General features: G+C 43.9%; 2 protein-coding genes across 2 annotated transcripts in view; one reads left to right on the forward strand and one right to left on the reverse strand.

Annotated features, from left to right (window-relative positions):
• LOC309549777 (vomeronasal type-2 receptor 26-like) overlaps window positions 1-184 on the forward strand; it is a gene marked incomplete at both ends in the record, with an annotated part of 8,607 nt that extends 8,423 nt beyond the window's left edge. The window contains one exon of the mRNA XM_082250287.1: window positions 1-184. This exon is cut by the window's left edge and continues 712 nt beyond it. Coding sequence (XP_082106413.1) covers window positions 1-184 — 184 coding nt within the window.
• A 33,176-nt stretch (window positions 185-33,360) lies between these two features.
• Window positions 33,361-93,279, reverse strand: LOC309549788 (vomeronasal type-2 receptor 26-like; the record flags this gene model as incomplete). The annotated part of the gene is made up of 4 exons (XM_082250294.1): window positions 33,361-34,271; window positions 78,207-78,738; window positions 83,351-83,642; window positions 93,209-93,279. The coding sequence occupies 4 exons, from the start codon at window positions 93,277-93,279 to the stop codon at window positions 33,361-33,363; spliced, it is 1,806 nt and encodes a 601-aa protein (XP_082106420.1).
• Window positions 93,280-144,179: the final 50,900 nt, after the last annotated feature.

The raw sequence follows: 144,179 nt of genomic DNA on the forward strand, positions 1-144,179 counted from the left end.
CTGGATCGCTTTTATCCCAGCTTATATGAGTGTTACAGGGAAAAACACTGTGCTAGTAGAGATATTTGCTATCATTTCTTCAAGTATTGGAATTCTAGGCTGTATATTCTTTCCCAAATGTTATATTATTCTGATGAGACCAGATTTAAATGTAAAAAATACTCTATTAAAGTGTGCTCATTGATAAATCTGTTTCATTCTGAACACCAAATGATTACCTTAAGACTGATCCTATAAAGAGTGGCCTTATCAAAGCCACCCTCCATTTCCCAAATATCAGTTCAATATCTGGCAAATTCTTCACACATATCACTTGAAAGAATATCAAAAAAAATGTTTTGAATATATTAGGGAATTATTTTTTGCCCTGTTGGACATAATTCAAGTCCAGTACCAAAGTCACAACAGGAACTAAGGGAGAACCCCCCCCCCTGGACTTCAGAACAGGTTTCCTCATTGCAAAAAACATGTCACTCTTTCTTTTGAACGTATTACCCTTAAATTTCTTTCCTGGAGGCAATTGTCAATAGGTCAGAAAGAGAGGGCTAATCTCCACACCTGAGATATAGACAGGAATAAAAACCTCTAATGACACCAATCAAATGTTGAAGTCCATGTATAACATTCAAACTAGTGATTGGCATAGGCATCAGACTCTTCACCAAACATTTTGTTCAAGATATACAGTACCTCTCCCATCATTTGCAAGCCTTGATGATGAGGGCTCAGTAGGACCCCTGAATAAAAACCTGATGTGACATTTCCATGCTGTACAAAAAAATGTATAATCATTTTTGATATATACACATGGAAAGATAGACAGCCTTGTTGCAGTTATCATATCTGGAGGCTTTGGAGAGTTGATTGTGAACATGAGAGTAAATCATTGCATCCACTGGAATCCTCTGGTCAAAGGTGGAGTATTTTGGCACCTGTCAAATTAGGCCCACCTCACACTAGTCACTATTAATTGCACTAATATGAGCTTCTGCCTCTGTGCACAAAGGACTTTATCATGAACCCCAATCATTAAAGAAGGATTACACCTGAGCACCACACCACAAACCAAAAAACACTATTCAATTAATTTTTAATATTCAAAGCAAAGTCTCCCATTCATTCATGACTCTATGCCTTATTTTGCTAAGAAATCACTTGGAAAAACATCCCCCCCCCCAGCATTTCTGACTGTGGCCATCTTGAGTATGGCTGGATGATTTAAGTAGCTTTGAAAAAACTGAAGAAAAAGGGGACTAAAATAGGTGTGTGGAAAAGAGCCGACCCCTAGCTTGATATACTCACCCACCATTCTGCTAACAAACCAAATAAACCTGCCTAACAATGTAGGTTAAAAACAGGGGTTTGGTTAACACACATTTGCAAACGCATATGTAATCTGCAAGGCCTCTTCACGGCACCCTGTATTACTTGCAGTCCTAACACTTCCTAACACTACTCAACCTGATTGTCTCCACAATTGAAGCACATGACTGCTAATGGATGGATTGGAAACAGGTGGGCTTGGAGGTGGCCCAATCCTCCCCCAACCTGCTCCCATCCATGACTGGTATTGAAAAACGAATGGCTATGTAATAGCCATGGAGTGCAAAATAAAAAATGACCAGCTGGGAAGCAAACACCTCTATCTTTTTAGTATAGGTAGTAAGGACACATTGGGGCTTTAAATGAGGCACCAGCCTGTAAAGCACAGTCTTGGGACTTTAGTCTTTTAGTTTTACTTTTCTTCAGTTTTTTCATATACAGGGATGGAGACGCAGAGAATTTCCTGCCTGTGTCTCATTTAAAGTCCCAAAACTGCCTATATTTTAGATTATTTAAGTAGCTTTTACTTACCAGACTAGATCAGGCCTGAGCTCAGGCATGCAGGCAGGAGGCTGTGCTTAGCTGAGAAAAACCCTCCTCCTGCCAGACTTCTGAGATGTATGGCATCATTTGCCTGGGTCTGGAAACTAGAAAGTAACTGAAGAAAAAAAAAAAGTTTAAATATTGCATACTTCCCTATCTACAGTATTTACTCAAGCTAAAAGCATAAGAATTAAAAATAGTAAATTTTTTATTCTGTATAACCCAAGTGCGCTTGAGCTCACAAACTGACGGCCAGACATTCTCCTTCATGATTTTCTGGTAAAGCGCAGAATTCATGGTTCCATCAATTATGGCAAGTTATCCAGGTCCTGAAGCTGCAAGGCAGCCCCAGACCATCACACTACAATCACCATGTTTGACTGTTGGTATGATGTTCTTTTTATAAAATGCTGTGTTAGCTTTTTGCCAGATATAACGGGACGCACACCTTCCAACAAGTTTAACTTTTGCCTCATCAGTTCACAGAGTATATTCCCAAAAGTCTTGGGGATAATCAAGATGTTTTTTGGCAAATTTGAGAAGAGCCTTTGTGTTTTTGGTCAGCAGTGGCTTTCGCCTTGGAACTCTCCCAAAGATACCATGTTTGCCCAGTGTCTTTGTTATTGTTGAATAATTTACTCTGACCTCAACTGAGGCAAGTGAGGCCTGCAGTTCTATAGATGTTGTTCTGGGTTGTTTTATGATCTCCTGGGTGAGTCATGGTTGCGTCTTGGAGAAATTTTGGAAGACAGACCACTTCTTACTGTTCCAAGTTTTCTCCATTTGTAGATAATGGCTCTTACTGTGGTTCACTGGAGTCCTGATGCCTTAAAAATGGGCTTGTAACCCTTTCCAGATGGATATATGTCAGTTTGTTTCTCATGTGTTCTTAAATTTCTAAAGATTGTGGCATTGTGTGTTGATTTTGTAGATCTTTTAGCATGCTTCACTTTGTCAGACAGCTTTTATTTAAGTGATTTCTTGATTAAATGGGTCTGGTATGGGTGTGGCAAGTGAAATTGAACTCAGCTTTCCCAAAAATGTGGTTAATCACAGTTCATTCAAGATTTAGTGGGGGGGGGGGGGGTTTACTTTTCTGCTTTTTCACATAGGGCCTGGCAGGTTTGGACACCTTTTTTTCCCTTAAAGCAGAGTTCCAGCCATGTCTTTGTTTATTAAAAGCAGCAGCTACAAAAAGCATAGCTGCCGACTTTTAATAAAAACACATTCACCTGTCCCAGGATCCAGCAATGTGGCCACCCGAAACCTCACTCCTCTCCCTCTACTCTTGGTGAAGCCGGCATCACTAGTGTGGGCACCCGGCTGTGACAGCTTGTGGCTTCACAGCCGGGTGAGCACTGCACATGCGCGAGTCATGCTGCGCGTCCTGAATGTCTGGGCAATCTTGTGGGACTTCTAACGTGTCCCAGAAGATTGCAGGGAGGAGGGGGAGAGGAGAACTTCTGCCAGAGCCGCCTAGGCAGCCCGAGCAGAAATGGAAGCGGGGTACCTGTCAAAACTAGGTACCCGCTCCCCGCAAAAAAAATTATATGTCATATGTGGCATGTCGGGGGGTCAGGAGTACTTAAAGCCGAAGTTCCACTTTTAGGTGGAACTCTGCTTTAATGAATGAAATCAACATTTAAAAACTGCATTATGTATTTACTTGGGATATCTTTGTGTAAATATTAAAACTAGATCAACAAAAATGTTTGTTGATATGAATCATTTAAGTGTGATAAATATGCAAAAAAAAATTAAAATCAGGAAGGCACAAATACTTTTAAACAGCACTGTATATATGATATTATGGTGTGAGTATTTTAATTGCTTCATAATTTTGCATATATGTATTTAATATTTATTCACAATCAGTGCAAACTAACTATATATATGAACTCACGTTTTCTCTAATTACTGCTTCTCACGCCTCCTTTGGAAATTGTAGCAACCCTAGACTAATTGGTGTAATCAATAATTTTGCAATGTTTTCTTATATATACAACTTCTACTGCTGCATTGCATCCTTATACACTGTGATGTTATCTTCACAACCCCAACACTGGTTAAATTGTTATGTTCTGTCGGATGTAATATTTGTACTGCATCACTTCTTGTTCACTGTTTTTTGAAAATTTCAATAAAAATATACTTGAAAAAAAAAAAAAATATTCAATAAAAGTTTTTTTTTGACAAAAAAACAAAAAACACTTTCTAAGGTTAGTCTTGAACTTTCCTCCTCATTATTTGAAGTGATGTCTCCATGTTCTCAATCTCATGTTCATAGTGGAAATTCTGTCCTCCTGACCCTTGTTTGCACACCTAATGTAATAAAAAGGTTTCAATCATGTTCCACCTTACCTTCCTTCCTTGAGGCTGTGGATTTTGAATTTCTATCCTAATATGTTTGATTCTTTAGACTTGTAACCAGTTTTGTTTCCCAGCTCTTTACTCATTCTATACAATCAACATCTTCTGGCAGGTAGGGTCTTGAGAACTGGACACAGTATACTATGTTCAGTCTAAGTAAAACTCTGTAGAGGAATCAAGACCTCCTTCCTCATGCTGTTGTTCCCTCTGGTGATGCACCCAACAATTCTGTTACATTTCCTGCTGCCTGGCCACATATGGGTCAATATATATAAGAAAAGGTGTAAACACCCTACTTAATTAGATAACTGGATTGTGCATTCATGGACTAAAGAAGCGAAGAAGGTAATACCATAACAGAGAAATCTTGATTTTTTTTTTCACCTGTCTTATTGGATCTTTCCCCCTCTGGACACTGAATGCACTCAAAGCAACAGCAGTGAATTCCCTTCTTCATCACCCTTCTGTGACCCAGATGTCCAAAGACACAGGAATCTAGAAGACAATCATATCAAGACAAAAAATAGGGATTGTAACAATCCCTTTGTGACTGCAGAGAAAAGCAGCACTGGCTGAATAGAGTTACAGTATATAGGCTCATTTATAAAAATCAAAGGGGATATTGATAAAGCAGTGAATGTGATTAGGGATGGGCTGTGTGTTCGAGTTGACGTAAGTTCGACTCGAAGTTCATGAACAAACATGAACAAACAGGGCACTCGGCAGGAAGTTTGCTCGGCGATTAGCGTCCCATAATGCACTGCGTTCTTGCAGTGCTTTGATTGCTGATGATTGGCTAAAGCATGCACCTGACCTGTATGCTTTGGCCAATTACAGCACAATGTACTATGAGAGCCATGATTAGCCAAAAGCAGAGTGCCTTTGGCCAATCATAGTTTAGGGGCTAAGTCCACACCCAACAATATATAAAGCTGCTGCTTACACGAAAGCTGTCTATAGTGTTTGCAATAGAGATTAGGCAGGTAGTTAGTGGATTGTGTGTTCAATCAGTTTGGTACAGTTAATGTAATGTACAGTTATACCCCACTTTTAGTACACAATGGAACCGGAGCATGTATGTAAAAATAAAATGTACTTAAAGTGAAGCAATACCTTTTTTTTCACTTCTCAATGCATGTACTGCATTGCAATAGTAATTTAAAGGCATAACTGCACTTCCGGTTCCGGCGCCGCATGGAGTAGGTGAGCGTTCTCCAGCTCCCGCGGCGTGTCCCCCGAAATCAGCTTAAAAAGCCTGCCCACAGCTCAGGATCGGCTCCTACTCCCCCACCGGAGGCCCATCGATACCCAGGGTCCCGGCGGCAGTGCCTCAAATCCGGCCAGATGGAGCGGTTTCTCGAGAAGGCCCCGCCCCGACCTCCGCCAGCCCCTCCACAAATCGAGGCCCCGGTCTCGGCCTGCTCCAGCGCGGCTGCGGAGCTTACAGCCATGGACACCTCTCAGCAACAGCCGGGGACAACACAGCAGCCCCCTACACTGGCTCTCTCCCCCACCTTGCAAGGTACCTCCACCGAGCAGATCGCTCAAGCAGTAGCGGCGCTGTTAACCCCTACCATCTCGGCCTCAGTGGAGAAAGCGGTGGCTGCTGGCATGGCCAGCATAAAGAAGGAGCTGGAGTCACACTCTAAGAGGCTCAATGAGGCTGAATCCTGCTTATCCAATGTCGAGGATGAGCTATATCAGATGCAGGGATCAGAACAGTCTCAGGACAAGCTTAATCGCATCATAATGGATAAACTGGAGGATCTGGAAAACAGATCGCGTCTCAGCAATCTGCGATTTATTGGGATTCCAGAGAACATTGCCCCCTCTGCTATACCAGAACTTTGCGAAAAAAAAAATCCCCGCTGCTTTGGGGCTACATGGCACATGTGTGGTTGAACGGGCCCACAGGATGGGGCTGTACTCCGAAGATCGTAAGACTCCACGCCCGATAATCGCAAAATATTTTAAATTACTTGGACAAGTTTGCTATCTTACAAAACTTCCAATTTTCAAATTGAGGGCATGAAGATCCTGATTTTTGCGGACTATTCTGTTGAGACACAAAGCCTTTCAGACCGTATGTACGAAACTGCATCAGGAACACCTGAAATTCACCTTGGCCTATCCGGCGACTTTGCGCCTTCATGCTCCTAACGGCGACCAAATGGCGTTTCAGGATCCAGAGGAAGCAGAAGCTTTTGTTCGCTCACTCCGCCTGGGGGATCAGGGCCCCTCTTCATCTTCATCTGCTAAAGCCCTTCCCTTTTCCAGACCGTTAGACCAAAGGAGCCCCAGAAAGGAATCTCCCAAACGGCAAAGATATGCCGATGTGGTCAGCTCTGGTCGCCCGAACATCCCTCGCTGACAAGACCCCTTGCGGTTATCTGTGATTTGCACTACTAGGTCGACGCCTGGGACTGTTCCCACTAGGCCCTGGGCCTAGAGGACTCGTGGCGCCCCTGCCATTCTCTCAGGTTTAAAAGATGTAAATAGACAGCGCTAACAGGTAAGAAATTAATATTATATGTGTATATAAAATTAATAGACATATTGCAGCAAAAATACATTCATAATCAATAAATGAAAATTACTAAAGTGCAATAATGTGCAAATAAATAAGTGTCCATACAATAACCATATAAAGTGCAAGTGAATTAATTAAGTGCAGTCCAAAAGATGGTTTCTTCCAACGAAACTAAAGTGCCAAAAAGCTGCTCAAATCCTTTAAAGTGCCCAGGTGCTCTTCAAGAAAAAAAGGGGGGGGGGCCCAATGGGGATGCTCTCACCAGATTGAGGATATAAATGAGCCTTGAGCAAATATGGTGTTCCTTATTCGGATTGCAGGATAAATGCAGCTACCCAGGCATATAAGATATCCCTTATGCGGATGGATGGATAACATGCACGGCTTTAGAATGGCTCCTTAATTGATCTCCTCTCTCTCTCTCCAAAATGGCTTTTAAAAGAAAGGGAAGAAGCCATACATAGTGAAGCCTGTAGGGTTTATTAAGATCAAATGTACAAAATAATACTCACAAAGGTATGGCATTGAACAGCATTGAGTATTCCTATGCAGCTCGTCCCTTTACTTCCGTGGCGCTGCCGGCGTTCGTTCCACGGTGGTTTGACAGGAAATGACGCTGCTAAGCTCCACTGCCCGGAAGTTACGTCGACGCGTTTCACCCGCCTTAATGGGCGTTCTCAAAGACAATCCTTTCCACGGACGCGGATAGCGAGGGGCGATATGTATCTGCACATATACGGCTTTGTAACACTGAGCTAGTCATTTCCAACATATACGCCCCTAATGTCCTGGATCGCTCCTTCCATGCCGCAATTGCGGCTCGGCTTCTCTCCCTTCCCGATGTCCCCCGTATTGCGGGCGGTGATTTCAACGCGGTAATGGACCCTGTTCTGGATAAATCCTCACCCCGGCAGGAATCGCACGACACCTTACGAGCTGGCCCCACTCCACTGGCGTCGGTAATTGAATCACTCTCCCTGACTGACGTTTGGCGACATTCGCACCCCACGGATCGGGAATACTCCTTCTACTCCCACCCCCATAAACTATTTACTAGAATCGATTACCTGTTTTGTACTGACTCCCTCCTCCCTCTCCTGCGCGACGCCACCATACATGACATAGCGATCTCAGATCACTTCCCAGTTTCAGTATCCCTAACACTAGCGGAATCCCCCCAACCCCTCTAATCTGGAGATTCCCCTCCTACCTTAAAAATAACTCAGATTTTACCTCATACCTACATCGTGCGTGGGAAGAATACTCAGCGACGAATATGCAACACAGCAGCTCCCCTCTCCTCTTTTGGGAGGCGGGGAAGGCCTTCTTGAGAGGCCGTATCATTTCTTATGTGGCGGCTTTTAAGCGGCACACAAATAGCGGATACAAAACGGCCAGCGAACGGTTGACGATTGCCCAGCGGGCACTAGTACAGGCCGATACTCCCACGGTGCGCACTACATGGCTTGAGGCTAAACAGGACTTTGACACTTGGGCCGACAGGGTAGAAATGATCCACAAAGCGCACCTCGCGGCAACACTGCACCGCTTCGGTAACAAGGCCGGGAAACTGCTAGCCAGGTTGTGCAAGGGCCCAATGTCCACCACACACATTGGCTTGTTACGGAACAAATCGGGAGCGGTGGACTCTACCCCACAAGGGGTGCAAGTGATCATGCGTGATTTTTACGCCTCGCTGTATGCCCCCAAGGACATGGACAGCTCCGTGGCTGACTATTTCCTATCTGGGACTGAACTCCCCAAAATCTCTAAAGATCACTTAGATTCACTGAATGCCCCGATCACGGCGGACGAGATTGCGTCGACGATAAAACATCTTGCGGCCAACAAGTCACCGGGCCCCGATGGTCTATCTGGGGAATTTTATAAGACAGCCTCCCCCAGTATGGTTTCGACTCTAGTGGATGTATACTCCTCTATCTGGAACGGCGGACCCTATCTTCAGACGGGTAACCAAGCCATCATCAAGCTTCTCTCAAAAAAAGGGAAAGATCCACTGGAGCCGGGCTCATACCGGCCCATATCCTTGTTAAACCTCGATGTCAAGATCCTATCGAAAATTGTTGCCTCCCATCTAGCCAACATTATGCCCCATCTGATACATCCTGCGCAATCAGGGTTCACCGAGGGTCGCTCGGCTACTGTTAACATGAGGAAGGTCCTGGTTGCTCTAGACCAAGCTCGTGTACATCCGGACCCAGACATGGCTATTGTAACTCTTGACGCCGAAAAGGCATTCGACAACGTCAACTTCCAGTGGCTGAGTCGTGTCTTGGACAGCATGGGCTTTAGTGGACCCTTCGTCAACCTTATTACCTCGATGTATCTCACACCTTCAGCCAGATTGTGTGTAGGGGGTGCCCTCACGGATGATTTTAGACTATACAAAGGCACCAGACAAGGCTGCCCCCTATTGCCGCTGTTATTCAATCTTGCGCTCGAACCCCTCTCCCGGTATCTACTAACCAAAGCCCCTCTACATGGGATACAAATAGGCTCCCAGGAGCTGCGCCTCTCCCTCTTCGCGGACGATGTTTTACTATTTACCTCTAACCCCTCGGCCGATGTCCCTGAGATAGTCTCCTCATTTGACAGATTTAAACAGTGCTCGGGTCTCAAGATAAATTATTCCAAAAGTGAAATACTCCCATTGGGAACAGGTCCCCCCCGCTCATGGGAAAGGGAATCCCCGTTCATGATTGCATCTCAACACATCACCTATCTAGGGATTAAAATAGGACGCACCCCGGCATCAATTTACACCCTAAACTACCCCCCCCCCCTATTCTCCAAGATAATGAAGGAACTGGACAATTGGATGGAACTGCCGCTGTCGCTTTTGGGGAGATGCCACCTCATTAAGATGGTTAGCTTTGCCCGCCTCCTCTATCTCCTGCAAACCCTTCCTTTACTAATCAGACATATGGATGCGCAAATCCTGCAGAAAGCTTTCTCCCGTTTTCTGTGGCGGTGAAAGAGACCAAGAATTTCGTATAAAAAACTGCAACTCTCCAGAAGCGACGCGGGTATCAACCTGCCTAATCTGAGAATGTATAACCTGTCTTGCTTGCTCAGGGCTGCCTTGGACTGGGTATCTCAGACCTCACAATACTCCAACTTTGAGCTGGAGTCTCAGATGGCCAGTCCTCTCTCCCTAACTGCTCTTTTGCATACTAAATGGGCGACACTATGCCCGGAACTCCGCCACAACCTACTATTAAGAGACACTGCCATAGCGTGGAGGGAGATACGTAAACTCTTGAAATTGCCAATACATTTTTCCAAATTCCTTCCGATCCGGGGTAATCCTACCTTTACTCCAGGCTTAACCCAATCCGTGTTTCACCAATGGGAGGAGAAAGGTTTATTGACCTTTGGACAACTATGTGATATTAGTTCTGGTACCCCCCTTCCCTTCCATGCCATTAAGGACAAATTCGATCTACAGGACAAGGACACTTTCTACTGGGCGCAATGCCTCCATTACCTCTCTTCAACAACTGGGAAACCAGAGACCCGCTTTTAAACGTCCTTAATTGACTCCCTGCTGGACTCTAACACCTTTACGATTTCCTCGATCTACAAGCCCCTTTTGAAGCAATGCCCGCCGACACTGTCCACCTCAACTGCCTCCAACTGGCTTAAGGACTTTCCAGGCGACGATACCTTACCCAACATGATCAAAGGTCTCAAAGCCACCCTTGCTCTCACACCCAACTCAACATGGAAAGAGACCCAACTGAAGATCTTCGCATGTGCCTTTTCTCTCGGATAAAACTATCCCGGATGCTCACAAATGCCCTCTTTGTGCAGCAGAAAGGCCCTCACTACACCACAAGTTTTGGTCTTGTCCCGGTATAACCATCTTCTGGGATCAAATCCTTTCCTTCATAAGGGACGTGACCGAGATCAACCTACCCAAGGACCCTATGTTACTCCTGTTCGGTTATTGGGACAAACGCCTTCAAAAATGGTTTAGCACACCTACGAAGCCACACCGGATGTGGATCCTTTCTTGCCTACTTATCGCCAGGAGGACTATCCTTAGCAATTGGATTTCCACATCTCCCCCATCACTCACTCGGGTTAGATCAGAGCTCTCCACACTTCTCACCATAGACAGCACCAATACGGACTTCTCAACCCCCTCTTCACGTGATTCATTCTCTGAGAAATGGGACAGTTACGTCACATATACTTTTCCTCAGACTGACCCCACTATGGCACATTTTAGGTTCCACTTTCGAGTCTCGCCTAAGTCACCACCCCGGATCTCACGTTCACCTTCCAGCCTCATGAACCACTGAGGCGCTTCCCCCCCTTTCCCCTTTTCCCACCCCCTATCCTCTTCGCCCGCAGCCTTTATCTGCAGAAGGTACCCTATTGCTTAGAATATAAGTATATTTTTGCTACGAATGTTGTTATATTTCATGTGTTGTATGGAAAAATTTTAAATAAAAAAAAAAAAGGCATAACTGGATTATCTAGACAAGCTGCCCGACCCACAAATCTGATCTGTTGTAGTCCTGGGTCCCCTCTCGGTGCTCCCCAAGTTTGCTATCCCTTTCACTTATTGTTCGAGAGCAGTGCCATGTCAAGCTGACCATGATTTTTTTATAGACTCCAATGTTAAATACAGAGAGCAGTGCCATGTCAAGCTGACCAAGATTTCTCATAGACGCCAATGTTAAAGACTGGGAGCAGTACCATTCCAAGCTGTCCAAGAGTCCCATAGATGCCAATGAGCATTGAAAGCTGAAAACGTGTCTGTGCAGGAAGGGGGCAAAAGCGCCCTGTATTTAAATGGTTATGGCAAAACCTATGACAGAATAAAAAAAAAAAAAAACTGTGTGGGCTTATCAGAATCTGACCCCCCCCCCCCCCCCATGTGAATAGGTGTCGGGTACATAGTACCCCTACCAATTCATCAAAAAAGTGTCAAAAAGTAAGAACCACAGGAAACAGATGTAAATCCACGTAATCAATGTAAATCCATCATCAATCGTGATGTCTGCTGGACCCAAAAAATAGAAAAAGAATAAAAAATGCTTCTGCCTCTTGGGAGACCTCCCACCATCTGCCTTCTCTCCGCTTTGACAGCTCTTATATAGAAAGAGGGCATGGCCACACTGCTACATCACCCGAGTGCACCCCCCCTTCTGATGACATGTGACGTCATGTGGCTTCAGAAGGGGGCGGTGCCACAGGGTGACATAGCCGGAGGGCCTCGCCCCTTGCCCACATAAGAGCTGATTGGGCAGATGGCGGGAGGCCTCCCAAGAGGCAGAATCATGTTTTATTTTTTCTATTTTTCGGGTCTGGCGGGCATCGTGATTGACAATGGATTTACATCGAGGGACACTATTTTTTTAATTTTTATTTTTTAATAAAGGACTTGTCAAAAACTGTTTCCTGTGTTTTTTACTTTTTGACACTTTTTTTGGTGAATGGGTAGGGGTTCTATGTACCCGATACCCATTCACATTGGGGGGGGGTTGTATCTGGAGGCCTCTTTTTAAAGGGGGCTTCCAGATTCTGATAGGCCCCCTGCCCGCAGACCCTGACAACCACAGCCCATGGTTGTCAGAAAGAGGCCCTTATGCCCATCAACAGGGACAAGGTATTTTGGGGCAGGGGGGCATGTGGGCTGGCATGGTTCAGGGGGGGCACCTGCTCGTCCCCCCCTTTCCTGACCTGCCAGGCTGCATGTTTGGAGAAGGGTATGCTATGGATTTTGGGGGGGGGCCACACCGTTTTCTTTAATTTTTTTTTATCTGTATTCCAGGGAGCCGGCAATACATTACAGACATGAACAAGTTTAAATGCCATTTTTTTCTTCAGAAATATTAGTATTGCTGCAGCAGGCTCTATACATCATACAGATGTGCTACTTTACAAGCAAACGAAGGGGACCCCTCAGCAGTGGCAGCCGGTGCATTGGGGGCGCAGGGGCACCGCCCCCCCTATCCGTGCGTCCGGACCAATAATCTGCATGCAGGTCAGACGCATGGAGTTCAATAAGGCTTTTTTTTTTTTTGCATCACCTGATTAGAGCCAGAGGCTCTAATAGGCTATATTATATAAAAAGCCGCGCTAAATTGAAAGGACCATAAATGAATTATAAGTGAAAGTCCTCATAAAGTCCCATAAACAATGAATTAAGTTAATATATAAAACAAGAGTCCAAATGCTTCCAAATGAAAACTCTTCAATGGATGGTATTATATATATATACTGCTTACCAGATACAGCAGTATTAATCGCCTGATAAGAAGATGGTAACTCTCCGGATCAAATGTGAATCCTAAGGGAAGACCTTTGAGCAGGATTCCAGACCACAGACGATACGATAGGCTCAATGGACATCAATCAAGTGCATATAAAATGAAAATATACATAGCGTGATACTGTATTTGAACAAGAAGTACACACACTAGAAACCCCCTAGGTGAATGAATTAGGAGTGAGTACTAAATATAGTGAAGAACCACCACCAACATCACAGGCTGCTTACCAGATGCAAAAAAGTTGGTGACAGAAAGAACAAATTCAAATCCGCCACAGATCTATCCCATGCGACAAGTTCGATCTATATCTGTGACCACCACCAACATATACCACTGCTTACCAGAAATATAAATGTTGCAGGCAAATATGAGGTGGAGTGGTCCCCAAGGATATGGAATTCAGTAAAGTGCCCCTGATGCTCACAGAATGGACCAGTCCCAGTCAGAAGAGAAATTGGATCCACGGGTATTCCCACATAAATCGATATGTAGTCACATGTAGACAATAGAGAACCCCATAACATAAAACCATTTAATTTTAATGCACATAAAATGAAGGGTTACACTTACAAAAAAAACTCTAATAGGCTGCAGCAAAGGGTGGACCTGGGGCGCAGAGCAGTGCGCCCCAAGCACACCCATTGTGTGACAATAGCGAATGAAAATTCGCTATTGTCACATGGATCCTCCTCCTGGCCAATCAGGGAGCGGGTCCGATACGCGTTTCCTGATTGGCCGCAAGGCAAACCCCATGCCATTGGCCGAGGAGGAGGGCGGAGTGGGAGGACTCGAGGAGACACCGCGGGATTGAAGAGAAGGCGCCGCCGGGACACTGAGGAGAAGTCGCCGCTGGGACTGAGGAGAAGGCGCCGCCGCGGCTGCTCCAGGGCTCCAGGTAAGTGCACTGGTCTCGGGGGGGGGGCACACTGCATTGAAGGGGGCATGTACGCTGGCCACTGCATTGAAAGGGGGCATGCATGCTGGTCACTGCATTGAAAAAGGGGGCATGTATGCTGGTCACTGCATTGAAAGGGGGCATGTACGCTGGTCACTGCATTGAAAGGGGGCATGTATGCTGGTCACTGCATTGAAAAGGGGCATGTATGCTGGTCACTGCATTGAAAGGGGGCATGTACGCTGGTCACTGCATTGAAAGGGGGCATGTACGCTGGTCACTGCATTGAAAGGGGGCATGTACGCTGGTCTCTCTGCATTGAAAGGGGGCACGCTGGTCTCTCTGCATTCAAAGGAGGCACACTGGTCACTCTGCATTGATAGGGGGCCCACTATACCTTATTTACTGAAGGCCCCTTTCACACTTTTGCGACCTCAAAGTCAGAATGGAGTCAGGCCTATACTAAACAGACTTTTGGCCGAAGGTATATTTAAAGAAATAGTATCACCTCACAATAGCCCATTCCTTGCTGCAAATATCGTTCTTATGGCGGACACTAGATACCAGTATCTCACAGTATCTGTAAACCTTGAACCCTGATACATTCCTAGGGAGGGAATCACTCTTTGCACAGAGCTAGTGTGTGCACTATGGGTCCCAGCATTCCCACACATGTAAAAAAATTTTTATAGAATTTTTTGCAGTTTTGCCATTTATACATTTGTGCTTATCTCGTAAGATAGGGAGAATAATAGCAACGAACAAACACACTGTTTTATTAGGGCAAACATAGATTGCCGTAATCGGCAGGATATTTTGAGGTTATTTTTTATAGAATAATAGATAATGAAAAATTTAGTTTTATATCTGATTGTAGCATGCAAGTGGTATCTGATGTGCCATCTCTACTGACAGCCATACCATCCGATGCTACCCACTTTACAGCGATTAGTTCAAGTAATGCGTTTTTTTAGCGTCCTAGTGGACGAGGAGACACAGCCATCTTTGTTTCTTGTTTTCAGTCCAGGTATCTGACTTTGTGTAGAAATGCCTTAGGGCTATGTGTACAGTTCAGTTGTCTACTCTATAGTTCTCCAGACCATGCAAGAGGGGATGGACACCTGCTCATGGGTCAGTCCCGCTACAATATGTGGATGACATATGTAGTCACTCTGTGGAGGCCAGTCAGAGCAAGTGAGTTTATTGAGAAATGTACATGTATGTGGACACAAAGTGTCACAGGAATAATGACAATGGTGTCAGGAAAGTGTTGTTTACCTTGGTTTTGTTCTCACAGAGGGGGAAAGGAGAGTCAGTCACAAAAGAGCTGCGGCTCTAGTGGGTCTTGCCAGCCCACAGTGGGTCTTGCCCACCCACAAACCAGGATCACTGATTGCAATGGATCCGACTGCTCCTATTTCTGATAACATTTTGAGACAAGTCACAGGTCCAGAAATGTCACAAGAAATGTTGAATGTGTTTATGCATCTGAAAACTGCTATGGTTGTAGCGCCTGCACTGGGCCTCCCACATTATGGAAAAATGTTTTGTGTTTATGCAAGGGACAATTGTAAAACCATGACAGGTGTACTTGCCCAGAAGTATGGTGGTAAACCTTGCCCTATAGTTTTTCTTGAAAGATGGTCGCAGTCCAGGTCTAAGGCATGCCTGAAGTGATTCCAAGCATAGCATCTTGTGAGATGGTACTGGGGAATTAGGGATGATCGAACTTTTGAAAAGTTTGGTTCGACCAGAACAGCCGAACCTCCCAAAAGTTCGGCCCGGATTTCAGAACCCCACTGAAATCAATGGGACCCGAACTTCGCTAATCAAAAAACACAATTTTGAAGCCCTAAAACCCAATAAATGCCCCTAAAAAGTGCCTAGGGTTCTGGGTCATACCCCAGGGACTATTAATCACACAAAAAAAGTTCTTAAAAATTGTCATTTTTGATAGAGAGCCAATTATTGAAAAAAAAATAAAAATAAAAAAATAAAATGTCTTTGGATTTAGTATCTGGGGGGTCTAAAAGTGTACCTGTGAAGTTTCAGCTCTGTAGCATGTCCAGAACCATAAAACAAGATCATTTGTATTTTGTCACTTATAGAACAGGTTAGTGGCTTCTCTCTTTTCACACCTTGCCGGTTTAGTAGCAAGCGTTTTTTTGGGCATTTTTTGGTGTCTTTTCAGGCAGGCAAAACATCTGAACTTGTGTATACGGGTATATATACACACATACTTATATGTATATATACACCTAGAAATATATAGCTGTGACAGTAGCAGAAATATATGCTTGCGCTAATGAAATCATTTACACGAATATGGCTCCGCTCCTATAACACCTATATATGTCTAAGTGTAAAATACATATAAGTATGTGTGTATATATACCACTATACACAAGTTCAGATGTTTTGCCTGCCTCCAAAGAACCCAAAAAAATGCCCAAAAAACCGCTAGCGCCAAAAAAAAAATGCCCAGGTGTGTTGTTGCAGGCATTTTTTGGGGGTTTTTGGAGGCAGGCAAAACATCTGAACTTGTGTATAGTGGTATATATACACACATACTTATATGTATTTTATACTTAGACATATATAGGTGTGATAGGAGCGTAACTATATTGGTGTTAATTATTTCATTAGCACAAGCATATATTTCTGCTACTATCACACCTATATATGTCTAGGTGTATATATACATATAAGTATGTGTGTATATATACCCACATACACAAGTTCAGATGTTTTGCCTGCCTCCAAAACCCCCAAAAAATGCCTGCAACAACACACCTGGGCGTTATTTTTTTGGCGCTATTGTTTTTTTGGGCATTTTTTTGGGTTCTTTGGAGACAGGCAAAACATCTGAACTTGTGTATAGTGGTATATATACACACATACTTATATGTATTTTACACTTATACATATATAGGTGTGATAGGAGCATAACTATATTGGTGTTAATTATTTCATTAGCGCAAGTAGTGTTTTCTGCTCCTTTCACACTTATATATGTGCAGGTGTATATATACATACATGGGTGTGTATATATACCCCCTATACACATGTTCAGATGTCATGCCTGACTCCAAACATGTGCTCAAAAAATCCCTATAGACGCCTGCAGCCAAAAAGCAAGCTGACAGGGGCGAAGCCATACTACTGCAGCGAAAGTGACTTCAGAGAAACTAGCTTTTCTCTATAGCGGTCACCCTGATATGGAAGGGTTTGGTCACCCGGCCATAGCAGTCACTGTCAGTTCACCCTACACTACACTACGGTCACCCTGGCACTTAACACTTTCCCTACAGAAACTAAATTATTAAAGCTAACTAAAGTGTAAAAGAGCACCCTAACTACACTAGATATCCCTTTCCTCACACTAATAAATGCTAAATGACACTTTGTAGCAGAAGTCCACGAACTGCTTCCACTCTCTTCCATGTCCCTGTATAACAATGCTAGGAATTTGGTGGGGGCTATCTTATATACTGGGGGGCGTATTCACTAATTATTGGTCTATGGACCCCCTAGTCACCCCAATCACATTCCTAGCATTCTCCTGCCCCCTCAATTGGCTTTTGCTAATGGTTCTGGTCCAATCATGGGCTTTTAAAGCCCATTTCCTGTCCCATTGCATTTTGGTCGATTCTGGTTGCCGAATTCCAAACTTTTTGGGCAAAAAGTTCTGAATTCGGCCGAACCTCAAACAGCCAATGTTCGGGTCGAACCGATGGTCGACCCGAACCGTTCGATCATCCCTACTGGGGATGGCCACATCATTTACCCTAGGTAGGCCCCAGTTTTTAAATGGGTTACTGGGATTAAAGGGTGTGTTACACCACAATATGATTGTATAGACATAATATATCAGGACACTTCTCCAGCAAATGTGTCCTCCATAGCCATAGAAGGAGCTGAGGATGTTTCTGTATATGATTCCTGCTCCAGGCCAAAAGGAGCCATAAACACATGCTACAGAACAGGTTTTAAGGAATTGGGTGATGATTTAGAAAACGTTGAGAATGGCCTTTTTTTTCTAAAAGAGGGGAGCTCTTGTATGTATCCCCGCAGCTAGTGCCCCACTATTTATTGCCTAGTATTATGGAATAGGACACAGGGGGTGGGAAAGAACATATGAAGTATTACTGACAGTTTTTTTATATTTACAGGCCCACCTAAATTTGTGAAAGCATACTGTATGTTGCTAGATGCATCACTTGTATTAAGTACAAACAATCCAAACATATAAGGCCAAACATGAGCATCTCCAATACCCATCAACCCCATTCACACATCTACAAATAGGTTTTCACATATAGGCCCAAAGCAGGGAAGAAATAAGAGTTCCTTTTAGTCAATAGTAGATGGGTTCAGCAGATGATATGGGCCCAGAACCACATGATTGCCTAGAAACTTTTGAAAGTGTCACTTCACCCCGTGCAACCATGATGAAATCCCCCATCCCTGGAGCAGATGTTGTCTTTGTAGACGGCTCATGCACTCGGCCCAATGACAACACGTATCATGCTGGATACGCTGTAGTTAAACTACCTGATGTCATCTTAGAAGCAAAACCAATACCTTTTCAATCAGTCCAGGCTGCTGAATTGATAGCGCTCACAAGGGCATGCACGCTGTACAAAGATAAACCTGTAACCATTTACACTGATTCTAGGTATGCACATGGTGTGGTCTGGGGCCATGGTGTCCTCTGGAAACTTAGAGGGTACATAGGAGCAGATGGGAAGCGGATTTCTCACTCAGAGCTTATCACCAACCTTCTTCAAGCTATGTTGTTACCCTCAGAATTAGCTATCATTCACTGTAGGGCACATACCAGAGGTACTGATGACATCTCCAAGGGCAACGTACTGGCAGACAAAACAGCAAAAGTAGCCGCACAACAGTTACCTTTCGGAGCCCTAATACAAATGCCTGTCCTAACCCACATCCTCCATGCCCAGTTGATCGCAGATCTACAGGCCTCAGCCACTGCTGAGGAATTGGAGGACTGGTGTTATCCTGTTTTGCAAAAGAATCCTAAAACAGGATTAATTTGCAAAGAGGGGAAACCATGTATATCCCATAACAGTGCTTCTATTTACATTGCCCACTACCATGGAATAGGACACATAGGATGGAAGGCCACTTTAAAACAGATTCAGAAAGATTTTTACATCACGGCGCAGCTCGATTAGTTGAAAATTATGTAAAAAGATACCTTACCTGCATCAGGAGTAATCCAAATAACCCACACAAAGCCGCACATGAACACTTGCCCTATCACACCACACCATTCACGCATCTGCAGATTGATTTTACACACATCCCTCTCCCAAGAGGGGGAACACAACCAGCATATGTAATCACTGACACGTTTTCTCTTTCTCGATGGCCGGAAATGTTCCCGACCAAAAGAGAAGATGCTAAGACAGTAGTAGGAATCCTCACCAGGGAGATCATTCCCAGGTGGGGGATACCGCTGCAGATAAACTCTGACAAAGGCCCGGCATTTACTTCTTAAATCTGCAAGAATCTAGCCAAGGCTATGGGGATTGAGTGGAAATTCCACATACCTTACCACCCCTAGAGCTCAGGAATAGTGGAAAGGATGAATAGGACAAGTAAAGACAAGTTGAGAAAAGAGTAATTGAAATGTTGAATCAAGTGGAACGAAAAGTTGCTCGCACCTTTCTTTTCTTTTCACAGATACCAACGCATTCCTTGAAGGAGGGAGATGAAGTAGTGATCAAGCTGTCACTAGGACCGTCGTTCTGACTGAGCACAGCCCTATCTGGATCCACGCCATCTGAGTGAAGCTGGTACGGAAGGGACCAGAACCAGAGGAGCCAGAGGAACCAGAGCCAAGAGAGGGGGTGCTAAAGGGAGCAGAAAGCCCTGACCCTGTATAAAATGACTTTCCTAATCTCACCGGACTCAGGCAAACTTTGGCTCCTGATAATGCTGACCTCGTCTTCAGTATTTTTCCTTGTATGGACTATAACTAACTGTATATATATCACCCAGCGGATCTGGGGCCCATTGGAAGAATTTGTGGGGCCCCTACCACCACCAGCCAAGATATAGTATCAGAGACACCTCAGAAAAGGAATAAAAGAGCCCTGTCCCATAGTTCACCCTACCAGATAGCCATCACACAAACAAATGACATGATACAGTTTTAGTATAATTCCTCTAACACACAAGTAGCTACTTTTATAGTGCCTTATGAAGCGATACTCCCTGGTAGTGATGATACCATACGGTATAATGATAGGAGATTAGACCCAGGGACTGTATTTATATGTGTCACGGATAAATGTTGGGGAGACAATTGTGACTATTGGGGATCAGTGGGTTGGAACACGGGAAACAATTGGGAGTACAAATCTACTACTAGCAAGGATAAAAATGGAAAGACACTTATAAGCTGAATGACAATTGTTAAACATGTTCCCGAGCAATTTAGCTTAACCATAGAAAATCCTAGTCCAGAAGATAGTGGAACTTACGTTTTGGGTAACTGGTGGAGATCAGAGTACATTAGCTTCAGAAAGCCTTTTTAGCTAAAATATATGTATGGCTCTTCTGAGTGGCCATCACAGGTACAAAAGACGAATCCTTTAAGGCCCCGTGTGCAGACTTTGGGAGAAATGGTAGCTATAGCAGATCCCATCTGTGATGATACTATGCCCATCGAGACAGGGTTCTCTGATGTAAAATTATGGTTAGAATGGATGAGGTATAGTGCTAGCTAACAGCAAAGAGCAGAGCCGCTCAGGTGTCAGTTCAATGGTGGTGCTGGTCAGATCCGCCGTCCAAGCAATGAAGAATCCAAAAAAGTAGACCCCACTCAGGAAAAGTAAGATGAAAACAATCAAAACTCCTTTATTCTTCTTCAGTGCAACAGACAGACAGTACAATGCACATAACAGACGTGCCGGGTTGACGCGTTTCACGAATTAGATCGCTTACTCATAACCATACACTGTGGAGCTGTGGAAGCCGACGTACATTTGTAGGTAAACCAAAAAAGAAGGAGGTGACCGAGGAATGTAATTACTTGCACCTTGAATTGATTAATTGATGGAAAACAGATGTAGGTTCAGCAAGTCCACAGTCCCACAGTGAAAGACAATTAGATACAAAACTCCTTCACCCTGTGGGGGAATGGAGGTATACATACGAACAATATAAAACCATATGTATGACTAATACAAAAAGAATATAAAACAATGACTGAAAAATCAGGAACCAATAAATAAACGAATCATGTATAAATAAATGAAGAACGTTTTTTCTTCATCATCAAATGCTTTTAAATGCCTCAAACCCTGGTGGCGTGGACATAATAAATGAAAAACAAAATATATATAAAAAATGGTCGTTCAGTGTGTGGAAAAAGTCTTTCAAATGTGGATAGTGGCTATGTGAAAAATCGTATGTAAAAAAGATAGATTATTGGAATAACATACCAGATATTTTTACTGATATTAATCCTGAAAAAAGGAAAAAATAAAAATACGAAAAAATGTGAAAAAAGTAAACGAGACCCGTGAGAAAAAAGGGGAACCACAGTATTGACAATAGTTGAAAACACATAAATCAATATAAATAAAAATGAATGGTGAAAGTGAAAGATGTGGAGATAAATAAACTCATGAATTCATGAATATAGAATATAATGACAATGGTAAAAAAATAAGAAAGTAATTGTTTTTCTTCCAAAAGTGTGTGAAGAAAGGTGATGAAGTGAAAAGGGATATAATGATGAATGTGATATGGTAAGAAGTTACAATCCGTCAAGTGTGTAGCATAATCAATGAACATTAATCAATGTGTAAAGAGAACACAAAACACGGGATGAAACTAAAATTAAAATGCAACTGGTGTGCGTAAGTAATGAAATGTAATAAAAATATGAATTAACATATCAATGGGGACGACTCATATAAAGAATATAGAACATAAATTGTCACGCCACCAGGGGATAAGCACCGAAAAAAGTTTATAGGTTCCCAATTTTTACAGATGTATCTAGACTGACACCAAAAACGCCATGTATAAATTCACTAATTAAATATGCAATTAATTGATCGACCAAATACATAATTCAAAGGATACACTCGAAAACAGAAATACATGCATACAAGATATAGAAAAACCATTTCATAAAAGTCATTTCATGAAAGCATATTCCATTTGTTTGAGTGTATCCGTGAATGTAGTGGGACATATAAATATGGTGAAGAGCCAGTAAACATGAATTTAGCATAGAAAATCACCATATATGGAGAATATAATAGGGTATGAACTGGAATGGAGAAATGTATGCGATATGGCGGCATGGTGTCAGAGAAAAGGAAGACCCCCTCTTCCAATGGTGACTTTATTAGTCAAAAAGTCATTGGATAAATATAGACATTGTAACTAGTAACCATAATTGACAATTAGACAGCTTGTTGGCCTTAAATGGATGCAAATTAATGGCAACAAAATATGACAATAGAAATAAAGTGACTGGTGCATAGAATATATCAAAAAGGGAGGGAAGGGCTCGGAGAAGCTCGGAACGAGCCTCAAAACAGGGAAGTGATCATGACTTGACATGGGACTTAAGAGCCTAAAAACAGACCATATTATTGAGAGGAAAAAGGGAGTAGGATAAAAAGAAAAAAGAAAAAAAGAAGAAAAAGGGGGGGAACTCTCTAAGCCATATGGAGCTACGTGGCAGAATCCTACAAACCATACCGGATGGCGATCAAAAAACAGAAGCAAATGACTCCTGACATGTAGCCATGAATAACTGCAGGGTTCATGGCTGACATGTTAGCTCACATAACATGTCAGATTGCTATGTCTGTGGAGGAGCTAGGCCGCACTTGGGTACGGTGCCCCTTAACATCCCTAATAATGTAGAAACTTGTTTTCTTAGCCTCTATACAAATACCTCTAGTAACCATTCTAGCTGTGAAACATGGAAAAAGGAATATTCGGACCAAACTCGAGCAGGTCCCCTTTCTTTGCTTGCCCCAGAATCGGATTTCATGGATGTTCACACCCATGGAATTCGATTCCTGGCCGAAATCACAGTTCGCATTGCAATCTGCAAACCAATCTGGGGGTGTCATTAACTTTGTATTGACACCCGCAGCAGTTCACAGAGGGCAGTGTGAACTGCCAGCGATTCAGGTGCGATGCAGGAACCCGCACGGGATTCGCACTGTGGCACTGCTGAGGTGTTATGAGAGCCCAGGTGCTTTGATAGCGGCCTACAGATCGTCTGCATTGTTTGATCTGGTGTCTCTCATCTTTCACTTGACAATACCCCACAGATTATCTATGGGGTTTAGGTCAGGTGAGTTTGCTGGCAAATCAAGCACAGTGATCCCATGATCATGTGACCAGGTATTGGTAGTTTTGGCAGTGTGGGCAGGTGCCAAGTCCTGCTGGAAAATGAAATCAGCATCTCCATAAAGCTGGTCAGCAGAGGGAAGCATGAAGTACTCTAGAATTTCCTGCTAGAGGGATGCGCTGACTTTTGACTTGATTAAACACAGTGGACCGACACCAGCAGATGACACGGATCACCAAATTATCCCTGACTGTGGAAATTTTTGCATTTAATTTCGCAATCAGGGTGCCAGAGTCTGGAGGAGGAGTGGAGAGGGACACAATCCAAGTTGCATGAGGTCCAGTTTGAAATTTCCACAGTCAGTGATGATTTGGGGAGCCATGTCAACTGCTGGTTTTGATCCACTGTGTTTTATCAAGTCCAAAGTCAGAGCAGCCCTCTACCAGGAAATTCTAGAGCACTTATTTCTTTCATCTGCTGACCAGCTTTATGGAGATGCTGATATTATTTTCCATCAGGTCTTGGCACCTGCCCACACTGCCAAAAATACCTGGTCACATGATCATGGTATCACTGTGCTTGATTGGCCAGAAAACTCACCTGACCTAAACCCCATAGAAAATCTGTGTGGTATTGTCAAGAGGAAGATGAGAGATACCAGACCCAACAATGCAGATGAGCTGAAGACCACTATCAAAGCAACCTGGGCTTCCATAACACCTCAGCAGTGCCACAGGCTGATCGTCTTCATGCCACGCCGCATTGATGCAGAAATTCATGCAAAAAGAGCCTTTACCAAGTATTGAGTGCATACTATACTGTACATGGACATACCTTTAGTAAGCTAACATTTCTGTATTAAAAATCCTTTTTTTTTTTTGGTCTTCTATAATATTCTACTTTTCTGAGATAAAAAAAAAGAAGAAAAAAAAAAAAGAAATGCTTGAAATATATCACTCTGTGTGTAATGCATATATGTATACATATCAACCTAGCAGCACTAAGGTCATTCTTTCAATTCCCAACCATGGCACTACTTGCCTGGAGTTTGCATGTTCTCCCTGTTCCTGCGTGGGTTTCCTCCGGGTACTCTGATTTCCTCCCACACTCCAAAGACATGCTGGTAGATTAATTGGCTTGTGTTTAAATTAACCCTAGTATGTATGAATGTGCAAGTTCCATAAAGACATGGTTGAGTGAGTTTGGGGTGGAGGAATTTGACTGGCCTGACCTCAACCCGATAGAACACCTTTGGGATGAATTAGAGTGGAGACTGCGAGCCAGACCTTCTCATCCAACATCAGTGCCTGACCTTAAGAATGTGCTTTAGGGAGAATGGTCAAACTTTCCAATAGACACACTCCTAAACCTTGTGGACAGCCTTCCCAGAAGAGTTGAAGCTGTGTGCCATTAAAATTGATGTGCGTGTAAAGGCAAGCATCCCAATAATTTTGGTATTATAGTATATATATATACAGTATCTCACAAAAGTGAGTACACCCCACACATTTTTGTAAATATTTTATTATATATTTTCATGTGACAACGCTGAAGAAATGACACTTTGCTACAATGTAAAGTAGTGAGTGTACAGCTTGTATAACAGTGTAAATTTGCTGTCCCCTCAAAATAACTCAACACACAGCCATAAATGTCTAAACCAGTCTCCGAAGAGAGGGGATCATGCCCCGCTTCAGTATGTCACAGTACATGTTGGCATTCATGCAACACTCATGCAACCCCAGACCAGCCCCAGACCATGACACTCCCATCACCATGCTTGACTGAAGGCAAGACACACTTGTCTTTTTACTCCTCACCTGGTTGCCGCCACACACGCTTGACACCATCTGAACCAAATAAATTTATCTTGGTCTCATCAGACCACATGACATGGTTCCAGTAATCCATGTCCTTAGTCTGCTTGTCTTCAGCAAACTGTTTGCAGGGTTTCTTGTTCATCATCTTTAGTAGGGATGATCGAACGGTTCGGGTCAACCATCGGTTCGACCCGAACATTGACTGTTCAAAATTCGGCCGAATTCCGAAATTTTTGCTGAAAAAGTTCGGAATTTGGCAACCAGAACCGACCAAAATGCAATGGGACAGGAACTGGGCTTTAAAAGCCAGTGATTGGACCAGAACCATCAGTAAAAGCCAATTGAGGGGGCAGGAGGATGCTAGGAATGTGATTGGAGTGACTAGGGGGTCCAGAGGCCAATCAGTAGTGAATACGCCCCCCAGTATATAACAAAGCCACGCCAAATCTCTAACATTGTAATACAGGGATGTGGAAGAGAGTGGAAGCAGTTCTGTTACTCCTGCTTCAAAAGTGTCATTTAGCAATTATTAGTGTGAGGAAAGGGATATCTAGTGTAGTTAGGGTACTATTTTCCACTATAGTTAGATTTAATAATCTAGTTTCTGTAGGGAAAGTGTTAGATGCCAGGGTGACCGTAGTGTAGTGTAGTGTTAACTGACTCTGACTGCTATGGCAGGGTGACCAAACCCTTCCATGTCAGGGTGACCGCCATAGAAAAAAGATAGTTTGTATTAGAATTGCAGTAGAGCAGGATAGTGGCTTTGCTACTTTCACACCTGGCCGTTTTTGTTGCAGGCGTTTATTGAGCTTTTTTGTGGACGTCTTTGGAGGCAGGCATGACATCTGAACTTCTGTGTAGGGGTATATATACACACACACATGTATGTATATATACATATACACATACACATATATAGGTGTGAAAGTAGCAGAACCCTATGCCTGCGCTAATGAAATAATTTGCAGGCATAGGGCTTCGCTCCTATCACACCTATATTTGTGTATGTGTATAAATACATATAAGTGTGTGTGTATATATACCCCTATACAGAAGTTCAGATGTTATGCCTGCCTCCAAAGATGCCCAAAAAATGCCCAAAAAAAATGCCTGCAACAACACACCTGGTCTACTGCTCTACTGCAATTCTAATACAAACAATCTTTTTTTTTCTGGTTCTGGACATGCTACAGAGCTGAAACTTCACAGGTACACTTTTTAGACCCCCAAGACACTAAATCCAAAGAAATCTCTTTTTTTTTTTTCAATAATTTTTTCAATAATTGGCTCTCTATCAAAAATGAACATTTTTAAGAACTTTTTTTGTGTGATTAATAGTCTCTGGGGCATGACCCAGAACCCTAGGCACTTTTTAGGGGCATTTATTGGGTTTTAGGGCTTCAAAATGGTGTTTTTTGATTACCGAAGTTCGGGTCCCATTGATTTTAATGGGGTTCTGAAATCCGGGCCGAACTTTCGGGAAGTTCGGGTGTTCTGGTAGAACCGAACTTTTCAAAAGTTCGATCATCCCTAATCTTTAGAAGAGGCTTTCTTCTAGGACAACAGCCATGCAGACCAATTTGATGCAGTGTGCGGCATATGGTCTGAGCACTGACAGGATGACCCCCCACCCCTTCAACCTCTGCAGCATTGCTGGCAGCACTCATACGTCTATTTACCAAAGACAACCTCTTGCTATGATGCTGAGAATGTGCACTCAACTTCTTTGGTCGACCATGGCGAGGCCTGTTCCACCTGCTTACGTCACGGGTGCCTGAGTGGAACGCAAGCCGGTGTTCACTGCTCTCCACTCACGGGCACCATTTTTGACTGACGTTATTGCGTTTTTGTACTGTATACCTGCTGTATACCTGCTTATTCTATTAAAGACTACTTTTAAATGGTATCACACTATCTGGAGCTTTCTTTACTCTGCATACCCTGACGGATCCTGCGGATCAAGGATATCCAGGAAGGGGATCCCGGATCTTTGAGGTACTACAAAGCCCAGCAGTGTCCTCTTTGGCCCTGGAGGCCACAAAGCAAATATAGGTCTTAATATCGTATGGTATATAGGACCCACAACATCTGGTGAGTGTATTCTCCTATTATCCCCCACGGTGACACCACAAGTACCAGTATTTGGATCATTAGAGGATTCAACACAAAGCCCCTTTTTTCCTTGTTTTGGCACTCAAGATAAACCTGCATTTTCACTTGAGTCACTTATGAACTTTTATGTGGACTATTTTATTTGCACATTGACATTCGATGCACGTATTGATGTAATTTATTATCATTTAATGTATGTAATTCAATACTTGTATTTTTTTATTATTTTAATATTATTGATTTGATATAATTTATTAGATTGTTTTACACTCATTTTTAGCACCTTCCTCACCATTTTATATCCACTATCCATTATATTGTCATTTACCTTACGTGATTTATTTGATAGCACCCAGCACTTTATTTGAAACCCACCAATAATTTTTACATATATTTTACTCCAAACAAGCGCTATAGTTGGGGTCATACTCATACCACTTATCCTTTTTCCCTGTAGCAGCTGTATTTACGCATATTTAATTTATTTCATTACCTACTTGTTGGGACACCCATAGGCGCGAGGGATATACACACAACCCTTTGTAGTATATTACCTTCTTCATATATATTGTAAGGGATTAGCTCGGTGGCGGGTGTGGATGACCCCTTGGGGGGTGCGTTTTCCCAGAGAGGTAGCCGACAAGTGCTTGCAAACAAACAGTGTGGTTTATTAAATGGTGTTTTCTTCACCAGGCTGTATGCAGCAAAACATCCAAAATAAAATAAAACAGAAAATAAATCCTTGCCTCTGTGGGCGGCTACCTTCTCACAACTGGAACCTGCCTAAGTGTCTGTCTCCAACCTACTGTCGGGCAGACTTCCTTGTCCTCCAGCGGACACTCAATAGTCCTTTTATAATAGCTTCACAGGGCAACACAGTCCTTTGTTTCTTTCACATCAACAGTTCGTCTTCTCACCTTTGAGACGTATTCACCCTTGGTTACCGTCCCGGGCACACATCACTCCGGGGGGTCTTCTCCCAGGCCCACACATCCTGTCGGGAGGCACACGCTGACTGTCCTCCTGCTCCCAGCCCACATGGCTTCAGGACACAGCTTCTGGAGGCATGTGGGCTGGGAGCAGGAGGACAGTCAGCGTGTGCCTCCCGACAGGATGTGTGGGCCTGGGAGAAGACCCCCCGGAGTGATGTGTGCCCGGGACGGTAACCAAGGGTGAATACGTCTCAAAGGTGAGAAGACGAACTGTTGATGTGAAAGAAACAAAGGACTGTGTTGCCCTGTGAAGCTATTATAAAAGGACTATTGAGTGTCCGCTGGAGGACAAGGAAGTCTGCCCGACGGTAGGTTGGAGACAGACACTTAGGCAGGTTCCAGTTGTGAGAAGGTAGCCGCCCACAGAGGCAAGGATTTATTTTCTGTTTTATTTTATTTTGGATGTTTTGCTGCATACAGCCTGGTGAAGAAAACACCATTTAATAAACCACACTGTTTGTTTGCAAGCACTTGTCGGCTACCTCTCTGGGAAAACGCACCCCCCAAGGGGTCATCCACACCCGCCACCGAGCTAATCCCTTACATATGGTGGAGGTATGCAGTGGGCATAAGCAGAGATCCCTGCAAGGAAGTGCAAATGTTTGATGAACTTTATCTGGTGCATGAGATTGCACAATCTATGTGTGCAGGAGAGAAGATCCTGACAGAAAAAAAAAAAAAAAAAAAAAAAAAGTGTTTTAAAGAGACAGGGGTCTCAAAATTTTTTGATGAACTTTGTTGTGTCTGGTGCAAGTGACTGCACAAACTGTGTGCGCAGGAAAAGAGATCCTGCAAGAGAGAGAAAAACTACATGTGTTGAAGAGACAGTGGTCTGAAAATTGTTTGCTGGACTGTGAAAAATTTGTTTGTGGAGTTATTGAAGATGGGGCGGTCCAAACGCCTGAAAAATGCAAAGATAGATGAAATGAGAGACCGGATTCTATGGATGGAGGGGATGTTGCCGTCTGAACCAGCCCCATCCATGCCTAAAGAGAGTCTACTAAAGAGGAAGGTTGTTGTCCCTAGCAACACTGATGAAACTGCTATGGAGACGCAGTGTGCTCAGATGAAAAGTAAGCTCAAAATGGAGGAGATGTTGAAACAACTGATTATATCAAATACAGCTCAACAGCAGGCAAATGCAGCTCAACAGCAGGCAAATGCGGATTTTCAGCAGAGCTTTGCAGCTCAACAAAAGGCTCATCAAGAGAGCATGGCAGGCTGGAAACAGAGACGCCAGCAGCCAATGGAGGCCATCGGTTTGGAGGAAACCGAGTATGTGTGCAGGGCTGAGTTGGATGCCTTGCAACGGAAAATGGAAGAAAAGGAACAAGCCTTGGAATTGCTTAAAATGGAGCATAGAAACTTGCAGGAAACAAATGAACTACTCAAGTCTCATGTGTCACAGTGGGAAGAATCCACTGCTCTTCTTTTGGTCGAGTTGCAAAAACGCAGAGAGACTATAATGGAGAAAGATACCATCCTCATGGAAAAGGAAAGTGAAATTCAGACTTTGCAGAAGCAAAGTATGGCTGATATGTTGGAGTTGCGTAATCAGCTGGAAAAAAGTCTTCAGTCTTTGGGAGCTACAAAAATAGACCTGCAGGAGTCGCAGGAACAGAATGTTGCTCTGGAAGCGACATTGTCTCTCAGCGACAAAGAGAAAAGTGAAAGAGAGGCTAAATTACTGAGTACTGTGTATGAGCTCACTACTTTAAGCAATGTGGTAGATGAATGGCGTGCGGACTGTGAAAGTTGGAAAGGGGAAGCCCAACGTGTCCAGCAGCAGTTAAAGGAGAAAGAAGCCTGTGTGGCAGAATTACATTCTTATTCCCAGATGCTAGCCAATGAGGTGAAGGCTCTTATGCAGGGAAAAGGAGATTGTGAACATAAGAGGGAAAAAGTAGAGGCACAGCTTCTGGAATCGCAAGTCAAGGTGTCAGAAGGTGACCGATTGTGTGCTAAGCTGTCAGAGAAGGCAAACCGACTGCAGGTTGAGTTGGACAATGTTACAAATCAGCTTTCTCAAGCAGACAGCAAATCTAGAGAAATTGCGGAAGATTTTTCTATCTTGGAATCGCAACTGCAAGACACGCAGGAACTCTTACAGGAAGAGAGGTGTCAAAGGCTGAGTTTTAGCACAAAGCTCAAACAAATGGAAGATGAGAAAAATGGCTTCCTGGAACAATTAAAAGAGGAGGCGGAAGCAAAGAAAAACCTATCAGAGCAAGTCGCAACATTACAAGCTCAGATAGCGGTTATGAAAAAACGCATGGAAGAAAGCGTTGGTTCATTACAGTGTGTTGAAGATGTGAAAAAGAAGTTTGATCAGATGCTTGGTGAAGAGAAGAATGTGTCTGCAAAATATGCAGAAGAACGCGCACGTGCAGAAACGGAGGTGCGTGATAACGAGAGCAAAGCCCTGTTCTTGGCTCGCTCTTTGGAGGAAGCTCTAGAGTGTAAGGCTGAACTAGAAAGTGTTAAACAGCTGCGTACAGAAATGGAAGAATTGATCAGCTCCAAGGATGATGTTGTGAAAAGCGTTCAGGAGCTAGAAAAGTCTAAGCGAGCCTTAGAACAGCAAGTAGAAGAGATGAAGATTCCGTTGCAGGAACTGGAAGAGGAATTCCAGGCAACAGAGGATCTGTCCCAAAGAGGGGATAGTGTGCCTGATGCAGTTTTTAAAAGGATCAGTGTTTTGGGGTCTGTCCTGAGTGAGCCTCAGAAATGTGACGACATGTGGCTTGAATCACCCCTTTGGAATAAACCGTTCCTTCAAAAACTTCAAGCATTGGAAAATGTATCATTAGAGCTTCAGCAAACAAAGGAGCTGAGTAAGAAATGTGGTGATTTCTCAGTTCAGGCTGAAAACCTAGTGGAGAAAACTAAGGCTGTTGGTGAAAACGTGAAGCAAATGAATAAGTGCCTTTCAGGGAGTGTTTCCAAAATGGAACTGGTGAAAGACGGGTGGCAGAAGTTTGATCGTGATCTTGAGATGCCTTCCATGTGGAATTCAGATAGAGAAAAAGAACTAGGTGACCTTGAGCGGTCAAATAGTTCAGCAGAAAGTGCATTGAAGAAACCTGTAAAAGAATGTGTTGCAGTTCCATGCTTCTTCACTGATGCAGAGAGGAGGTCTATAATGGATACCACCCAGATCGCTGGGTTCAACTGTGTTGTTGCCTTTGACCCCTATGTTGGTGGAAGGAAAGTTGATGATGTTCTGGTTGGCTACTTCTGTGAAGAGTTTGGCAAGAAATATAAACTGAATATCAAATCAAATAGTAGGCCTTTACTGCGACTCGCTCAGGAGGGCGAAAAGTTTAAGAAGTTGATGAGTGCAAATGCTTCAGATCTGCCTATGAATATGAAATGTTTGAATGATATTGATATCTCTGGGAAAAGGAACAGGGGTCACTTTGAAGAAATGTGTGACAGCCTGTTGTCTCAATTGGAAAATCCTCTGCACAGCATCTTAGAGCAAGCAAAGCTCAAGAAGGAAGATCATTCCCTTTTACAACAAAAAGTCAATGATTGTGTACAGCTGTATGGAGAGGCAACTCAAGTCACAGAGGGATGTCAAGAGTCCCTACTTGGAACAAAGCTTAGTGAAGCAAAGGTTCTCAAAGTTTTGTGGAAAACATTTATGGATTGCAGAGAGAGGCGTCTTAAGAATGTTGAAGACATTAAGACTAGCCCAATTGAGTTGCCTATGGATCACGGTCCTCCGTGGTGGATTGGACAGACGGTTATGAGGGACAAGCTGTCTGGCATTTATGAGAAATCCGTCAATGAAGATGACAAAACAGTTTCATCCGGAAGCTTGAGGATAATAGGAGGCTTATCAGTGAGTCAGCAGTGCTTGACACATGCGTGCCTGGAAATCTGTGTCCCAACCCTAGGGTTGAAACAAGAGGGGGGGGTATGTAACAGGAAGTCAGCTAAATCTGGGAATGTAGTCACAGGAAGGAGATACATTTCCACCTGATTTAGAAAGTCCATTAATTAATTTAGGGTGTTGGCTACAGAGCTAGCCAGCAGGAAGTTGAAAGGCCTTCACCTGTTCAGAATGAGGGAGTTAAGGCTCTATAATTTGTTCAGAGAAATTCATATTGTTTGCTGCCTCCAGAAGCTGTGTCCTGAAGCCATGTGGGCTGGGAGCAGGAGGACAGTCAGCGTGTGCCTCCCGACAGGATGTGTGGGCCTGGGAGAAGACCCCCCGGAGTGATGTGTGCCCGGGACGGTAACCAAGGGTGAATACGTCTCAAAGGTGAGAAGACGAACTGTTGATGTGAAAGAAACAAAGGACTGTGTTGCCCTGTGAAGCTATTATAAAAGGACTATTGAGTGTCCGCTGTAGGACAAGGAAGTCTGCCCGACGGTAGGTTGGAGACAGACACTTAGGCAGGTTCCAGTTGTGAGAAGGTAGCCGCCCACAGAGGCAAGGATTTATTTTCTGTTTTATTTTATTTTGAATGTTTTGCTGCATACAGCCTGGTGAAGAAAACACCATTTAATAAACCACACTGTTTGTTTGCAAGCACTTGTCGGCTACCTCTCTGGGAAAACGCACCCCCCAAGGGGTCATCCACACCCGCCACCGAGCTAATCCCTTACAATATATATATATATATATATATATATATATATATATATATATATATATATATATATATATATATATATATATATTTTTTTTTTTAATAAGAAAGTAACCTGGTGGGATCAAAACACTGTGCAGAGCATTGTTTTTCTTAATCATTGGCAAACACAGGCAGATTATGTGCTTTCTTTTAATTGTTTTTATGTACCTCAGCTATTCACTTGATGTAATTTTAACTATTGTCTACTTCTTATCATGAGTTAAATAAAGAGAGTGATGTAACATGTGATACTATTTTATTATAACAATAAAACAAATAAAAATAATTAACAATAATAATGCTTAATGACAACTTTTTTTAAAGAATCATTTGTGTCTAACCAGTCCTACTGAAATGTCTGCACACCCAGTGTTAGTATTATAGGAATGAAGAAGTGGAGTTACATTAAAATTCAATGTTTATAAATATAATAATATAATTATAAATAACAATAAAATAAGAAAATCTATTGCCAGGTTTTGGTTTGTTTTATTAATTTCCTTTTTGAATTTAAATCTGGTCTCACCAGGATAATATAACATTTGGGGAGAAATATGCAACCCAAAATTCCCATGCTAGAAGCTATTATAGCAAATATCTCTACTAGCACAGTATTCTTCCCTGTAACATTCATATAGGCCGGGATAAAAGTGATCCAGACACTGCAGAACACCAGCATGCTGAAGGTGATGTATTTGGTCTCATTGAAACTGTCTGGTAAATTTCTGGCCAGGAAAGCCACAAAGAAACTCACAGCTGCTAGAAGTCCCATGTAACCCAGAAGTATGGAGAATGCCAGAGTAGATCCTTCATTACATTGAAGGATAATTCTATCAGGATATAGGTCAGTGTTACTTTCTGGAAATGGACAGGCAGTCAATAACCAAATGACGCTAATTAAAACCTGGATAAATGAACAAAGAAGAACCAAAGTGTTGGGGATTTTTACTCCAATATATTTTCTCCAGAAACTTCCAGGTTTGGTGGCATTGAAGGCCATGTAGACCATAATAGTTTTGGCCAGAATGGAGGATACAGCCACTGAAAAGATGATTCCAAAGGATGTCTGCCGAAACATGCAGCTGATAGGTCCAGGCCGGCCCAAAAACAAAAACACACAGAGGAAGCTCAACATGATGGAGACCAGAAGAATGAAGCTCAAGTTTTGATTATTAGCTCTTACCACTGGAGTCTCTCGGGATGCAATAAAAACATAAAAAATAGCGGATGTTTTAAGAAACAGTAAAACAGAAATAACTGAGACTGTGAGAGGAACTGCGTCATTCCCGTAAGACAGAAATTCAACAGGTTTTGGTACACACTGATTGTTATCATTTGGCCACTCATCTTCTGAACACTTATGACATGAACCTTTATCTAAAAAAGAAAGCCTACAGTGTGAAAACCTGTTGCAATATTTTTATTTCAAGCAAAATGTTTACTAAGGTGATAATTCCAAGATGAGCTAAGGTTTTTCATGTTCATTTTAAAAATCAAGGGACCGATGGATAACTTCCCGGACCTGCTGATCGGCAAGGAGATGCATTGGACGGAGCTCTGCATATTTAAACAATGCAGAGCTCTGTCCTGTCAGGGTAAATGTGGTAGATTTTGTTTCTCTGCAAAGCAGGGAATAAAATCTAGCACATCCCTTAGTGAAAGCACCTACACTGTACACACAAAAACACTGGCTAGGCACACATTTAGTCCTTTGATCGCCCTAGATGTTAACCCCTTCCCAGGCAGTGTCATTAGTACAGTGACAGTGCACATTTCTAGCACTGATCACTGTATTATTGTCACTGGTTCCCACAAAGTGTCAGTTAGTGTCAGATTGGCCGTCACAATATTGCAGTCCAGCTGATCGCCGCCATACCTAGTATAAAAAAAAAATTGCAACATTTATATTATGTGCATGGAGTAATCAATAAATATGTGATTACCTATAGCGCTTGCTTAAATGAATTGGTAAACAATCGAATAAATTACATACAAATCCCGTGATGCATTACAAATTGAATGATAAATAATGGTGCTGAGATAAAATAGCAATAAATTTAAAATACGGTAAAATTAAACTGTATATGTAAGAAAAATTATTATAGAAAAATTATGTCAATCACAAAAAAAGTCCTTGAAGTTCATGTGCAAAAAATTGATAAATGATGTGCGAATAAAATATATAAGTGCAAGTAAAAAATGATATAAGTGCAAATAAAAAATTGAACACAGTTGTGACTGGGGAAGAGCAGATCTTGGGTCTGTGTTTGCTATACATACCCTTGCTTGACAGTTCATGGATCTAGGTATATGTACTGGCTTGTGGTCTTTCTCGTTGCCCTGATTTCTTCCGAAGACAAGTTCGTAAAGAAGGTGATCAGCAGGAGGAGTGTTACTGCAGAGAAAGACATCTGCCAGGAGGAAACGTACCCCGACCCAGAGAGGGTCACTAGAAGCACGTATGGTCCTAGTGTCTTAAGACATATAGGACCCCTGCGATCTGGTGAGTGTGAATTTCATCTACCTCTTCACGGTGAAACACTAGAAGGGACACCAGGGCAAGAGTGATTATATTTATCACGGAGCACCAAGCACTAATCACTTTATCTTTGGACATTTTATGTCCAGTGTACTCTATCAAATGCTTTTTCAACATCAACAGAGATTAGTAAGGAAGATATACTGTTATGTTAAGCCCATTGGATAAGGTTAATGGAGCATCGAGTGCGATCTGAGGTTTGGTGGCCAGGGACGAATCCCACTAGATCATGGTGGAGAAGGGATGGTGTAAGTCAGGAGGTACGGTTAGCTAAAATTTTTGCGTATAATTTTGTGTCCAAATTAGGGAGGGAGATAGGGTGAAAATTAGTGGGGTTGACTGAGGGCTAACCTGGTTTGGGTATAGTCATGGTTAGAGATTCCCAAAAAATTTTCGAACAGGAGCCACAATCTATATTGCTGTTAAAGGCGTCAGTCAGGTAGGGAGTCAAACAGTTATTAGATTATCTATAACAAAGCTGTCAGGCTGGGGGATTTATGTAAGGGGAGGGATTTAATAGCCTTAGTACTTCTGTCGGGGTAAGTGGAGATGGGAATTCTTCAAGTTGGGATTCAGGTATGGAGGGAAGGTTAATAGAATCTGGAAATTGACAGAACATGTCTGAGTTCAGAGGCAAGGAAGTGGGGGCATCCCGTAGGTTATATAAGGATGAATATAATTGACAAAAATTGTCCTCAAGTTCTGACGGATTAAAGATTTTACGGTTGTTGTTGGTAATGAGAGGGAGGTATGTGGCACTGCCTACTAATCCAATAAACTTAACGTCTGGTAATACAGCATATAATAAATCTACAATTTTTAGTTCAAGTGAAAAGATCACAATTAAAGTGACAGAGTGTATAAAGTAAAATAATCTCAAATTAAGGTGTCACAGTGCAATAAATGATATAATAGTGACTGTAAAACTTAATATATATTTTGTAACTCCTGTAGGAATTCTTGATGTTCTCCAAACATGACTGGTCATAGTGAAAAAACTCTTGTGCTCACTCCCAGGACCGCACTCACCAGATATGAGAACCCCCACAGGGGTAGTGGGCTTTTCTGTAGTTTAAGGGATATAGCTCATATAGATATCCAGTGATGGACCCCAGTAACCATAGATGGTGTGCATAAATACATATGCCCAGGATATGTAGGGAAGAAAGAGGGCTCAAAAAAAAGTACCATTTTTAAAATCCAGGAAGTTTATTGAAAAACAAACTCACAATGGTAGAATTGATACAAGCAGTATAAAAACCGATTCCTCAGCTTTCCGTGTGGACTAGGAGCGCTTCCAGAATGCTACGCATTACAAAAATCGGAAGTGCTTTCTAAAAGGGCGGAAATGACGAGATAACGCTTTACGTGTTTCGTCGATGTGACGTCATCATGAGCAGCATCACTTACGCCATGTCCGCACCATGAATACTAGATGGTTACTAGGCAACCGGAGAACAACTGCAGCCCATTAGCTACCGCGGCCAATCAAAGAGCTAAAGACTAAAGATGACCAAGCTGTTGTCGGGCAGAGTAAATGGGATACCGCAACAGACAAAAACATAAAGATTACATTTGACATAATTAGGCAATGTTCTCCCATATGGATTTTTATACTAAAATCAAATAGTCCGCTTCCTTAGTGCAGATTCTTTATTACAATATTTATGGTTGTTGTTGACTGTTAAAAAAGGGTATCTCAGGTGCGGCTACCTTACATTTATGTTGTTTTGCTAAAAAGGCACCAGGGCTATTGTTTAATGCATAAAAGTCTCCTTTTATGTAAAGACTGTGCAGTTTGATGTGGTAATCAAAGGAATGTTTAAAAAGGTTGGTAAGTTGAAAGCACAGTTCTTTCAGATTGGCAGCGGTGTTAAGGTAAAATTTTAGCTTGTTTTGGGAGTCCAGAAGATGTATTTCGGAAGTGAGTTGAGTTATGAAGTGCATACCTTGGCGTTTCTTGTGGGCTGAAATGTATTCCTAGAGTATTCCTCTAATAAAGACCTTGTGGCTGTTCCAAAAAATAAAAAACTGATCCAGAATTGTTTGTAAAGAAGGTCTCATAGGCAAAGTCTATCTGTTTCTGGTAGTCAGGTTTGATGAGGAGGGAGGCATCGAGTCTCTACAGAGAAGGGGAAATGCTATAAGCGAAAAAAGAGAGTTCCGGGGTTATGGGGGCATGGCCCGACCAGGTGATTAGTCTGATAGAGGCTGAGGATATATGTTGTAATGTGAATTTATCTACAGGAAGAGATTGAGTCTAAAGTACACTTTGTGTGGGGAAGAATAAAAGGTGAAATCTCTCTCATTTCTATGTATACACACATAGAAAAGGTCTTCTTGGGAGAGGAGTAGTGTTGGGCCCAACACCTCCAGTTCGGTTTGCACCAGAACTCCCGAACATGGAAAAGTTTCAGACCCGAACGGCAATCCCTATTATGGGTCTATAGGTCCCAAACTTAAAAAATAAAAAGTCTCTATTTTAAAGGCTTACATGCTTATATTAGGATTATTAATTATTGGACATTAACCACATAACGACTGCTCACATTGCTGCTACTGCGGCAATGTGGCTCGTTATCGTCCAGTGACGTAGACCTACGTCGCTGGACTCCTCCCTTTGTGGGCGGCGCGCGCGCGCCGCCGGAGGCTCGCTCCCACTGTTTTCAGTCACAGCGGGAGTCGGGCCAGGGGAGGAGCGGCGGCGATCGCCGCTGCTCTTCCCCGATCGTCGGGGAATCGAGTGTGGAGATCCGCCCGCTTGTGTAAACAAAGCGGGCGGATCTCCTAAGTGACAGGCAGGGTCAGATAGCTGAACATGCGATCTGTCCCTGTGTCACTCAGTCACCTCCCCCCACACATGTCAGTAAGCACCAGGCATACATTAACCCCTCCCTCTCCAATAAAATTAACCCCTTCCCTGCCAGTGTCATTTTTACAGTAACAGTGCATATTTATAGCACTGATTACTGTAGTAATGTCACTGGTACCCCCAAAAGTGTCAAAAATGTCAGTCAAGGGTCCGATCTGTCCACTGCAATGTCGCAGTCCCGCAAAAAAAATCGCAGATCGCCGCCATTACTCGTTAAAAAAAAAAAACACCAAAAATGACAGAAATCTTTCCCTTAGTTAGTAAACGCAATAACTTTTGCGCAAACCAATCAAAATACACTTATTGTGATTTTTTTTTTACCAAAAATATGTAGCAGAAAACAAATTGGCCAAAAATGATAAAACATATTTGATTTTTACGTTTTTTTGGGGGGAATTTCATATAAAAAAAAATTTAAAAATATTGTTATTTTTTCAAAATTTTTGCTCTTTTTTTGTTTATAGCGCAAAAACTAAAAATCGCACAGGTGATCAAATACCACTAAAAGAAAGCTCTATTTGTGGGAAAAAAAGGATGTAAATTTTGTTTGGGTACGGCATTGCATGACCGCGCAATTGTCAGTTAAATTCGCACAGTGCCGAATCGCAAAAAGTGGCCTGGACGTAAGACAGCAAAATCCTCCGGTGGTAAAGTTGTTAAAAGGGTATGGGGGCCTGGGTATTTCCCTGATTGACATATATTAATGCAAACATTTTTTTTAAAAAGATAATTTTTAACCACTTGCCTACTAGCCACTTTCACCCCCTTCCTGCCCTGCATTTGTCATTTTTCACACATATAGAGCTTTATTTTAGGGATATTTAATCACCACAGTTTTTTTTTGCTAAATAGGCAATTAAACATTTTCATAATTTGTTATAAAATTTTAAAAATGTCTCCTTCACTGATGTGCGCTGATGAGGCTGCACTGACTGGCACTGATAGGCTGCACTTATGGGCACTTATAGGCTGCACTGATGGACATTGATGTGCTGCACTGATGGACATTGATGGGCACTGATAGGCGGCACTGGTGAGGCGGTAATGGTGGGAACTGATGAGGCTGCACTGATAGGTGGCATTGATGGGCACTGATAGGTGACACTGATGGGCACTGATAGGTGGCATGAATCAGCACTAATTGGCAGCACTGATGGGCACTGGTAGATGGCACTGATAGGTGACATTGATGGGGAGGCACTGATGGACTGCACTGGTGGGCACAGATTGGCAGCACTGGTGGGCACAGATTGGCAACACTGGTGGGCACAGATTGGCAACACTGGTGGACACTGTTGGAACTCCACTGATAAACATGACACTGATAAGCCGGCTTTCTCCTCCCTTCCTCACCTCGTCAGTGTAAGGAAATGAGTGCCGATAGCCTTCTTTAGTGATGAGCCGAATACCCCCCTGTTCGGTTCGCACAAGAACACCGCGTACAGGAGAAAAGTTAGTTCGAACAAACTAACTCCATTGAAGTCTATCTTTTTAAAGGCTTAAATGCAAGTTATTGCCCAACTAAAGTGTATGGGTATCCGGGTACTGTCCTGGGAAACATGTAGCAATGCAAACATTTTTTAAAAAAACTATCATTTTTAAAGGAGCAGGGATTTACCGATTTTAATGATGCTTCCTCTAATAATCCCTCTATATCCCAGAGATGCTGGGCAGTCGGCCCAGGTCCCTAACAGCATGAGGGTGTGAGCCCAGCCACCCTGTCTTCTCTCCAGTGGCTGAAAGGACTCCAGGGGGAAGGGCCAGTTCACGCTTCTTCCCCGCAGAGGGTATGTTCTACGAGAGAGGCAGAGGTTGGCTGGGTGAGTAATTCTCCGTTTGGGACAATTCGCTTGGGGTACTATGTGGGTACAGACATTGGGGGACTGGAACTATGGACTAACTTCGAAGTCGACCAGTTTGGGGGGTCTCCTTCTGTGTTAGTCTCCTGCCGAAAGGGGAGATAAGTGACAGGAGTCACTTTGGGTGGGGGGCTCGTTGACCCCAGATTACTTTAGAGAGGTCAGGAAACTCCTTGTCCAGCTTCCCCAGCCCCTCTTATGTGTAAGTCACCCTGGGTCTATTAGGAGCACAATATGACCAAGAACCCCAGTCTGGTCTGCACTAATCAGACTCGCTGAACAAGCACCCGACATTTCGTATTACCCCGGTTATCCTGGGTTCTATATGTGTGGTTTGTGTTGAAAGAATGAAGGGCCTCTTTCACTTGGGACAACCATCAAGAAATATATAAAGATAAACAATTTGACGTTTCAGATTGCTTGAATATTGTTGGAGTTTCTCATAGACCCTTGCTAGATAGTGAGGTGGGGTGGAGTTTGTTATTGGTAAGTGCCTGTATCCCATTGTTCTATTGTTTCTGTCTGCCTTAAGATCAACCTATTATTGGATGTATGTGGATTGGCTGCTAAGGGGGAGGGGGGGGGCGGTTGTCCCACAGTGTATATCTCTTTGTGCCTGTGTTTGAATAAACAGTTTTTATTCTGGAAGGTTTCAAACTTATACAAGCTAAGTTGTTGGCTGGTTTTGTATGGGGGCAGCTGGGAAAATCTGATATCTATGTTCACGACTGGGAGCAAGTCGTATACTGACAGAAGTCCACAAGTACAGTGTGGGTTGCGGTTCCGTTACAGGGCATAATTACACAAATTTGATAGATATTAGGAAATGGGTAATTGGGTGTACTTCATTGAATGAAAAGCAGTGTTTGGTGCATTTTAAATTGAGGTCTGCCTCTGACAAAAATAGAAAAACTATTAAATAAATAAATAAATAAAAAGGGGGAACACCAGCATCACAGTAAAAAAAAAAAAAAAAAAAATTGCGGCTGACAATCTACAAAAAGGAGGCAGACAGGCGCAGCAACCAAAAAACTGTATAGCACACTAAATGTAATGTAATGCTTTTAAACACTGCACTACACTCACACTAAACTTTACTCACAGTATAATCACACTACACTGAGACTACACTATACTTACACTACACTGACACACTATACTCACTGTAAAGTGACACACTACACTGACACACTACACTATACTCACCCTATACTCACACTATACTAACACTACACTGTACTTACACTACACTGACACTACACTATACTCACACAACACTGAGGTTACGCTATACTGTATACTCACACTGCACTGTCACACTACACTCACACTATACTATACTCACACTACACTAACACTACTCTATATTTACACTACACTGACACTGATTTCAGATAATGAGCAAAAATGGATGCAGGATTTTCATTGGTTGGCTTAACTTATTGACAAGGTGGGTCACACATAAAGTCATAGATGAGTGAAAAAAATTAAGAGGCCTACTGAGTCTTTCCCTTCCTTATTTCTTATTATTTTGTTGTTGAGTGTAGATCTACAGTATGTCTACCCCAAGCATTGTCAAATGTATTCAATATTGACCAATTTACTACCTTGGCTGGAAGTTTTAACCAAAGATTCACTACTCTTTCTTTAAAATATTACTTTCTAAGGTTAGTCTTGAACCTTCCTCCTACTTGTCTAAAGGTTAAGCCTTGTGTTCTTGATCTCAGCTTCATATTCTGGCCTCCGCCCTGACCATTGTTTACACACCTAATGTATTTAAAAGGAATTAAATAACTTTCCCCTTTCCATTCTTTTCCTGAGGCTGTATTTATTGAATTTCTATCTTAGACTTTTTGCAATTTTTGATGCCCATCTCTGGACTCATTCGATCCAATCAATATCTTTTTTACAGGTAAGGTTTTGAGAACTGGACACAATATTCTAAGTTAGGACCTAGGATACTGTTTCTGTAGAGAAATTAGGACTTCCTTCCTCTTGCTGGTCATCTCTCCTTGATGCACCCCACACTTGTATGCATGTTCCCCTCTGCCTGGTCACATATGGGTCAATAAATAGAAAAAAATGTGCAAATGCTTCATTCAGTTAGTAACTGATTTATGAATACCTGGATTCAAGAAGTGAGGAAGATAATATTATAACACTGAGAAATATTGATTTTTTTTTCACCTGTCTCATTGGATATCTCCCCCTTTGGGCACTGAACACACTCAAAGCAACAGCGATGAATCCCCCTCTTCATCACTCTTCTGGTACGCAGAGAACAGTCTTCAGAGCATGTAGACACTGGAATCTAGAAGACATCCATTAAAAAAAATAAGGATTCTAACAATCCCTCTGTGACTGTGGAGAGGAGCAGCACTGGAGGAAGTGGATTATTTAGGCTCCTTTATAAAAATCAAGGGGGATATTTATAAAGCAGTGAATGTGGAATTCACTATACCATCACTGTAGGTGAATCTTCCTGGTGCATGTGTTTCAAATTACAGTGGTCAATCCACCTGCAGTAAATGTGTGGTGAATGTCACACTCACTGCTTTATAAATATGCCCCTCAATTGTTTTCCTGTTGTTCAGTTATTACCACTCTTAAATAGTGTATTCAATTCTTCAAAGTTTATACTCTGTAATGTTTTCACATATGTTTTAGTATTTATTCAAACATCTCCGGATTTTGACAAAATGGAGCAATAGTAGGCACATTAAAGCATTTGTTACCCTAAAAAAAAAAAAAAAAAAGAACAGATACTGTTTTCTAAAGCATGTTATACATCACAGTGCTTGTGATGTGTCATTTTGCCCCCAGTAACACCTAAAAAACCTGGTTGATCCTGCCAGTTTATTCCCTTCCCTCTGTACACTGACCACAGTATATCATGGCTGCTAAGCCCTGACACCGTGGTCAGTGTACATACCTCCGTCATCTGCAGCCCAGCTCTACTCTACTGTGTCCTCCTCTCCCCTCCCTTCCTGTCGGCTGTTTCAGCGCCCGCCCCTCCACTCCTGCTGCTCTCATATTTATTAAATCCCCTCTGTATTTTAACACTAAGTGCTCCTGTGCCTGTCTTAAAGAAAAAATATGCGATCTGTACCTATATCACAGTGGCTCCCAGCGATCATGTGACCGATCGGCTCTCTCTCTCCTCTCTTCCCTTTCTCCCCGGCTGATGCCATCTGCAGTGCTCAGCCCCACCCACTGGAGCTGTCATCTGGGCAGAGGAGAGAGCCGAGGGATCAGCTGATCGCTGGGAGCCGCTCTTGTATAGGCACAGATTGGCATATTTTTTTCTATAAGACAGACACAGGAGCACTTAGTGTTATATTATAGAGGGGATTTGATTATTTTATAGTAGTGGCTTAATAACCACTTTAGAAACATAGAAACATAGAATGTGTCGGCAGATAAGAACCATTTGGCCCATCTAGTCTGCCCAATATATCTGAATCCTATGAATAGTCCCTGGCCCTATCTTATATGAAGGATAGCCTTATGCCTATCCCATGCATGCTTAAACTCCTTCACTGTATTTGCAGCTACCACTTCTGCAGGAAGGTTATTCCATGCATCCACTACTCTCTCAGTAAAGTAATACTTCCTCATATTACTTTTAAACCTTTGCCCCTCTAATTTAAAACTGTGTCCTCTTGTGGTAGTTTTTCTTCTTTTAAATATGCTCTCCTCCTTTACCGAGTTGATTCCCTTTATGTATTTAAAAGTTTCTATCATATCCCCTCTGTCTCTTCTTTCTTCCAAGCTATACATGTTAAGGTCCTTTATCCTTTCCTGGTAAGTTTTTTCCTGCAATCCATGTACTAGTTTAGTAGCTCTTCTCTGAACTCTCTCTAGAGTATCTATATCCTTCTGGAGATATGGCCTCCAGTACTGCGCACAATACTCCAAGTGAGGTCTCACCAGTGTTCTGTACAGCGGCATAAGCACTTCTCTCTTTCTACTGCTTATACCTCTCCCTATACATCCAAGCATTCTGCTGGCATTTCGTGCTGCTCTATTACATTGTCTTCCCACCTTTAAGTCTTCTGAAATAATTACTCCTAAATCCCTTTCCTCAGATACTGAGGTCAGGACTTTGTCAAATATTCTATATTCTGCCCTTGGGTTTTTACGCCCCAGGTGCATTATCTTTCACTTATCCACATTAAATTTCAGTTGCCAGAGTTCTGACCATTCTTCTAGTTTTCCTAAATCCTTTTCCATTTGGCGTTTCCCTCCAGGAACATCAACCCTGTTACATATCTTTGTGTCATCAGCAAAAAGACAAACCTTACCATCGAGGCCTTTTGCAATATCACTTATGAAGATATTAAACAAAATTGGTCCCAGTACAGATCCCTGAGGTACCCCACTGGTAACATGACCTTGTTCGCTTAGCTTTCATTCTATATAGCTTTCATTCTATTTAAAAAATGAACAAATAATTTCTTATATAGTTACATAGTTAGTGAGGTTGAAAAAGACATCAGTCCATCCAGTTCAACCTATGATGTGTGTGTGTGTTTGCTGTTAACCGTACATTGTATACCCCTGTATGTTGTGGTCTTTAAGGTGCCCATCTAATCGTTTTTCGAAACTATCAATGCTCCCTGCTGATACAACAGTTTGCGGAAGAGAATTCCACATCCTTACTACTCTTACAGTGAAGAACCCCCTGCGTATTTTAAGGTTAAACCGCCTTTCCTCTAGTTTTAGTTAGTGGCCACGTGTCTTATTGTATTCCCTTTCTCTGAATAGGTTTTTCCATATGCTAGGGTTGCCAGTACAGTATTTGTACATTGATATCATATCCCCCCTCAATCGTCTCTTCTCCAGAGAAAATAAGTTCAGTGCTTGTAGTCTTTCCTCATAGCTGATGTCCTCCATTCCCCTAATTATTTTTGTTGCCCTTCTCTGGACTTTCTCCAGTTCCAGCACATCCTTCCTGAGGACCGGTGCCCAGAACTGGACTTATGAAAGAAAAAAATATATTTTTTTTTAATTGTTGTAATCGTTTTCCTCTTTTCAAGTTTTAATAAAATTTGCTATTATCTGAAATATCTTGAAATTGAAAGAGTGCTTTTTGTTTCTTTTTTTTTCTTGGTTTTATTTATTTATTTATTTATTTATGTTTTTATTTTTTTAATGATTGCTGTAAAATCACTGTAAAAAATGAAAAGTGAATGAAATCATAAAATGAAAATAATGTATTTTTTAGCTTCTTAAAAAAAAGACCATAAAGCTCATATCTTTTCATTGATCATTCCACATCAAACATAGAGAATCAATATTTTTCTCTCCATGGTGCATTTACAAGAAATAGAAGCAGCACTTTGTAAACACATTTCTAATTTTATTATACACTGCTCAAAAAAAATTAAGGGAACAGAGTATAGCATCAGGTCAGTTAAACTCCTGGGATATTGATCTGGTCAATTTAGTAGCAGAGGGGGTTGTTAATTAGTTTAAGCTGCTTTGATGTTAATGAAATTAACAACAGGGGCAGTAGATTGGTAACAAGGAGACACTCTTTAAAACAGGAATGGTTTTACAGGTGAAATCCACTGACAATGTTTCCCTATTCATCTTTTCTGACTGTTTTTCACTAGTTTTGCATTTAAATAGGGTCAGTGTCACTACTGGTAGCATGAGATGATACCTGGACCCTATAGAGATTGCACAGGCAGTCCAACTCCTCCAGGATGGCACATCAATACGTGCCATTACCAGAAGGTTTGCTTTGTCTCCCAGCACAGTCTCAATGCATGGAGGAGATTCCAGGAGACCGGCAGTTACTCTAAGAGAGCTGGACAGGGCCGTAGAAGGTCCTTAACCCATCATCAGGACCGGTATCTGCTCCTTTGTGCAAGGAGGAACAGGATGACCACTGCCAGAGCTCTACAAAATGATCTCCAGCAGGCCACAGGTGTGAATGTCTCTGACCAAACAATCAGAAACAGTCTTCAGGTTGGTGGCCTGAGGGCTCGATTGGCATTTGCTATTGAACACCAGATTTGGCACATCTACCACTGGCACCCTGGGCTTTTCCTAGAGGAGAGCGGGTTCACCCTGAGCACATGTGACAGGTGTGAAAAGGGTCTGGAGAAGCCATGGAGAACTTTATGCTGCCTGTAACATTGTTCAGCATGATCAGTTTGGTGGTGGGTCAGTGATGGTCTGGGGAGGCATTTCCATGGAGGGATGCACAGACCTCTACAGGCTTGACAATGGCATCCTGATCACCATTAGGTATTGGGATCCAGTTCTTGGACCCATTGTTAGACCCTACGCTGGTGCGGTGGGTCCTGAGTTCCTCCTGGTGAATGACAATGCCCGGCCATATGTGGCGAGAGTATGCAGCCAGATCCTGGAGGATGAAGAAATTTATACCATTAAATGGCCCCCGCGCTCGCCTGACCTAAATCCAGGAGAACACCTCTGGGACATTATGTTTTGGTCTGTCTGATGCCACCAGGTTGCACCTCAGTCTTTCAGTAGCTCAGTGATGCCCTGGTCCAGATCTGGGAGGAAATACTCCATGACACCATCCGTCATCTCAAAAGGAGCATTCCCCGACGTTTTCAGGCATGCATACAAGCACGTGGGGGCCATACAAACTATTGTGGACCATTTTGAGTTGCTGCAATGAAATTTCAGCAAAATGGACTAGCTTGCTGCATCATTTTTTTCACTTTAATTTTCGAGGTGCATTTAAATTCAGCCCTCTGAAAGTTGATAATTTTCATATCCATCAAACGTTGTGGCTTTCTTTCATTCTTAACACATTACCCAGTCCATATAAGTATAAATATCGTGCATGATATTTTTCTCTATTGAGATCTGTTGTGTTTTTAAAGTGTTCCTTTCATTTTTTTGAGCAGTGTATAATAGATAGGGTCCCCAATAAAAAAATACACTGGGTTGGATTTATTAAAGGAGTCAGGAATATTCACTTAGCAAAGCAATATAATAACTGAGGTAAAGTGGCACTGTGCACATAGAATATGTCAGCTGGGCAAGGTGCACAAATAATCAAATAAAGTGACTGGGTGTAAGCTGACAGAAACAGTCCATAAATGGTTTGTACAAGTGAAAACACTCTTCATGCGGCAATACCAATGGTGACCCCGTGGTGGGTAGTATGGTGAGGTGCTTGGTGGCCCCTATGATAAGTAGCAAACTCACCAGAAATACCCACCCCACACAGGGGTATAGGGCAGATATATATAGTGGCAAAGGGCGATCCCTCTGATGGGTCCTGGTTCCCTCAAGGTATCTTGATGTACAAAGATGTGCCGGATGATCCCTGTAGTCACTTTATTTAATTATTTGTGCACCTTAGTGTGTAGAGATTCACTCGCGCCACTGGTGTACTCTCTAATATTGGTAAGCTGCACGTTAAAATAACTAAGGGAAAGTTATTGCAAGTAAATAAGAGAAAATAACTGTGCTAACCATAAAGTGCATATGTGTTTAAAAGTGTTAAATATGCATTAAAACCGACTAATAAATATTGTTAATACACAGTTAAAATACCATCAGCTTAATACATTACTGTGACAGTGTATTCTTTCAAAAATGTCCTCTGTGATTAAAACATTCATTGGATCATAATAAAGAAGAAGGAAAAAAAAGTGCAATGGTGCAGGAAAAAGTCTCTTCAGTGCAATATCGTGCTGAAGTGGCGATAATGTGTCCCTTCACTGATCACCTCGGGTGCTAGGTGGTAAGAAGACTCACTTACCAGATGTTGTGGATTCCTGGTGGCGTACGCCAACAAGGAATCAATATGCGCTTTGTCTTTTGCCTCCAGGTTCCTATATATGACTAGGGTCCACTGGATATGGCTTGTGCTCCCAGGTGTTGAAGGACAGGGGACTTCTCCTCCAAGTGTGGTTGGTAGCTCAGAATATAAAAAGCAGAGAACTCCTCCTCGTGTAGAGTGTTAAAAAACTCCTTTATTTTATATTTTTCACGAACATCAATATCGTTTAAACACTCCAAATTCCATTAAAAACACTCCAAAAGCAAAAACAAAAGCCAGATCGTGCACTCTTGTGTAGTGTTGAGCGAACACGGACTGTATTATTCGTGTTCGTACCGAATAATTGGATTTTTTTTACCCGAACACGGACACGGACACTTTACTGTATGTTCGGGTAAAAATCCGTGTTCGGTCGTTTTATTTCCGGGTTTTGCATGCTTTGGCGCTCTTTTCATGGCGGGCTTTCAACAGCCAATCAACAATCGTTTAACTGGTGTGCCTTAAGCCATCCCAGCCATGCCTGCAAATGTCTTAGTAGCTGTGATTGGCCGTCTGAAGCATGTGACCAAGTCTTTATAAGTTCGAGGCAGCCGCCGCAGCAGCGTCATTCTGCTGCTTAGCTAAGGGACAGAGCACACATCAATGTGCTGGCTGCTGATTAGGGAAAGATAGGCAGGAAAAAACCATTTGTGTCCGGATAGAATTGAGGGACAGGTCGGAGTGTTTAGGCAGGGCGAGTTGTAGGCATTTTAGGGATAGAGTCTGCTGAATTATAGGGTCAGTGTCTTCTACAAACTACAATCGATATTGCTGTGTGGGGGGTGGGGTGAATCTGCACTCAATCCTGATCTACGATCTCTTCTCAATCCTGTTAGGGACAGAGTCTGCTGAATTTTAGGGAAACTGTGTTCTACAAACTACAATCGATATTGCTGTGTGGTGTGGGATTGGAGATAGGCAGGTGTCAGTGATCCACATCCATTTTTCTGTGTGTGAGCTGCAGTGAACACAATCTTTTTGGGCTGCAGTGAACACAATCTTTTTGGGCTGCAGTGAACACAATCTTTTTGGGCTGCAGTGAACACAATCTTTTTGGGCTGCAGTGAACACAATCTTTTTGGGGTGCAGTGAACAAAATCTTTTTGGGGTGCAGTGAACACAATCCTTTTTGGTGTGCAGTGAACACAATCTTTGTGGGGTGCAGTGAACAAAATCCTTTGTGGGGTGCAGTGAACACAATCTTTTTGGGGTGCAGTGAACAAAATCCTTTTTGGGGTGCAGTGAACAACATCCTTTTTGGGGTGCAGTGAACACAATCTTTTTGGGGTGCAGTGAACAAAATCCTTTGTGGGGTGCAGTGAACACAATCTTTTTGGGGTGCAGTGAACACAATCTTTTTGGGGTGGAGTGAACAACATCCTTTTTGGGGTGCAGTGAACAAAATCCTTTTTGGGGTGCAGTGAACAAAATCATTTTTGGGGTGCAGTGAACACAATCTTTTTGGGGTGCAGTGAACACAATCTTTGTGGGGTGCAGTGAACACAATCTTTTTGGGGTGGAGTGAACAACATCCTTTTTGGGGTGCAGTGAACAACATCCTTTTTGGGGTGCAGTGAACACAATCTTTTTGGGGTGCAGTGAACACAATCTTTGTGGGGTACAGTGAACAGAATCTTTGTGGGGTGCAGTGAACACAATCTTTGGGGGGTACAGTGAACACAATCTTTTTGGGGTGCAGTGAACACAATCTTTGTGGGGTGCAGTGAACACAATCTTTTTGGGGTGGAGTGAACAAAATCATTTTTGGGGTGCAGTGAACAACATCCTTTTTGGGGTGCAGTGATCAAAATCCTTTTTGGGGTGCAGTGAACACAATCTTTTTGGGGTGCAGTGAACAAAATCCTTTGTGGGGTGCAGTGAACAGAATCTTTGTGGGGTGCAGTGAACACAATCTTTGGGGGGGTACAGTGAACACAATCTTTTTGGGGTGCAGTGAACACAATCTTTGTGGGGTACAGTGAACAGAATCTTTGTGGGGTGCAGTGAACACAATCTTTGGGGGGTACAGTGAACACAATCTTTTTGGGGTGCAGTGAACACAATCTTTGGGGGGTACAGTGAACACAATCTTTTTGGGGTGCAGTGAACACAATCTTTGTGGGGTGCAGTGAACACAATCTTTGGGGGGGTACAGTGAACACAATCTTTTTGGGGTGCAGTGAACACAATCTTTGTGGGGTGCAGTGAACAACATCCTTTTAGGGTGCAGTGAACACAATCTTTGTGGGGTACAGTGAACAGAATCTTTGTGGGGTGCAGTGAACACAATCTTTGGGGGGTACAGTGAACACAATCTTTGTGAGGTGCAGTGAACACAATCTTTGTGGGGTGCAGTGAACACAATCATTGTGGGGTGCAGTGAACTCAATCTTTGTGGGGTACAGTGAACACAATCTCATACTTCTGAAGATTTGAGGGTGCTGCCTGTTCCATACTCCCCCTACTCCTCATCTAGCCTTTTAGGGGTACAAACAATAGTAATTGGGGCCTAGTGTGGTTGTGTACGTGTGATATACATACACTTTTTTTGGATCATATTTTCTATTCCGCTATTTAATCAAAAACCTTTGGGGATCAGTTAAATTGGGGGATAGTCTGTGTTGGTACGTGTGAGAGAGATCCACCTTTCCAAGTTGTTGGGGTTCATCTCATACTTCTGAAGGTTTGAGGGTGCTGCCTGTTCCATACTCCCCCTACTCCTAGCCTTTTAGGGGTACAAACAATAGTAATTGGGGCCTAGTGTGGTTGTGTACGTGTGATATACATACACTTTTTTTGGATCATATTTTCTATTCCGCTATTTAATCAAAAACCTTTGGGGATCAGTTAAATTGGGGGATAGTCTGTGTTGGTACGTGTGAGAGAGATCCACCTTTCCAAGTTGTTGGGGTTCATCTCATACTTCTGAAGGTTTGAGGGTGCTGCCTGTTCCATACCCCCCCCTACTCCTCATCTAGCCTTTTAGGGGTACAAACAATAGTAATTGGGGCCTAGTGTGGTTGTGTACGTGTGATATACATACACTTTTTTTGGATCATATTTTCTATTCCGCTATTTAATCAAAAACCTTTGGGGATCAGTTAAATTGGGGGATAGTCTGTGTTGGTACGTGTGAGAGAGATCCACCTTTCCAAGTTGTTGGGGTTCATCTCATACTTCTGAAGGTTTGAGGGTGCTGCCTGTTCCATACTCCCCCTACTCCTCATCTAGCCTTTTAGGGGTACAAACAATAGTAATTGGGGCCCAGTGTGGTTGTGTACGTGTGATATACATACACTTTTTTTGGATCATATTTTCTATTCCGCTATTTAATCAAAAACCTTTGGGGATCAGTTAAATTGGGGGATAGTCTGTGTTGGTACGTGTGAGAGAGATCCACCTTTCCAAGTTGTTGGGGTTCATCTCATACTTCTGAAGGTTTGAGGGTGCTGCCTGTTCCATACTCCCCCTACTCCTCATCTAGCCTTTTAGGGGTACAAACAATAGTAATTGGGGCCCAGTGTGGTTGTGTACGTGTGATATACATACACTTTTTTTGGATCATATTTTCTATTCCGCTATTTAATCAAAAACCTTTGGGGATCAGTTAAATTGGGGGATAGTCTGTGTTGGTACGTGTGAGAGAGATCCACCTTTCCAAGTTGTTGGGGTTCATCTCATACTTCTGAAGGTTTGAGGGTGCTGCCTGTTCCATACCCCCCCTACTCCTCATCTAGCCTTTTAGGGGTACAAACAATAGTAATTGGGGCCTAGTGTGGTTGTGTACGTGTGATATACATACACTTTTTTTGGATCATATTTTCTATTCCGCTATTTAATCAAAAACCTTTGGGGATCAGTTAAATTGGGGGATAGTCTGTGTTGGTACGTGTGAGAGAGATCCACCTTTCCAAGTTGTTGGGGTTCATCTCATACTTCTGAAGGTTTGAGGGTGCTGCCTGTTCCATACCCCCCCTACTCCTCATCTAGCCTTTTAGGGGTACAAACAATAGTAATTGGGGCCTAGTGTGGTTGTGTACGTGTGATATACATACACTTTTTTTGGATCATATTTTCTATTCCGCTATTTAATCAAAAACCTTTGGGGATCAGTTAAATTGGGGGATAGTCTGTGTTGGTACGTGTGAGAGAGATCCACCTTTCCAAGTTTTTGGGGTTCATCTCATACTTCTGAAGATTTGAGGGTGCTGCCTGTTCCATACCCCCCCTACTCCTCATCTAGCCTTTTAGGGGTACAAACAATAGTAATTGGGGCCTAGTGTGGTTGTGTACGTGTGATATACATACACTTTTTTTGGATCATATTTTCTATTCCGCTATTTAATCAAAAACCTTTGGGGATCAGTTAAATTGGGGGATAGTCTGTGTTGGTACGTGTGAGAGAGATCCACCTTTCCAAGTTGTTGGGGTTCATCTCATACTTCTGAAGGTTTGAGGGTGCTGCCTGTTCCATACCCCCCCTACTCCTCATCTAGCCTTTTAGGGGTACAAACAATAGTAATTGGGGCCTAGTGTGGTTGTGTACGTGTGATATACATACACTTTTTTTGGATCATATTTTCTATTCCGCTATTTAATCAAAAACCTTTGGGGATCAGTTAAATTGGGGGATAGTCTGTGTTGGTACGTGTGAGAGAGATCCACCTTTCCAAGTTGTTGGGGTTCATCTCATACTTCTGAAGGTTTGAGGGTGCTGCCTGTTCCATACTCCCCCTACTCCTCATCTAGCCTTTTAGGGGTACAAACAATAGTAATTGGGGCCTAGTGTGGTTGTGTACGTGTGATATACATACACTTTTTTTGGATCATATTTTCTTTTCCGCTATTTAATCAAAAACCTTTGGGGATCAGTTAAATTGGGGGATAGTCTGTGTTGGTACGTGTGAGAGAGATCCACCTTTCCAAGTTGTTGGGGTTCATCTCATACTTCTGAAGGTTTGAGGGTGCTGCCTGTTCCATACTCCCCCTACTCCTAGCCTTTTAGGGGTACAAACAATAGTAATTGGGGCCTAGTGTGGTTGTGTACGTGTGATATACATACACTTTTTTTGGATCATATTTTCTATTCCGCTATTTAATCAAAAACCTTTGGGGATCAGTTAAATTGGGGGATAGTCTGTGTTGGTACGTGTGAGAGAGATCCACCTTTCCAAGTTTTTGGGGTTCATCTCATACTTCTGAAGGTTTGAGGGTGCTGCCTGTTCCATACCCCCCCTACTCCTCATCTAGCCTTTTAGGGGTACAAACAATAGTAATTGGGGCCTAGTGTGGTTGTGTACGTGTGATATACATACACTTTTTTTGGATCATATTTTCTATTCCGCTATTTAATCAAAAACCTTTGGGGATCAGTTAAATTGGGGGATAGTCTGTGTTGGTACGTGTGAGAGAGATCCACCTTTCCAAGTTTTTGGGGTTCATCTCATACTTCTGAAGATTTGAGGGTGCTGCCTGTTCCATACCCCCCCTACTCCTCATCTAGCCTTTTAGGGGTACAAACAATAGTAATTGGGGCCTAGTGTGGTTGTGTACGTGTGATATACATACACTTTTTTTGGATCATATTTTCTATTCCGCTATTTAATCAAAAACCTTTGGGGATCAGTTAAATTGGGGGATAGTCTGTGTTGGTACGTGTGAGAGAGATCCACCTTTCCAAGTTGTTGGGGTTCATCTCATACTTCTGAAGGTTTGAGGGTGCTGCCTGTTCCATACCCCCCCTACTCCTCATCTAGCCTTTTAGGGGTACAAACAATAGTAATTGGGGCCTAGTGTGGTTGTGTACGTGTGATATACATACACTTTTTTTGGATCATATTTTCTATTCCGCTATTTAATCAAAAACCTTTGGGGATCAGTTAAATTGGGGGATAGTCTGTGTTGGTACGTGTGAGAGAGATCCACCTTTCCAAGTTGTTGGGGTTCATCTCATACTTCTGAAGGTTTGAGGGTGCTGCCTGTTCCATACCCCCCCTACTCCTCATCTAGCCTTTTAGGGGTACAAACAATAGTAATTGGGGCCTAGTGTGGTTGTGTACGTGCGAGATACATACACTTTTTTTGATCATATTTCCTATTCCGCTATTCAATAAAAACCTTTGAGGATCAATTGAATTGCGGGATAGTCTGTGTCGGTACGTGTGAGATCCACCTTTCCAAGTTTTTGGGGTTCATCTCATACTTCTGAAGATTTGAGGGTGCTGTCTGTTCCATACTCCTCCTACTCCTCATCCATCCTTTTAGGGGTAGAAACAATAGTAATTGGGGCCTAGTGTGGTTTTGTACGTGCGAGATACATACACTTTTTTGGATCATATTTCCTATTCCGCTATTCAATAAAAACCTTTCTAGGGCAAGATCTTAAATTACAGAAATATGAGGAGACCGTCAAATAAGGGCCGTGGCCTGGGTCGTGGTGCTGCTGGTAGAGCTCCTGTTGCAAGGAGAGGACGTGGTCGATCTGTGCCAGCTACACGCACAAGTGAAACACCTTCCTCAAGTGTGAGTAGGCGACAGAACCTGCATCAGTATTTGGTAGGGCATCAAACGCCCCTAGAAGTGATGAGGCCAGAACAAGTTGAGGCGATAGTAGATTGGTTTGCTGCTGACAGTGCCTCCAGTTCCTTCACATTGTCTCCCACCCAGTCTACTGCAGAAAGGTCAGAGTTGGCACCTGCAGCCAATGTCCAACCGTCTTTCACCTCACCCCCTTGCAAATCAGGCCAGCAGTCTGAGCCCCAAGCCATACAGCAGTCTCTTATTCTTTTTGAGGACTCTGTCAGCAGGGTTTCCCAGGGCCATCCACCTAGCCCTGCCCCAGAAGTGGAAGAGATTGAGTGCAGCGATGCCCAACCACTTATTTCTCAAGATGAGTACATGCAAGGATCATCGCAGCACGTCTCCGATGATGACGAAACGCAGGTGCCAACTGCTGCGGCGTTCAGCATTGTGGAGACCGACAAGGAGGGCAGGGGTGAAGACTGGGTGGAAGATGATGTGGAGGACGATGAGGTCCTCGACCCCACATGGAATGAACGTCATGCAGGTGACCTGAGTAGTTTGGAGGAAGAGGCGGTGGTCGCACAGAGCCACCAGCACAGCAGAAGAGGGAGCAGGGTGCAGAAGCGGAGCGGCCGTGCCCTAGACACTACGCCCGCTACTGCCCAACGCAGCAAGGGAACGAGCGCACCAAAGTCAGCTCAAAGGAGTTCTCTAGCGTGGAAGTTCTTTAGAAAATGTGCTGATGACAGGACACGAGTGGTTTGCACCCTGTGCAATCAGAGCTTGAAGCGAGGCATAAACCTTCTCAACCTGAGCACAACCTGCATGATCAGGCATCTAAGTGCAAAGCACGAGCTGCAGTGGAGTACACACCTTCAAAACCAAGAAACGTCTCTGGCTCATCCTGCTTCCTCTTCTGCTGCAGTCTCGGCCGCTCCAGCCACATCTGTAGTGATACCGGCACCTGCCACCCCGCAAACAGACGATCTGTCAGCAACACCACCACCTGGGTCACCAACAACCATCTCCACAATGTCCCGTGGAAGCGTTCAGCTTTCCATCTCCCAAACACTTGAGAGGAAGAGGAAGTACCCCCCTACCCACCCGCGATCCCTGGCCCTGAATGCCAGCATTTCAAAATTATTGGCCTTTGAAATGCTGTCATTCCGTCTGGTGGAGACGCACAGTTTTAAAAACCTTATGTCGGTGGCTGTCCCACAGTACGTCGTGCCCAGCCGCCACTACTTTTCCAGGCAAGCCATCCCTTCCCTGCACAACCAAGTGGGGGAAAATATCAGGTGTGCACTGCGCAACGCCATCTGTGCCAAGGTCCACCTAACTACGGATACGTGGACCAGTAAGCACGGTCAGGGGCGTTATATCTCCCTAACGGCACACTGGGTAAATGCAGTGGCGGATGGGCCTGAGGCGGATAGCAATTTGGCGCATGTCCTTCCACCACCGAGGATTGCAGGGCGCTTCAGTTTGCCTCCTGTTCCTATCTCCTCCTACTCCGCTTCCTCATCCTCTACCGCCTCCTCATCCGGACAGCGTAACACCTTCACCACCAACTTCAGCACGGCCAGGGGTAAACGACAGCAGGCAGTTTTACAACTTGCCTGTTTGGGGGACAAACCACACACCGCGCAGGAGTTGTGGAGGAGCATGGAACAGCAGACAAATGAGTGGTTGCTGCCAGCGAGCCTCAAGCCCGGCCTGGTGGTGTGCGATAACGGGCGAAATCTCATAGCAGCTCTGGGCCTAGCCGGTTTGACGCACATCCCTTGCCTGGCGCATGTGCTGAATTTGGTGGTGCAGAGGTTCCTTAAAAACTACCCCGATATGTCAGAGCTGCTGCAGAAAGTGCGGGCCGTTTGTGCGCACTTTCGGCGTTCTCACCCTGCTGCTGCTCGCCTGGCAGCGCTGCAGCGTAACTTCGGCCTTCCCGCTCACCGCCTCATATGTGACGTGCCCACAAGGTGGAACTCCACCTTGCACATGCTGGAAAGACTGTGCGAGCAGCAGCAGGCCATAGTGGCGTTTCAGCTGCAGCACGCACGCGTGAGTCGCTCTGCGGAACAGCACCACTTCACCACCAATAACTGGGCCTCCATGCGAGACCTGTGTGCCTTGTTGCGCTGTTTTGAGTACTCCACCAACATGGCCAGTGGCAATGACGCCGTTCTCAGCTTAACTATCCCACTTCTATGCCTCCTTGAAAAAACAATTCGGGCGATGATGGAAGAGGATGTGGCACAGGATGAGGAGGAGGAGGAGGATGAAGAGGTAACATTTCCAAGGCTTCGAGGGTGGGTTCCTGCACACGCAAACGCCAGGGACGCAATTGTCCAGCAGGGGCACAGTTCTGGAGGATGAGGAGGATGAGGAGGAGGAGGAGCTGGAGGAGGAGATGGAACCATGTTCACAGCAGGGTGGCACCCAGGCCAGCTCATGGCCATCACTGGTGCGTGGCTGGGGGGATACAGAGGACACGGACGATACACCTCCCACAGAGGACAGCCTTTCGTTGCCTCTGGGCAGCCTGGCACACATGAGCGATTACATGCTGCAGTGTCTCCACAACGACCGCCGAGTTGCCCACATTCTAACTTGTGCTGATTACTGGGTGGCCACGCTGCTGGATCCCCGTTACAAGGACAACGTACCGTCCTTAATTCACTCACTGGAGCGCGATCGCAAGATGCGCGAGTACAAGCGCACGCTGGTAGACGCCATGCTGCTGGCATTCCCATCTGACAGCGGGGCCACAGTGGAAGCACAAGGCAGAGGAGGAGGAGGAGGAGGTCGCCAACGCAACTAGGGCACCGCCAGCACCTCAGAAGGCAGGGTTAGCATGGCCGAAATGTGGAAAAGCTTTGTCAGCACGCCACAACAAACAGCAGCACCAGCAGCTCAGATGGAACGTCTTAGCAGGAGGCAGCATTTTACCAACATGGTGGAGCAGTATGTGTGCACACGCCTACATGTAGTGAATGACGGGTCTGCCCCCTTCAACTTCTGGGTCTCCAAATTGGGCACATGGCCTGAGCTTGCCCTTTACGCCTTGGAGGTGCTGGCGTGCCCTGCAGCCAGTGTATTATCTGAACGGGTATTTAGCACGGCTGGGGGCGTTATAACAGACAAGCGCAGCCGCCTGTCCAGAGACAATGTGGACAAGCTCACGTTCATTAAAATGAACCAGGCATGGATCCCACAGGACTTTTCCGTACCTTATGCAGAATAGCAATGGATACCGACCTTACCCACCCATTGTTCCATTTTTGCTCTTTCTCACTCTTTTGGGGTGTACCCTCATTTAAAATTTTTGAAAAGAAGCAGTGTTGGCTACCTCGTCCTCCTCCTCAGGGCCAGATTAATGTAGGGGCTATTGGAGCTGCAGCTCCAGGCCCCTACCTTTTATATAGGCCCCGGGTTGGCCATATTCACTGTTACCGCTCTTCTGTCACTTGTAAACACAGAAGTCTGGCTTCTATGCTCGCTTCCCCAGGCAGCACCCTCAGAACCTCCCCACACAGCGTGAAGGCCGGACAAGGAGGGACAGTTGGCGATGCATGGATGTGTTTATGGGCTTCAGAGACAGCATCCCATGTTGAATTAGGCATGCATGGCTGCACCCTTCCTCCTCTGGGTGCATGGCAAGGCACGGCCCTTAAGGCCCTTCAAAATCCTCAGCACCAAGCCCATGATGCTGTTAATCCGGCCCTGGTCCTCCTCCACCGCCGCTTCCACCTACACCGCCCATAGGTGTGCGCAGCCTATTGCATTAAGGTGTGCACCCCAAAGTTGAAATACACATGCATGTGTTTGCCAGCAGGGAGAGTAATGTATCGGGGCCATGTACCTGTAGGCAAGGAGAAATAGAGCAGAGCAGGTCCCAGGGAGATCTTTCCCATCTCCTCACTGGCAATGCTATGTGCCCTAGGTGATTAGGGTGTGCCCAGGCACACCCAGCACACCCTGTGCGCACGCCTATGTCACCGCCACATCCACCACCACCTCAACCTCCCTCCTACTCCATATGGGCCTCGTCCTTCAGAGATGAAGAAGAACATTGTTTTATTTTTCTGTTTTTTTTTGTTGTTTTAAGTTATTTCCCTATCCACATTTGTTTGCAGAGCACTTGCCATGCTCTTAATTACGTTTTGCTGCCATTTGCAGCACTCTAGCCCTTTCCTTTGGTGTTTTAGAGCCATTTTAGTGCCTTAAAGTTCGGGTCCCCATTGACTTCAATGGGGTTCGGTGTCCGGGAAAAGTTCGGTAAAAGTCCGGGACACGGACCCGGACTTTTTTTTAAAGTTCGGCCGAACCCGTCGAACACGGACATCTAGGTGTCCGCTCAACCCTACTCTTGTGTTTTAAAAAACTCACTTCAAGACGTGGACAAATTCAAAAAACCATATACAGTCTTCGTAAGAATAAAAGTAATAAATGCTCCTGCCCTTTCTCTGGTGCTTACCAGCCTCGCGGCTAAGGTTTTACCATGTTGTAGGTAAATGGGCCATACCCGGAAGTGGGATCTCGGTGTGCGGTCCACCAGCGGGCTCAGAGCGAGGCAACGTGCGTACCAACTTGACGCGTTTTGTCAGAGATGTGACGTCTTCGAAACGTCTCTAATGTTCGTGAAAGATATAAAATTAAGGAGTTTTTTAACACTCTACACGAGGAGGAGTTCTCTGCTTTTTATATTCTGAGCTACCAACCACACTTGGAGGAGAAGTCCCCTGTCCTTCAACACCTGGGAGCACAAGCCATATCCAGTGGACCCTAGTCATATATAGGAACCTGGAGGCAAAAGACAAAGCGCATATTGATTCCTTGTTGGCGTACGCCACCAGGAATCCACAACATCTGGTAAGTGAGTCTTCTTACCACCTAGCACCCGAGGTGATCAGTGAAGGGACACATTATCGCCACTTCAGCACGATATTGCACTGAAGAGACTTTTTCCTGCACTATTGCACTTTTTTTCCTTCTTCTTTATTATGATCCTATGAATGTTTTAATCACAGAGGACATTTTTGAAAGAATACACTGTCATAGTAATGTATTAAGCTGATGGTATTTTAACTCTGTATTAACAATATTTATTAGCCGGTTTTAATGCATATTTAACACTTTTTGAACACATACGCACTTTATGGTTAGCGCAGTTATTTTCTCTTATTTATTTGTGCACCTTGCCCAACTAACATATTCTATGTGCACAGTGCCACTTTACCTCAGTTGTTATATTGTTTACCTTTATTGTCATATTGCACTTTATCACTTCCATTTGATATTTACGTATGCACCTTGTCACCTTATTTTAATCATTCCGTTATTTATCTTGCCACTAAGCACTTTCATGTACTACCAATTTTTTATAATTTTTTAAATTTTTATTATTAATATTTTCACCACCATTCACAGCACTTGATACTTTTACTGTATATGTGCATTTATTTATTTATTATTGTCCACCTACCATATTTTTAGCTTATTTTTTATTTTTATTGCCACACCTAATATTTATTGTCATTGCCCTTTATCTGTTATTACCGTATTTCTTAGTAGACAGCGCCATTTCCCTCCTCTTTTACTTATATTTACTTAGCCTTTGGTTATAGTTAAGGGAGGCTGCAGTCTACTATTATTGCGTTTTTTTTTTCCTTAGCGCAGAGTATATCCCTTTCAAATCAAACCCATAGTTTAATTGCGGGTAAACAGCTCATAGTAAATTAACCCCTCTGCCTCCGAAACAAAAGGCAAAACAAAAGTCTGTAAATGTATAGTGCAGGCCCCTAGATGTGCTTACACATATATCCCATTATTACAGTTGACATGCAAACTCCAACACTTTCTCAAAGTACTAAAGCTGCCTCCTGCAAATGTCTTTTGCCCAGTAATGCAGCCCATCTTCGTGATAGGTCAATAGAAGTGAAGGAACAGGAAAGAATTTGCAGCAAGCTCCTACACTACTTCATCTACATCCATGTGAGCATCAGTACTTATAAAAAAGCATTAACCTTATCATGTTTCCAGAAGGGTAAAGCACCATTTAAAACAAGCTCCTGTCCATCAGGTGAAGATGAATTGTAACTGCCAATGGGTACAAAAACATGTACAAAATCAATAATTCCATAACTGTAAATATGATACAACATGCGCATTGCTCCTCCCTCATTAAAATATACTTCTTCTCCGGTCGGGTCTTGGAAATGGACTCTTCTTAAAAACTGAAAAAAAGTGAAAGTGCACAAGACTATACAAAGACTATACCACTCTTCAGTATTTTAACATAACTTTAACTTATACCATATGAAACACATTATTATTTTTCTCTCTAGCCACTTGCCGACCAGCTCCTGTATATTTACTGTGGCAGGTTGGCTCGTACAGGCAAAATGACGTAGACCTACATCATTTGCAGTGGCGGCCAGGCCGATAGGGGGCGCAGGGGCGCCCCCCCCCCAAAAAGAAAAAGAAAAAAAAAAGATTAAAAAAAAAAATCAATTTTTTTGCCCACTAGGGGCGCCCACATCATTGGTGGCTATGGGGGGGTGGGGTTTTCCACCCGGCAGAGGCGCCGATTGGCGGCCTTCTGGGGCGTAACTGTGGCGCAGAGCACTGCGCTACAACACACCCCTTTTGTCATGTTTTGGATCATGATTGGTCCAGACTCCAGCCTGGACCAATCATGATTCAGGACATCCATGCTGACCTCGTTGGGGGCGGTGCCAGTGCGTGCATCAGTCACTCACCGTCACCGCCCAGTCACCTTCCCGCTGCCGAAGAGGAGTCTTCAGAGAAGAAGCCGGCGCCACTCACCTTCCCGCTGCCCGCCGCCGAACGAAGAAGAGGAGAGGGAGAAGCCGCTCACCTTCCCGCCGGTTCCCGCAGAACGAAGAGGACGGAGTCGGAGGAGAAGCAGCCGTGACTCACAGGGCTCTAGCCTCCAGGTAAGTGCACTGCTCTCAGTAGGGCACGCACGCTAAACTCTGCATTGGGGACATGTACACTGATCAATGCATTGAAGGGGGCACGCACGCTAAACTCTGCATTGGGAACATGTACACTGATCAATGCATTGAAGGGGGCACGCACACTAAACTCTGCATTGGGGACATGTACACTGTTCAATGCATTGAAGGGGGCACGCACGCTGGTCACTGCATTGGGGACATGTACGCTGGTCACTGCATTGGGAGCATGGTTACATAGTTACATAGTTACATAGTAGATGAGGTTGAATAAAGACAATAGTCCATCCAGTTCAACCTGTGTAGGTGTGTGTGGCTGTAATCATCTCACATAGCCCTGAATGTTTTGATCCTTAAGATGTACGTCTAAAAGTCTTTTGAAAGCCACCATACTTCCCGCAGAAACCACCTCTTGTGGTAGAGAATTCCACAATCTTGTAGCCCTCACAGTAAAGAACCCCCCACGTTGCCTGAGGTTAAAACGCTTCTCCTCTAATCGCATTGTATGTCCTCGAGTACTCGTGCAATCCCTTCGATTGAACAGCTTTTTTTCTAAGCTGAGATCCCCATTGAGATATGTGTAATTTGCTATCATGTCCCCCCTCAGGCGTCTCTTCTCCAGGGAGAATAAATCAAGCGATTGCAGACGCTCTTCATAATTAAGGTCCTCCAATCCCCTAATCAGTTTAGTTGCCCTTCTCTGGACTCGCTCCAGCTCCAACACATCCCTCCTGAGGACTGGCGACCAGAACTGGACAGAATACTCCAGATGCGGTCGGACCAGAGTTTTATAAAGTGGATGGATTATAGTCTTATCTCTGGAATACATCCCTTTCTTTATGCATGCTAATATTCTGCTGGCTTTGGCAGCTTCTGCTTGACATTGCATGCTATTGCCTAATCTATCATCAACCAAGACTCCCAGATCTTTCTCCATTTTTGATTCCCCCAAGGGTTCCCCTCTTAACGTGTATTGTGATTTTATGTTTTTAGTCCCCAAGTGCAAAACCTTACACTTCTCAACATTAAACCTCATTTGCCATGTCATTGCCCACTCCGTTATTTTGTCCAGGTCATTCTGTAGGATATCTGCTTCCTGCTGTGCAGTTATTGCCCTGGCCAATTTTGTGTCATCTGCAAAAACTGATATCAAACTACTGACCCCGACCTCAATGCTGTTTATGAATAAATTGAACAAGGTTGGTCCCAGGACTGAGCCTTGGGGGACCCCGCTTACCACCTCAGACCAGTCTGAGTATGCGCTGTTTATTACCACCCTTTGGACATGCCCTTTTAGCCAGTTCCGTATCCAAGAGCAAACCCTGCTGTCGATACCTGCCGACCTTATTTTATAAATTAAGCGCTTGTGGGGAACTGTATCAAATGCCTTTGCGAAATCCAGGTACACCACATCCACTGGTCTGCCCCTATCTAGCTCACAGCTCACCTCCTCATAGAATGTTAAGAGATTGGTTGGACAAGAACGCCCATTTGTAAACCCGTGCTGATTGCTGCTGATGATGTTGTTGTCTTTAGCAAACTGTACGATATAGTCCCTTATCATCCCCCGCCAGAAGTTTACATACTATTGATGTAAAACTGACAGGCCTATAATTTCCCGGGATATGCCTCTGCCCCTTTCTGAATATTGGAATCACGTTGGCTTTCCTCCAATCCCCTGGTACATCTCCTGTCCTAATACTGTCAGCAAAGATCAGGAACAGTGGTCTAGATATAACCTTACTGAGTTCCTTGAGTACTCTCGGATGTACGCCATCCGGGCCTGGTGATTTGTTTGTGTTAATTTTATCCAGCCTTTCCCTGATTACACCCTGTGTAAGCCATAGTGGCAAGTCCTGTGTATTACTACTAACCATATAGTCATGGTCAGTGTACCCCTCCTTTTCCTGTGTAAAGACTGACGAGAAAAAAGCATTCAGCATGGTTGCTTTTTCAGTGTCCTCTGTAACCATCTCCCATCGATAATTATGTGTGCAATATGCTCTGCCCTAGTTTTTTTGCTGTTGATATATTTAAAGAATTTCTTTGGGTTTTTTTTACTATCCTCCGCTATTTGTCTCTCAAAGTTGATTTTAGCCATCTTGATTTCGTGTTTACTTTTCTTATTTGCCTCCTTGTATTGTATGAAAGCCGATACTGTGCCCTCTGCTTTATATTTCTTGAAGGCCAATTTTTTTCCCCTAATAAGTTTTTTAACGCTACGGTTTAGCCAGCCAGGTTTGGCTTTGTCTCTTCTAAATTTATTTCCCATAGGAATGCACTGCAAGATGCATTTGCTTAATGTGGTCCTAAAGCATTCCCATTTTTCCTCTGTGGTCAGGGATCCCAGGGTTTGGTCCCAGTTTACCCTTTCCATTAATGAGTACAATTTTGGAAAGTCTGCCCTTCTAAAGTTTAGGGTTCTTATGTTCCCCACTTGCCTTGTTATATTGTTATTTATACTAAATGTGATCATCCTGTGATCGCTAGAGCCCAGGTTGTCCTGGACTCCTACCTCCGAGATTAGGTCTGGGTCATTAGTGATCAATAGATCGAGGACTGCGTTTTCTCTAGTCGGAGAATCCACCAACTGAGACATGTAATTATCCTGTAGGGTTTCCGTGAATAGACGGGCCTTCTGTGAGTGTGTAGTCCCCTCTTCCCAGTCAATGTCAGGATAATTGAAGTCCCCCAATATGATGACTGATCCCAGTTTTGCCACTTTACCCATTAGTGCTAAAAATCCCAGCTCTACCTCCTCCCCTTGTTTAGGTGGCCTATAGCAAACCCCCACAATTACTTTTCCCTTTTCTCCTTCCCTATGGAGTTCTACCCACACAGATTCTAACTCCATACTCATCCCTTCCGTAATGTCACTCCTCTCTATCACCTTTATATTGTTCTTGACATAGAGACATACCCCACCCCCTCTTTTTCCTACCCTGTCCTTCCGGTACACAGAATACCCTTGGATATTGGCCAGCCAGTCATGTGAGGGGTCGAACCAAGTCTCCGTTATTCCCACAAGGTCTATGTCATCCTCATGTACTAACATTTCCAACTCATCCATTTTATTAGCTAGGCTCCTGGCATTAGCATCTACCCCTCTTAGTTTTATGGAAGTTAAACGTGATTGGCGGTTATGTTTATTCCTGTTTAGTCTGAGCTTTTCCCACACAGACCTACCAATTGACGTTATGTCCCTACTGTCGCTGCTGACCCTGCCACTGCCTTCAGTCCTTTGCTCCCTCCTGACTGACTCTACTTCTGAGCCCTTCCCCCTGTCTCCTAGTTTAAAAGCCCCTCCAACTTTGTGGCCATCTTTCTCCCCAAAAGAGCTGTACCGTTCCCATTAAGGTGCAGCCCATCCTTGCTAAAGAGCCGGTAGCCGACTGAGAAGTCAGCCCAGTTCTCCATGAATCCAAATCCCTCCTTCCTACACCAATTCCTCAGCCACTTGTTAAGTTCCCTAATCTCCTTCTGCCTCTCTTGTGTAGCTCGAGGTACAGGCAGTATTTCAGAGAAAACCACCTTGGAGGTCCTATTCCTCAATCTATTACCTAAGTCCCTGAAATCGTTCTTTAGGATCCTCCACCTTCCTTTTACTTTGTCATTAGTGCCCACATGCACCATGATCGCTGGGTCATCCCCAGCCCCGCACAACAATCTGTCTGCCAGATCTGCGATGTGCCGAACGCGGGCTCCCGGTAAACAACAAACTGTTTGGTTACCGAGATCTTTTTTACAGATTGCCCTCTCTGTTCTCTTGATAATTGAGTCCCCAACTACCACAACCTGTCTAACCTTTCCTGAGTCATGGCCCCCCTTCTTCCTGGAGCCGCCTCTCCCCTGGCAACTGGGGGAGGGCACCTGCTCCAGCACTGCCACCCCTGAGCTGATATCCCCCTCAACCTGCAACGTGGCAAATTTGTTAGGGTCTACCAACTCAGGACTGGCCTCCCTGACACTCCTCCCACTAGGCTTCCTAACGGTCACCCAACTGCGTACCTCTGATGCTTGCGTCTCCTCCACTCCTTCCTCCTCTATGCTGGCCCCTGCCAGCGCCTGATGGGCAATGTCCAAGCTCCTTTCCAGGTTGTTGATGCTACGCAGTCTTGCCACTGTGTTCTCTAGGTCCAGGATCTGGTCTACTAGAGCAACAAGTCGCTCACATCTTGCACAGCAGTATTCGCCCTCGATTGGTTCATCAAGGAACGCATACATGGCGCAAGAAGTGCACTGAGTGGCATCCGCAATCCTGTCAGACATTATTACCCACTACTCTATGGGGATAATATTAATGACCTGCTCTTCCTTACCTACACTACCTCTATCTCCCCTGGTACTAAGCCTGGGGTACTCACCAGTCGCTAATACCCTCACCAGTCACTAAGATACTCACCAGTCGCAAGGATCCTCACCAGTCGCAAGGATCCTCACCAGTCGCAAGGATACTCACCAGTCGCAAAGATACTCACCAGTCGCAAGGATACTCACCAGTCGCAAGGATACTCACCAGTCGCAAAGATACTCACCAGTCGCAAGGATACTCACCAGTCACAAAGATACTCACCAGTCGCAAGGATACTCACCAGTCGCAAAAATACTCACCAGTCGCAAAGTGTCACGGAACCATGAACCAGACGTACAACAACAGATAAGTGAAAATAAGAAAGCTTTATTGAAAAACAAGCTATAAAGCAAAAGTCCAAACGGATGGCGAAACCGATGCAGAGTCTTTGCGAAGCCAGGGGTCAGGAACCAGCAGGGTAGTCAGACGAAGCCAGGATCAGGAACCAGCAGGGTAGTCAGACGAAGCCAGGATCAGGAACCAGCAGGGTAGTCAGACGAAGCCAGGATCAGGAACCAGCAGGGTAGTCAGACGAAGCCAGGAACAGGAACCAGAAGCAGCAGCAGTCCTAGAAGCATGTGAACACAGGAGGACCAAGCAGGGAACTGAAGCCACAGACCTCCTATATATATGAGCTAGGCATCCAGCTCCTCCCAGTGGGAAGGAGGAGCCGCAGGGTGGGAGGCTACAAGAAACCCAGAAACCAAGATGGCCGCCAGCACATGTCAAACGAAGGAGAACAGCAAGAAGGTAAGACCATGACAGTACCTCCCCCTCAAGGGCCCCTCCTCCGCGGAGTAAAGAACGGTTTCTGAGGGAAGCGTGCGTGGAAGGCTCGGAGCAAGGCAGGAGCATGGACATCTGCGGAGGGAACCCAGGAACGCTCCTCTGGACCATAACCACGCCAATGAACCAAAAACTGCACCCGACCGCGGACCAGGCGTGAGTCCAGGATATTGCTCACCTCATACTCCTCACGATTGCCCACTCGGACCGGACGAGGCCGAGGAACCGAGGAAGTGAAACGATTACACACCAGTGGCTTCAACAGGGAGACATGAAACATGTTGGAGATCCGCATGCCAGGAGGAAGCGCAAGGGCATAGGCTACCGGGTTTACCCTGCGAAGCACTCGGAAGGGACCAACAAAGCGAGGCGCCAGCTTGGGAGTGGGCACTCGAAGGTTGAGGTTGCGGGTGGACAACCATACACGGTCTCCGGCCTGGTAGGAAGGAGCAGGCGCTCGTCTGCGATCAGCCTGGAGTCTCTGGCGCTGCGCAGAGACCTCAAGGGACTTCTGGATCTGTACCCAAGAAGCACGTAGGACGGAAAGGTGATCCTCCACAGCCGGAATATCCTGGGGAGAGAATACCTCCGGTAACACGGCAGGTTGGAACCCATAGTTGGCCATGAAGGGAGACGTCCCAGAGGAAGAGTTTACCGCCGTGTTCCTGGCAAAATCAGCCCAAGGCAGGAGGTCAACCCAATTGTCTTGGTGATCGGAGACATAGCAACGAAGGAATTGATCCAAGGCCTGATTGGTTCGTTCTGCGGCCCCATTGGACTGAGGGTGGTAGGCCGAGGAGAAGGAGAGATGAATCCCCAACTGGGAGCAAAAGGCGCGCCAGAACCTGGACACAAACTGACTCCCCCGATCCGACACAATCTCCTTGGGCAAACCGTGCAACCGGAAGACCTCCCTGGCAAAAATCGTGGCCAACTCCTGTGCAGAGGGTAACTTCTTGAGAGGAACACAGTGACACATTTTGGAAAACCGATCCACAATCATGAGAATGACCGTATGGCCTCGGGATGCAGGGAGGTCCACAATGAAATCCATCCCCAGGTGTGACCATGGATGCTCCCCGGTGGCTAAGGGTTGCAGAAGGCCCAACGGAAGGTGCCGAGGGGACTTACTCTGGGCACAAACGGAGCATGCCGCTACATATGCGGCGATGTCGGAACGTAGGGAAGGCCACCAGAACAGATGTGAAACAGCCCAGGACAGCTGATTCTTTCCAGGATGCCCCGCGGTCTTGGAGTTATGGTAGGTTCGCAACAACCGAGTGCGCAACTCCTCAGGCACAAAACATCTGCCGTTGGGTCTCCCAGAGGGAGCACCAGATTGAGCCGCCAAAATCTGCTCACCCAGGGGAGAGGTCAGGCTGGTGCGAATGGCGGCCAGGATCTGATTCGGAGGTATGACCGAAGTCGGAATCGACTCCTCCCTGGACAGGTCGGAGTACTGCCGGGATAAGGCATCCGCCCTGATGTTCTTGGAACCGGGTAGGTAGGAGACCACGTAATTAAAACGTGACAAGAACAGAGCCCATCTGGCCTGACGTGGTGTCAATCTCTTGGCCTCAGAGAGGTAGGTCAGATTCTTGTGGTCCGTCAGGATGAGGACCGGAACCACCGAACCCTCGAGCAAGTGCCTCCATTCTTTAAGAGCCTGCACGATGGCCAATAACTCCCTGTCACCAATCTGGTAGTTGCACTCCGCGGAAGACAGTTTCCGGGAGTAAAACCCACAAGGAAGCAGAGGACCCTCTGGTGTTCTACGCTGAGACAGAAGGGCGCCTACTCCCGTCTCAGACGCGTCCACCTCGAGGACAAAGGGCAACCCAGGGTTGGGATGCGACAGAATCGGAGCCGACACAAAGGCGGACTTTAGAGCCTCAAAAGCTCGGATGGCCTCGGGCGGCCAGACCTGGGAATTACTGCCCTTCCTGGTCAGATCCGTGAGAGGCTTGGCTAGCATGGAAAAGTCCCTGATGAACTTCCGATAATAATTGGCGAAGCCCAAAAAGCGCTGCAGGGAGCGAAGACCACTGGGCTGGGGCCACTGTAAGACAGCCGAAACCTTCTCAGGATCCATGGAGAACCCCTCAGCGGAAATGATGTAACCTAAGAAGGTTACCTGGGATTGGTGAAATTCGCATTTCTCAAGCTTACCGAACAGCTTGTTCTCTCGTAACCATTGCAACACTCGTTTGACATCCAGAATGTGGGTCTCCATGGACTCAGAATATACCAAGATGTCATCCAAATAGACCACCACACACTGCTGCAACAGGTCACGGAAAACATCGTTGATGAATTCCTGAAAGACTGCGGGCGCATTGCACAGCCCAAAGGGCATAACCAAGGATTCATAATGACCGGTCCTGGTGTTAAACGCGGTCTTCCACTCATCGCCCGCCTTGATCCTTACGAGGTTATATGCCGCCCTCAGGTCGAGTTTGGTAAAGACCGTGGCCCCTTTAAGGCGATCGAACAGCTCGGAAATCAAGGGTATCGGGTAAGCGTTCTTGATCGTGATGCGATTGAGACCCCTGTAATCGATGCAAGGCCTCAACTCACCGCCCTTCTTTTTCACAAAGAAAAATCCAGCCCCTGCCGGGGACGAGGATTTGCGAATGTGTCCGCGTGAAAGCGCCTCCCTCACGTACTCCTCCATGGCCTCATTCTCCGCTACCGACAGTGGATAGACTTTGCCACGAGGAGGAACGGCACCAGATTGTAACTCGATGGCACAATCGTATGGGCGGTGCGGAGGTAGGGCAACCGCGCGCACCTTATCGAATACATCCCGGTACTCCTCGTATTCAGGGGGCAACAGAGAGTCCGAGGAAGTACACAGCAACTTGACAGGCCCATGGATGCAACTAGCCCCACACTGCGGTGACCACGAGAGGATCTCGGCCGATCTCCAATCGAAAATCGGATTATGCTTCTGGAGCCAGGGGTACCCCAAGACCACCGAGTAGTGTGGAGACGAAGTAACCTGGAAGCAGACCGACTCTCTGTGGACGGCACCAATGGCTAACCCCACTGGAAGGGTCTCATGAGTCACGTGTTGCGGCAGAAGGGGTCTGCCGTCTATCGCCTCAAGAGCCAGAGGAGAACCTCGAGCCTGCAGAGGAATGGAATTGGCGACAGCGAACACACTATCAATGAACAAACCACCAGCACCAGAGTCCACCAATGCCTGGGTCGTCACCGAGCCCCCGACCCAGGAGAGGACAACAGTGATCAGTGGTTTGTCAACACAGGAAACCGGGGACGAGGAGACTCCACCCAAGATCTGCCCTCGACAGGATCTCAGGTGCGAGCGTTTCCCGGACGGTTCGGACATGCCAACCGAAAATGCCCACCGAGACCACAGTACATGCATCGGCCCTCGCGTCTCCGGAGTACCCTCTCCCCCTCGGACAGGCGAGCAAACCCCAGCTGCATGGGTTCACCCCCAGACAAGTCATCCCCAGGAGGCGTGGGAGGAGAGGGAGGCACGGGTGGGACAACAAAGGTAGGCGCCAATCTGTTAGGAGGCCTCCGCAGACTCTCCTTAAAGGAAGGTCTCTCCCTGAGTCTGGTGTCAATCAAAATCAGGAAAGAAATAAGAGACTCGAGCTCCACTGGTAGGTCCTTAGCTGCAACCTCATCCTTCAAGGCATCCGAGAGACCATGAGAGAAAGCAGCGACCAGAGCCTCATTATTCCAGCCCACCTCTGCTGCCAGGGTACGAAACTCAATGGCGTATTCAGCTACGGATCGTGAACCCTGTCTGATGGACATAAGGAGCTTCGCAGCAGAGGCAGCACGAGCCGGCACATCGAATACCTTCCGAAGAGAAGCAACAAAACCGGAAAACTCGGCAACCACCGGATTGTTGTTCTCCCATAAAGGGCTGGCCCAGGCCAAGGCCTTGTCCGAGAGCAGCGAGATTAAGAAGCCCACCTTTGATCTCTCAGTAGGAAAGGCATGTGGCAGCAACTCGAAATAAATGCCCACCTGGTTAAGGAAACCTCGGCACTGAGTTGGCTCTCCCCCAAAGCGCTGTGGAAGGGGGGCAGAACCGGACATGCCCCGAAACACCGCAGGCGCAACAACAGGTGTCGGGGTAGACTCTGGCGCAACAACCGGAGCGGCAGTAGGAGCGGGCCCAGGAGCGACAACCGACCCATCGGCAACGGGAGCGAAATGAGCCGTGCATTCAAGCAGGGTTTGCAACGCCACGGCGAACTGACCCAACAGGTGATCCTGCTGATCAAGTCTGGCAACCAGCGTGGGTAGTGAGGATGACCCTGTACCGTCAGAATTCATGGCCTGTGGTACCGTGCGTTCAAGCAGGGTTTGCAACGCCACGGCGAACCGACCCAACAGGTGATCCTGCTGATCAAGTCTGGCAACCAGCGTGGGTAGCGAGGATGGCCCTGTACCGTCAGAATTCATGGCTTGGTCCTAATGTCACGGAACCATGAACCAGACGTACAACAACAGATAAGTGAAAATAAGAAAGCTTTATTGAAAAACAAGCTATAAAGCAAAAGTCCAAACGGATGGCGAAACCGATGCAGAGTCTTTGCGAAGCCAGGGGTCAGGAACCAGCAGGGTAGTCAGACGAAGCCAGGATCAGGAACCAGCAGGGTAGTCAGACGAAGCCAGGATCAGGAACCAGCAGGGTAGTCAGACGAAGCCAGGAACAGGAACCAGAAGCAGCAGCAGTCTTAGAAGCATGTGAACACAGGAGGACCAAGCAGGGAACTGAAGCCACAGACCTCCTATATATATGAGCTAGGCATCCAGCTCCTCCCAGTGGGAAGGAGGAGCCGCAGGGTGGGAGGCTACAAGAAACCCAGAAACCAAGATGGCCGCCAGCACATGTCAAACGAAGGAGAACAGCAAGAAGGTAAGACCATGACACAAAGATACTCACCAGTCGCAAGGATACTCACCAGTCGCAAGGATACTCACCAGTCGCAGGATACTCGCCCGTCACACTCAGGTAGTAATAGGTACTCACAGACACTCAGGTAGTAATAGGTAGTCACAGATGCTCAGGTACTGCACTACACCCTCAGTCAGTGTTCAATCCCAGTCACCAGTCTTACTTACCTAGTGTGTGTCCCTTTAAGCCTGTCACTCGCAGTTCCTGACGGAGATTCCTCCCTCCTCCCTCAGTCGGTCAGTCTTCGTCTCTGTACCCGCCTCCCTCTGTCACTTCCCGGTCAGCCTTAGTCTTCTCCCTCTCTTCCCTCTTCTCCCTCTCTGTCGGGGGGGGGGGGGGGGTTTACCGCACCGCCTGCTGCAAAAGAGGGGGGGGGTTTGCTACTCCGCTCACCCGCCTGCAACAGGGAGGGGGTTACTGACCCGCTCGCCACCCGCTGCCCGCTTTTACTTTTGGGGGAGGGGGGTCTAGCACTGCCTGCCGCCGCCACAGAAAGGATCTATTGCCGTCGCCGCCGCTGGGGGGGGTTACTCACACGCGGTCGGTCGAGGTCGGTCACACACCCGCTCCTCTCACACTGATCCCGCACTGGTATGCTGGTCACTGCATTGGGGGCATGTACGCTGGTCACTGCATTGGGGGCATGTACGCTGGTCACTACATTGAAAGCTCTATTTGTGGGGAAAAAAAGCACATCAATTGTATTTGGGCACAGGGTCGCACGACCGGGAAATTGTCCATTAAATTAACGCAGTGCCGAATTGCAAAATAGGGCCTGGTAATTAAGGGGGCAAATCCTTACGGTCTTAAAGTGGCTAGTGTTTGCAACAATCAACCAGGTTAGGAGTTATTGTGGATTCAATGTCTCATCCGGACCACTGCATTCCTTTCATTTAGAAGGAGAGATGCAGAGCGGTCCTAACAACCAATCACCAGCTTGCTATTCCCGCCCTCTGTCTAGACCTGCTGTGCCTACCAACCTCCTCCCAGTCTGTATAAAATAGGACAATGGAAAACACAACTGGGTACACAGTGTATACAGGGTCCTTTGCAGGGATATGATGTAAATCCCAGGATCTACATCATAAACTATAGCTCTCCTCGTAAGATGTGACACGATTGGATAACAATTTTCAGTATCTGGCAGGAAGGATGGCGTAGACTGTAACAGTAAGATTCTTCACATGCTCCTGTAGCAGACAGTGGTACATGCTGGTTCAGGCTTGCACTAGAGTGACCAACAGAGCAAACTTTGGTTAACTCAGTCCAGCAGTCTATGAAGGGATCCGGCAGCATTCAGCACAGTATCGGCTCGCCAGCTACTTTTACTCAGGAAATCACAAATCACAAACAGCAATCCTCACTCCTCATCAGCTCTTTGGTTGGTGACAATCTGTGATTCCCCCACTCTCTTCCCAGGCTTTCCTTTGTATAACCCCTCTTATCTGCTCCTCCTTCTTCCAAGTAAGACTTGGGTACAGTAGTTCCTTCGCCCAGCGATGGTAACGGCTCAGCTTACTGCCCAAACAACATTTCCCAACATTCTGAATTCCAAGTTCAAACCCAAGTAAGCATATCAACTGTTGCCATCTTGTGGAGGAAGAAGAGCCCTGCATAGTTCAGTAACAATATTCTGGTTATTTACTGTATAAATTGATAGATTTGCTTCACTAGAGCCTGTGGGCACAACCTTTTATATCTGAAGGAACCCCTCTCTTCTAGAATACATATATATATATATATATATATATATATGTATATTTCAAGCTTATATTGTGGTGGTGGGGACTAGGAGTTTATATTTGGTGTTTGTCAAGTGACAGGATCAGATGTGTCGATGGGGGGGGGGGGGGCATGGCTTACAAGAGCTCAGTATGGCCACTTAAGCTGAGATCTCTGCAGGCTGAGGAGAGCAACGGATATCCGAAGCTTACCATCGACCATCCTGCATATCCACATTCCGGACACCCTCTGCCAACATGTCATGGAAGGGCAAGGACAATTACCATCCTAAAAAGCTGATGGCTTTCTTTCTAAAGCCCCCTCCACTGAACAGGCAAGATGGTGCTGACTCTAAGCACACGCACGCACCCAGATCCTACACGGACCTCCCACATGTGGTACAGGGAGACTTGGAGCCCCACGCAATCCTTCTTTCTCCCTCCCACTTGACCTCAGTGAGCCCAGCATCAGGAAGCCTGGTGAAGGCTCGCATGAAGATGGATGTCCCACCACGACCAGCTTCAAAGATCAGTCAGAGTGTTCTCCATGATGATTCTGTCCTTCAATCCCCTATGGCCTCTTTTTCCACATTTCGAGAGCCAGTCCTGGATACCACACTGAAAGATATGTTTCTTTCTTTAGAGTCCTCCCTGCTGTCAGACCTCTCTTCTATCATAAACAGACCTGCACAATTTGGGAGTATCATATATTGAAAACAAAATGGAGGATTGCACCGCTACCGTCAATGACCTAGTTGATGCATACAATGAAGTTAAAGATGATCAGGCATGGATCAGGGAAAAATTGGCGGATCTCAAGGGCCAGGTCAACAAGTCTTTTGAGTTCTACAAAGACTTCCAAATGAACCATGGCAAAATGATAGCTGTTTGAATGTTTTTCTTCCCTTCCCTCCTCCCATACCTTATGGTATGGTCAGCCATTGAGATCCATTCCGTTATCTACATGTATACTTGATTCTGATTCTCTTTCTGTTTACAAGGGTTATCAGACAGTCATACCTTTTGCACTACCCCCCCCCCCCCCAGCCTCTGCCACTATCCTTCTTCTCCTATCTTCTCTTTTCTTTCCTTTCTTTCCCCCATACCCTCTTGTTAGAAATAAGATATTTAATATTCAAGGCTAAAACATCCATGTGTTGAATTTTTGTATTTGTCATGCCCTATCTTCTGCCTCAATAAAATCTACTTAAAAAAAAATCTACAGTATACTAAACTCATAGCCACCCATACATCACCACCAATCTGGTTTTACAAAAGACTGTCACTTGCCACTGGAAGGCTCATCAACATTATACACCATTGGGAGTCCTCAGAAACACCTTCTTAGCTTCTCTCTGGATGCAGAGAAATCGTTCAATCGAGTGCACTGGACCTACCTCCAGCATGTACTCCATCAGTTTGGATTTTGAGGGAGAATCTTAAACAAAATCCCAGCTTTATACACCACTCACTCAGCCAGGGTCTACTCTTCCAGCATGCTGTCAAAACCCTTCCAAATTTCCAACGGTAGACAAGGTTGCCCACGTTAACTGAACACATTAGGTAAACCCCCTCACGTCTGGATTCACCATTGGTCATGTTAAGGATAAAATCAGCTTATTTGCTGATGGCGGATTACGAATCCAGGTCCATCTCTGGCAGAAGTACTGTATATGAAACCTTTCAGTGGTTTTGCAAATGGTCTTGCTATAAAGTAATAAAACCAAGTTGTTTATCCTGGACTTAGGTCTAGACAGCACTACCAGGAACCTATTGCAAACCTAATTCCCATTTACCTGGACTGACACCAATATCCCATATTTAGGCATTCAACTTGCTAGATCAATGAAAGGCCCCTTTTCAGCTAACTATAGCCCTTTCATCACTAAACTGCAGCAATAATTATCCAAACATGAGTTGTCATGGTCATACCTCTTTATAACGCTTTCCATCCCAATCCCACACAGATATTTTAGCTTTCGTTAATCTTTGCTCAGCCATTTCATATGGCTTGGCAAAAAAAATCTCATTGTACACACACAAAACTCATCAAACACAGATCAGTTGGAGGTTCTAGCAATATCGATTTTGAAGACTACTACCGTGCTAACGATGCTACTATTTTGATGCAATTATGTAATTGACTTTATTCCACCAATACCACCCTCTGGGGACAAATGAAATCCTCCCTTATCATCAGCTCTAACCTGAAAAAAAGGCCCCTTGGAGTTCAGTTAGGGGCATATATTCCTTCCACTCTCTCCTCTACTATGCTAGCTAGCGTCGGCCCAATCAAGGAAATGCCCAGTTGCTACAGAAACAACCCCCCCCCCCCCCCCACCATCATAGTAACTCCCCACCTATTCCCCTCGTGTCATTAAATTACTTCACACCTGACCTACCTACACCATACTAGTCCAGACTAGGTAAAAAAAAATAGTATTTCGAGACAGATATCAAATCTTTCATCAGCTTACGTCAAGATTATAAACTTCCAACCTCTGAATAATTTGGTCATTTCCATATAAGACATTGCCTATGGAAATTGCCTGTTCCTCTATACACTTTCCCATCCAAAGCAATGATGTTTCTTACCCTACCTCACTACGCAAAGAAGGGCACCTCACTTTTTTACAACATCTTTCAACAAAAGTGCAATTTTTTAAGTCTAAACCCCCTCCTCAAGTGAAAATCAGACCTAGGGATCTCCCATTCGGATCAGAAATGGTTAAGGGTCTTCAAATTAATTTGCACATCCACCTGTTGCTCCTCATTGTGGGAGATGACCCAAAAATTGTAACTTAGGTAATACTTAAGGTGTTGACTTCTCCTTCCAAAATGTTCATGTTTAGATCCCTGACCTCTGATTCCTGCTTGAGAAATTTTGGATCACGGGGAGATCCCATATATTTTGGAGCTGTCCCTCCTTGAAGCTCTTTTGGCAATGCATCTTATGGATCTTAGCAGATGTCTCAGAGACCCTGAAGTCCTGTCATCCCCTCATCCCCTGCTTTAGTTCTTCTGAACATAGCAATCAACATAATTCACATTCCTTACTGTCATGTCACAACCCACATGCTATTAGCGGCCAGACTACTCATAACAAAACCCTGGAAGTCAGTGTATTCACCCATCATCAAAGATATCTTTGAGCTAGAACACACTCATTGTTTTTATGAACTCATGATGGCATCCAGCAATAAAACCTATGTCAACACATTGTCTCTCTTGCAACCCTGGCTACAATGGCACAGGGCAGTGCTTTTCATAAGTTCAACATGAATACTAATCACAGATTTCACTGTTGCTAAGTCCTGATATGCCTTGCCTGCCATGGCCCTTACCCCCACCTACTCAACGTGCACTGAAGTATTTGTAAACCTTCTACACCTAAGCCATTTATATACTTGTATATTCAGTTTAATGACTTACTTAGGGGCACTGGGCATCATAAGTGACATCTACGTCATGGGACAGTGGGATGGACAATAGATTAACATCTTGGGCTATTTTAAGAAAGTTTCAAAACTTGTGTGTCTTTTTATTTGATATTGACTTTTTTGTGAATGAGGTGGGGTAAGCCTCTTGCCCATAGACCCCCACAACCACTGGGCCTGGATGATGGGTTAAAGGCCATTTTCCTCAACACCGGTTCCCCCCACGGCAAGGTACCCCCCTCCCCCATGTTGGGGCGTGTGGCCAGTTATGGTTCAGGGGCTCATCCCTTTTTCTAGCCACCTAGGCTGCATTCTCTGACACGATTCTAGTGTAGATTTTTTGGGGACACCATGCTTTGTTTTGTTTTTTGTTTTGCATAGGGTTCCACCCTAAAATCTATACCAGTCCCAAAGGATCTGGTATGGACATTGGGGGGACTCCACACCATTTTTCCTTTTTTTTATGGATCCCCACTAAAATTCTAAAGGGCCTGGTATGAATTTAGGGGGGGGGGGATCTGTCACATTTATTTGTGCCAAAAATACCACTGATAAATGTTTCACTTCACATTTTAACTGTAGTTTCACTCAGCTGGAGGTACACCTTTTTGTTAAGGCTTTTGAGCAGAAATTTTCATATATGTGCAAAAGTCTCATAATATTTCTCCTGCTGGTGGAATGCTCTTAGCCTATAGCGGTAGGCTATTTCTCTGTTGGTAAATGTTAACTCTCATGGACAAATGTTGTTATGGCTATTTTTCTTTTAGGATTGAATGTTAGGGGATGTTACATTTGCAAAAAAGAAACATTTACACACATATTATAAACATTACTATCGTAATATCTGTTACAGTTGCACAAATAAGGAGACATTTGTAAAGCCCTTTTCTTTATAAAAATACCCATTTTCTGTATATTGTAAAATTCCTTTTGGGTACAGAGTTGCACGATCGAGTAATCATCAGTCAAACTATCACAGAACTGAAAACGTAACAATGGCCTGGTATTGCAAGGGTATTACAGGCTGGTACCCAAGTGGCTAATGCCCAACTCTGGAAAAATTTAAAATGATCCCTTGCAGTTTGGAAAGATCCCCGGTGCAAGACTGTAATTGTGCAATATACAGTATACTTATTTTTTTTACTATAAGTTACACATCTGACTTTTTTTTTAATAAAGAATGACAAAGACTTTGAAACACAATATTACTTCTTGCATGAACTTCTTATTTTTCATAAGGGTGTTTCTGGAATTTCTAAACAATAAAAAATCCATATTGTGCAAAGAATGTGCCAAGGCATAGACAGCTTTATAAACATGATATGTAGTTCCAAAATGTATAGTATTTTCCCAGAGGTCAGGTGTAGTATTACATTTATTAAGTTTAACTCGCCACAGATATTCATACATCCTATTAAAATATGAATCTGATGTTAAACAATAGAAACAGGATGCTAAAATATGTTCCAGTAAAGTGTCATTGTTACAATTTGCCGTGGTAATAAGTTTCAGTGATTCCTTTAAGTGTGGTACATGTTTTCGAGGTGGTGTAAATATTATGCTTCCATGGTATGGTGTTTTATGTGGTTGGAGAAATCTGTCAAAGGTCCAAGTTGCTGGGATAATAAATGTCTTGTTGTGAGCTTTGTATGTCTCTTCTATAAAGCACTTAAAGGCCATTACAGATTTTCCACAAAGAACAACAACCTGGGCAGTTGAATTTTTTAGAATCTCTACATTCTGATCCCATACATTTACGATCTGATCTTTTACATCATGTGGTAGTTTAACAATAAACTCAATGCAGATATCATGGTTGGCAGCATTTAACATCAACTCCTGAGTCTGGCTATATCCATAATCATCATCAGAAGCAATGACACCAATCCAGGTCCAGCCAAAGTGTTTGAGTAGCTTAACAACTGCCAGAAATTGAGTGTGATCACTGGGCAGGGTATGGAAGAAGGATGGATAGAGTTGTCTGTTGGTCAATGCAGAATATGGTGCTCCATAGCTAATCTAAATTGGAAATCAAATAGGAAAATTATGTGATTTTAACATTTCAGTATAACCTTTACAGGACATGTAATCATCAGGTAAAGCAGAAGCCTTCTTGTCCCAGCTGAACTAAGCTGTTCAGTATTGGCAAAGCTTTAGCACATTTTGACAAAGAATTAGCTTGCCCTGCCCCCTCTAGATTCCTTAATCTCTAATGGCCACAAATGCAACCGATAGTATATAGAGACTTTAGGAACTTTAACTCTACATGGGTCAAGGTTTCTTTGGGCAGTGAGAAATGTTTTTATTTTATAGTACCAACAAGTGAGGATCTATTTCGTTTTTGCTTGTTACGAAAGCTATTTTTTTCCTTGCCTTTTTGAAGAAGCAATAAAGACTGTTTTACTTTAACAAACAACTGGTTGGCGTCCTGAGACCCCATATTACAAGTGGTGTTCGGATGTGGACATCCAGCCTTATAAGAAGTTTGAAGTAAAAACTGATATTTAAATGGGCCGGCGCTCATTTTTGAATGCCCTGGGTCAGAGTGGCATAGGTGCTGAACACCTCAGAAGGGATGTTTGGAAAAGCCTGTAAAGCAATTAAAACTGGTGAGTGTACAAACCAAGATGGCCCAAGTGGCCCAGCAGCAACAAGCCCTTGTACAGGCTGATACAGCACAGCAAGAAAGTACCCACTTGCTGCCTAAACAGTGTGCAGCCCAGCAAGAAACCATGCAATTTCAAGTGGTCCCCTTGCAGGAAGTGGAGTAATGCCTCTCTTAGGCATACTAGGAAATGGCTGTTGCCACTAGCAAACCAGTGACAGGCATTCCTTACCACATTTGAGTGCACAGAGGAGAAAAAGTAGTAGCCTTATGGGCCTTAGGGCCATAGGGCCAGCCTCATCGCCCTGTTGCTATTGGCCTAAGGCCTAGTATAACTGACACCAAGGATTGTGGTTGACTGTGATGGCCCACGTACACCAGATGCATTGCTGGAGATACTGTGCTGGCCAGTAACTGTGGTCCAGAATGTATGACCATTTGCAGGTTGACACAAAGTGGCTGCAGCCAAAAAAGGTAACAGGACCAGAGATCGTGGAATGGGTCATCATAGGCTACTACCTTCAGGTGCTTTCTAATGAACTGCAATGCTCGGCCAGCCACAGAGATGATTTACTGCTTGGTCTAGATGAGAAAGCGGTACACTGTGATGCAGGATCTACTTGGATCTGGCAAACCTGAGTAATTGTAATGCATCTAGAAAATGAGCATCTGCAAAAAGCACAGATAAGGGTGAACAACTGATCTGCCAAGCTTAGATATTTCCAGGTTGGGGACCAGGTGGCTGCGCTCATACCCAATATTGTAAAGGGTTTGCCTGAGCACAAGTGGACTCTGAACTCACTATGCTATCTTCTCTTCGGAAGGATAAGAAGTTTTATCTGGTTTCATGCCCCACTGACCTGGATGAGACAGAACAGACACACAAACTTTAGGGTAACTAGCAGGTTCCTGGCATTACAAGAGTTCAAATACATAGTAGAACACAGACCTGGAAAACAACACCAAAATGTGGATGCTCTTTTTAGGTACACTGTATGGTGACCCACAGTGCTTCTGACACCTTCAAGAAGGGGGGGGGGGTATTTAGAGGACTCCAAAAATGTTTCCCTGATGGAAGGTATCTTTCTCCACTAAGGGGGACAGTTGGAAGATATTATTGAGTTCCCATGGGTTCTCACTCATGCAGGGTGAGGGGTTCCAGGGTAGTTTAGTTAGAGAGGAGAGAACTGATTTTCAGTTCTCTCTGGATTGGCAAGTCCTCCTTCCAGAATCTGGAAGTTTGGAGAGATTGTTGGGTTGGTAAAGAACCTCTAAACCCTGATTAGAGTGACTTTGGTATTGTAGAGGTTAACAGCCAGCACCTGTTGGTGAGGGAGTGGAATGCAGAGATGGACTGCTTGTGACTGGAACAGTTAGACTGCTGGTGACTTTGCCTTTGGTACCCCTGGAGCAGCTGGAAACTTAAGCCTTACATGGGAAAAGGTTTATGTGGGTAGTGAGCCATGTCTTTATTTTGTAGTACCAATAAGTGATGGGTTATTTTGTTTTTTGGTTGTTATTAAGAAAACTCTTTCTTTTCCTGTGTTTTTGAAGAAGCAATAAAAACTGTGTAACCTTTAGGCTCGGTTCACACTATTGCGATGCGGGAAGGCTGCGAATTCGCAGCCTGTTCCCGCATTGCACACGCACCCCCGGCAGTTCACACTGCCATATGCGATCCGCTGGGGGTGTCAATGTAATCTTAACGACACCCCCAGTTTGATCGCATATCGCAGTGCGATCGTGCAGTTCGCACAGGATCGGATCGCACAAGTGTGAACCGCTGTGCGATCCGATCCTGATGCGGCAGCAAAAATGCCTCCTGTGCGTCTTTGCTGCGGGTGCGATGCGAATTTAGCCATACAAACTGTATGGCTAAACTCGCACCGCACAGCTGATCGCATGTCATGTCGGAGCAGTGCGCTCCGACATGACATGCGAACCCGGCACACTCAGAAGTGTGAACCGGGTCTAACAGCTGACAGTTGGTGTTCCCAAGTAAACGTAAACAGTAAACTTTGTTATTCACCATAGAAGTGAATGGAGGGTCTGATTGGGTCTGCCTGAAAAAGGGACCAATCATGTGAAAGGGCCTAAGGCTGCTTTCACACTGATGCGCTGCAGTTTACCCACACTGTGAATACAGTGCACCTGTGGCTTTCCTGAGGGTTAGCTACACTTTATCATTTACTTCTAATATATCCTGCAGGTGTGGTGCACTTTCTGAAAGTGCGTCAAAACACCTGCATTCAGAAGTTTTAGTGCACTTTCAGAAAGCGCACCAAACCCACAGGTAATAGCTGATGTCTATGGCTTACTGCAGGTGACCCGCAGGTGCAGTGCACTGCACCTTTGGATCAGTTTGAAAGCAGCCCAAAATAACCAGTGCAGAGAACAGATATGCCAATTGCTATTTGATTTTAATTAAAGTAGTTCTAAAGACAGGATGTTTTTTTTTTATCTTAATTCATTTTATGCATTAGAAAAAAAAACCTTCTGTGTGCAGCAGCCCCCCTAATACTTACTTGAGCCCATCTAGATCCAGTGATGTTGCACAAGAGACTCTGCTGTCTGGGACTCTCCCTCCTTACTGGCTGAGCGGCGAGTGCCATTGGCTCCCACTGCTGTCAATCAAAGTCAGTGAGCTAATGAGGAGAGAGAGGGAGCGGGGCCGAGCCACAGCTCCGTGTCCAAATAGACACACTGGGCTGTGGCTCGGCTCGGGTGACCCCATAGCAAGCTGCTTGCTGTGGGGGGCACAAGGCAGGAGGAAGGGGCCAGGAGCACTGAAGAGGGATCTGAGAAGGGAAGGATCTGGGCTGCTCTGTGCAAAACCATTGCACAGAGCAGGTAAGTATGAAATGTTTGTTTTTTTTAAATGAAAAAAAAATGCAACTTTAGTATCACTTTAAGATCTGACCTTAATAGAGGTACACATTTTCATATTTTTTGGCAATGTGAGCTTATTGAACCCTTTTGGTCCTCGGTAATGTCCCTGTTCCAACAGGTACTGGATTGCCCTTTGCCGTTGGACCCGCTACATTATCTCTTGGGCCTTCCCTTTCACTCCATAGAGAATTTTTCCAACAAACTTGCTTCTTTTATTTTGCTGGCAGCCAAGAGGTTAAGTCCCCACCTATTCTAACTCAATTATTGAAGGAAATTACTGATATACATAGAAAGGAATATATGACGGCATTGGTGGGGGACACCATCCCTCACTTTATTAAGACATGGAATGCTTGGGACACCTCCACTTTTGGTTCCCCTTTGGGTCCAACCTTGATAGAGGCCGCAGGGGATCCTACCCCCTCTTCACATTAATTGCCCCTCGCATCCCATGGCTTAGCTACCCTTGAGTAAATTGTGGCTTTCCATTATCTAACCCAAATATCCTTCAGGTCATACTGTTATAGGTTTTGTCCTTGCTGCTCTTTGCTCTTCCTTTTTCTCTACCTTCTTCTCCTCTTTGTATTTCCTTTCTATCCTTTTCCTTTTATATGCAATGCTTAGGCTCTTCAGAGTCTCATTTGTTCTTGTTACTGTATATTTCTACTGTTGTTTGAAATATCCCTTTGGGATTTATTTTTGTACTTGTTTTCGAAATTGTCTCAATAAACATACAATTTAAAAAAAAAAATATGACCTCAATCTTCACTTCAGGAATCCTGCAGGTATTGCCGACACTTGCTGTCCCAGGCGGAGTGTGTATTTGGTATCACTCCACCTGTGACAGGAGCCGGCGAAGAATCTGCTCTGTTCTTTACTGCATTTGCATGCTTCCTCTAATGCCGACTCTATTCTAAATACTGATGCTCTGGAATGGCAGGTTGGTAAACCAAGATCTGGGCTTGCCGACCCATCAACCCATAGCAGGGAGCTGTGGGCCGCATCAGAGAGATTCACAGGCCACATGTAGTCCACAGGGCGGCGGTTGGGCACCCCTGCTTTAATGTAACCTAAGTACATACACCTAAATCATTTGCAGCCCATGTAAATTAATATGTAGCAATAATGTTTTCCCACCTGTGAGATTCCATATAGATTTAGCACTTGTGCTATGTGCATAGATATTTCTGCAGACCAATCTCCAATAACACCAGCCAGTTTATATTGCTCCATACAGGAGTAGTTTGGAATTCTGAACTTGGCACCAGATAGGATGTTCAAGACACTTTCTATGGCCCTGCTCACTTCATTACAGGAATCGTATATGTGATATCCTAGAGTCACATTGGGTAAAATATCGGGGTCCTTGTTTATCTCATATATGGCAAGTATAAACACAAGAATATATTTGTAGTAATGAAAGGAAGGTCTGTAAAGAAACAAGATTGAGGAAAAATTAAGATTAATGGAAAATTAGCACAAAAATGCAATACCTTTCAAAGAACAAATAGGATGTCTTTGAATGCAACTCTCTAGCAACCTTGGAGATTGTATGTAATATGTTTGACACAGATTGGCCAATTCTGAAGTGTCTAACCCTGTGACTTGCCATAAAGATAAAATGTACATTCTGATCACTGGGGTAGAGAAGAATGTGGAAATGTTTACTCCTGCCTGCAGAAGGCTGATAAAATCATGTCAGACTAGACAAAGCTCTTGTGTAGTGTCCAACAATAATCATCCTTTGGTAGATTACAGTTGCCCTGATACAATTTTTATGGTGGCCATGTCCTGGTCAGTGGCGGCTGGTCAATAGGGGGTGCAGGGGTGCCGCCCACCCCAAGGCTAGTCACCGTAAAATTCAGCATAAAAAAGTGTACCTTTTATATGCGAGTGGGGCGCCAGACACATTACTGGCTATGGGAGGGGTGGGGGTTTTGGCATCATGTGCCTCTTTTCTTTTATGCTGATTGGTTGCCTTCTAGAACACTCCCACTCACGTTTCCTGAATTTGCCGTCTTGTGATTGGTCCAGCCTGGACCAATATGGAAGTCCGACGTCGTAGGGGCAGTGCTTGGGCCGGGCGTCACTCTCTCTGCTTCCAGCCGCCTGACTGAGCCTCACCCCAGAGCCCAGCAGACGTCTTTGTCTCGAGAGGCAGACAACTAACAAATTCACAAGGTAAGCAATGATTGCTCTTGTGTATCTCCCATGACAGGTTCACATTGATTCTGGCAGACTTGCCTGTGCTGAAGGCTGAAAACCCATTGTCAAAAAAAACCTACCTCTTTGGAACTTTGGGATGGTAGCAGCCTATGTGTATCCTCCTCACCTACGGAAACAGCTGTCTTGGGAACTTCACATGAGCTGTATGCATCTAGAAACTCCATATAAAGTGTTGCATGTGATCATGATGTCATGGATTCCTAGCGAATGAGCTACAGTACATTCTTGGAAACCTGTGCACAACACACAAAGCAGCAGCCTCAGCTTTACATGTCTGTGAGTAAGGCAGATACACAAAACAGAGCGGTGTTATTATGTATTGATCATGTGATCACCAATCTAGTGGTTCATTTTTTTACATTTATGGGGGGGGATCATTTCTTGTACATACAGACTGCAGTTTGTATAAGATCTGTGTATACAGCAAGCTTTCACAAAGCATATAGCAAGCTTTCAGAAAACTTAGAGCACTTTTCTTGAAGATTTAAAATGTCATTCAACTGCAATCTGGGGATGGGAAAAGATGGATCTTAATGGAAGTGCTGTCACACTAAACAAGTTTCCAGGGCAAGTAGAATGTTAGAAGTTAGCAAGGGCTGCTGCCAATACAGGGCGATTGGGGGCATACTGGAGGTGGGCAAGCTGGCACTGTTGATGGGGGACAGATGGGGGATGACAGCTGGAAGCTGATGGGGGGGGGGGGTGTGAAACAGTGTGACAGGGAGCGTTGTCAGTGCAGGATGGTTCACAGCATGTGTGTACAGCAAAGCCTGCAATGCCACAGTTTACATTGTGATGTTGTAGTCCTGGTCCCTGACTTTGTAATGTGATGTCCTTCTGCTGATGATGGGTCTGGTATGCTGTGCAGCATGATACTAGAGATGAATGATGACAGATACCAGGAATCATAGGTGAGCCTAGTAGTAGAGTGGGAGTAAAAGTGTGCAAGTGTGTCTCTTCATCACATCCATTCTCAGATAGTACTCTCACTATCCATCCCATATGTGGGGGTTCACTCTCAGTCAGTGTATCCCATAATAGGGTGTCTCTCACAGTATATCCCATAATAGGGCCCCTGCTCCCTATTATGGGATATACTAGTACTGAGAGACCCCTTAAGATGTGATCTATTAGGAGAATTTGTTCACACAAGCGAAATACAGGGGACAAAATGGGTGGAGTCTATAAGGGGTGGGGCTTCTGAGAAGTGAGAGGGGTCAAAATGGAAGGGCGGGGTCTGAAGCCCCACCATCTTAAAACTTCACCAGCTGCCACTGGTCCTGGTGAAACCTTTCACCATGTTTGCTGACTACACTTTTTTTGGAAGTCCAAGCATGAATGCAGAAAATAAATCTTCACTGGCATGTTGTATTTCAAGGTCCTGTATGCTGTAAGAAGTTTGTCATCCAGTTGAATGTAGTTTGGTGCTCTGTAGTTGCCAAGAAAATTCTAAAAGACATTCTTCCAGGCAACTTTATCTGGCCCCACTAACAGATCTGTAGGCGTGCGGCTAAACCTTCTGTTTTTAATGTGAACTGTTAGACAAGGTCAATTTAGTTTTGTTGCAGGCTTGCTGGTAAGTGAGCTGTGAATTGCTGTTTTTTTTTATGTGCAGTGCCCTTCCATGGGATTAGAGTTGGCCTGAACACCCCCCTGTTTGGTTCGCACCAGAACTATCAAACAAAAAAAGTTCGGACCCGAACCGAGAAACCTAATAAAGTCTATAGGACCCGAACTTGAAAGATAAAAAGTGCCCATTTTAAAGGCTTATATGCAAGGTATTGGACATAAAAAGGGTATGGGGCCTGGATACTGCTCTGGGAGACATATATTAATGCAAAACATGTTTCTAAAAATATATATTTTTAAAGGAGAAGTGATTTTAATAATGCTTAAGGTGAAACAAGAAAAAATTCCTTTAACCTCCCTGGCGGTATTCCCGAGTGTGGCTCAGGGTTAACTTTCAGTACCAAAAGCGGTAACCCCGAGCCACACTCGGGATTAACCCAGAATGTTACTCACCTTCCCTGCGATCCCCCGCCGTCCTCCTGTCGTCCCCCCTGTCCTCCTCACACTCGTCCTCACACAATGCCGACACTTGCCTTCCGGTTCCTTTCCCTATGAGCATTGCGACACAGTGGGTGGAACCGGCGGCAAATTAAAATATGTAAATACACTAAATGACATGATACCAAGCTGTGATCATAACGGATTACACTGTATCATGCCATTTCACCACAGGATTTCACCTGGTGACTTTTCCAGTGCCCTGCCTGTGCTTTTCCAGTGCTTTGTGCCTGGAAAATTGAAAACGATCATGGCATCCAAAAAGCGTTCTTTTTGAACAAAAGTGCTTTTAGACGAACTGGAAAACAGCGACAGTGAAATGGAGTTACTTGAAGAACTGAGCGATAGCGATTCGTGGGAAAATTAGCCATCAGGTACGGAAAGTGACGACAGCGACGATTCTGATGTCTCTTTCTGGCACATCGCTCCGTTGGAAATTCTGAAGAATTATTTGATATACTTCCCAATTTCCACAAGCGATGTGCTAGAAAGAGACATCAGAACCGTCGCTGTTGTTACTTTCCATACCTGATGACAAATTTTCCTACAAATCGCTATCGCTGGTGAGAAGGCATTGATGACGCTGCACTAATATGCGGCACTGAGGGGCACTGATAGGAGGCACTAATGGGCAATGATAGGTGGCATTGATGGGCACTGATAAATGGCAATGATGGGTATGGATAATACGCCAATGATGGGCACTGATAGGTGGCACTGAGAGGCGGCACTGATCGGCAGCACTGATGGGCACTGTTGGGAGTGCCCTGATGATGAGTACCCTGATTATCAGTGTAGATGTCCTCTGTGTGGATTGCCGCTTACTGGCTCTCCTCTCCTCACATGCTGTCAGTGTGAGGAGAGGACTGCTGATAACTGACAAATCCTCTTTACACTGTGATCAGTTGTGATTGGACACAGCTGGTCACATGGTAAAGAGCCGCTGTGATTATCTTTTCTCCCTGATCTGTGATCAGCTGTGTCTGAAGGACACTTGCACACCAGAGGGGAAATGCGATCACAGGAGGATGTCAATAGTAGCCCCCTCCCCCGGAAAAGTTTGGTTTTGTTGCAGACTGACTGGTAAGTGAGCTGGGAATTGTTTTTTGTTTTTGATGTGCATTGCCCTTGCTGCAAAGGCTAGTTCTAGATTGGGATGGTTGCCAATTGTTTGTTCAGTTGGTGAATTGGTATGGCGATGAACTGGATACTTTCAGCTGCCATTGTGCCCTTGCTGGGTGTTTCATGCATCCCTGTACCTTTAACCACTTATGGCCCGGAAGGATTTTCCCCCTTAACCACTTTAACACTGCTCACATTGCTGCTACTGCAGCAATGTGGCTCGTTATCGCTCAGTGACGTAGACCTACGTCGCTGGACTCCGCCCCTTGTGGGCGGCGCGCGCGCCGCCGGAGACTCGCTCCCGCTGTTTTCAGTCACAGCGGGAGTCGGGCCAGGGGAGGAGCAGCGGCGATCGCTGCTTCTCTTCCCCGATCGTCGGGGAATCTACTTTGGAGATCCGCCCGCTTATGTAAACATAGCGGGCGGATCTCCTCAGTGACAAGGAGTGACAGATTGCAGTGTTCAGCATAGCTGAACATGCGATCTGTCCTTATGTCACTTAGTCACCTCCCCCCCCCCCCCCACACGTTAGTAAGCACCAGGCATAAATTAACCCCTCCCTCTCCAATAAAATTAACCCCTTCCCTGCCAGTGTCATTTTTACAGTAACAGTGTATATTTATAGCACTGATTACTGCAGTAATGTCAATGGTACCCCCAAAAGTGTCAAAAATGTCAGTCAAGGGTCTGATCTGTCCGCCGCAATGTCGCAGTCCCGCAAAAAAAATCGCAGATCGCCGCCATTACGCGTTAAAAAGAAAAACACCAAAAATGACAGAAATCTTTCCCTTAGTTAGTAAATGCAATAACTTTTGCGCAAACCAATCAAAATACGCTTATTGTGATTTTTTTTTACTAAACATAGGTAGCATAAAACAAATTGGCCAAAAATTTAAAAAAATTTAGATTTTTACATTTTTTTGGGGGGGAATTTCATATAAAAAAATGTGAAAAATATTGTTGTTTTTTCAAAATAAACGCTATTTTTTTGTTTATAGCGCAAAAAGTAAAAATTGCACAGGTTATCAAATACCACCAAAAGAAAGCTCTGTTTGTGGGAAAAAAAGGACGTAAATTTAGTTTGGGGACAGCGTCGCACGACCGCGCAATTGTCAGTTAAATTTGCACAGCGCCGAATCGCAAAAAGTGGCCCAGACGTAAGACAGCAAAATCCTCCGGTGGTAAAGTGGTTAATGACCAGGACATATTTTGGGATTCAGCACTGCGTTATTTTGATGAACAATTGCGCTGTCGTGCGACGCTGTACCCCAATAAAATTGATGTCCTTTTTTCCCCACAAATAGAGCTTTCTTTTGGGGGTATTTGATCACCTGTGCAATTTTTATTTTTCACACTATTAACAAAAAAATAGCAACAATTCCGAAAACAAAAAAAAAAATATTTTTCACTTTCTGCTATATGACATTTCCAAAAAAAAATTTAAAAATCAACATTTTTTAACATTTTAGGCCAATTTGTTTTCTGCTACATATTTTTGGTAATGTTATTGCGTCAACTAACTACGGGAAGGATTTATGTCATTTTTATTGTTTTGTTTTTTTCTATTAGTAATGGCGGCGATCTGTGATTTTTAGCGGGACTGTGACATTGCTGCGGACAGATCGGACCACTAATTGACATTTTTGACACTTTTGGGGGGGACCAGTGACATTACTACAGTATTCAGTGCTAAAAATATGCACTTTTACTGTAATAATGACACTGGCAGGGAAGGGGTTAACACTGGGGGTGATCAAGGGGCTAAATGTGTACCTAGGGGTGTGTTTCTAACTGTATGGGGGTTGGGCTTGTGAAATGGTCACAGAGACCTGTGTTCCTATATAGAAGGATCACAGGAACTTTACAACAGCTGACCGTTCTTCTCTCTCAGTGGGAAACGATCGTGGGTGTCAGACGGCAATCGGAGCCGCCTGCCCCGGGCATCAGAGTCCCCACTGCCGAGTGGGGGTGGGAGCGTGACGGCGGCAGCGCGCGCTTGCCCCCTAGCTGCAGGCGCACGACCGACATAGACCTACGTTGGTTTGCGCAGTAGGGCTGCCCTGCCGCAGTAAATCGACGGCAGACGGTCCAGAAGGGGTTAAAAACATCCCCCAAAAAATAGGGGTGTCGTCTTTTATGCGGAACATAAAATGTGAGGACTACTTTACATGACCCAAAACAAATGTCCCTATTATTCTCCAAGCAGGGTAAGTACACAAACGCACCTATTATTCTGGTACAATATTCCCACACATCCAGACAGCCCTTTGAGAGATTACACCCTGTGTACTTAATAGGTACATTTGTGTACTTACCCTACTTGGAGAATAATAGGGACGTTTGGTTACTTACCCTACTTGGAGGATAATAGGGACGTTTGGGTACTTACCCTGCTTGGAGAATAATAGGGAAGTTTCTGTACTTACCCTGCTTGGAGATTAATAGGAACGTTTGTGTACTTACCCTGCTTGGAGAATAATAGGGGCATTTGTATACTTACCCCGCTTGGAGAATAATAGGGACATTTGTGTATTTACCCTGCTTGGAGATTAATAGGGACGTTTGTGTACTTACCCTGCTTGGAGAATAATAGGGACGTTTGTGTACTTACCCTGCTTGGAGAATAATAGGGGCGTTTATGTACTTACCCCGCTTGGAGAATAATAGGGACATTTGTGTATTTACCCTGCTTGGAGAATAATAGGAACGTTTGGGTACTTACCCTGCTTGGTGAATAATAGGGATGTTTGGGTACTTACCCTGCTTGGAGAATAATAGGGACATTTGTGTACTTATCGTGCTTGGAGAATAATAGGGACATTTGTGTACTTACCCTGCTTGGAGAATAATAGGGACATTTGTGTACTTACCCTGCTTGGAGAATAATAGGGACGTTTTGGTACTTACCCTGCTTGGAGAATAATAGGGACGTTTTGGTACTTACCCTGCTTGGAGAATAATAGGGAAGTTTGTGTACTTACTCTGCTTGGAGATTAATAGGGACGTTTGTTTTGGGCCATGTAAAGTAGTCCTCACATTTTATACTCTGCTACGGTACGGAAGGGAGGTAGTCTTATACGGCGAGTATAGCCCAAAACCTATGTTTTAACTTGAAAATTAGTGACGTTTGTGTACTTACCCTGCTTGGAGAATAATAGGGACGTTTGTGTACTTACCCTGCTTGGAGAATAATAGGGACGTTTGTGTACTTACCCTGCTTGGAGAATAATAGGGACATTTGTGTACTTACCCTGCTTGGAGAATAATAGGGACATTTGTGTACTTACCCTGCTTGGAGAATAATAGGGACATTTGTGTACTTACCCTGCTTGGAGAATAATAGGGACGTTTGTGTACTTATCGTGCTTGGAGAATAATAGGGACGTTTGTGTACTTATCGTGCTTGGAGAATAATAGGGACATTTGTGTACTTATCGTGCTTGGAGAATAATAGGGACATTTGTGTACTTACCCTGCTTGGAGAATAATAGGGACATTTGTGTACTTACCCTGCTTGGAGAATAATAGGGACGTTTTGGTACTTACTCTGCTTGGAGATTAATAGTGACGTTTGTTTTGGGCCATGTAAAGTAGTCCTCACATTTTATACTCTGCTACGGTACGGAAGGGAGGTAGTCTTATACGGCGAGTATAGCCCAAAACCTATGTTTTAACTTGAAAATTAGGGGGTCGTTTTATACGCCCAGTCATCTTAAACAACGGCAAATATGGTATTAATTATTTTATTTCTGATATAGTAAGTAGCTCAGGGACAGGACTCAGAAGGGCAAGAAATTAAAATGGACACGCACATACACATGAAATTGACTCTTACAGTGTTACTGACTGCATTGTGTAGCAGCAAAAATGATAATGACATCTCACCGACACGGTACACCCCCTACCGAATCACAGTGTCTCTTTCCATGCCAGGTGGCCCCTTCAGTCTACTCCAGTCTGAACAGCACTGCCTTGCTCCTGTCCCCTCGGACCCCCACACGGGTCTCCGACTGCTCCTCTTGCCTCCCTTGCAGAATGACAACACACTTAGGCACCGCCTCCGCCAAACCCGCCTCCCTGCCCGCTCCACCTGAACACACTGTTGCAGGCACTTGGCTGGCCTCAGTCGGCTCCGGATCGAGCGTCACAACCATATTTTTTACTGGCAACCCATTCCTGTCACTGGCATTTACTGGCAGGAGTAAAAGTGCCCCTTTTTTACTGTCTGCCAGTAAAAATTCAGACGGTTGGCAACACTAGTGGGGCTGTGAATAGATGGTGCACTTTAGCACATGTAAATTTGAGTGTATACTGTATGTGTAAACTAAGAATACTGTAAATAAATTGTGTTCCTGGAGGATAAAAGCACTATGTACGTAACTTTGCCATACCGTGGAGGAACGGAGGAGTGAGAGCGCTCAGTCTGGAATTAAGGATCACATTTAAAGGGATAATGACCTCAGTTACAATGGGATAAGGAATAAGGAGCTGGATTACAAAAGTGCCCATCTGGAGGGATGCATTCTATTTATGACTTTACATATTACATGTGAGTCATACATTTAAGCTAAAATTAGAGCACAACCAGTGAAGAAGTGTGTGCACAGGAGGTGAAAAGGTGTACATCTACAGTGGTAGGGCGGCCGCTGTGCGCCCTACCACAGTAGATGTACACCTTTTCACCTCCAAAAGTTTCCAGTAAAAAATATGGTTGCGACGCTTAGTCCGGAGCCGGCTGAGGCCATCCAAGTGCCTGCTACAGTGTGTTCAGGCGGCACCGGCGGGGGGGGGGGGGGGGTTTGGCTTAGGCGGTGCCTAAGTGTGTTGTCATTCTGCAAGGGAGGCGAGTGGAGCATCCAGAGATCCATGTGGGGGTCTGAGGGACAGGAGCAAGGCAGTGCTGTTTGGACTGGAGTGGACTGAAGAGACCACCTGGCATGGAGAGAGACTGTCACTGTGATTCGGTAGGGGGCGTGCCGTGTCCGTGAGATGTCATCATCATCATCTGTGCTCCTGCACAATGCTGTCAGTGTCACTGTAAGAGTCAATTTCATGTGTGTGTGCGCCCATTTTAATTCCATGCCCTCCCTGAGCTTCTTACTGTACTATATAAGAAATAAAATTACAAATATGTTTTTTTGCCCATATATCTACCTTAAATCACATTGCTAACTGCACATTATACTTGTTTGTACTTTGTAGACTAAATACTACAATTTGCACTTAAAACTGTAATTTTGTAACTTTTGGAAATGCCAGAAAAAACTTGGCTGTACCAGTAAGTGATCAGCACTTCTGGGTAAGATGCCCTGGCTGTGCTGTGATTTGTTACAGCACAAGTCGTTCAGCAGGTTCAGCCCAATTATTAATCACTAGGACCCGCTGATCAGCTCCGTCATTCGCAGAAGAGAGCTCTGTGTTGTAAACAACTCAGAGCTCTGTACACTGACAGGCAATCTTAGTAAAAGCAGCACATATTCCAAATAGTTAAAGCAGAGCTCTCCCCCCCCCCCTCCAAAAATTAAAAGTCAGCAGCTACACACACTGTAGCTGCTGACTTTTTAATATTAGGACACTTACCTGTCCTGGAGTCCAGTGATGTTGGCACTGCAGTCAATGTTTCCATCCATGTTGGGTGCTGCCGCTGCCATTGCCAGTAGGGGATCCCAGCAGTGTAGCCTTGCAGCTTCACGGGTGGGTTCCTACTGTGCATGCGTGAATCACGCTGCGCATTTGAATTGGCTCAGAGGTGGGGGAAGGAGGAGGGGGCAAAACTTCAGCGGGACGGTGCCACGGCGCCGTCTCCCGGAAGTGGGGAAGGGTACCTGTCAAAAACAGATACCCGTTCTCCCCCTGACCCCTGAAAGGTGCCAAAATGTGGCACCGGAGGGGGGGGGAGGAAGCAAATGAGTGTAAATTCCACTTTTGGGTGGAACTCTGCTTTAAACACAAAGGTAACTCCTTGATTACCTGTAGAGGTTAATGCCTTCCCAGCCCGTGTCTTATAGCCAACTATAAGTTTCTGATCACTAGTAGAGTTGAGCGGACACCTGGATGTCCGTGTTCGGCGGGTTCGGCCGAACTTGAAAAAAAAGTCCGGGTCTGTGTCCCGGACTTTTTCCGAACTTTACCCGGACACCGAACCCCATTGAAGTCAACGGGGACCCAAACTTTCAGGCACTAAAATGGCTCTAAAACACTAATGGAAAGGGCTAGAGTGCTGCAAATGGCAGCAAAACGTAGTTAAGAGCATGGCAAGTGCTCTGCAAACAAATGTGGATAGGGAAATAACTTAAAACAACAAAAAAAAAACAGAAAAATAAAAAAAAATGTCTTCATCTGTGAAGGACGAGGCCCATATGGAGTAGGAGGGAGGTTGAGGTGGTGGTGGATATGGCGGTGTAGGTGGAAGCGGCGGTGGAAGAGGACGAGGTAGCCAACACTGCTTTTTTTCAGTCATTTTAAATGAGGGTACACCCCAAAAGAGTGAGAAAGATCAAAAATAGAACAATGGCTGGGTAAGGTCGGTATCCATCTCTATTCTGCACAAGGTACGGAAAAGTCCTGTGGGATCCATGCCTGGTTCATTTTAATGAACGTGAGCTTGTCCACATTGTCTCTGGACAGGCAGCTGCGCTTGTCTGTGAATACACTGGCTGCAGGGCACGCCAGCACCTCCAAGGCGTAAAGGGCAAGCTCAGGCCATGTGCCCAATTTGGAGACCCAGAAGTTGAATGGGGCAGACCCGTCATTCAGTACGTCTAGGCGTGTGCACACATACTGCTCCACCATGTTGGTGAAATGCTGCCTCCTGCTAAGACGTTCCATATGAGCTGCTGGTGCTGCTGTTTGTTGTGGCGTGCTGACAAAGCTTTTCCACATTTCGGACATGCTAACCCTGCCTTCTGAGGTGCTGGCGGTGCCCTGGTTGCGTTGGCAACCTCTTCCTCCTCCTCCTCTGCCTTGGCCTTGTGCTTCCACTGTGGCCCCGCTGTCAGGTGGGAATCCCAGCAGCATCGCGTCTACCAGCGTGCACTTGTACTCGCGCATCTGGCGATCGCGCTCCAGTGAGTGAATTAAGGACGGTACGTTGTCCTTGTAACGGGGATCCAGCAGCGTGGCCACCCAGTAATCAGCACAAGTTAGAATGTGGGCAACTCGGCGGTCATTGTGGAGACACTGCAGCATGTAATCGCTCATGTGTGCCAGGCTGCCCAGAGGCAACGAAAGGCTGTCCTCTTTGGGAGGTGTATTGTCTGTGTCCTCTGTATCCCCCCAGCCACGCACCAGTGATGGCCATTAACTGGCCTGGGTGCCACCCTGCTGTGAACATGGTTCCATCTCCTCCTCCATCTTCTCCTCCTCATCCTCCTCATCCTCCATAACTGTGCCCCTGCTGGACAATTGTGTCCCTGGCGTTTGTGGGTGCAGGAACCCCCCCTTTGGAGCCACTTGCGAATGACTGCCCTGAAAGCCTTGGAAATGTTACCTCTTCATCCTCCTCCTCATCCTGTGCCACATCCTCTTCCATCATTGCCCGAATCGTTTTTTGAAGGAGGCATAGAAGTGGGATAGTTAAGCTGACAACGGCGTCATGGCACTGGCCATGTTGGTGGAGTACTCAAAACAGCGCAACAAGGCACACAGGTCTCGCATGGAGGCCCAGTTATTGGTGGTGAAGTGGTGCTGTTCCGCAGAGCCACTCACGCGTGCGTGCTGCAGCTGAAACTCCACTATGGCCTGCTGCTGCTCGCACAGTCTTTCCAGCATGTGCAAGGTGGAGTTCCACCTTGTGGGCACGTCACATATGAGGCGTTGAACGGGAAGGCCGAAGTTACACTCCAGCGCTGACAGGCGAGCAGCAGCAGGGTGAGAACGCCGAAATTGCGCACAGACGGCCCGCACTTTCTGCAGCAGCTCTGACATATCGGGGTAATTTTTAAGGAACCTCTGCACCACCAAATTCAGCACATGCGCCAGGCAAGGGATGTGCGTCAAACCGGCTAGGCCCAGAGCTGCTATTAGATTTCGCCCGTTATCGCACACCACCAGGCCGGGCTTGAGGCTCGCTGGCAGCAACCACTCATTTGTCTGCTGTTCCATGCTCCTCCACAACTCCTGCGCGGTGTGTGGTTTTTCCCCCAAACAGGCAAGTTTTAAAACTGCCTGCTATCGTTTACCCCTGGCTGTGCTGAAGTTGGTGGTGAAGGTGTTATGCTGACCGGATGAGGAGGCGGTAGAGGATGAGGAAGCGGAGTAGGAGGAGTTAGGAACAGGAGGCAAACTGAAGCGCCCTGCAATCCTCGGTGGTGGAAGGACATGCGCCAAATTGCTATCCGCCTCAGGCCCATCCGCCACTGCATTTACCCAGTGTGCCATTAGGGAGATATAACGCCCCTGACCGTGCTTACTGGTCCATGTATCGTTAGTTAGGTGGACCTTGGCACAGATGGTGTTGCACAGTGCACACCTGATTTTTTCCCCCACTTGGTTGTGCAGGGAAGGGTTGGCTTGCCTGGAAAAGTAGTGGCGGCTGGGCACGACATACTGTGGGACAGCCACAGACATAAGGCTTTTAAAACTGTGCGTCTCCACCAGACGGAATGGCCAAGAATTTTGAAATGCTGGCATTCACGGCCAGGGATCGCGGGTGGGTAGGGGGGTACTTCCTCTTCCTCTCAAGTGTTTGGGAGATGGAAAGCTGAACGCTTCCATGGGACATTGTGGAGATGGTCGGTGACCCAGGTGGTGGTGTTGCTGACAGATCTTCTGTTTGCGGGGTGGCAGGTGCCGGTATCACTACAGAGGTGGATGGAGAGGCCGAGACTGCAGTAGAAGAGGAAGCAGGAGGAGCCAGAGACCTTTCTTGGTTTTGAAGGTGTCTACTCCACTGCAGCTCGTGCTTTGCACTTAGATGCCTGATCATGCAGGTTGTGCTCAGGTTGAGAAGGTTTATGCCTCGCTTCAGGCTCTGATTGCACAGGGTGCAAACCACTCGTGTCCTGTCATCAGCACATTTTCTGAAGAACTTCCACGCTAGAGAACTCCTTTGAGCTGGCTTTGGTGCGCTCTGTCCCTTGCTGCGTTGGGCAGTAGCAGGCGTAGTGTCTAGAGCACAGCCGCTCCGCTTCTGCACCCTGCTCCCTCTTCTGCTGTGCTGGTGGCTCTGTGCCACCACCGCCTCTTCCTCCAAACTACTCAGGTCACCTGCATGACCTTCATTCCATGTGGGGTCGAGGACCTCATCGTCCTCCACATCATCTTCCACCCAGTCTTCACCCCTGCCCTCCTTGTCGGTCTCCACAATTCTGAGTGCCGCAGCAGTTGGCACCTGCGTTTCGTCATTATCGGAGACGTGCTGCGATGGTCCTTCCATGTACTCATCTTGAGAAATAAGTGGTTGGGCATCGCTGCACTCAATCTCTTCCACTTCTGGGGCAGGGCTAGGTGAATGGCCCTGGGAAGCCCTGGGAAACCCTGCTGACAGAGTCATCAAAAAGAAGAAGAGACTGCTGCATGACTTGGGGCTCAGACTGCTTGCCTGATTTGCAAGGGGGTGAGGTGAAAGATGGTTGGACATTGGCTGCAGGTGCCAACTCTGACCTTTCTGCAGTAGACTGGGTGGGAGACAATGTGAAGGAACTGGAGGCACTGTCAGCAACCCAATCTACTATCGCCTCTACTTCTTCTGGCCTCATCACTTCTAGAGGCGCATGATGCCCTACCAAATACTGCTGCAGGTTCTGTCGCCTACTCACACTTGAGGAAGGTGTTTCACTTGTGCGTGTAGCTGGCACAGATCGACCACGTCTTCTCCTTGCAACAGGAGCTCTACCAGCAGCACCACGACCCAGGCCACGGCCCCTATTTGACAGTCTCCTAATATTTCTGTAATTTATGATCTTGCCCTAGAAAGGTGTTTATTGAATAGTGGAACAAAACAACAACAGTATCGCACGGGTGTATCTCACAGTCAAATATGCAAACTATGCCGCAATTTAATTTTTTTTTACCCCAAAAGGGTGTTTATTAAATAGCGGAATAGAAAAACAGTATACAAATACAACGGGTGTATCTCACAGTCAAATATGCAGTATGACACAAATTTAGTTTTTTTCACCCCAAAAGGGTGTATATTGAATAGAAAAAAGGATATAAAACGGTGTATCTCACACGTACAAACACAGACTAGGCCCCGATTACAATTTTTTGTACCCTAAAGGGAGGATGAGGAAGAGGAGTAGGAGGAGTTTGGAACAGGAGACAAACTGAAGCGCCCTGCAATCCTTGGCGGTGGAAGGAGATGCGCCAAACAAATTTAAAAAGGTGTATCTCACATGTACCGATACAGACTATGCCGCAATTTAATTCTTTTTACCCCAAAGGGTGTAGATTGAATAGCGGAATAGAAAAAAATTTATAAAACGGTGTATCTCACACGTACAAACACAGACTAGGACCCTGCAATCCTCAGCGGTATAAGATGCGCCCCAAAAATTGGAAAGGTGTATCTCACATGTACCGATACAGACTATCCTGCAATTTAATTATTTTTACCCCAAGGGTGTAGATTGAATAGCGGAATAGAAAATATGATATCAAAAGGTTTATCTATCTCACACGTACAGACCCAGACTAGGCCCTGCTTACTATTTTTTGTACCCTAAAGGCAGGATGAGGAGTAGGAGGATTTCGGAACAGGCAGGAGGCAAACTGAAGCACCCTGCAATCCTCGGCGGTATAAGATGCGCCCCAAAAATTGGAAAGGTGTATCTCACACGTACCAATACAGACTATGCCGCAATTTAATTCTTTTTACCCCAAAGGGTGTAGATTGAATAGCGGAATAGAAAATATGATATAAAATTGGTGATTTTTCAATAGCAACACAGCAGTGTCTTATGTCAGTCAGCTCTGCTGCAGGCTATGAAGGGAAAAAAAAAGAAAATTCCCCTTTAAGTATTGTAATTTTTAAATAGCTTAGTACAGACTATGCCACAATTTAATTTTTTTTAACCCAAAAGGGTGTATATTGAATAGTGGAATTGAAAAAAGTGTATAAAATTGAAAATCACTAGCACATGCGAACACAGCAGTGTCTTATGTCAGTCAGCTCTGCTGCAGGCTATGAAGGGAAAAAAAAAAGAAAATTCCCCTTTAACCACGCTAGCGGTAAACCCGAGCGTGACTCGGGGTAGGAATTTCCTGCTATTATCGGTATCCCCGAGTCACGTTCGGGGTGAATGGGCAGAGCTATGCAGACAGCGCAGCGGAGTGTCTTACCTTATCCTGGCGATCCAGCGATGAGCTCTCATTGCTGTGACCGCCAGCCGAGATCTCCGCCACTCGTCTGTCGGTAGGAGGACTTCCTAGTTCCGTTCCCTGCAGCAGCAATGGGAGCGGAACTAGGGAGGGAAATCCCCCCAAAAAAAAAACGTTGCACAAAACACAAACACATTTTATATTATATATATATGCATATATATATATATATATATATATATATATATATATATATATATATATATATATATGCATATATATATATATGCATATATATATATATATATATATATATATATATATATATATATATATATATATACATATATATATATGTATATATATATGTATATATGTGTGTATATATATATATGCCTATATACACACACACACATATATATATATATATATATATATATATATATATATATATATATATATATATAATTATATTATTGATTCAATTATAATTCATGCGTATATATATACACACACACACACACATATATATATATATATATATATATATATATATATAAAACGCATGAATTATAATCTAATCAATAATATAATTTTATTATATATATTATATATTATATAATAAAATTATATTATTGATTTGATTATAATTCATGCGTTTGTGTTTCAAATTTATCACATCTGGGATGTCTACTAGAGTCTTGTTTTGGTCAGGTTTAAGTCAGTAATTACTAAGAATTGTAGGCCTATAATACATAACGCCAAATTTCCATGAAAAAAATTGTACCGCTTTTGGTACAGAATTCCTGACAGAATCATACCGCCAGGGAGGTTAAGTTTGTAATTTTTAAATAGCTTAGTACAGACTATGCCACAATTACATTTTTTTAACCCAAAAGGGTGTATATTGAATAGTGGAATAGAAAAAAGTGTATAAAATTGAAAATCACTAGCACATGTGAACACAGCAGTGTCTTATGTCAGTCAGCACTGAAGCAAAAACGCTGCACACAACTGACTGATAAAAATAGATTTTTTTTCTCCCTCCTCCTCAGCGGGCAAAAAGATTGTGTTCACTGCACCACCCCACACACAGCAAAATCAATGTAGAACACTGACCCTGCCTATTCTCCAGCCTCGCCCTAAAATGATCGATAAGATCGTTCACTGGCACTGCACAACCAACCCCCCACACAGCAAAATCGATGTAGAACACTGACCCTCCCTATTCTCCAGCCTCGCCCTAAAATGCCCTAATAACTCGCCCTGCCTGCACTCCGACCTGTCCCTGCATTATTTTCGGACAAAATACAATTTTTCACTGTCTGTCCCTAATCAGCAGCCAGCACGTATCATGGTCACATGCTTCAGATGGCCAATCACAGCTACTAATACATTAGTAGGCATGGCTGGGATGGCTTAAGGCACACCAGTTAAACGCTTGTTGATTGGCTGTTGAAAGCCTGCCATTAAAAGCGCGCCGTTACATACAAACCCGGAAATAAAATGACCGAACACGGATTTTAAACTCGAACATACAGTAAAGAGTCGGGTCCGTGTTCGGGTAACAAAAATCCAATTATTCGGTACGAACACGAATAATACAGTCCGTGTTCGCTCAACAATAATCAATAGTTGAAAAAATAGTTGAAAAAAATGTGTAAAAAAAAAAAAAAAAAGAAAAAATACCAAAATCCAGTATAAATACCATAGTCTGTAGACACTAACTTTCAGGCAAACCTAATTCACACTTATTGGGGTTTTTTTTTTTTTTTTTTGCTTTTTTACCAAAAACATGTAGCAGAATACATTTTAGCCCAAATTCAGAGAAATACGATTTTTTACATTATTTTATTGTATATGTTTTATAGCAGAAAGTAAAAAAAAAAAAAAATAGATATTTTTTATTGGATATGTTTTATAGCAGAAAGTAAAAAAAAATATATATATATAATTTTTTTTTTTATTTTTATTTTTTTTTTATTTTTTTTTCAAAATTTTGTTTTCCATTTACATAATAGAAAAAAAAAATAATGTGGTGATCTAAAACCACCCAAAAGAATCTCTAATTGTGTGAAAAAAATAATATAAATGTAATTTGAGTGCAGTGTTAAATGACAATTGTCAGTTAAAATAGTGCAGTGCCGAATAGTAAAAGATGGCCTCGTCATAAAGGGGGGGGGGGGGGGTAAAACCTTTCAGATGGCAAGTAGGTAATATCACATTAATATTATAGCAACACAGGACAAGTTGAGGCTGGGTGTGATAAAGGTGACAGGCTGCCCAATCTTCCTTAGCACACCCAATATCAACAACTAGAAGAGTAATCTACTAGCAGTTCAATACCAGAAAAGCAAATTCAAAGTTGGTAAATTGTATATGTAAAATATAAAAATGTAATTTTATAGTATACAATTCCATCAAAAACAATATACAAACTGTGCAGCAAAAAAGGAAAGTGAGGATTAAAGCAGAATGCTCTGGCAGGCAAAGTTGTTGTCTAAATCCTTGATAAATTAAGATATGTCAGAGTGCAGGATCTTCACCCAAAAGTAGCAAGTTAAGAATTAATATACTGTATGCATGCTGAAGCAGAAGAGTGGTCACTGTTAGTAAAAAGGAGAATTTAGTAAATCAATGCATAATGTCCATAAACTAGAAGTAACCAACCAGGGTTCAGCTTTATCAGCTCAGAGCAGCAAGACCAATAAACTTTAATTTCTAAATAATTCTATATGCCTCTGAACATTTCTTTTCTAACTATATAAATTTCCACTAACTTGCTAATTTGTACATTTGCATTGACTACCATTAACTGCAAACAAAAAGAGCACGGTACTTACAGGCTGCAGAAAGGCAACAAAACAGATTTAAAATTTTTTTCATTAACGTAAAAAAAATTGCTGACTGAGAATATTCCACCAATAGTAATATTTCCTTCTTGAAAATACTTGGACTCAAATAAAAGTGTCCTTTTAGTAATAAAACATGAAGGACCATGGCTTAGTTCTCCACATTGTGCTAGTAGAATAAAAGTATAATATGCCACAGACAGAAGAACAGCTTTACCGAACATTCTGAGGCACTCTGTTGTTCTATTCTCTACTGTCAGATGTCGTATCTTCTATCACAGTCTGCTGCTTGTAAGTGTGCCTTATCGCTGGTTCTAAATTATAGTCAACCTTTATAGTCTTCAATATGTGAAGAAATAGCTTTATGAAATTATTTTTTAATTTTTTTACAACACTTAACTATCTTTGGTACAGAGCCTAAAAATATGTTTTGCTTGTTGATGATTATGCTTTCTACATACAGGTGCATCTAAAAAGATTAGAATATCATCAAAAGGACAAGATGGCGGCTTAAAATAGGGGAGCAAAGTCACTTTTTTTGCTCCCCTATTTTAGGAAGGGTTTTTCCATTGTGGGACCACCCTCCTTTTTGGGCTTTTTCAGTCACTACAGACTTACTAGCACTTGGACTATTGTCATATTTTAGAGTGGTTTATAAGATTTTATATACCTCTATTCAGATTTATGTCATATATGATGCTATTTATTGCATAGTTACATCGTTTTAGAATTCACAGTTCACTTATGTGGTATTGAAAGATTTTAAGTGGATCCAACCGATTTTCACCAATTTTCCCTAATTTATTCGGTTGACATCACTCACATTTTTTATATTTTTACCCACATTGCATTTTTCACCCATTTTTATTCTCAGCTGTTTTAGCACTATTGTAAACCCCTCACAAAAAGGTTTGGATCGCCTATTATTGTTGTACTCACCATATATTTTTACCAGTCACATATATGATGCACCTGACACTTTAGTAATTTAAAATTCACAGTGGAGACACACATTTGATATACATTTAGCATCGTTGAAAGACACACAGAACAATTAGTATATTTTGGCAGCGCCATACACCTTTCCTTCTACCTTTGCACCTAACCTGCTAGCCTCCGTTTGCCACTAACAGAAATGCCCTCAGCCAATGAAAGTTGTGGCAGGACGGCAATCGTGAATGGGATATGGGTGTGTCCGGGGCGCATCGCTCTGCGCCCCGAGGACACTCTAAAGGAAGGCCAATCCCATCAAAATAAAAGAGGCACATGATGCCTAAACCCCACCCCTCCCATAGCCAACAATGAGTCCGGCGCTCCGTGCAATAATAAAGGTACACTTTTTTTATGCTAATTTTACTGTGACTAGTCTCAGTGGACTAAGCTGCCACTGCTTACAGATCTTGATCTAATGATAGACAGGATTCACAGATTGCCCAAACCATCGCGTCTGTCTGAGCACATACCTAGAGACGTTATACTGCGGCTCCACTTCTACCACCCCAAGGAACAACTCATGCTTGCAATGTGCAAAAGGGATAATATTCCTTCACAATACCAGCACCTGCAGCTTTATGCTGACCTTTCTCAATACACACTGCAAAAGAGAAAGAACCTCACCACCATTACTAAGGCCCTGAGAAACCATAACATTACCTATGGGGGGGGGGGGGGAATTGCCCACCAAAATAATCGTTACTAAGAATGGCTCCGCCTATGTTGTGGACTCCCTGGCTAAGGCCCTTTCTCTTTTAAATGAATGGCAAGTCATTCCTCATCCGGCAAAGGACCCACCACATTACAGGGACCCTCACCCAGTGGAATCGCTGTGACAGGTGGTAACCGCCAAAAACTCTAGAAAGCACAAGTAACCTAGGAGTTGCACTATTTCTTTCCTACAACCTGATTCTACTAAGATGCCGGAGAGCCTATATATGCTCTGACTTTACCCCTCTCACCTTGAACAGTGATTATACTGTTAATGGGTAGCATATACCCCTTTTCTTTTTGTTGTTCAGCTCTTGAATTCTCGGTTTCTTTATGTTTATCTGTTGCCCTTTACACCTTTTTTTTTTTTTTTGTCTTTTTACCTTTCTTCATGTGAGCTTATCAAGGATCTGCAAATGGAATCCATCATGTCATCCTGGAACCCTGAAGACATTCTGCAGTCATATCAACAAAGAGCCACAATGGGGAGCTCTCTACACACTGTGAGTACATACTATAAGACTGAGCAAAAGCACAGCATGTCTTTATCATCCTCATGGAAATAACTTTTTTGTCCATTAACACCATAAAGCCCTTCACCATAAAAGCGATGTTGTGTGCGCGCAGGGGACACATTTCTGTGCCGGGAACAACCTAAATGCTCTCACAGGGCATTTACTTACATTTTCAAGGCTAACTGATGTTGAAAATGCAGAGTGCTTATTGCCATCAGCGATACAGTTTATTTTGCACTTCACAAGGAAGTGCATGATCCCAGGGGTCGATTCCTTATCCTACTGTGTGATATTAACGGCCTGCAATATAACTTGGTGAATGTATATGCTCCCAACACCCATCAAATCCTCTTCTTTCATAAGCTAATGCGGAAGATCCGCTCCATCCAACAAGGCTCTTTAATACTTTTCGGTGATTTCAATCTAATCCCAGATCCAGAAAAAGACACTACAGCCTCTAGCAAATGTTAAAACCCAATGCTTCAAAGGTTAATACAACAAAATAAATTGTTCAACACTTGGCGTTGTTTCCATGTGGGAGAAAGAGACTTTACTTTTCATTCCATCCCACATAATTCCTACACATCTATAGACTTTTGGTGGACTAGTGGACTCTGACAAGGACCTCTTTGGCGAAAATTGCCTCCATCATGTGGGACAACCACGCCCCCATTACCCTGACTATTACAGATCCTTCCTCTATAAATTCCGTGCCACTGCGGAGGGTGAACCTTTCCTCCTCCAACGAGAGGACATCAAACGGGTGTTGGAAAAACACCTAATTGAATATTTTTTAGACAATGTTTCTTCTGCAAATGACCAATTTGTTTTGTGGAATGCACACAAGGCATTTATAAAGAGAATTTTTATTAAACTGGGGGCAAGAGCCAAGAGACAGTGGCAAAAAAGTATATGGGATCTTATGAATGAAATCCGAGCGTTAGACAAACAAAATAAACAAAAACCTGCCCATAAGCTATCCCAGAAAGTCACGCAACTTTGCCAGGAACTGCCTTCACTTCTCTTGGAGGGCTTTGAAAAAACCTCTAGGAGGCTAAGAATGAATTACTACGCCAATGACAACAGGGCAGGCAGGTTACTGGCCTCCAAAATCCTTACATACAAATCTAAAATTCCTTATATAATCCATCCGTCCACCGGACATAAGTTATACAAGCCACAGGATGTAGCAGATGCCTTTAGCCATTATTATAGGTCTCTATACAATCTAAATAAAGATCCTGAAACTGTCCAACCGCATCCGGAGGCAATCTCTGATTTGCTTTCAAAGTTATCCCTCCCCCATCTATCACCAACCTAAATTCAAGCCCTAAACTCCCCGTTTACCCTCTCTGAGGTCACAAAGGTAGTCGCTTCCATGCCAGCTAATAAGTCACCGGGGAAGGACGGATTTACAGGGGAATACTACAAGGCCTTTACTCACGTCTTGATGCCATATTTGATGCAGATCTTTAACACTGCCGCTGCCTCTACCTCTTTTCCACCTGAAATGCTTGACGCTTTAAAAGTCGCTCTACCCAAGCCAGGGAAAGAACCAACATCTCCCCAAAATTCCTGAATAACGATTTGAAGATCTATGCCAAGGTTATTGCTTTACACCTCTTGGATATCTTACCTAAGCTCATCCACCCAGATCAAACTGGCTTCATTAATGGATGCCAGACACCGATGCCACCCGTCGCCTGGTTAATGTTATCCATCTTGCTAGATGCTGGTGAAGGCCTTCTCTGCTCCTAGCCTTGGATGCAGAGAAGGAATTCGACCGGATACATTGGGATTATTTGTCCCAAACATTGGGTGCATTTGGTTTTACTGGCCCTATATTCTCAGCAATAATGGTGCTTTACACCAAACCTTCGGCATGGGTATATGTGTCTGGGACCTTATCCGCCCCCTTCCCTATATCCAATGGAACCCGACAGGGATGCCCTCTCTCCCCATTGATATTTAATCTTCTCATGGAACCGCTAGCGGTCCATATCCTTTCCCACCCTCACATCACCGGTCTCCAAACCCAAGGCGCTGATCACACCATAAGTCTTTTCACAGATGACATTATTCTTATGCTTACAGATGTGGAAACCTCCCTGGCTTCGGTGCATGATGCACTGTTATTGTTTAATCAAATCTCTTATTATAAAGTTAACTCTTCTAAGTCATATGTCTTGGGGCTGGGGATAGTTTGGGAATTACAACGTAAAATGAGCTTGACCTACCCAAACATCTGGTCTCAGGAAGGAATCAATTACCTGGGAATCACTCTGACTCCAATGACAGAGGGACTAGTTAGGGCTAACAACACCAAGTTCCTAGAGACACTTAAACCCAAACTAGATGACATAGCTAAAACAGAATTATCTTGGTTGGGGCGCTTGGCGGCCTTCAAAATTATAATTCTACCACAACTCATTTATTTGTTTCGGACATTGCCCATTCCGGTACCTAATGCCTTTTTTTCCAAAGCACAATCAATAGTGAACCAATTCCTATGGCAGGGCAGGAGAGCGAGGTGTGTATTCAGTAAATTGCTACCCAGTAGGACGGCGGGAGGGATAGGTCACGTATTAATCAGGGACATCAATACCGCATCGATACTTGCGCAGGTCAAGTCATGGTTCCCTCAGAACCAACAAGCTAGATGCATTGAATTAGAACGCTGGAAAATCCAAGGTAACAATCTCTATAGTTTCTTAATGGCTACTAGATTTATGCGACTCCACCCATCTCAGCTGTCCCCAACTCTCACAGCGGCAATTCAGGCATGGCACACGCTAATGCATACGCCACTTACTGACAGTACTACAGTTGTGCTTCCCCTACCTACATCCAGCCTGCCTGTTATCATCCCCAATCTTAAAGTAACGTAATGGGAGACTGGGGGGATCACCTCCATCCAAGACATTTTGATTGGTCCTACTATTAAAACATTTAGGGTGCTTCAAATAGAGTATAACATACCATCTCAAGACTACTGTAAATACTTACAAATCCAACATTTTCTTAAGTGCTATCCTGACACTGACCTAGTGTTACCTTGGTGCGTGGCCCAACACTACACAACCCCGGGCACTAATAGCAAGGGAATTTCGCTATTCTACCAAATGTTAAATAATAAAACTGTGTTTACCAAGACTACAAGCATGGGAGAGGGACTTAGGCGAAACATACACCCCAGTTCAGTGGCAGAGAGCACTTCAAACCTCATATGCAGCCACTAGAAGTGTTAACTTATGGGAGTTCTCCTAGAAAATATTACTCAGATGGTACATGACCCCTCAAAGACTAGTCAAGTTCACACCCCAAATGTCCCCCATGTGCTGGAGAAACTGCGGGCACACAGGCACACTACTACATATCTTATGGGAGTGTCCAGTCATTTCCACCTTCTGGGCGGAAGTCTTCAATCTGCTCTCCAGAGTTCTGGGGGGGGGGGGGGAATCCAAGTCCTGCACAGTTTGGCTCTTCTATCTTTAGGTATAGAACTAATCCCAAAAGAAACACAATTTATTGCCATTCACGTCTTATTGGGGGCAAGACTAGCTTTGGTTAGACACTGAAGGGGACTCTTGGCTCCATCCATGGGTGAGGTAATTAACCTGATACACAACCATGCTACATGTGAAGTAATGTTTACTTCCTCAATTGGCAATTACCATAGGGTCAACTCAATGTGGAAACCTGTGGAATAATCTCTTGTAATAACATACTAGGATTCGGTCTAAGCATCTCTTCTCTTATATAGTGAGCTAATTTTTCCTAATTTTATATTCCACATTATAAGCTTTCTATTTTTCTATTCTCTCCTCGCTACCTCTTATAAGGTATATGTTGATGTTATTTTTGTTTTAAACAAATGTTGAACTCATGGCACATGTAAAGTTGTAACATGTCTGTTTATTGCAAAATTTAATAAAGATATATTGAAACAGAATATTATCAAAAGTTAATTTATTTCTGTAATTCAATTCAAAAAGTGACACTTTTAAATTTGATATAGATTCATTACATGCAGAGTGATATGTTTCAAGCATTTCTTTCTTTTTATTTTGATGATTATGGTTTATAGCTAGTGAAAACCCAAACTTCAGTATCTAAAAAGAAAATGTTTAATATTACATAAGACCAATAAAAAAAGGATTTTTAATACAGAAATGTTTGCTTACTGAAAAGTATGTCCATGTACAGTATAGCATGCACTCGCTACTTGGACAGGGCTCCTTTTGCAAGAAATACTGCATCAATGGCATGGAGGTGATCAGCCTGTGGCACTGCTGAGATGTTGTGTAAGACAAGGTTGCTTTGATAGTGGCCTTCGGCTCATCTGCATTGTTTGATCTGGTGTCTCTCATCTTCCTCTTGAAAATACCCCACAGATCCTCTATGGGGTTTAGGTCAGAAGAGTTTGCTGGCCAATCAAGCACAGTGATACCATGATCATTAAACCAGGTATTGGTACTTTTGGCAATGTGGGCAGGTGCCAAGACCTGCTGGAAAACTAAATCAGCATCTCCATAAAGCTGGTCAGCAGAGGGAAGCATGAAATGCTCTATAATTTCCTGGTAGAGGGTTGCACTGACTTTGGACTTGATAAAACACAGTGGACCAATTGTGAAGAATTTATGGAGATGTTACTTGGTTGTCCAAAGTCATCTTCTTCGCATGAAAGTCAATTTTGCTTTTCATTTGGAAATCAAGGTCCCAAGGACTGGAGGTCCAGTGTGTAGTTTCCACAGTCAGTAATGATTTGGGGAGCCATGTCATCTGCTGGTGTTGGCCCACTGTGTTTTATCAAGTCCAAAGTCAGGAAATCACCAGGAAATTCTAGAGCACTTCATACTTCCCTCTGTTGACCCTACCATAGTTTACAGCTGGTGGTGTGCTACTGGCAGATGTGCTGCAAAAACCTGGGACACCCTGCACTATACCATCATTCCTGTCAATGGAGGCTTCTAAGATGTCATGAGCTATAGCGGGGGTAGGCCGGAAAGGTGAGGAGTGAGGAGGAGCAGAAGTGCGTCGCTTTTGTGTGGCTTTCAGGTGCTTTTGCTAATCGGCTGAGTGGTGGGAGGTTAAATGTCTTATCAAGCATGTGGTACCCACATTGCTGTTGTTTTTGCCATGCTTGATGTGCTTGAGGCAAATTTTGCAAATTGCAACAGTGCGATTGTACATGTCCTAAAAAGGCCCAACGGCTAAGCTGTGGAAAGTGGGCCGGGAGATAACAGCTCCACAATCTGGTGAAATAGGGTGGCTGCTCTCTACTCTTCCATGATGGCTGCCTCTTTGGGGTTGTGCCTCACCTTCACTTTCCTCTTCTGCTCTATCTGGTACCCAAGTTGCCTCAGTGTCCTCATCATCATTCCCTTCATCCTCTTTATCACTGGAGACAACTTGGCAATATGCTGCGGCTGGGGGATCATGAATGCCAATTTGTTGTTTACCAGTGTTCTCCACTCTCTGTAGGGTTATGTTCCTACCTTCCTTAACCTCAGAAATAAGATCTGAATCAATTAATGGCTGTGCATCATCAAGGAGCAAGTGGTTGATGCTGTGTTCAAATAACTCAGCTGACTCCTACATGCCTGATGCTGGGGCTATAATCAGAGTAGCTGTGGACAAGGAGGCAGAATAAGTCACGCTGGCAGCTGCAGTGGACTGCACACTAGTCTCTGCTTGGGTGACAGAGGATGGTTTAGTAAGCCAGTCCACCACCTCCTCTGCATGCTGTGGCTGGATAGCATGGGCAATATCACTAAATTGAGGAAACTATGCCCTGCCTGAGCACAGACCGCGTTCACCTTTGCAAGGTGGGGCCAGGAAAGCCGTAGAGTGACCCAAGAAGACCCTTTAAAAACACCTTTATTTTGTTTTTGTTATACAGTTTTGCAAATCAGTAATTTATCTTCTTCACTGATGTGTGTTGATGAGGCTGCACTGATGGGCAATGATAGGCTGCACTGATGGGCAGTGATGAGGCTGCACTGATTGGCACTGATATGGGTGCACTGATGGAAACTGATGAGGCTGCACTGAGGGGCACAGATGGGCACTGGTGAGGCTGCACTAACGAAACGGCACTGATGGGCACTGACAGCCACTATTAAAGCTGCACTGATAATGCAGCATTGGTGGGCACTGATGAGCTGCACTGATGAGCACTGATTAAGAGTCACTGATGAGGCTGCACTGATAAGGTGGCACTGATGGGCACTGAAAGGCTGCACTGATGGGCACTGATATGCTGCACTGATGGACACAGATATGCGGCACTGATATGCTGCACTGATGGGCATTGATATGCTGCATTTATGGACACTGATTGGCACTGATGGGGCTGCATTGATTATCAGTAGGGATGAGCCGAACACCACCCTGTTCAGTTCGCACAGAACATCTCGAACAGGGCAAATGTTCTAGCGAACATGCAAACTCCATTAAATTCTATGGGACATGAACAGGAAAAATCAAAAGTCCTCATTTTAAAAGCTTAAATGCAAGTTATTGGCCCAAAAAAGTGTTTTGGGACCTGGGTACTGACCTGGGGGACATAAATCAATGCAAACATTTTTTTTTAAACTGATTGTGTTTACAGGAGTAGTGATTTTAATAATGCTTAAAGTGAAACAATAAAAATGAAAAATTCCTTTAAATATTGTGCCTGGGGCGCCCCCTTAATGTGCCTGTAAAGTGGCGCATTTGTGCAATGTATGTAGCCCATTGCAGCAATGCTGACATTTCTAAAGGGAAAAATGTCATTTAAACTTGCTTGTGGCAGTAATGTATTGTCGGCTCCCGGCAATATAGATAAAAAAATGGAAAAAAAATGGTGTGGGCCCCCCCCCCCCAAATCCATACCAGACCCTTATCCAAGCACATAGCCTGGCTGGACAGGATAAAGGTGGGGACGAGTGAGCGCCCCCTCCTCCTGAACCATACCAGGCCAAATGACCTCAATGGTGGGGGGTGCTTTGGGGCAGTGTCCCCCGATGTAAATCCATTGTCAATCATGTTGTCCGCCGCCTCACCAGAAAAATAGAAAAAAAAAGAAGCTCTTGCCTCTTCAGACGCCTCACGGGTAATGAGCTGTTTGAGTTTGACAGCTCTTTTATAGGGATCTGAGGTCACGAGCGCCCCATAATGCACTGCTTAGGTGCAGTGAATAAATTACTGATGTCACGTCAGAAGGGGTGGTGCCACTGGGGGGTGTCCCCACCCCTTTTCTATAAAAGAGCTGTCACAGCTCCAGCAGCTCATTATGCCAGTGACGTCTCAAGAGGCAGGAGAGTTTTTTTGTTTGTTTTTTTTTCTATTTTCCGGGTTCAGGCGGGCGACGTGATTGATGATGGATTTACATCAGGGGACACTATTTTCTTATTTCAATTTTTTAATAAAGGACTAAAGGACTGGCTTTTGTCTTTATTTTTTGTACACTTTTTTGGTGAATAGGTAGGGGTACAATGTACCCGATATCCATTCACAAAGGGGGGGGGGCGGGATCTGAGGGCCCCCTTGTTAAAGGAGGCTCCCAGATTCCGATAAGCCCCCCATCCACAGACCCCCACTACCACAGCCCATGGTTGTCAGGAAGAGACCCTTGTCCCCATCAACATGGGGGCAAGGTGCTTTGGGGGGCACCCCAAAGCACCCTCCCCATGTTGAGGGCAAGCGGCCTGGTATGGTTCAGGAGGGGGGGGCTCGCTCGTCCTGAATCCTGTCCAGCCAGGCTGCTTGCTCGAATAAGGGTCTGGAATGGATTTTGGGGAGGACCCCACGCCATTTCTTTTCAGGAATACTGGCATTTCTAAGGGAAAAAATGCAATTCAAACTTGCTTGTGGCTGTAAAGTAGCCATGATGTAAAAAATTAGATTTGAAATTGCATGTACTTGTCATACAGGTGCAGAAAAATTGGACCTTGGGTGTCGGTGGTGCCTGAACACCGTAACCCCTCACAGTTACTCTTGCTGGGTGCAGAGACAGGCCCTGCCATTAAAAATGAGATACGAAATTGAAAGTGCATGAACTTGTCATACAGGTGCAGAAAAATTGGGCCTTTGGTGTCGGTGGTGCCTTAACACCATAAACCCTCACAGTTACTCTTGCTGGGCGCAGGGACAGGCCCTGCCATTAAAAATTAGATACAAAATTGAAATTGCATGAACTTGTCATACAAGTGCAGTAAAATTGGGCCTTTGGTGTCAGTGGTGCCTAAACACCGTAAACTCTGGCAGTTACTCTTGCTGGGCGACGGCCACAGGGACAGACCTTGCCATTAAAAATTAGATATGAAATTGAAATTGCACGAACTTGTCATACAGGTGCAAAAAAATTGGGCCTTTGGTGTAGGTGGTGCGTGACCTTAAACCCTGGCAGTTACTCTTGCTGGGAGCCGGCTGCAGGGACAGGCCCTGCTGTTAAAAATGACATACGAAATTTAAATTGCATGCACCTGTCATACAAATGCAGAAAAATTAGGCCTTGGGTGTTGGTGGTGACCTAAACCAAAAACATTGTTGGAAGCTAGTGTAATAACAATTGAGGAAAAGGATAGGCAGCATATGCAGTCTTCAAGGGATGGCAGACCCCTAGAAAATTAAATCAGTTACATCATCATCAGGGGCTTGATAGCTGCTGTTGATCCAGGACTGATTCATTTTGATAAAAGTCAGCTGGTCAACATAGTCTGTGGACAGACGCACACTTTTGTCCAGCACAAAACCTCCAGCAGCACTGTATGTCCATTTGGAAAGCATGCTGGAAGCAGGACAGGCCAGTAGCTTGATTTCATATTGAGCAAGCTATGACCAGTGGTCCATCCTCAAGACCCAGTAACCCAGTGGATGCTCAGTTGGAAAGGTCCCCATTTCTGCTCTTGCCCCAAGATAATCCTGCACCATATGATGGAAACGCTGCAGATGGTTGCTTAAACTTAACAGCCCTGGGTGCTAAGGACTAAAGAACTTTTTAAAGGCATCGGTCAGTCGGCCGCCTTCTCCAGCACCCCTCCTTTGACTGAACAATGTCACAGAAACACATCCAGAGAATGTTAACCTCCCAGTGTCTGTAAAGGTGTTACACAAATTTTTCTTCAAGGCATCCTCAAGATTTTTCATCCTCTGCTCCCTGTGCGAAGGCAGGATGAGCTCTGCAACTTTACCCTTGTAACATGGATCAAGAAGGGTTGCCAACCAGTAATTAGTGATGAGCTGAACACCCCCCCCCCCCTGTTTGGTTCGCACCAGAACATCTCGAACAGGGGAAATGTTCTAGCGAACATATGAACAATCACAAGTCCTCATTTTAAAGGCTTAAATGAAAGTGACTATTAATCACCCCCTGGCCACATAGCCTCTAACTTGCAAGACCATTATTCTACCAGCTACACACCCGAGCCAGCTGGTTAACCTAAGACTCTCTCTGCCTAACTAACTTCTATCTGAGTTTGACAGCTCTTTTTAGGGCTCTGACGTCACCAGCACCCCATAATCCACTGCTCAGGTGCAGTGAATAAATTACTGACGTATTTTCCAGTGAAGACAAAAAAATGCACAACTTCACCCACAGTGGCATCCTGTGATCCAGAAATGGAGGTGGGTGGATCACACGCCTCACAGGGGCCCCAAGACCAGGCTGTGCAAGACCCCTTTGCAGACTTCCCCACATCAGAGCAGCCAGTATCAGATACAGTGCTCAAAGATATGTTAACAACCTTGACAACATCCCTACAAAATCACATGCTTACAACAGTAAAATGATGCCAGCAAGAGACCAAGGTTTTAGGGGAAAGAATCCATCATATAGAGCAGTCCATGGAGGAATATTCTACTTCCTTCAATACCATGGTAGATGCCCACACTGCACATAAGGATGAAATTATATGGATAAAAAGAAAATGGCGGATCTAGAAGACAGATCCGGAAGGAATAACTTAAAAATATGGGGTATACCGGAAACAATACACACCAACCAACTACCGCAATGCGTTCAGGAGCTATTATCATCACTTGCACCTACACTGCCGGAAATGGAGCTAACGATCGATAGGGTCCACAGGATACCATAACTCACATTCCTGGCAGATGATGTGCATAGAGATGTACTGCTCCGGCTACATTTCTATCGTACCAAAGAAGTCCTTATGGATGCATTCCATAGGGCAGACCAAGGCCCGGAACAATATGCTTTCTTACAATTTCTCCCGGACCTCTCCAGACATACGCTACAACGCAGATGCAACCTTGCCACCATAACCAAAGCCTTACGCAATCATCGCATCCCACAGAAATGGTAATATCCAGCAACACTATCAAACACCCACAATGAGGCTACAACCTCGGTGGCATTCCTGGAAGAGGGCCTAATCGCCCCGGAACCAATGGGGCATTATCCTAGAACCCACGCAGCAACATACCCCAACAGATACATCTCCCAACCTTCAAGCAAACTGGCGCCTTGTGTCATATAAAAAAGCTTCCAAAAAGAAAAACTCCAAGGTGGTGCCTAAAACTACTACAACATGACACAACAAGAATTCCCCTAGTCATGGTCAAATATGGAAATCTTTCCTATCCCCCCCAGTTTACCTGAACAATGCGAAATTGTTCTCGAATCCTATAGAGGATTCTCTTTTAACATATTTACCTTGTTTTATTCTGTTTCAGTTTGTTCTGTTTTTCCCTTACATACATCCTCGTGGCACAATATTATCCTCCAGTGACAACCTTAGACCCTCGGAAGACATCATGTCTGAAACAATCATCCTGTTGGCTTATATATGCCTCGCACACCAAATATCTATGACAACTTCAGAAGAAAAGGACAACTCAAGCACTTCTTGGATACCACACTCAGACGACAACGAAACCTGCAGAGTAAGTGCTGTTTCCCTTCTACTCACACTCCTAACAAAATACCTACTATGGCTGTAAACTGTATGTCCCTGAATGTTAAAGGCCTGAACCACCCAGCCAAACACCACTCCATGTGGAAAGAGGCCCTCAAACACCAGGTGGACATCTTATGCGTACAAGAAATGTACTTTCTAGCCTCACAAATCCCTAAATGCTCTCACAAGCAATTCCCGCACGTGTTTCTTTCTTGTGCCTCAGAAAAAAAAGAGAGGAGTCCTCATAGTCATAGGAAACACATTGGCATTCCAGCTCAAAGAATCTATAATAGACAAAAAGGGTCGCTATATCATCCTCATATGTGACATTAATGCAACTCCATATACATTGATGGCAATATATGCTCCTAAATTAACACCAAATGAAATTCTTGCGTAAAATGCTCAAACGGATACATCCAAATGATGGACACCTACTAATGTGTGGAGATTTCAACCTTATTTCAGATCCTCACCCCCCATCCCACGAAACATAGACCCTCTTTGTGCAAACTCTTACATGCGGAGGAGCTGTATGATGTCTGGTGGTGCCGGCAAGCAAATGAAAGGGATTTCACCTACTGCTCCCCCAGACACCATGCTTACTCCCGCATAGATATGTTCCTTTCAGATAAACAGTTATTACAAAAGGTATCTTCTTCACGTATAAACAATATAACATGGTCTGATCATGCTGCTAAATCTATGGTCATTAGTGCTCAGGGCACCTATCAGAATAGAGGTACTCACCGAGGCAGAGATGCCGAGAGCGGTTCGCTGTTGCGACTAAGCGCACTCCGCCCCTCTGGAGGTGATACAGAGGGTGGATGGCACAAAGAGGCACAAGCTACCAGCAGGCAGGGTAGAGCTTGCGTGGAGGTCCTGTAGAGCTGGAGCAGAGACTGATCAGGATCCAGCAGTAAAAGTCCGGAGCAGGCTGAGGGTCAAACACAGGTAAGCAGACAATCCAGGTCACAGGCTGAGGGTCAAGGCACTGGAGATAGGAGACAAGACTAGGTCACAAGCAGAAGGTCAAGGCACAGGAGACTGAAGGTAAATCCGGGTCGCAGGCAGAGGGTCAAACACAGGTAAGCAAAAGCAAAGTCCGTAAAACAAGCCAAGGTCGGGTCCAGGAGAAGAGCAGAGTAGGTCAGGGTCAATCCTGGTCACAGCAGGTAAACGATCACACAGGAAACAGGAACTCAGGTACAGGAAGCTGAAAGACAAACCAGCAATTCCTCTGAGCACTTGCTCAGCTTTTATAGGCAGCAAGGAAGTCATGTGGAAGTCATGTGGTGCTTGTCATGTGACGACCAGTCTGCAGCTGAAGGTTTCTCTGACAGTGCCCCCACCCGAGGGGCGGCCTCTGGACGCCCAAACTGGACATCAACTCCGGGTGATTCACATGAAAAGCTCGGATCAAGCGAGGGGCGTGTATGTTTCTTGAGGGTTCCCAAGAGTTGTTTTCAGGTGGGTACCCCTTCCACTTGATTAGGTATTGGAGAAGTCTACCCCTCTTCCTGCAGTTCAGTATGGCTTCAACCTCAAATTCATTTTCTCCATCCACCTGGACCGGTGGAGGAGGCGGCTCCTCTCTTCCCGGGAAGGGGCTAGGAATCACTGGTTTCAGTAAGGATGCATGAAAGACAGAATGAATCCTGTAAGAGCTGGGTAAGGCCAATTCAAAGGCCACAGGGTTAACCATCCTCTTGATTTTGAACGGCCCTATGAACTTTGGGCCCAACTTCCGTGAGGGAAAAGGTAATTTGAGGTTAGCTGAAGATAACCAAACTTCCTCACCGACCTTGAAAACCGGGTTCTCCTTCCTTCCCCTGTTGTAGTACTTCTTATAGTCATCCTGGGCCTTTTGCATGGTTTCCTGAATCCTTTGAAAGTTCTGTTGGATGGAGGCTATGCGATCTTGGACAGCAGGAACAGATAATTCAGGGGTAGCGTTTGGAAGGAAAGAAGGGTGAAACCCAAAGTTAGACCAGAAGGGCGTTTGGTTGGTGGCTGAATGAACTGAATTATTATACGCGAACTCCGCGTAGGGTAGCAGAGAGGACCAGTCATCCTGGGAGCCAGAAGAGAAACAGCGGAGATACTGCTCCAGAGTTTGGTTCGTTCTCTCTGTCTGGCCATTGCTTTGAGGGTGATACGCAGAGGAGAGACAGACCTTTATTTGTAGTGCTTTACAAAGTTCTTTCCAAAATTTGGATGTGAACTGAACCCCTCTGTCAGAAACAACACTGTCGGGTACTCCATGTAGCCTTATTATTTCTTTGATAAAAATGTTAGCTGTCTCCAAAGCAGAGGGGGTGCCCACCATGGGCAAGAAGTGTGCCATTTTGGAAAGGCGGTCGACAACAACCAGAATGGAGGTGAAACCTTCCGAGGGAGGAAGATCAACAATGAAGTCCATAGAAACTTCAGCCCATGGGCGTTCTGGAATGGGTAAAGGTCTAAGTAATCCCCAAGATTTGGTGTTAGCCACTTTACTGCGCTGGCAAGAAATACAAGAGAGGACATACTTTTTACAGTCCTGCCTCCAACCAGGCCACCAAAAAGAACGGGCGACCAATTCCAAAGTCTTTTGAGTCCCAAAGTGACCAGCCAGTTTATGGTCATGAAGCAACTTTAACGTCATGGGTCTAGCCTCCGGTGGGACAAAAATTCTTCCTTGGGACCAGAACAAGTCATCTCGTTTCTCCAAGGAGGATATTTCTGGGTCAGTACAATGGCTGGATGCCCACTTGATGGTGGTCATAAGATCAGTGTCTGTGAGCAGAAGGAAGTTTTGTGGAGATAAGATGGTGCTAGGTTCCGTTGACTGGGGAGATTCAGGGAACATCCGGGAGAGTGCGTCTGCTTTCCCATTCTTAAGGCCAGGTCTATAAGAGATATGAAAGTTGAACCTAGAAAAGAAGAGGGCCCACCGGGCTTGCCTGGGTCTTAAGCGTTTGGCTGTCCTGAGGTATTCTAGGTTTTTATGATCGGTGAAGATCATGATGGAATGGGAAGCACCCTCCAACAGATATCTCCACTCCTCCAGAGCGAACTTGATGGCCAACAGCTCCCGGTCTCCCACATCATAATTCCTTTCCGGGGAACTTAGTTTCCGAGATGCGAAAGCTACAGGATGGAGGAGAGCCTTGGGGCCCTGTCTCTGGGAGAGGATGGCTCCAGTGGCGGTTTCCGAGGCGTCTACCTCCAGCACAAATGGCAGGGCTGGATCCGGATGCCGTAGGATTGGTGCAGAGGTGAACAGGGCTTTGAGCTTGGTAAAAGCTTCCTGGGCCTCTTGGGACCACTGAAAACGACTGTGTTGGCGGGTTAGTTGGGTGATGGGTGCAACAATGGATGAGAAGCCAACGATAAACCTCCGGTAAAAATTAGCGAATCCGATAAACCGCTGTACCCCCTTTTTGTCTACTGGAGCCGGCCACTCCAGAATTGCCTTGACCTTCTGTGGATCCATTGCGACCCCGTTGGTAGAAATGATAAAGCCTAGGAATTGCACAACAGATTTTTCGAATTCGCATTTCTCTGCTTTAAGGTACAATTTGTGTCTCCTGAGAATTGCAAGGACTGTCTTTACATGAACCCGGTGTAGCTCAATGGTGGCAGAAAAAATAAGAATGTCGTCCAGGTAAACAACTAGGAAATTGTCCAGATATTCTCGAAAAATGTTGTTTACCAGGTGCTGAAATGTGGCCGGGGCGTTACACAACCCAAAGGGCATTACCAAATATTCATAATGTCCAAACCTGGACCTGAAGGCAGTCTTCCATTCGTCTCCAGGCCTGATTCGGATGAGGTTATAGGCACCTCGCAGATCCAACTTGGAGAAAATTCGGGCAGACCGGAAACGCTGAAACAACTCTGGGATAAGTGGAAGAGGATAGCGATTTTTTATCGTTATTTTGTTCAGTTCTCTATAGTCTATGCATGGCCTTAGGGAACCATCTTTCTTTTCCACAAAGAAGATGCCGGCTCCGGCCGGTGAAGATGATGGACGAATGAAACCCTTATCCAAGTTCTCATCAATATACGTTTTAAGAGCCGCTAGTTCAGTCTCTGATAGTGGAAAGATGCGGCCAAAGGGTATTTCAGAACCAGGTAGCAAATCAATGGGGCAGTCGTAAGACCGATGAGGTGGTAGGCAATCAGCTTTTTGTTTATCGAAGACATCTCTAAATTCAAGATATACCGGAGGGACATGCTGGAGATTGTCAGGTGTAGGTGCTACGGTTAAACAGGCGGCTGGAGCTGGAGGAAGGCAATGCTGGGAACAGTAGGGAGAGGAGAAGGAGACTTTCTTCTTGTTCCAATTGATGTCAGGTTCATGTGCCTGTAGCCAGGGGAGCCCCAAAATAATGGGGAACATGGGGGAGAAGATGATGTCAAAGCTTAGAAGCTCCTGGTGGCCGGAGTCCGTGGTGACAAGGATGGGCCTTGTCTGTTGTGTGACAAATCCAGAGCGAGGGAGAGACCCATCAGCCAGGTAGACTTGGAGGCCTTGTTCTTTGGTTTGCAGTGGAATGTGTAGTTTTTGGGCCAGTGAAGTGTCTAGAAAACAACTACAGGCTCCGGAATCAATAATTGCTGGTAGATGAACTTCCTTTTCCATTAGCTGTAAGGAGACAGAGAGGGTGACATAAGTCTGGGATAAACCAGGGTTCTGAAAGTTCATGAAAAACTGCAAGCGTGACTTACTGGGTCTCACGGGGCAGGTACGCAGAAAATGTCCAGTTCCCCCACAGTACAGACAGAGATTGGCCTGTCGCCGTCGTTGCTTCTCTTCAGGGGTAAGAGGAGCACGGACCAATCCAAGCTGCATGGGCTCAGCCTCTGGAGCAGAGGTGACAGGAGTCACTGGAAAGGATGGGTGAACGGGAGAAGGTTTAGGGAGCATCCAACTAGGTCAGGGACCCTGGGAGCGCTCAGAGCGCCGCTCGCGCATGCGCCTGTCTAGCTTGGTAGCGGATTGGATTAAATCCTCCAAAGTGGCAGGCGTTTCAATCCTGGCCAACTCATCTTTCAAAGCTTCTGACAGCCCCTGGCGGTACTGGTATTTAAGAGCGGGTTCGTTCCACCCTGTGTCAGCTGACCATTTTCGAAATTCAGCAGTGTAGTCCTCCACTGGTCTCTTTCCTTGAGACAGGGAGTGTAGCACGGCTTCTGCAGTAGCGGTGCGTTGGGGGGTCGTCATATAGTTGAGACATACTTTCAAAGAAAAGGTCCAAAGAATTCAGAAGAGAGCTCCTCTGTTCCATCAGGCTGTGGGCCCAGGCCTGCGGCTCTTCGGTCAACAGGGAGATGACAAATCCCACCTTAACTACTTCGGATGAAAAAGTCCTGGGCTGAAGGGCTAAGTACAAGGAGCATGCATTTTTGAAGGCCCGGAACTTTTTGCGATCGCCTGAAAAACGCTCCGGTGTGGGAACCCTGGGCTCAGGGGTAGCCATGATCACTGTGGGGCTTGATGCAACTTGAGAAGAGGAGGCTCCGCTGGTGGGCGCAGGGGCTGCGGCTGTTGATGCAGGTGACCCTGAAAGTTGCTGGAGACGACCGTCAATCTGGGCATAGCCTTCCTGCAGTTTCTGGACTGCATCAGTGAGGGTTGTGACCTGCTGGCACAGGATCTCAAGAGGAGAACGCGCTCTGTCGGCCTCTGACATGGCTGGTTTGTACTATCAGAATAGAGGTACTCACCGAGGCCGAGATGCCGAGAGCGGTTCGCTGTTGCGACTAAGCGCACTCCGCCCCTCTGGAGGTGATACAGAGGGTGGATGGCACAAAGAGGCACAAGCTACCAGCAGGCAGGGTAGAGCTTGCGTGGAGGTCCTGTAGAGCTGGAGCAGAGACTGATCAGGATCCAGCAGTAAAAGTCTGGAGCAGGCTGAGGGTCAAACACAGGTAAGCAGACAATCCAGGTCACAGGCTGAGGGTCAAGGCACTGGAGATAGGAGACAAGACTAGGTCACAAGCAGAAGGTCAAGGCACAGGAGACTGAAGGTAAATCCGGGTCGCAGGCAGAGGGTCAAACACAGGTAAGCAAAAGCAAAGTCCGTAAAACAAGCCAAGGTCGGGTCCAGGAGAAGAGCAGAGTAGGTCAGGGTCAATCCGGGTCACAGCAGGTAAACGATCACACAGGAAACAGGAACTCAGGTACAGGAAGCTGAAAGACAAACCAGCAATTCCTCTGAGCACTTGCTCAGCTTTTATAGGCAGCAAGGAAGTCATGTGGAAGTCATGTGGTGCTTGTCATGTGACGACCAGTCTGCAGCTGAAGGTTTCTCTGACAGCACCCCTTCCTCAACCCCCATCTGGCGCTGCAATGTGAGACTCAGGCAAGAGCCCAAAAGTTCCAAATTACTCACTCAGCATCTTAGGGACTTCTTCGACCAAAATGCCAAGTCAGTGGAAGACCCATTCCCCTTGTGGAATTCATACAAAGCGTACATAAGAGGGATCTTCATACCACAGGGGGCAAGGGCTAAAAGATGCTATGATCTCCAAGTAACCAGCCTCACTAATGAAATTCAAAGACTAGAGACCAACAATAAACATTCCCCATTACTCACACTATCCCATTCCCTTCAAAAACTCAGAGAAGAGTTAATGATCTTGCTTATGCAAAACTATGATAAACACTTAAAGAGCATTAAACGGAGTTCCGGCCTCAAAATCGGTGAGTGTCACCTGAAAAAGAAATGGATGCTTCCGATTCTTTTTTGTTCACTTACCTTGTTATAGAAGAAAATATACTCACCTTCCTTTCACTTCCTCCCTCTGCGGCCGTGGCCTGCACCGTCTCTTCTGGCTTGCGATGACTCCTGGGAGCTGAACGTCAACGCTCCCAGGAGTCAATGTGCCCGCACCGGCCCCGCTCGTCAGGTCCGGTGCAGGCTCGGCATTCCCTGCTAAACAGCTTCTGGGCATGCCCAGAAGCTGTGCAGGGATGCTGCGTCTGCACCAGAAGTGACGAGCGGGGCTGGTGCAGGGCATTCTGGGACTCCGACGTCACTTAAGAGGACAACGAAGAGGACACGCTGGCTTCAGCTGCCCACACCTGAGATGGCAGCGCTGGAGAAGAAATTTTCAAGGTAAGTATTTCTTCTAAAAGGTAAGTGCGACCCGGGACAGTTCAGAGGCTATCCATTGTGGAATGTACTAGCCCTGACTGTCCCGGGGGTATTTTTATCTAAATTTAACCCCTGAGGCCGGAACTCCGCTTTAAGCTCAATGCATAGGCTAACGTTAAATGAGCAGGCAAATTCCTAGCCATCTGGCTTCCTAAAACATCTAAACCTACCCAAACTCACAGACACACAATTAACACAGCTCAACGTCCCTTTCTCCACAATGGAAATAGGGAAGATCATAGCATCGGTAAATCTCGGGGACCAGATGGCCTTGCAAATGAGTACTACAAAACATTCAATACAATACTAAACACCCATATGGCAAATGTATTTGCCAAGGCGGCCACAACCTCCTCCTTTCCAAAGGAGTTGTTGAAAACATATGTGGTAACCTTACCTAAGCCTGGTAAAGATCCTTCTACACCAGCCAACTTCAGACCCATATCACTTTTAAATTCCGACATCAAGATCTATGCCAAGATATTGGCACAGAGATTATCCTCTGTAATATCTACTCTAATTCAAAAAGACCAGATAGGGTTTGTAAAAGGAAGACAACCCTCAGACGCAACTAGAAGAATTTTAAATGTTATCCACTATGCAGAAAAAAAAATCTATTATCTGTTGATGCAGAGAAGGCATTCAACAGAGTCCATTGGCAATATATGTCCTGCGTGCTATCCAAGTTTGGCTTCCAAGGTCCTATCAGTACAGCAATTCTTGCCCTTTACTCCCATCCAATGGCTCAAGTACATACTTCAGGCATGCTCTCTAAACTGTTTATCATATCCAATGGCACACGCCAAGGGTGCCCTCTATCACCATCCATTTTTAACCTCATGATTGAACCACTTCCGGAATCCATTTGCATGAACCCCCTCATAACAGGCTTCCACTTCATTCACAGACCACATACTATTAATCTCTTTGCGGATGATGTCATCCTCCTTCTCACTAAACCATTGACTTCCCTCCCCCAAGTGCACACAGCACTAATTGATTTCAATAACAACTCCTACTACAGGGTTCATTTCTACAAATCTATTAAACTGGATATGGGCACACCCCCCAAAAATAAAAAATTTTTACAAGATAACTTACCGTACTCCTGGAGTGCACAAGGAATACTATACTTAGGAATCACCCTAACAAATCCATATAAAACACTGACGCAAACAAATTTACCACCCCTGATACAAAAAATCAAAAACCAGCTCCACAACATGTCACAGCATGAACTCTCATGGACCAGAAGGCTAGCAGTTTACAAAATGTTGATCCTTCCACAGATATTATACGTATTTAGAGTCCTGCCCATCTCAATCCCAAAATGCTACCTCATAGCCCCGTCTGTACTATTAAACACATACTTCTGGAAAGGGAAAAAACCAAGGTGTAACTGCACAAACTTACTTAAACACAGAAAATGGGGGGCATAGGAATGGTGGATCTACAGGACTACCATAGAGCAGCTATACTGGACCAACTCAAACACTGGTTTCAAACCAAGATGAACCATTATGGACAGACATTGAAAGGGCACTATTGCCAACATCAGACCTTAGATCTCTATTATTCTTTGATTCCTGGAGACAATGGGACACTTCTTCCCTCTCTCCACCCACGGCAGCAATCATACTCACCTGGCATATCCTGTGTATCCAATCTATCCAAGCCCAGACACTCGCCATACCTAATCTCCCCCTTCCTGTACACCAAACCACTTCATCTACATGGCATGAACACAATACAATGCTTTTTCTCTGAAAAAGTTTTAAAATCATGGGAACTCCTAAAATCAGAATTACAACTATTGACCCACATATATTTCACCCGTCTCTGTATTCACAACTTCTTATCTAAACACCCACTTCTGGACATTAAAGTACCCCCTGAGGCCTGGGCATTCCTTTCCGCATGTATCCCACCATGCAAGGGCATCTCCCTATTCTATAACCTACTACAAGATAAAACACTCCCTCAAAAAACCCATTCTATGTAGAAATGGGAAAAAGATCTAGGCACATCACACTCCATAGAACAGTGGCAAACGGCAATGCGTTCAACGTACAAATATTCACACTGTAATAACCACTGGGAAATTACATTAAAACTTGTACACAGATGGCACTATACACCATATAGAATGACCAAATTCAACCAGAATAATTCACCCAATTGCTGGAGAGAGTGTGGACAGGTAGGCAGCCTACTACACACCCTATTGGAATGCCCAAACCTTACTAGCTTCTGGATACAGATATTCTGCTTAATGTCAAAGACCATGGGTATTCTTACCCCTCCCAACCCTGGCTTAGCTATCCTTAGTCTAGGAATAGACCACTATCCACATACTATGAGACCAGTAGTCACACATATCCTGTTAGCAGCATGCAACACCATTCTCAGAAAATGGAAATCACAAGAATCTTCCAATGTATCAGAGACCATAAACATCATTCGTACTAACCACACATATGAAAGACTCTAGCAATCAATGCCATGAACTGCAGTAAGTTCGACAAAATATGGCAACCCTGGCTTGAACAACAAAACAAGACAATAAAGGCCCGTACACACGTACCGATCGTCGGCATACAAACGTCGGTGGACGAAGGATCTGCCGATTGTACGCGTGTTAGTATGGTGCCTCCGACAGATGTCTGCGCACAATCCGCGGACAAAAGTCTTTCGTGCAAACATGAAAATATTTGTATGCCGACACCAGAACGGACGATTGTTCGCCTGTCAGTACACAATTCGGCCGACAGACCGCAGATTTGCAAGACTGGGCATGCTCAGAAAATAGAAAACACAGGGAAAGTTAACCATTACATGACATCACTTCTGCAGTCGGCGGACAAAATTCTTGTGCTGTCCTTGTGCTGTCTTTGCACTTTTCAGCAGACACCGACATCCCGGGGAGAAAAGAGGAACATTTGTAAGCCGACCATCGGTACGTGTGTACGGGGCTTAAGGCCATACACATGAAATAAGGATTATTGCAATTTAATAGCCACTCTTTACCCTGTGTACCACACTATTTATTTTACAATGTACTATATAATATACTTGTTGGATTCTTAATATAACCTATTGTTTCCCCCATCCCAAGTTTGCTCCCCACAGGGGTGTCTGGAAGGGGGAAACAATACCCTACCAAATCCGTATGCAATGTGATAGTTCAACAACGACTCTTGGATTGTTATTGTACCTTTATCGATATCCACCAGTCATGTACCCTAAAGCTCAGTATTTGTACTAATGTTCACTCTCACTTTTGCACTTCCTTTTTGTTATGTAAAACCAATAAAAATATTGAAACGCAAACTTTGAATACTTTAAGGGAAAAATTAAAACCTTCAGATTTTTAGAATTATTTGGATATTTAATTTTTGGCATATGTTCAATTTTCCCAATTTATCAAAAAGGTGTAATTAAAAAAAAATACAAATATTTGTTATTTATTAACTTAACCACTTTAGCCCCAGCCCTATTTCGGACACTTTTTGTTCACAAGTTAAAACCAGTATTTTTTCCTAGAAAACTACTTAGAACCCCCAAACATTATATATATTTTTTTAGCAAAGACTCTGGAGAATAAAATGTCGGTCATTGCAAAATTTTTTGTCACGCGGTATTTGCGCAGCGGTCTTTAAAACGCCATTTTTTTGGAAAAAATTTGAAAAATCACATTTCACTGCATTTAAAAAATACTAAACAGTAAAGTTAGCCCATTTTTTTTGTATATTGTGAAAGATGATGTCACGCCGAGTAAATAGATACCAAACATGTTACGGTTTAAAATTGCGCCCCCCCGTGGGATGGCGACAAACTACGGTCAATAGAGATCTCAATCTGCGACGCTTTAAATTTATTTAACGGTTACCAGTTTAGAGTTAGAGTGTAGCTCTTTTTTTTTAATTATTGCCCACGCTCTGGCAATCGCGGCGATACCTCACATGTGTGGTTTGAACAGCGATTTCATTTGCGGCTCGACTTGCGTATACGTTTTTTTTTGTGCGCGAGCTAACGGTGACGGGGACGGCTAAATTTTTTTTTTTTTTTTTTTTCCTATTTATTTTTTCTTTTTTTTTAAACTTTATTACAGGTTTTTAAAAAAAAAAAATCTGATCACTTTTATTGCTGTCACAAGCAATGTAAACATCCCTGGTGACAGCAATATGTCGTGACAGGTACTCTTTATGGAGGGATCGAGGGTCTAAAAGACCCCTCCACTACACTTCCCTGTATGCAAAACGCCGAAAACGGCATTTTTGCATACAGCCGTTTTTCAAATCTGCCGCCTTTTGCAGCACAGTAACCCGGACGTGACGTCATGGACGCCGCCTCCGGGTTACGTCATCGGAGACCCGATCGATGCCGTTTCCGGCATTCATCGGGACTCCATCCAGCCGGCGGACGTGCCGGCTGGGTGCTCGGGGCTCCCGGTGGGACGGTAGCCCCGAGCAAAGCCGCGGAAGGCGGCGGGAGGGGGGGGACGTCCCCTCCCGCCCCCCCGGGTAACGATCGAGCGGCTCCCGAGCCGCATCGATCGTTACCGACGGAAAGCCGACCGTCGGCTTCAAACAACGGTACCGGGATGATGCCTCTAGCTAGAGGCATCATCCCGGTATAACCCCGCAAAGTCTGATGACGTAGAGGTTACGTGACTGGTAGTAAAGTGGTTAATACAGAGTAAGCTTTTATATTTAATATGAATTTAGCAGGGATTTGGAAATTGTGCTGTGTTTATATCTGCTAATAATGATTAGAGCACTTGCAGGGAATATATAGTTTTGATAAACATTTGCGCAAATATCGCAGGGCCTTAAAATCAATAGCACCTTCTTTTTATTCTACAGGTCATGTGCTTTCACAAAATATGTGGTTTGTGGGGTATTTAACAAACTCTGATAGCTGTAGGTGAAAAATGAATACCTATAGACTTTCTTATAGAGAAATTTGGATATTTACATTTTTGCATATGTTCGATTTTCACCATTACTCAAAGAGGCACAATTTAAAATTTACAAATATTTGTTATTTATTAACTCATTACAGGCTAGCTTTTATATTTAGTAGGGATTGTGCAAAATGTGCTGTGTTTTGTTTTTATCTGCGGATAATTATTTTAGTGTATTTTTAGAAAAAATTTGTTTTGATAAACAAGTGCGCAAATATCGTTGTGCCCTAAAAATCAGCAGAACCTTATTTTTAGTCTACTGTTCATATGCTTTCAGAAAATATATGGTTTGGGGGGTCTTTTACATACTCTAACATATGTATGGGTAAAATAGAAAAGCAACGGAAAAATTTTAAAAAAAATAGTCTGGCCAGATAAGTTTAAAAGTGGAGCGCAGGGTCTGGCAGCGAAAAAGGTTAAGCCGAGCAAGAATGTAAAAATAGAATAACCCATTCTCAAGAATCACCACCTAAAGCCCCTCAATTGGATTCAGGTTAAGGTTTGCAGTTTCTAGAATTTCTTACAATATTGTTGAATTCCCTTTGTTATTCACTATACTTATATATATATATATATATATATATATATATATATATATATATATATATATATATATATAGTACACTTGTACTCTAAGTCGGAGGAAGTTTTTTTTTTGTTTTTTGTTTTTTAAATAAAAGAACAGGAACTCTGTTATAAAAAACAAAAATGATTTCTAAATGAATCAACTGGTAATTTTACTTTAGGGTTTTTAAGGAAACAAATCATCAAACTTTGGCATGTTTTGCAGAGATGTACCCATTTTTTTACTTTACCCATGCATGTATACATTAAGAAAGACACAACGTAATTGCAATTAGTAATGAGAGCTCCTCCTATTGGCTAATCTTAAAATCTCTTGGTTTAATAATAACAAAAATATAAATAAAATAAATAAAAAAAAAAAGAAGCAAATGCTTCTTAGAATGTCGTAAAAGATAAGTCATAAAAAATGATTTATGGAAAACATTGCACTGATACCCCAAAATAAGCACATACTAAAAATGTACACTTTCCATTTAATTCAGCTAATGCACACTGAAATAAGGCTGATAATTTTGACAAATGAAAACAGGTATTTAAACTAATATTTTTAAATGCTACAGCAACATTTTATGTTTTTTTTTTTCTGTTACTTTACTGTGTTCCTAGAGCTTAGCTTTAGGCTGGCCATACACTTTGCAATCTAATTTTTCTATCTCCTTTAGATTCTCCAATAAATACACAGAATATGTATGGCAAAGGTCAACCTTTCTAAATATTACATTCATTATTTAGGTAAACCCTGGTCAAAGCAGTTTGAAAATCAAAAAGAGATTGGACCATTATAGTGAAACTTGTATGGACAAAATATTACTCCGCACTCTTTGCAACCTGTTCTTTTAAATACTTTCCAGTGTTGGCGTCCTCTGAAGGCTACAGTGGCTGATAACATCAGAGAAGAGTCAACTGCAAAGTTAGATAGACTGGTTTTGACTTCTGTAAGTGGTGGCAATGAGCCATTTGGATGACAGACTTAAAGTGTTACCCCAAAAAAAAAAAAAAAATAGATCCTGTTCCCTTAAAGCATGAATAACAGCACAGTGCTTGTTCTGTGTCATGTGACCCCCTACATAACCTGAAATACCTAGCTGATCCAGCCTGCTTCTGCCCTCCCTCCTGCAAACTGACCACAGTTTATCATGGCTGCTGAGCCCTGACACTGTGGTCAGTTTACGTGCCTCCGTCATCCGCAGCTCTCCTGTCAGGGAAGGCATGTCCATGCAGGTGGAATTTTGTGGCACATATATATGTGCATGTGCAGGCAAGCAACTGTTCAGGCAAATGTACATAGCTGTGCACCAGGGAACATGCGAAGGCGCACATGTGCCTGTCACTAATGCTTGCTGACACCAAGCAGGCTATTTAAACTGGCTGCAGTATGGACTCCTTGTTCTTTGGTCTGAAGCTTCTGTGTGTTTTTCCAGTTTCCTGCGCTGACCTCTGATCCTGGTCTGGCTTACTCCTGAATTACTTCTCTTTCTCTATGTAGAAAATCTTTAGACACATGGATCCATAAGTCTCTTGAAGAAGTCACGGCATGTGGCGAAACACGTAGAGCAGATATCCATACAAGTGCCATTTTTATATTCTGAATGATTTTAATGTTTTTCTAATTAGTTCAATAAAATTATTTGTACATTGTTTACTAAAAAAAATTGTTTTTCTTGAAAATTTTCCTTTGTTTGCACCTATAGAGTCCTGTCAAAAATTATCTATTCAAAAATTACTCCTAACTTACATTTGTCTGCTACCTTCCCTGACCTCGGCTTGTCTTGTATTCTGCTTCTGCCTCCTGTCTCTGTTCTGATTGATCTTCCATTGCTGACTTGGCTTGTGACCCAACCACCCTGTTGTCTGCTGTGTATGCTTGATATACCTGAACATTACCAACCTGGGTCTTCAGACCCTGCATCTGCTCATTCAGTCTGCTACATCTTCCAGCCCAGCAAACCTCATCTGGTTCCTGCTTCAGCTGCTTACTACATTCTGTGCCAGCTTATCTACCGCCAGCCTGCCTTCTGCACATCCACCTGCTGACTGCTGCCACACAGATTACTGGACTGATTGCAGGTACTCCTACATCACCATGCTCTTGTGGCTGCTGTCTCACTATCAGTAACCTCTGAGTCGGCTCTGTACGAGAGGCTCTCCTCTACACATCCAGCTCACTGACTAGGTATGTGACATCTCCTCTCTGCTCTCCCCCATCCTTTCCCCCCTCCCCTCCCTGTCAGCTCGAGACACTGCCTGCCCCTCTGCTCCTGCTGCTGTAAAAAACAATATTATATTTATACCATCCCATCTGTTATATTACGATATGTGTCCCAGTGCCTGTACTGTATAAAAACTATGCTGATTTCTACCTTATCTATGAGCATCTCCCGGCACTCACATGACTCCTCAGCTCTCTGCTCCTCTCCTCCCCTCCTCCCTCACTGACATCATTGGGAGTTCTTGGCCCCTTCCACTATAGCTGTCAGGTGGGGAGAGGAGAGAGCTGAGCAGTCATATGAGTGCCGGGTGATGCTCTGAGATAATGTAGCAATCAGATTTTTTTTTTATACAGTACAGGCACTGGGACACATATTGTTATATAACAGATGGAATGGTATAAATATAATACTTTAAGTAGGTATAAAAAAATCTTATTAGGGTATTTAATTATAAAAAAAATGCTAAAATGGTAATTGGGGAAAGTGTTGGAGAGGGGAGGGAAAACTGGGAGGTATACGATTTGCCAGGTGATTTGTTTTAAATTGGTCTATAATTAGAGATTTAAAACTATTATTATTGGTATTATTATTATTATTACTATTATTATTATTACTACTACTATTTTTTTAGGATTTATATAGTGCCAACAGTTTGCTCAGCATTTGTCTTAAAGGGCATAATGATAATATTTTGGTGGTACAAAAAGTAAAAGCGGCAGAGGATGAGCAAGTGGAGGTGGCTGAAGTACAATTTTTATGTGAAGGCAGGGGTAGGCTTCCTGAATAAATGTGTTTTAGGTGGACAGAGTAGCAGACAACCAGACAGATTGGACTAGGGAGTAGAGATGGGCCAACCCCCCCCCCCCCCTGCAGGAGAACTCCCAAATATGGTAAAGTTCTGCCCCGCACCGCAAAATTCATTAAAGTCAATGGGACCTGAACATGAAAAATCAAAAGTCCCCATTTCGAAGGCTTACATATCTCCCAAAAGTGAGTACACCTCTCACATTTTTGTAAATATTTTATTTTACCTTATGTGACAGCACTGAATAAATTACACTATGCTACAATGTAAAGTAGTGAGTGTGCAGCTTGTATAACAGTGTAAATTTGCTGTCCCCTCAAAATAACTCAACACAGTCATTAATGGCTAAACCACTGGCAACAAAAGTGAGTACACCCCTAAGGGAAAATGTCCAAATTGGGCCAAATTAGCCATTTTCCCTCTCCAGTGTCATGTGACTCGTTAATGTTACAAGGTCTCAGGTGTGAATGGGGAGCAGGTCTGGTAAATGTGATTACCAAAAAATAAAATATAGTGATGTCAGTGCCCAAATGTTCAAATGTTAGCAGCATGCAATCAGTGCCAATATACCAACACTAATGTGAATAACATAAGAAAGGGTTGAAGCACTGTGCAAACGTACTAAAATAGGAATATATATACAAAACGTGTTAAAGTGTGTCAAATCACAATAAAATATCCATTGAATTAAATTCAGGTGGAAAAGAAAGGTCAGGGGAAAAAGACAAAAACACATAAATGAAGTGCAAAGTTCCCAGTGCACAATTTAATCTCAGGTGTCATCCCTGTCACACATGGTGTCTTGCCTTCACCAAATAGTTAAAATGCAAACTCACTAGAACTGTTTACTGTCTATGTTATAGGACAGCAATCCCGTGTTAAGATATGAATGCTTTTCCTCTCTGCAAATCTCTGTTTGAACGGACAAATCTGGTAGTACTCCCACACATTAAGATGGAGCCATCAAGGAGTATTCCATCAGTCAGACAGGGTGAATCATCAGGCACGAGAAAATAATAAGTTCTCATAGTGAAGTAATTTATTCAAAAAGTAAAACAAGAAAATAAAACAAGAAAAAATCATAGACCAGTAAATGTGCAAAATACTGGCGGTTAAATACAATATAGAAGGTCCATAAAATGCATAAAAATGTATATGATGAACCACAATACACTTACTGTGGGTGCTGCCAAACTAAATATAGAATGGCGGCTGGACCTCAAGCATATATCCCAGCTCAACGGCCATTTCACGCCACGTGCATATCAGGAGCTCAAAGAATATAGCCTGTTGTGCCCATGCAAAATACTATTGAGGTAAAGTCGTAGCTCAGATAACAGACCCTCACAGCCACATCTCTGAAAACAGTAAAAAATAGAGAGAGAACCAGTCTTGGTGGTGGTCATGGTTACCATCTACAAATAGACAGACCAACGGCCTCTCACAATTGGCTCAGGACTTTATAGGCTGTGAAAAGGTCTGTATAAAACAACACTTAGGCTGCATTCACACTTGAGCGTAGCGTTTTTTACCGCGATTTTACCGCGATTTTTACTGCGATTTTTACCGCGATTTTACCGCGATTTTTTCAGGCGTTTTTCATTGACATCTATCAAAAACGCTGGTAATCACCCCAAAAAGAAGCTCATGTACTTTTTTCAGCTACAGGCGTTTTGCAAAACGCTCAGATGTGAACAGGGGCCATTTAAATGAATGGGGTTTTACTTGTTGGGCATTTTGGAAGCGTTTCTTTTGAGCGTTTTTGGAGCTGAAAACGCCCAGGTGTGAATGGAGCCTTAGCTTCTTAAAAATGTATTTTATTGAAAAATTAGGACAAAACAATACATAATACATCTGTTTAAAAGATTGTAAGCATGTGCAGAATAACATCAATCCAATCCATCAAAGAACACAGAGTAAAGCCAGTATTGTGTGACTAAAAGTGTCCTACATGTTTCGCAGAGGCTACCAGAGCTCTTATATTGGCTTCTTCAGGGACTATATAACCTGTAGTCACAACACTGCTTCAAGATGCTATACATAAAGAGATAAAGGGAGGATTATACAGAAAATCACAACTCCCTATTATCTGTGATAGGATTGTGGGGTCATGCTTACCATTTAGGATAGATCAGAGAGCATGCCAAATGTGCATCCAGGCCCCAACAAGACTCATGTAGGGCCGAAGGTGTGATGCCATCATGATGGGAATGAATGGAGCCAGTGTCCTACAACCCATGAAAGAGGGGAAGCCTGCACAGCAAGCACTGGACCGAGTATCCAATGCACGGGGAGTGTCTCCCAAAAGTATGGATCACCAACCAGGAATGAATACCACTGCCTGCATAGTTTATATCAAAAGAAAAAAAAGGGGGGGGGGGGGATAGCCTGTTGTGTCCAATTTATATGCTGCCCTCGCCTTGCACCAAATTCCAATGATTAGGGACATTGTAAGCTGGGTAACATCACATCCGGTTTCGCCGCCATATTAATGGAGTATATGAAGTCACTTCCGGTGTCCACGTCATGTTGTTGTAACCAACACTATGACTTCTGGTCCGGCGCAAATTTTCTAGTGGACCATTTAATGTGGTTTTAGTTTGGCTATACCTGCAAATTTGAGGGAACTGGGGTCCCTCCCATGACAGGTTCTATAATGAGCAGAAAAGCTGTGATGTCTATAGCCTTTTCTGATATTTTATACATATTCACGTAACCTGTCTCTCAATCTCCTAGTGTATCCTCCTAGTGTATTTCTATATTTTTCCTCTGTATTTATATATATGGGCTGTGATGTGGTATGTGCAGTCCTCATATAACATTAGATTCCCTTGTAAGTTTTAAACTTATCAGCATATCTATCAATTTTATTTTTTATTTTATTCTATTTAATAGAACGTAACAGTGATTCAATATTCCACTAGCTCCAAATGTCCTATCGGATTTGGCATAGCAGCTAAGTACCTTACAAAGGCAAAACAAAAAATGGGGGCCAAAATATAACTACATTTAAATACAATATCAAAAATATATGATGTTAGGACCTGATATTAAAAATTAAAAATAAAAATGCAAATATTATAGAAATACAGAGAAAAAATACAGAAAAAAATATATATATTTCCTAAGTAAGATGTAAAATATCCCAGACCACACTCAACAAGTGTCGATGAAACAGTTGATATCCCACTTCCCATTCAACCCCAGAAGGGAATAACATTTTTTATCTCATACAGCCTTTTAATTTCTAACTTGGAAATCTCTCTAGTGCGATGACATCCCCTCCAATGGGATTTTAGTTTGGCTATACCTACAAATTTGAGGGAACTGGGGTCCCTCCCATGACAGGTTCTATAATGAGCAGATAAGCTGTGATGTCGATAGCCTTTTCTGATATTATATATGTGTTCACGTAACCTATCTCTCAATCTCCTAGTGGTCCTGCCAACATATTGTTTATAGCAGGAACATTCTAGGAGATACCCTACATGAGTGGATTCACAGGAAATAAATTCATCAATTTGGTAATCTTTACCTGTAGTGGTGGGAGAAAAATGAATAATCTTTTTTCTTTCTAAGTGTATTGGCAGTGCAAATTATGCATTTATTGCAGAGATAGAAACCTTTTAATTCTGTAAAATAGGAAGGTTTTCGGGGGGGGGGGGGGGGGTGATGGGGGTCCACGACATTTGGGGCTAATCTATCTATTAAATTGGGGTATGTCTAAGAAATACCTGGTTTGTCTGGCAAAGAGGTTTTAAATATTGGATCTGCTTGTAAGATATTCCATCGGTTTTGGATAATCTTTTTGATCTGGTAGTGTTTGACTAAGAAATTAGTGATTAACGGACAAAACATTTTCTCTTACGTCGACGTGGGGTGTGGAGGATACACAAGCTTTACACCAGAGTGCCCAGTGGAATGAATAATAAAATGGACTTAAACCTTTTCTGAAATAATTGTGTAGTATATAAAGGGCTAATGTTTATTTTTTCATTGTGTATCTTTTTTGGAGTCTGGTGTTTTGTATTGATCTTAATTGTAATTAAGCATGTACCACCCCTAGTTTTAGGAGCAGTTTGTTAGTATATAAGTTTGATTTTATTGCATATGTGTATGCTATGAGGGCGGCTTAAATCCGAAACGAGTCAGCATCTGTCATGTTTTTGCAAAGCAGAAGCTTTTGTGTGCCGGCTTTCTTTACATAACAACACTAGTAGGGAGTTCCAGAAGATGGGAGAGGCTCTGTAGAAGTCTTGAGGCAAGCATCAGAGAAGGTAACGAAAGTGCTAAAAAGCAGGAAGTCTTTGGAGGAGGGGAGGGAATAATTTGAGCTATATGTTGGAATGAGGTTGGTGATATAGTTGGGGGCAGTTTTGTGGATGACTTTGTATTTTGTTGTTAACATTTTGAGTTTTCTACTTTGGACTAGCAGAAGCCAGAGAGGGGATTGTCAGGAAAGGGGTGGCAGTCACAGAACAGTTAGTAAGGTGTCTAGCAGCAGCATACCTTCACATTCATATATTCATATATATATATATATACAGTGGGTACGGAAAGTATTCAGACCCCCTTAAATTTTTCACTCTTTGTTATATTGCAGCCATTTGCTAAAATCATTTAAGTTCATTGTTCTTCCTCATGAATTTACACATAGCACCCCATACTGACAGAAAAACACAGAATTGTTGACATTGTTGCAGATTTATTAAAAAAGAAAAACTGAAATATCACATGGTCCTAAGTATTCAGACCCTTTGCTGTGACACTCATATATTTAACTCAGGTGCTTTCCATTTCTTCTGATCATCCTTGAGATGGTTCTACACCTTCATTTGAGTCCAGCTGTGTTTGATTATACTGATTGGACTTGATTAGGAAAGCCACACACCTGTCTATATAAGACCTTCCAGATCACAATGCATGTCAGAGCAAATGAGAATCATGAGGTCAAAGGAACTGCCTGAAGAGCTCAGAGACAGAATTGTGGCAAGGCACAGATCTGGCCAAGGTTACAAAAAGATTTCTGCTGCACTTAAGGTTCCTAAGAGCACAGTGGCCTCCATAATCCTCAAATGGAAGACGTTTGGGATGACCAGAACCCTTCCTAGAGCTGGCCGTCCGGCCAAACTGAGCTATCGGGGGAGAAGAGCCTTGGTGAGAGAGGTAAAGAAGAACCCAAAGATCACTGTGGCTGAGCTCCAGAGATGCAGTCAGGAGATGGGAGAAAGTTGTAGAAAGTCAACCATCACTGCAGCCCTCCACCAGTCGGGGCTTTATGGCAGAGTGGCCCGACGGAAGCCTCTCCTCAGTGTAAGACACATGAAAGCCCGCATGGAGTTTGCTAAAAAACACCTGAAGGACTCCAAGATGGTGAGAAATAAGATTCTCTGGTCTGATGAGACCAAAATAGAACTTTTTGGCCTTAATTCTAAGCGGTATAAGAGGATCTGCAAGGAGGAATGGCAGAGGATCCCCAAATCCAGGTGTGAAAGACTTGTTACATCTTTCCCAAAAAGACTCCTGGCTGTATTAGATCAAAAGGGGGCTTCTACTAAATACTGAGCAAAGGGTCTGAATACTTAGGACCATGTGATATTTCAGTTTTTCTTTTTTAATAAATCTGCAACAATGTCAACAATTCTGTGTTTTTCTGTCAGTATAGGGTGCTATGTGTACATTCATGAGGAAGAAGAATGAACTTAAATGATTTTAGCAAATGGCTGCAATATAACAAAGAGTGAAAAATTTAAGAAGGCCTGAATACTTTCCGTACCCACTGTATATATATATATATATATATATATATATATATATATATTATATATATATATAATTTAATTATACTTATCTAGGTAGATGCAGCATCAGACCGAGACCAACGACCCTATTTCCCATTGGTTCTGACACTGAGAACTTAGTGATTTAACACTGCCGATCGCTTGATTCTCATGGCTCCCTGAGCAGAAAACTGAGGACTGTCAGTCAGCAGCTCTCTGCTCTGCTCCCCATGCTCAATGGAGTGCTGGGATTTGGAGGGGGCAGGAGTGGCTGGCTCAGGCTCTCAGCTGCTTGTTGAGAGGCTGAGCTGGGTGGCGGTCCAAGCATGTGGGCGGAACCCGGCCATTAACCGTGATCTTGATGCAACCCGCTGTCTGCAAAAAATGGGTCAAAGGAGTGCAGAAGGAACTGCACTCCTGTTATCCACAGGAGACGTACAGCCAAACAAGCTTTGACTGTTCTTCTCCTTTAAGTGTTGGTGTCTTTGCAGTTCTTGGTCTTCATGTTCAGCCCTTTGTAACAGCCTCTCTTTTTATGACTTGCTACAAAGTTGAGATGTTGCATTATGATTACTGGGGGAGAGGAAACCAAGGAAATGCTTCCTTCTGCCTGCAATATATTGATAACATAATCCCATTCTAGGCAAGGTCTTTTGGATGGAATTCTAAAACTGCTTTTAACAATAAAATGTACACAATTATACTATTGCTGTCTATTGTAAGATATTGGAAATAATACAGGTAGACTTGCAAAGCTCTGCTTTAAAAAATAATCTTACATTTGTTTTTACAATATTTTCTGTTACACTTTTATTGTCTATCTAGATTTCATTTTTAATTCCAGGCTAAAAAATAGAATCAGACAAATAGTGTCCCATGAGTGAATTCAAATTCAATGTTCGCTTGTTTGACCAGAAAGAAAATGTTATACGAACTAGAGAAAGATCAGAATCAGCTTAAAAATAAGTTCCCCAATATGTTGTAAGAACACTGTGATGGCTATATAATAGTGCACGTTTAACCCAGCAGCCAGCACACCTTCAAAATATTGAGCAGCCCATATTGCATGCTAATACGTTATAACCTGAGTTGCTGCTTGGAAAGGAGGAAATAGCACTAGCTCACTGCAAAAATGCCTGGAAGATGGATAATTTTTAAAGCCATAGCATGTTTTGGTATCTTATTACTGACACAAAATCAAAACCAAAGCACTGGACTGCCGTGTTTTATCAGGAAAGTATATTCTGCGTTTAATTTAGGATATTTTCAAGATGGAGACATTATTATTGGTGGGATATTCACTGTTCATCGGTATTATGATGGAACTGGTTTCAGACATTTCTGCTATCTGTAAGTATTGTTTTATTAGTAAAGTGGAAGTAAACTCCAGATTTTGTGTCCCCAGGAGGTTGTTGCTAGTATGTGCAAGTATGCACAGCGTATTTGCAAATTATGGTAGATTTACCTAAGAAAGTAATCCAGAGACAGAGAGGTGCTTCCATCTTCTCCTGGTCTTTTAGTGGGTTTGGGGTTTTAACCATTTGCTTAGCTGAACCCAGATGGCATAACTCTCACGCATTGCACGCAGGAATTACTTTGTTTCAGCATGCATTTATTGTGAGACTGTACACTGAGTTATGTATACACACCCCAGTGTACACTTTTATAAAAAAAAGAGCTTACAGGCATTACCACATCCTCTGCTCCCCTCTTCTGTACATACTGCCCATCATCATACCCTCATCACTTTTTTCCTGTACATACTGCCCCCTCCCATATCTTCCACACTTTTCTCCTGCACATACTGCTCCATGTTATACTATCCACACTCCTATTCTGTACATACTGCCCACTGTCATACCCTCCATGCTCCTCTCCTGCACATGCTGCCTATTGTCATATCCTCCACACTCCTCTCCTGTACATACTGCCCCCTGTCATACCTTTCACACTTCTCTTCTGTACATACTGCTCATTGTCATACCCTCCACAGTCCTCTCCTGTACAAATTGCCCCCTGTCACACCCTCCACACTTCTCTTCTGCACATAATGCCCAATGGCATATCCTCCACATTCTTCTCCTGCACAAAATGCCCAATGGCATATCCTCCACATTCTTCTCCTGCACAAAATGCCCAATGGCATATCCTCCACATTCTTCTCCTGCACAAAATGCCCAATGGCATATCCTCCACATTCTTCTCCTGCACAAAATGCCCAATGGCATATCCTCCACATTCTTCTCCTGCACAAAATGCTCAATGACATATCCTCCACATTCTTCTCCTGCACAAAATGCTCAATGGCATATCCTCCACATTCTTCTCCTGCACAAAATGCCCAATGGCATATCCTCCACATTCTTCTCCTGCACAAAATGCTCAATGGCATATCCTCCACATTCTTCTCTGGCACATACTGCCCACTGTCATATCCTTCACTTGCCTCTCCTGTACATACTGCCCTTTGTTATACCCTCCACACTTTTCTCCTGTATGTACTGCCCACTGTCATACCTTACACACTCCTTTCCTGTACATACAGCCCCCTGTCATACCGTACACACTCCTCTCCTGTACATACTGCTCACTGTCATACCCTCCACACTCCTTTCCTGTACATTCTGCTCATTGTCATATCCTCCACATTCTTCTCGGGCACCTACTGCCCACTGTCATACCCTCTACACACCTCTCCTGTACATACTGCCCTGTGTTATACCTTCCACCTTCCTCTCCTGTACATACTGCCCACTACCATACCCTCCACACTCCTCTCCTGTACATTATGCTCATTGTTATACCCTCCACACTCTTCTCCGGCACATACTGCCCACTGTCATATCCTCTACACACCTCTCCTGTACATACTGCCCCGTGTTATACCATCCACACTCCTCACCTGTACATATTGCCCCATGTTATACCATTCACACTCCTCACCTGTACATATTGCCCCATGTTATACCATTCACACTCCTCTCTTGTAGATACTGCCCACTGTCATACTCGCCACACTCCTCTTTTGTACATACTGCCTAATGTCATACCCTTCATGCTCCTCTCCTGTACATACTGCCCACTGTTATACTCTCCACACTCCTCTCCTGTACATACTGCCCACTGTTATACTCTCCACACTCCTCTCCTGTACATACTGCCCACTGTCATACCCTCCACACTACTTTCCTGTACACAATGCCCAATGTTATACCCTCCACGCTTTTCTCCTGTACATACTGCCCCCTGTCATACTCTCCACACTCCTCACCTGCACATATTGTTCACACTGACATAACCTCCCCACTACTTTCTGTACTTTTTGCTACCTTTCATACTTTCCATAGTCCATTCTCCTACAGATACTACCCACTGTAATACCTTTAACTATCCCCTCCTGCAAATACTTCTCTCTGGAATACTTTCATACTCCTCTCATTCACAAACTTCCCACTGTTATACCCTCCACACTCCTCTCCTGCACATACTACCTGCTTCCATACCCCTCACTTCCCTCTTCTGTACATACTGTCAGCTTTTACACCCTCTGCACTCCTTCCCTGACCAATTGTATAAACCACCCACTGTTCTCCTGCATATACTGCCTGCTCTCATACCCTCCACACTTCTCTCATGCACATACGCCCCCCCCCCCACCCCCTATATCACACTCTGCACTTCTCCCTTTCAGATACTATCCCTTGTGATACCCTCTTGTCCTCTATGTTCCACATACTGCTCAATGTCTGTATGTCTGCTGCACACTGAAAACTTTAAAGTTTATGTCCAGTTAAAACTTTAAGTTTTGGATAGTTTGAAGAAAGCTTAGATCCTTTGTCAGGTTATTACTGCTATCTGGTGCTTCATTAGACAGGTTTCCCATAACTTCTTGTCCTGTTAATAATGGAGCCCTGGATAGAAGTAAAAATAGTGGTTCTAATCCCTTCTCACTCTACCCAAAACTACAAAATTGTTTTTGGCTTAACATACACTTTAAATACATTATTTTATACAGCAAGTGTTTGTACTTCTTACTGACTCTTCTGTACATATAACACAACTTTTGCCATGTTTGTAATGTTTCAAAATTTTGTGGTTCTTCTACAGGCAATATTTTACTGGTCTGTATGTTGGAAGTGATGGGTTTTATGCTGCATTCACACGTTGCAATAAGGGAGCGTCAATTTATTTATTTTTTTTGCTTGTCTAAAAAGATGCAAAAGTAGGAACTGCAACTTTTTTTTGTAGCTGACTTTGGTGCATTTTTTAACAGCGTATTTTTGCACTTTTTACAGACGTTTTGTCATGTGACAAAAACAGCTAATTTTCCTAGTGCTCATTTCCAATACACTCAGGTGTGAATGGGGTTTTAACTATTTCATTGCCAGGCCCTGTGCTCCACTTTTAAACTTTACTGCCAGGCAATTTTTTTCATTTTTTTCTCAGCTTTGTTATTTTTCCCTTACAGCTTTCAGAGTTTGTTAAAGACCCCCCAAACCATATATTTTCTGAAGGCACATGACAAGTAGAATACAGATAAGGTACCACTAATTTTTAGGGCACAATGATATTGGGGAAAATGTTTTTTAAAACAATATTTTTTTAAAAATACATTAAAAATCATTATTAGCAGATAAAAACACAGCACATTTTACAAAATTCCTGCTAAATATAAAAGCTAACCTGCATTGAGTTAATAAATAACCAATATTTGTAAATTTTAGATTGCGCCTTTTTACGAAATGGTAAAAATCAAACTTTCGCAAAAATGGAAACATCCAAAATCTAGAGGTTTTCATTTTTCCTTTACAGCTTTCAGAGTTTGTTTAAGACACCCCCCCCCCCCCAACCATATACTTTCTGAAAGCACATAATCTGTTGAAAAAAAAAGAAGGTGCTACTAACTGTAATGCCCTGCGATATTTGAGCAAATGTTTCTGAAATCTATATATTGGCTAAAAATTCTCCAAATTCATTTTTAGCATATATAAACACAGCAAATTTCACAAAATTCCAGCTAAATTCCTACTAAATATAAAATATTAACCATAATTGAGGCAATAAACAACAAATATTTGTAATTTTTAAATTACGCTTTTTTTGCAATATGGTGAAAATTGAATTTGTGCAAAATTGTAAAGAACCAAATTTCTCAAAAAATCTGAAGGTTTGCATTGTTCCCTTACAGCTGTCAGAGTTTGTTAAAGACCCACCAAACCATATATTTTCTGAGAGCACAGGACCGGTAGAATAAAAGGAAGGTGCTAGTGATTTTTAAGGCCGCACAATATGTGCGCAAAAGTTTACCAAATCAATATTTTTGCTAAAAATACACTAAAATCATTTATAGCAGATATAAACACAGCACATTTTACAAAATTCCTTCCAAATTCCTACTAAATATAAAAGTTTAACCTGTATTGAGTTAATAAATAACAAATATTTGTAAATGTTTAACCTCCCTGGCGGTATTCCCGAGTGTGGCTCGGGGTGGGATTTCACTGCCATAAGCGGTAACCCCGAGCCACACTCGGGGTACCGCCAGGGAGCATCGCTGGATCCTTGTAGAGGTTACTTACCTTGTCGCCGGGATCCAGCGATGTGTCCCTTCGGCATACGGCGGCCGGATCTTCCGCCCAGTGCTGTGGAGCCCCGGCTTCCATCTCCTGCGACGTGACGCTCGCAGGGGGGTGAAACCGGCGGCAAATTTGGATAGTTATACACACAAGCACACTGATTTCATTGCAAAATAAAATAAACTGATATTAGTTTGCCCCCCAGTGCCCTTTCCTGCAGTTTTACTGTACTATATGTATATATATATATATATATATATATATATATATATATATATATATATATATATATATATATATATATATACATACTCTTTAACTTATTTATAGTTATTTATTATATTACAATTTCTGATTTTGTGTTTCAAACTTTATCATACCCGAAATGTTATAAAGAAGAACGCACAGTAAAAAAAAAGATAAAAAAAAATAATCATATGTAAGGAGTTGGTTTGGGCTGCTCGTTCTTAACCACTTCCATACAGAGCAGTTAGACCCCCTTCCTTCCCAGACCAATTTTCAGCTTTCAGCACTCTCACACTTTGAATGACAATTGCTCAGTCATGCTACACTGTAACCAAACAAAATTTTTATTGAGCTTTCTTTTGGTGGTATTTGATCACAACTGGGTTTTTTTTTTCGTGATATAAGCAAAAAAAGTGCAAAAATTTTGAAAAAAAAGCACTTTTTTTTAGTTTTTATTATAAAATTTTGCAAAAAATTTATTTTTCTTCATACATTTGGCCCAAAATTTATACTGCTACATATCTCTGATAAAATGGACCCAAATTGATGTATATTATTTAGTCTTTGTGAAAGTTATTGAGTCTAGAAGCTATGGTACCAATTGCTAAAAATTGATCACACCAGATGTACTGACGGCCTATCTCCTTTCTTGAGGCCCTGAAATGTGAGGACAGTATAAATACCTCCCAAATGACTTCTTTTTGTAAAGTAGACAGTCCAAGGTATTTAGTAAGAGGCAAGGTGAGTTTTTTGAAGTTATCATTTTTTCCCACAATTCTTGGGAATATTAAGAAAAAAAAATGTTTTCTTTTTTTTCCCCACAAAGTTGTCAAATTATAAGCCATTTCTAACACATAGCACGTACACAGCAAAAATGACACCCCAAAATACATTTTGCTACTCCTTCTGAGTATGGCGATACCACATGTGTGAGACTTTTACACATCCTGGCCACAAAAAGAGGCTCCACATCCAAGTAGTACCTTCAGGCATTCTAGGATCATAAATAAACATAAAACTTTCTTACTACCTATCACACTTTTGAAGGCCCTAGAGAACCAATACAATGGAAAAGTCCACAAAATGACCCCATTTTGGAAAGCAAACACTCCAACGTATATTCTATGAGGCATTATGGGTAGTTTGAACATGTCATTATTTTCCACAAGTTTTTGGAAAATGTGGGAAAAACATTAAAACTTTTTTTTTTTCACAAACTTGTCAATTTATAGGATATTCCTAACACATAGCATGTACACAGCAAAAATGACACCCCAAAATACATTCTGCCACTCCTCCTGAGTATGGCGATACCACATGTGTGAGACTTTTTCACAGACTAGCCATATAGAGGGGCCCAACATCCAAGGAGCACCATCATGCATCCTAGCCACTTGCCTAGGCCTATTTTTGACATTTGGTGTTTACAAGCTAAAATCAGTTGTTTTTGCTAGAAAACTACTTAGAACCCCCAAACATTATATATTTGCTTTTAGCAGAGACCCTAGAGAATAAAATGGAGATTATTGCAATATTTTTTATCACACCGTATTTGCGCAGCGGTCTTCCAGACACAATTTTTTGGAAAAAATTCACTTTTTTTAATTAAAAAATAAGAAACCAGTAAAGTTAGCCAAATTTTTTTCCATAATATGAAAGATAATGTTACGCCGAGTAAATAGATACCCAACATGTTATGCTTCAAAATTGTGCACGCTCACGGAATGGCGACAAACTTTGGCACTTATCAATCCCCATAGGTAACATTTTAAAAATTTCTACAGGTTGCCATCTTAGAGTTACAGAGGAGGTCTAGGGCTCAAATTATTCCTCTTGCTCTAACTATCGCGGCAATATCTCACATGTGTGGTGTAAACACCGTTTACATATGTGGGCGGGGTTTCCGTATGCTTTTGCTTCTGCGCGTGAGCTCACGGGGAAAGGGCGCTTTAATTTTTTTTTTTTTTTTTACTATTAATTTTATTTATTATTTTTTAT

Source organism: Pelophylax lessonae (assembly GCF_965119305.1).
Source record: "Pelophylax lessonae genome assembly, chromosome: 1".
NCBI classification, from domain to species: Eukaryota; Metazoa; Chordata; class Amphibia; order Anura; family Ranidae; genus Pelophylax; species Pelophylax lessonae.